Below are 144,179 nucleotides of genomic sequence, written 5' to 3' on the forward strand. Positions count from 1 at the left end.
GATGAGATCTCACTGATAGACGGGATCATGTTTAAAGGAGAGAAAATGATCATCCCAAAAAGGCTCAGAAAGGACATGATAGATCGGATTCATTCCAGCCATATGGGCATAGAAAAGAGCAAAAACAGAGCCAGAGACCTTCTGTTTTGGCCAGGCATGGGAAAGCAGATTGAGGAAGCCGTCGGAGCCTGCAGCACATGCCAGGAGAGACAAGCTGCTAACCCCAAGGAACCCCTGTTGTCACATGCAATACCAGAACGACCGTGGCAGGTCATAGCCACCGATCTGTTCACTTGGAACTCGGAAGACTACATCATCATGGTAGATTACTACAGTAGATTCTTCGAGTTGGAAAGACTGCGCAGCTGCACTGCAGAAGCAGTGATCCACAAACTAAAGTCAGCCATGGCTAGGCATGGTATTCCAGAGTCGGTGATTAGTGATAACGGTCCGTGCTATGCTTCCAGTAAGTTTCAACAGTTCGCAAAGTCATGGAGTTTCACCCACACCACTACTAGTCCCCATTACCCACAGAGCAATGGTCTAGCCGAGAAAACAGTCCAGACAGCAAAGAAACTTCTGGACAAGGCCAAAGCGGAACATAAGGATCCCTACTTGAGCCTATTAGAATACCGGAACACCCCCGTGGACAACTTAAAGTCGCCTGCACAACTACTCATGAGCCGGAGACTTCGCTCCATCCTCCCTGCAACACCAAAACAGCTGGAACCCCAAGTAGTTTGCCAGCAAACAGTGCGTGAGAGGAGAGAGGTCTGCCAGCAGCGCCAGCAGACTTATTTCAACAGAGCCGCCCGACCTCTGCCTCAACTATATCCTGGCACACCGGTCCGGTTCCGGCAAAAAGACGGTTCCTGGAAACCAGCTGTGGTCACAAGTTGTGCCGACACGTCCAGAAGCTACAACATAACCACAGATACAGGACAAGTTTATCGGCGTAACCGCCGACACCTCCGCAGAAGCAGGAACAGCGTAGGAGGTGAGGAGTTCATTCAACCAACAGGCATCAGCGATGACAGCCCTGTGGTATCTCAGCCCCCGCCTGTGGAGCCCCCTGGTGAAGACATTACAACACCTGGATACACGACTCGTTATGGGCGTGTTACCAAACCAAGACAGGTCTTGGACCTGTAATATTGTAAAGGGTGCAGGCGGATCGCTGCCCTAGGAAAAAAAAAAAGGCTGTTTATATGTTTGTTGTTCCAATGATGTCACTAAATGCATCTGTTTATTATGTTTGTGATATAGCCAGTATTGAGTCGAATGCTATGTTATCAATGGATGTGCTCAGGATGTTATTCCTGTAATTTCAGTTGCCTTAGAAATTTTACAAGCCTGAGTTGTGTTTTTTTTTTAAGAAGGGAGATGTAGCATGTTGACCTATGTTTGTATCAGCCACTAGATGGCACTGTGTCGCTGCAATGTGTGTAATTCACTGGCGAGCAAGAAGCTTCAGGGCAAGAAAAAAGAATAAGAAATAAAAGTGGAATCGGAGCAGAGATTGGTGTGTGCGTGCAGTTAGTAAGAAGCTCGGTATACAGACAAAAACAACACATGGTGTCAGAGTAGCGGATTCTACGCAATCCCTCGCCGTCGGACAGCGCAGACATGGAGGCTTACGGCGTTCCCACACCGCGTATGGATTGGGACTCCAGCAACCTGCCCGAGGCATGGCGGCGTTTCAAGCAGCACGCCGAGCTAATGTTCGCTGGTCCTCTTCGGGGGAAGGAGGAGGCAGACAAATGCAGCTACCTTCTTCTATGGGTCGGTGAGAAAGGACGGGACGTCTACAACACGTGGACGCTCACCGCAGACGACTCCCGAAAGCTTCAGACGTACTACGATAAGTACACTGATTACATCATACCGAAAGCTAACCCAATCTACGCCCGATATAAGTTCCATGAAAAGATGCAGGGTGAAAATGAGACATTTGAACAGTTTATTACAGAGCTGAAACTGCTTGCTAAAGACTGTGGGTACCCAAATACAGATGAAATGGTCAGGGATCGCATTGTATTTGCCACTAACTCGCCACACGTCCGAGAAAAGCTACTCAGCCAAGGCGCAGAGCTCACGCTAGAGAAAGCTATAGATATAGCACGATCACACGAGCTAGCAAAGCAACAGCTAAAAACTATGGGTCACTCCAGGGGCCAAGAAACTGTGCACGCCATCGGCAGGAAATCGCACAGACAAGAATATCAAACAAGAAGCGTGAGACCAAAAGAACACGCTAATGCAACACTAAAAACGTGCAGCTATTGTGCCGGACAACACAGTAATAAAGACACCTGCCCAGCAAAAGGGAAGCAATGTGCAAAATGCAAGAAAATGAACCATTTTGCGAGAGCATGCAGGTCAAGACTCCCTTCGCAGACAAAAGCCCACCTCAAATCAGTACACACTGTGAGAGAGAACATAGAAATGTCAACTATGGACACAGATGAGGACCAAGACTGTTTCTACATTGATAGCATCACCATAGAAAATGAAGGAAGAAATGATGAGCAAGCATATGCAGACATGCAGCTTGGTTCCCCCCCACAGACAGTGAGGTTTAAAGTTGACACTGGGGCGCAAGCAAACACAATTCCAGCCAACATGTTCCAGACACTCTTCCCACATGTGACACTGAAGCCTGTCACACACAAGCTCACAGATTACGGGGGACACTCACTCAGCATGGAAGGGAAATGTCAGCTAAAATGCAAACACAAAGACAAAACCTGCACGTTGGAATTCCATGTTGTTAACACAAGCGCCCCACCTGTATTAGCAATGAAAGCTTGCCGTGACCTTAACCTGGTAAGGATCGTGATGGCAGTGACGGAAGAAAGAGGCAAGACAACCAACAGTTCACAGGCAATGCTGGATGAATATGCTGACGTATTTAAAGGGATAGGAGAATTTCCTGGCGAATGCAGTTTCCATGTAAATCCAGACGTTGCACCCACAGTCAGCCCACCTCGTCGGATTCCCATCGCTCTGCGAGCCCGACTCAAAGACGAGCTCGACAACATGGAAAGGAATCAAATCATATGCAAGGTCACAGATCCTACGGACTGGGTGAATGCACTTGTTGTCGTGGAAAAACCCAAGACAGGCAGACTCAGAGTATGTCTGGACCCCAGACCCCTCAACAAGGCTATACAAAGACCCCATTACCCTCTACCCACCTTAGAGGATGTCACCACAAAACTTGCTGGGGCCAAGTATTTCAGTGTTTTGGACGCCAGATCAGGCTACTGGGCCATTAAGCTAAGCCACGAATCATCTCTGTTAACCACATTTAATACTGTGTTTGGCAGGTACCGCTTCCTCAGGTTGCCATTCGGCATAATCTCAGCTCAGGATGAGTTCCAGCGACGCGTGGACGAGACCTACGAGGGCCTGAGGGGCGTGGCAGCCATTGTGGACGACGTACTGGTCTTCGGAGAAACCAAACAGGAGCATGACGACAACCTGAGGGCCATGCTGCAGCGCAGCAGAGAGAGAGGTGTAAAACTGAACCCTGACAAGTGCACCATCTGCGTCAAAGAGGTCAGTTACTTCGGTCACACATTGTCACACGAAGGGCTGAAACCAGATCCACAAAAAGTAAAAGCAGTCCAAGACATGGCGCCCCCACAGAACAGGGCGGAATTGGAAACAGTGCTGGGGATGGTTAATTATCTAGCAAGATTTGCCCCACACCTGTCAGAGATAAATGCTCCGCTCCGCCAGCTGTTAAAGCAGGACAGTGAGTTTGTATGGGACAAGAACCATGACAGAGCCTTTCAACGAATGAAGGAGCTGATCACTAAAGAACCAGGCCCAGTTCTCTCCTTTTTCGACCCCAAGAAAGCGCTACGACTCCAGGTCGATGCATCCAAAAGTGGCCTCGGTGCTGTGATGCTGCAGGACGGCAAGCCAGTTGCCTACGCATCCAAGTCACTTAACAGCACTGAGCAGAACTATGCCCAAATAGAAAAAGAGCTGTATGCTGTTCTCTTTGGTTGCAAGCGGTTCCACGAGTACATGTACGGTCGACATGTGACCATTGAGTCGGACCACAAGCCACTCGAGTCCATACTCAAAAAAACACTAGCATCAGCACCACCACGGCTACAGAGGATGATAATACAGCTGCAAAAGTACGACATCAGCATCATCCACAAGCCAGGGAAAGACATCCCGGTAGCCGACACGCTCTCCCGGAAATCCATAGAGTTTCACGACAAATCACTATGTGACGGGATGGATGCGCAGATCCACTCAGTCCTCAGCAACATGCCTGTCAGTGATCAGAGACTCTCAGAGATAAGAAACGAAACAGCCCAAGATCCTCAGCTCAACAGCCTGAGACGGACCACATTGAGTGGATGGCCTAATAAACGGTCTCAATGTCCGCCTGACATTCAGGAGTTTTGGAACCACAGGGATGAGATCTCACTGATAGACGGGATCATGTTTAAAGGAGAGAAAATGATCATCCCAAAAAGGCTCAGAAAGGACATGATAGATCGGATTCATTCCAGCCATATGGGCATAGAAAAGAGCAAAAACAGAGCCAGAGACCTTCTGTTTTGGCCAGGCATGGGAAAGCAGATTGAGGAAGCCGTCGGAGCCTGCAGCACATTCCAGGAGAGACAAGCTGCTAACCCCAAGGAACCCCTGTTGTCACATGCAATACCAGAACGACCGTGGCAGGTCATAGCCACCGATCTGTTCACTTGGAACTCGGAAGACTACATCATCATGGTAGATTACTACAGTAGATTCTTCGAGTTGGAAAGACTGCGCAGCTGCACTGCAGAAGCAGTGATCCACAAACTAAAGTCAGCCATGGCTAGGCATGGTATTCCAGAGTCGGTGATTAGTGATAACGGTCCGTGCTATGCTTCCAGTAAGTTTCAACAGTTCGCAAAGTCATGGAGTTTCACCCACACCACTACTAGTCCCCATTACCCACAGAGCAAAGGTCTAGCCGAGAAAACAGTCCAGACAGCAAAGAAACTTCTGGACAAGGCCAAAGCGGAACATAAGGATCCCTACTTGAGCCTATTAGAATACCGGAACACCCCCGTGGACAACTTAAAGTCGCCTGCACAACTACTCATGAGCCGGAGACTTCGCTCCATCCTCCCTGCAACACCAAAACAGCTGGAACCCCAAGTAGTTTGCCAGCAAACAGTGCGTGAGAGGAGAGAGGTCTGCCAGCAGCGCCAGCAGACTTATTTCAACAGAGCCGCCCGACCTCTGCCTCAACTATATCCTGGCACACCGGTCCGGTTCCGGCAAAAAGACGGTTCCTGGAAACCAGCTGTGGTCACAAGTTGTGCCAACACGTCCAGAAGCTACAACATAACCACAGATACAGGACAAGTTTATCGGCGTAACCGCCGACACCTCCGCAGAAGCAGGAACAGCGTAGGAGGTGAGGAGTTCATTCAACCAACAGGCATCAGCGATGACAGCCCTGTGGTATCTCAGCCCCCGCCTGTGGAGCCCCCTGGTGAAGACATTACAACACCTGGATACACGACTCGTTATGGGTGTGTTACCAAACCAAGACAGGTCTTGGACCTGTAATATTGTAAAGGGTGCAGGCGGATCGCTGCCCTAGGAAAAAAAAAAAGGCTGTTTATATGTTTGTTGTTCCAATGATGTCACTAAATGCATCTGTTTATTATGTTTGTGATATAGCCAGTATTGAGTCGAATGCTATGTTATCAATGGATGTGCTCAGGATGTTATTCCTGTAATTTCAGTTGCCTTAGAAATTTTACAAGCCTGAGTTGTGTTTTTTTTTTAAGAAGGGAGATGTAGCATGTTGACCTATGTTTGTATCAGCCACTAGATGGCACTGTGTCGCTGCAATGTGTGTAATTCACTGGCGAGCAAGAAGCTTCAGGGCAAGAAAAAAGAATAAGAAATAAAAGTGGAATCGGAGCAGAGATTGGTGTGTGCGTGCAGTTAGTAAGAAGCTCGGTATACAGACAAAAACAACACAGTGAGCATTCATCTTTTTCCATTATCCAAAAAGTATTCACTCTTGTTCACTATCACTTTAGAGTGACAATGTTGCCAACTGAATTGATCTGACAAGTAAAGAAGCTTCAACTTAAGAAACAAAAAGCAGTTTTTGATAGTCAATGCATCACTTGATTCTTTTATCGAGATAAACGGTTATGATCTCTTGTAGGTACCTGCACTGTTGACTAACAGAGAAATAATCATTAGCTTTAATCACCCATGCATTTTTTGACTGCTTCTATCACCAGACATTTTCCTGTTATGTTTTTATTAATTATTATTTTTTCCTAGATCATCTGTGACATTTCACCCTATTTTACCCACATCTCTGCAAATCTCTATGGCTACGTTCACACTGCAGGCGAAAGCGCATCAAATCCGATTTTTTGACCCTATGCGACCCATATCCGATCATGGTATGACACTGTGAACGGCACAAATCCGATATTTTCAAATCCAATCTGGGTCACTTTCGTATGTGGTACTGAAACCAATACATATCCGATGTTTTAGAAAGCGACTGCTGTTTGAACGGTCATGTCGCATTAAATCCGTCTTTTACGTCACTGACACAAGACAGATGCCAATTATCAGCGCCGGAGAAGCGCCCAAGAAGACATCGCGAACACTTCCTGGCCAAAAATTGGAATTGAGCATTAACACCTGCAGTGTGAACGTAGCCTTTGTAAGGAAGGTGCAGCATTGCCTCATTTGCTGAGATGAACAGCAGACTTTCTAGGCTTGGGAGCCGACTTTGAATATTACTTGACTCTATATAACATCTTCTACAGTGTTGTAAACTGCAGGTTCTAACGTTTGGCACTTTTATTTGACCCTTAGTGGTAATACTTGCAAAATGTTTTGAGAGTGCCCTATAAAACCTGATGAACTACTGTTCTGAACCCTCTATATTTTTCTTTTATATAGCTAACAGTAGTTTTCACACAGAACAGTTGGGACTTTTTGGATATTGAAAAGTAGGAAGAAAATAGGATTTGGATAATCCTCTCTACACAGTGTCAGCAGTATCTCAGGAACATGAGCTCTAGCGGTGTAAGTCTACCAAGGATTTGATTGTTGCTTGTGGTGTTGACTGCTTCAAGCTCCAGTGCTCCACTGGATGGGAAATTATAATACAGTTCAGTAAAGTTAAAAATAAATAACGTGTAAAAACATGAGTAAACCTGAACATCTGGAAAAATCAAAAACATTTGGGGACTAATTTCTGTAGTTTTTAAAAAGAAACAAGATTTCAGGCTTCATTTTTAAAATATTTGTAAGTCTGAAAACTGTATATTTTGTTCAGATTTTATGGTGCCTTCACAGATGTGCAAATGATGCACCCTACGTGTATAAATGACTTCAGGCTGAGAGAAAATTTGGTCTTTCTGGATATTGATTTGCATAGCACGCTAACCTGGTATCATGGCAAAACATTTAATAGACACAGCGGTCCACAGTGTCCATTTCACGCTTTTCTTCTACAAAATGTTAAATGAACATGCAGAAAATGTGTTTCCAGCAGCAGGAGATATCAGGTACACAAAGCAACAATCAGTTTTTAAATTTCTGCATGACCTTTTGACCTTAACTCTAACCTTGGATTACATACATGCTGGTAACAGGAAAGTACATTTATAGGTTTGTAAAGTTTATTCAGGTGTTGTTGTTGTTGTTTTTTTAATTTGGATCATTTTTTTTAATTTTTAAATTGTTACATATTGATGAAAGGTGAAATATAGGGGCAACCTCAAACAGATGAGAGGACAGTATCTTACAATTTCTGATTAAATCTCATCTAACTATTTTACATAGTTTTAACATTTAAAAACTGAAGTATTTTGTAAATGGTAGCCAGTCAGCTATTTTGGTGAATTAATTGGATTCAGTACATCAGAATCCACCTGGTGACTTCTGAAAAATTGTTTTCTTGTGATATACGACTTAACATTGTATTATGTTTTTATTTACATATATATTTCATTTTACACAGCAACCCTACATTTTTCAAAAATGATTTATATAAATCTGCACAAATGTAAATGTTTACCCCATAGCTTCTAAGAATATACTGTGTTTAACAGCTACACGGTATCAGATGAAACACTAAAAACTCAAAAACCATTACATCCACAGCATGGCACTGACCATACAAATAAAACAAACTCAGCATAAGAAAATGCAACACCCTGATGCTGACAGCATTCTGATGACAGCCGGAGTGTAGGCCCAGAATTGGTGATGCATACAGTGTACATAGGGTCAAGTGTAATCACAGAGAGTTTTACGAGAAAATTAATCTCTCCTTGATTGCACTCTATAGGTTTTCTAAGAGAAGTTGTCAAGTGTGATTGTAACTCTCCAGTTTGCTATCTTGACCTTAAAGGTCTCCTTGAATATCAAGGACCATTCACATGAAAACTAAATTACTCTGGGTTTTGTTATTGTTTGTAGACCAGTTTTTAGGCTCTATCCTGGCGACAACTCTGCCCACAGGCTTTAAGCGGTGTGGTCTTTTTTATATGTTTATCCCATCCTCGTCAATATCATGTCTCTCTGATACCTTAAGAGAATTTCTTCACACTTAACACAAACATTTACTTGAATTCAAATGTGAACTAATATCGTGGTCAAAGGTCAAGGTCAACCGCACACAACACATTTTGGGCAATAACTTAAGAATTCATGGAGTAATTAAGACATACTTTACACAAATGTCCAGCTGGATGAATAATGCCATTCTGCAACCCTAAAAATAGAGTGACTCTGCTCACACTGAGCAAAAACATTCTCTGATTTAAATTTGGCCACCATCCCAGGCTCTTGCTTCATGTGTATGCATGCTGCGTCTCCTCCCCTGTGTCAAAACTGCATCTGCACCTTAAATTTTGTTTGGGGAAAAGGGAAAGAAGTATTCAGAAGAAAAAAATTGAAATTAAGGCATGTGGTGAGAAAAGATTGTGTTAGGTTGGCCACAAAACCCAGGAGGTTACAGTAGAACTGTGCTGGTAGTCTGGCCCTGGTGGATGAATTCATGGCTACGAATGTTGGAAAAAAAAAAAATACTACGCTCCTGGCTATTTTCCTCACTTCATGCACAACCCTTGGTCATGGACAGTGCAGACTCTTCCACTGAAAACTGTTTGGCTTTGTAGCAAGAGATTCAGCTTTCATCACAACAAGCTTGTATCAACATGCAGAATGGGACAGTTTGGCAGGGAAGCTGATCTTTGCTCTTTGTGCAAGCTTGAGATTCATGGTGAAATATATGTGTTCCCCCAAGTGGGTCAGAATCAGGCTTTGAGCAGGAGGACTGGAGGCTTTCCATAGATGCATCAATCTGACTTATGCAACCTTGAATTTATATCAGGTAATGTTTTTTTGCCCTCCCCGTGAGGAGTTGGGAAATTTCTTGTCCCATTTTGTAGATTAAAAGCGTCAATGTATGTAACTGTGCAGCAGAAAATTCTAGTCATCTTTGTAGCCACAACATTCATCATGCTTTTACTGAGCCTAAGCTTCAAATGTAGAGGTGTCAATTTAAAGGTCATGAAACTGTGGTATTTGTTTTTCTTTTTTCTTTTACACATTCATACTGCTTCACAATCGTAAGCTGGCATTCAGTATTTATTGAAGATAGATGATGGGGACAGTAAGGATGATAACACTAATAATTCAATTGATAAATCAGGTTGGTCAGGAATCTATTATTACCCTGTGCCTTTCTCATCTATAACCAGTGGCTGAACCCCGCTAGCAGTCATTTCCCATCTCACAGACTGTCTGGATGACTGATCAGGGTTGTGATTGTCTCCCTTCTCCCCAACACACCACCGCCACATACGTCAGCAGCAGCACATACGTCTTGAGCAGTCCGTAACTCGAAGCCAGAGTACTCTAAAGCTCCAGTAAATGTTGCAATCAACGCATGAATTGGGCCAATTCCTCATAACCTTGTCTTCACATGGCACCTCACCTTGAATTGTAAGAGTGTGAGACCCTAACAAGAGTTAAATCTGTCAGCAAAGCAGCTCTATTGTTCTAGTATGGTTGAACAGGGGAAACGGACTTACAGTTGTCTGTCTCCCCACAAAAGCTGCACGGGCATTGTTGACCTGATATGATGGGCTTGCCACAAACCACGGGAGCAGTATGTGCAATCAACAGTCAGTTGACATTCCACCCTATTTCATGAATCTTTTCTGAGCTCTGGTTTTCATTATTAGGTTTATTTTTTATTTATTTTAGAGTCTATGTAGACACTTCATAATACACAAATGTGAAATTGCGCTCACAGGTGTACTTTCTTCCACTTCCACTGAAAGCCCAAGTACAGAATATTCATTCCCAAACATGCTTCTGTGTCTTCAAAACCATTTTTGATTTGTCACTATCTTTTCTTCACGAGATCAATACCACTCCCTCATAGTTTGAAAAGTTGACTTTGTGGACTTTTGGTGAAACAATTATCTTTTCTTTCAACAAAGCCAAAGCTTCTCCTTCAAAAAAAGCAAATCCCATCAAAAAGACTTCAAAAGGCAGCTAATTTATAACCACATTCAACTTAGCGATGAGTTCCAATTGACCATTGCTGAGGGGAGATGTTCGATCTTCAGTATTATGTTCAGTCTGGTGGCAGAGTTCTTTATAGGGTTTTTTTTTCTAAGGAGAAAAGCAAAATCAATCATGAAAAAGCTACACATGACTCATTGTTAAGGCTCAATCAAAGCAGCCGCAATTTCTCCAAATAATTATGAACAATCTCACATCTTGGATTGCACATCTTTTCTAGCCAATAACAGAGTTGTGTAAATTGACCGTCCTTTCTTCTCTCTGAAAATCTTCACAAAAATAAACAAAATGTGTGCTGATCAATCCAGTAACATAAGTGCACCTCCTGTCAATGTCTCCAGCTTTACAATAGAGACTTGATGCTTGGAGCCATTAGTTATGACCAACTTGCCAGATGAGGAATTGATCGTTGGCAGGTTGTAAATGCAACAGCAATCATTTCTTAAAGAAAATAAAAATGACCCACTGTGTTGCCATATATGGATGTACGACTTGCTTAAAAAGCGTCAACTTAAACTACTATTAATTTACTCTGAGAGTGAAGTTATTTCAATGGTGGTTGTTACTATACATTTCACTCCTTAACAAAATGCCACTTTTTAAAAATTTCAGCATGAAGTCTGTTCAAACATACAAATGTTTCCAAGTGTGTGCAACTGCTTTTTGAACTGTATTTTGATGAATGCTCTCCTGCTGTGATGACTGACATAAAAGTTTAAAATTGCTGGACCTGTTTTTACATGTGTTTAAGTGGATTTTAAATGTAGATGAAAATATTTTGCCTTTATAAATTTAATTTCATCAAGGACATCTATGTGAGTGTGGTACTTTCACCAGTTTTACGTATCTGAGAAAAAAAGAGTTGCTAGTCCACCCGGAGGTTAAGCTTTCAACAAGTCTACAGGTTTTACATGTGATTCTGTTCTACTCTAAAACCGGATACTTGAAGTATATTTTTATTTGAATGCTTGTGTACTTTAATTTACTGATGTAGGATTTTGAATTTTTGACTTGTTATGGTGTATTTTTACATCAACACTTTTACATAAATAGCAGATTTGCCTCTTCCTCCACCCTGGATTAAAAAGTTCAACATAAAATGAAAAACGTGGCTGTGTATGACAAATTTGGAGCATTTCTGTTCACTCCCTTTGTGTTAATAAAGTGTATTCCTAGTACTTTTAATATGGGAGGAATATTGTAACCTAATGGCACTTCTTACAATGACAGGGAGACAAAACTGATGGTGGTATGAAGATTTACTGCCAGCTGCAGTAAGAAACAGACACAACTGATATCTGGTTGCCACAACTTCTGAAAGTGTGGAAAACTGACTGAAATATGCATTTTATATTTTAAATTGAGTATTTGTCAAAATGGGGATCTCCCCTGCTCTCGGGCCTGAATCAGCCGAAGTGATTGAGAGCACAGACCGCCATCTCTCTATAGAGGGCACCCACAGACCCAGAATGTCTTGTTTGCTAGAGCTGTGTACATTTTGTATTTGAAAGAGCAGCAAGTCAATGAATCTCGATAATGCGAGAGCCGGGCCACATAACTCACGTTGATAGTCCTTACATTGTGCCAAGAGGCGATAAATCTGCTCTGTGAGACATGAATATGCAGTGGCAGTCAGTTTGGCTTGTTCTTGCTTGCATGCCCCGTAATGCACAGTTTATTCCTCTCCCCCATTCCAAGCAGAAAAATAAAACCAATGAGCCACAGCACTATCTCATCAACAGCTTTCATTAAGCATAAAAGAGTAGCGGTGCATTTTTAAAAACATGCTTAATAGTTGCAAATCATTAATGTTAAAACAAAATATCAATTCATTTTTTTTCCCAGTATTGACTTGTCAGAAATCAAGCTTAAAAATATAATTTGATTCCCTTAATGTCAGATCCTAGTAAACGTTTCTAGGAAACGACACATCTATCCATGTAGCTATTCATTTTAAAGTAAAACATATATTTATATATGATTAATCAACTAAAAGCATGTTTAATTTAAACAGTTTTATTTTAATCCTGGAGAGCTTTAGCTTTAATCTTCTAAAACTTATAAGGTTAAGTTGCCTGTTTCAGTAAGGCATAACTCAACAAGTAAAATGTGTAATTTAAGCAGAAAATTCCATACATCTAGGCTGTCCAGGCTGTGGAGAATGAGACATAATAAGCACTCTGCTTATGTATATGCATGTGACCTGCAGTTTATGGTTGACGGCTCTGTTTGGGGTTTTTTTTCTTCTTCTTTTAATGGCAGGCAGGCGTCAAACAGTTGGGGGATTAATGCACTCACGGACACTGACAGAACGTCTCCAATAACAACGATAAAAAAAGAAACCTGCTTTGTGAGTGGTCCAATCCTCACTTGGCACTTATTTCTTTCATGCTAATAATTTATCCTATTCACAGTGCTCTAGGCAGCTGGATGTTTTTTCTTCTTTTTACTTGGGGCAAAGAAGTATATTGCAATTTCTATCTAATTTCTATCTAAGTGTCTGAAAAAAGACAAGAAGCTCCAACAACAACAGATCGCAATAAGACAAACCCAAAAATACTGTATAATAAAAATGAGAAGATATTAAGAATACCATAATGTACGTGTACACAGCATTTGGGACAAGCAGTGAATCAAGTGATCATTCGGATCCCTCTCACCTCCATAAAACACTTCTTGGACATAGTTGACAACTATGCGTAAGGACGCGTGCCTCTAGTGGCACCGTGGAAGGAGGCTCGTCAGACGCACGCTGATGCACAGCTTTCAGCACTACCTTTCCATCCAGCACAAACTGGAAGATTTGTAAAATCAACACTGTTTAACGGGGGTCCCTTTGAGCAGATTGGACGTTCTTCGATAACCAGCCCTGTGCAATCACCGTGCGCAACTGGAGCGGAGCGTCACGGAGCTGCTTTCCTCCACTGTGTTCTGAACTGTTAGCGTTAATGGAATGAAAGACTGGAGTGACTAAACTCCAACAAGCATTTTATTTCGTGCCACTTAAGTGTATTGAAAATCCTCTGCGCTTTTTCTCTGTTTGGCTTTCGGACGGCAGAATCGTCCGAGACGACCCAAAGTTCCGCAGGCGCAGTTCTCCTCTTCAACAGAGGTGTTGGAGTCCGGCTCGGCTGTTGCCGTGGTACTTGCCAGCAGACAGATAGCATCGTCGGTAGGAGGGGATAAAGAGACTCCTGCAAGCTAATTGTTGCAGCCTGCGTTCGCAGGTGTTTCGCTGATCTGCTTGTGAGGGACTGGCGGCTTCATCCTGATCGGGTCGCTTTTAGACTTGTGAGAAACAGAAAAAAAGAAACCCCGGGAGAATGTTGCACCAAGTACAATGAGCGCTGATTTGTCGCAGACTCCAAAATCCATATATGCTCCGTCGAATTCAGTTTTGATGAGCAATTTTGACTCGTCTTTGGAATTTTAAAAAAGTGGATCCCGCGACTTTACAACCATGCGAAATACTTGGCTGTTCCCCCGGAGTGCGATTAGGGATTACTGGACATCGCTGATTGCATGTCTCTTTTGGATTCAGTACTCTTACGGGATGCCTCATGTTATTCGAATAGGTAAGTTGTCCACGGTTACATTTGCACACACACGTTTGTACTCTAACCCTGAAAGTTGATGCCTATTCAGTGCATTTCAGCGTTCCGCTTTCTCCGCGACAGCAAATAGTTTTTGTAGTAAATAAACAGTCGCTTTCATTTACCGCTCTCCACAGCCGGGTCGGATGTAAATATTAGATTTACTTATACGACGTGCAAATGGTAAGCAACAAGAGAGAAGTGCATTAAAGCGCACGCTGCCAGTAATATCGAGAAACACTCGGAAACCATGCAATGAAATATTGTGGGTTAGTGTGACCTCTATGCACCCTGCTTTGTCTGTTACATTTGCTACAGCCAGCATGTTGAGTCACCAGCTAAATAAGGCTCATTGCCATGCCTTCTGGAAGTAAGTTTTTAAAGACAGTCTGTCAAATTAAAGAACATAGTTATAAATCAGAAAAAACAAGCTCCATCCAAAAGTTTAATATCGTCTTATATAATATATTAAGGGGACAAGGATGTTCCCACAATATCAGTCAAATCACAGAGTAACACGCTTACTATATATAAACAGTAGCATTTTCAGGTAAATCTTGGTTACTTCATTTATCTACACCGACGGACCCTAAAAAAATGAAGCCAGGTGTCTGGTGGCTTTGTCTTTTTCTCATCACTCACAGTGGAACAATGTGCGAATTGTCATCCGGAGCTGGCAATGCGCTGAAACGTTTTGCGCGGCCAAGAGACAGAAACAGAATGAAGATCAATACGTTTTTTTGTCACAAGGCAAATCGTTTTTGACATTTGGCAGAGTGCAGTGCAGGACAATTACTCAAAATGGCACTGGTCCACATTAACATACCATTACAACAGCCTGAGTACAGGGAGTGAGAGCATCTTCCAGCTGTAAATGATGGGCGAAAGTGGAATAATGTTACAAACAGGGATAGCCCATGTGTTACACAGTAACAGCGGGTGAATTGCCTTAATAAACCAGTTGTCTCTTTCTATGACATATCTACAAATCATCAACATCCCACAGTGATTTTGTAATTCATAATTCCTGGCGAGCACTGTGGGTGGTCCCTGAAAAGCTACATTTAAAATAAAGTTATCAGACTCCAACATGAAGATGTATAGCAGCAGTTTATTGCACAATAACCTTGAGTGAACGCTGTTGACCTTCTGCATATTTAATGTGCTTTTTGAATTAAAGCCAAAGAAACACGATGCATACACTCAAGATGTGTGGAATAATGTTTACTGTTGAACATAATATGAAGATATCGGGCAGGCCTGTGTACCTGTGATTGACTACAGTGTTGTGAGGAGCCATGACTCCTGACATCACACTTTATGGACTTTGGTGATGTATTAGAAACTGCATAAATCCTCAGGCTCGCTTTCTTCTGCTCTAACCTGAAATTTTTTTGGTTAAAGGGCATTTTTCCCTCTTATTTCTTTATCTATTTATTTATTTTTATCTTGACAGCAGCTCAATTGAAGACCCGAAATAGACTTGACAGCCTTTTATTTTTAAAAATGTCAAAGTGCTGACAAATTTACCCTGAAATGTGCTACAGTCCTACTATTGCTTTTTATAGAATCTATCATAGCTTCCAGTGCAGGATCAGTTTAGTTGCATGTTTTTTTTATGTTTCATAAGAGTAGAGACATACAGGAAATTGAGAATTTACCCGAATGCCAAAAATAGGGGAAGAAAAAAATCGAAAGGCTCATCTCTCTATAGGATCTTTTAAAACTGAATTTGTATGCATGATAGCTATGTGTGTATTCATGTAATTTGTTTACCTTACAGACAAATATTTGAAAGGTAAAGAAAAGAAAATATATCTCACCATATTTACATTGTGTAATTTTATTCATCATAGTAGCTGGAGTGTATGCAGCCTGCGTGTATTATTGTAAACATACCGCATTGTTCTCGGGGACAGAATGTTGGGTATTGTACAGAACAAATTATTTAGGAATGAGCGCTTTTTTAGAGCTGATGTGCAGCAGACCTGTTTTCCCTGTTTTTTCCTCTCTTTTTTTGCAATTTGATACTTGGTTTGGAAGTCTGTGCACGCACTCTGTGTCACAGCCACTCCACTAAAACCAACAGAGGGCTCTCTTATAGTCAGTGCAGGGTAGCTAATGTTGCTCCTCAACACTGGTTACCAACATAAGCGAACCAGTGAAATTCATCGAGGTGGGCGGTGGTATTTGAGCATGATACTCTCTGTCTGTGCTGTGTCTGCTCTTGGTTAGGTGGCCTGCAGTTCTCCAAGTACACCATCTGGGTAATGGTGGGCATCCAAGGTAGAGTTGTTGCCATTGATTTTAGTGCTTTTACAGTGCATTGCTCTAAGTTGAGGCCAGATGGTCGCTCCGTCTCATTCAGCAGCTTCTATTTGTTGGAGGGAATAAAAGACTACTCCTCCTGTATTTGTCCTCTTACATGCTGTGCTCCTCTTTAGTCTCCCTCTGCTTGCTTTTCATAATTCTTTTTCTCTTTCTGACGTGTTTTGCAATCTCTCATCTCATCTAGGGACCATTTCAGTTGATGATGCAATGTTTTTATAATAAAGACAAAAGTGCTCAAGGATGCGAGTGCAGTATTTTTTTCCGCCTCGCTCCAAAGATAATGTGCGTCCTTAGATAATTTGCATGTTTGCCAACATGGAAAAAGATGGTATACAAATGATTTTATTGGATATGGTAGCAGCTCTTTATGCCTTATTCTGTAGCCCGAGTGCGCGGCATTCTGTCTGCAATTTGCTAATGCTCTACACACACTGCTTTCTTCCCAAGACAGGGATTTGAAAATGTGTTCAGATGAAAATATATTCATAGCGTTCTTGAATTATAATATATCTACCAGTGAAGCATACAGTAATGACAGATTAATATACGTTGTCTCTTTCATCTGCGGATTGATGAAACTAATTTATCATTTGTTGTCTCTTTTTTTCTCTCACTGAGGTTATTCACTGCCTGACAGGGATTTATTGAATAATCAATTACTTTATCTACCTAATACTTAAAGCACTTAATCAGTGTCAGTTAATCAATCTCTTTCATGATTTCGTGTTGATTTCATTTCCTCGGCTCCACAACACCTGGTCACATGCATTTTTCACTTAGGTTTCCTAAAATGCTTTGGGCAGGCAAGACTCCAAATTTAATTATTGCCTGGGAAACAGCCCTGACATTAAAGCTCCGCAGCACTTGAAGCTGTATGCAATGTGACCACTCCGAAACTTGAGTGGGATAAATCGGGTTTGTGGTCACCACTTTTGGTTGAATTCTCCAAACACAGAGCCACTTCAATTTCTTGTCGTTATCCCTGCACCAGCAGCAGAGAGAGACTGAGAAGTTTTCATGTGATTAACTCTTCTAGCGAGCTATAGAGTGTGCAGTCTCCTCTCGCACGCTCCCTGAGATCCTTTTTCGCTTGGGGTCTGTGTAAATGTCTCATCTGAAATGACTCAGACATATTTCAAGAGAGCGCAGAAAACCGTAATGGCACTTTGCAATTCTACTTTTAACAAAGTCAAATCCAAAAGAAGGGCTTGTATCGAGAATTACCCAAAGGAGTGTTGCAGAGAATTAAAAAGTGTTTGGTAATGAAAAAGAACAATAAGGAGATATTGCATCAAAATATGTATCAAATTAAGATGGCCATCAGTTGCTGAGTGGGAATGAATATTTCATTTTCATCTAAATTTAATCCCTCCCTAGACGCAGAGAGAGGGAGGAAGCAGGGAATAAGTAGCCTGCTGGCGGAGACTTGGGGCTGGGAGTTGTTGTGGTGAATATGAACAAAGGCTTGTAGAGGTCACAGAAGAATTGGATACAGAGAGTAGCTTCTTTGATGTGTAATTCCATTATCTGTTAGTGAAAGCAGAGATTGAAATGGGAGGAATACAGCGGTTGTTTTACCTGCAGTAACACACACCCCTTCATCCGCTTGTATAAACATGGATGGATAAACGGACTGCAAAAGAAATAGCAGAGGCCTATTTTCAGTGTCTTACACTCTCGGGCATCTGTATCTTAGCTTACACACACGTGCGCGAACGCATGGACACACACCATATAAACCCATATTCTATCCACAACATTTTCTAAAACATATGTCTGGTCTCACTGGGGCTCTTGTACACAATCCAATTCCATTCTCTCTGTCAGCACACTCGTGGCTCATCATTAGCTTCAATCTCGCTGATGAGAAACGGCAGATGTTCGTTTTGTTGAGCAGAGTACCCGTTTCTGAACGTGCTGCCTTCTCTTCGCGTCTGTGATCCTGTTTCACCGCTTTAGAAGGAAACATGCTTCCACAAACAAACATGTGCTCCAAGCGTGCCGTAATCTCTCTCTTCTGACATGCAGAGCACGTTTTTAAGAGAAGTCATTGACGGCAGTAATCATGTATTAAACATACAGCACGAGTTCAAGTCAGAGAATATTTGGTAAATGGTATGTGTGTGTGATTTTATGTCAAAGACAAGGTGCAACGAATGCATAATGCTACGAAATGTGTTCACGGTGTGTATTCTGATCACATTAACAAGAGTGAACTGCAAAGGAAGTGCAGGTACTTAGCCCTATGTTCAGTCACACACAGTAATGATCATCCAATAATCCAAGCCACTAGGGGCTAATAGAGTGGATCTACCAAACAGTAAGATAATCCTGTGACACAGCAGGGCCCTATCTAGCCCCAGCTAGCTTAGCCTAGCTGCTGCTCACACACCAGATGGTGTTTTCATATCATACTACAAAGTGGGTGCTCCACAGTGAAAAGTCTGCTGCAAGCATATGCTTCTGCCTATTGAAATAAATAAGCCGGCGAGTTCCTTATGGCTATAAATTTCCTCATTTTTATTCAAAATGTGTCGCAAACACTTAAATGTTATATGTGTGTTTGATGTTAACTTGCAGTTTAATGTTAAAAATCACTGGTTGTCATTTGTAATCTTTTATGGATAAAACATAGGGGTCAGTGCACCCGAATTACCAAAAAGCTAACAAATAAAAAAAAAGATTCTTATTTATCGCTGGATTATTTCTGGATTAAAATATTAGAATGATGTACTGTAAAATGTAAATTATACTTGAAGAAAAAAAAGCAAAAGGAAGAAAAAGATGTGCCGCTCGCCTACAGTTTAAGGGTATAACAAGCAAACGGTGACCTTGTATTCTTACACTGAATTATAAAGATTATTTGACGACCATATAAATATTCCTGTTAGTGTATAATATCAGGCTACTTCCCAGAATAATTTCCCATTAGGGAATAAATGACATCTCTTATAAATTTTACACAGCTTCTCAGGTTTGTTGTAGTTCAATAGTAGCTTTTCTCGATATGTAGCACCTAAGAATAGTCGGGAACCTCTGATGTCAGTGTCTTTCTTAGCTTACTGCTAAACTCTACTATCCATACCAGCATGGCAGTTGTGTTGGCAGGTGCGTTGCGTAACTGTTACGCTGAAACTTACACCTATCTAACCACTTTATTGCTGAAAGCAGCAACTTAATTAACCCTGTCGGCATGCACTTCACATTGGCTACATGGATTTAATGGTACTTCTTACTACACACTCGAGCTGATCATTTCCCGCAATGCTGCACCTACGTAGCACAGGGGTTAGACTGAGGCGTAGTGATACAAGAGCATCATTACAAGTCAGGTTTCTGCTGCTCTCATCAGCTAATGTAGGGATCTTGAACTGGTACTTTGAAGCACTCACCTTCAGGGGCTGCCCTGCCCCCCCCTGTTAATTTGGATGATAAACCTTTTTAAAAACTCATCACTGAACTCGGTGTCGAGGTGTCAATCAAAGAGAATAACTTGACTGATTTTTTTCCTTCAATTTGCCTGATTTCGCCTGTGGGCTCCTCGGGGACTCAATGTCACTGTAGCACGATGTGTGCTTTTTGGACTTGACAGTGTTTTGAAATTCATGGCATGTCAATGTTGGCTATTTCCTTGTGAATGTTTCTGTACCAAGGCAATGAATTAAATTTCATGCTCTAGCCATTTGTCTTTATTATGTGCCCTTGTCCTTTCCATTTGACTCTTCAATCTCAGCCCTCCTCGGGGCTCTGCTGGAAAAAGTCGAATAACAACATCAAAACTGTTTGAGAAGAGAGCTTGATCACAGGGCATTTCACTTTCAGGGTCATGCTGGTAATAAAACATAGTTAATTAGAATGATCTTGTTGGAGGTAATTCGGTGATTATTTTTTTTTATATTTCAGCACGGGGAGCAATTTGTCTTCACTGTTCCAGACAGACTGTATATGTTTGCAAGCCACGCACACGCCATAGGCACACAAAATACTGCAGGAGGCGGAGGAAAGGGAAAAAGAATGAGGGTGGCTACATAGATGAAGCTAGGGGACTCTTATTTAGCTGGTTAATTAGCTTGAACCTTTTGATCCCAATTTTAAAACTCACCACATTGCAATGCTGGCTTCTTTTGTGTGCTGCCCCAAGCCAGATAAAACGCAGCTTTATTCTTGTGCCTTTTTAACACCAAGGCTTTCACCAGAGCTGTATTAGCTTTGCTTTCCCTTCCTCCAAGAGCGTCATCCTTATCTGTTCCCAGACGCTCTGTGTAAAACCTGGTCACCTCTGACACCTCAGTTACATACAGTTATGCACACGTATTGCAATAACAAGACCTTTTCTTCCCGCAGCTTTAAAGCAATCAGAATTTGACAGTGGAGGTATCAGCCACATTGCACAGGTTTAAATCCTATTTGACTTGGGCTAAGGACAATGAATGGAGGGTGACACTGTTTCATTCTGCCCTTTTAATCAAGCTCTCATTGTTATAGGTGCACTGCAAATGTCAGGTCTTGGTTGTGTGATTCCCTCAAATTGCTGTTCCATGACTGTAGGGAGACGTGAGTGCACGAGCACATGTTTAGGAGGGGGAGAGAGTGAGAGAAAAAGAGGAAGTGTGAGTGTGTGCATGACAAGGGGATGTATAAGGGGAGCTGGCATAGAGTCCCTGGAGCGTAGGGGTAGAGCAGGAGTTACTAATCAACTGTGAGAGAGCAGGCTAGAGAAGACTCACCCTCTATTTCCCCCCAGATAGAAAGTGAAGGAACAGATAAGACAAACCTCTTCAGGCCAAAAACACTACAAATGAATGGCTATCACCAAAAATATCTTCGGGGGGGGGGGCAGAAATCCTTTCCTTCACACTCTGCCTCACACATCTGTTTTCACCCCTTTCCTTTTCATCCCAGCAATAACAAATGCGAGGACTACCACTACAACTGCATAAGACTCAGGGGTTACCTCGCTAGCCCCTCTACTCATCCCTCCACTGATGGATAGCCAGGAGGTTGGAAGCCAATGTCGATTTAGTTAACACAGCCAATACCCAGAAGATTCCACACAGCACTCGCACTGTGTGCAGGCGAGACAATCTGGGATAGTCTGTCCTCCGTCTCAGCAAGTGTTTTACCGGCTGCCGATCTACTGTCCAGGTCGCCCCCGGAGAACAGTGTGGTTAACCGCAAAAATGTTCCCCTGTGACTCATCTGAAGACAGCTTGTCTGCATGTGACCAACCTCAGATATATGGAATGAGACAGAGATTATCATTGACAGGAAAGAGAATGAGAGACTGTGGGTGTTTTGAGGCTGGCAGGACGTTTTAGGAAAGCTATTAGTGATGCTTGTATGAATTGCAGCTTTTAATGTAAAGCCAAAAAAAACCCTAGCAACTATCTGTCCCTGAGGGGTTTTTTTTAATACCCTTTTAGATGAGGTTTGAGAAGTACAGATGGCTGTCATAGTAACCACTTAGTTGGCGATCTAGATTGATTAGTGTAGATTATAGCTTGTGATTAAGCAGCAGGTTTTTTGTTCAAATCAATTCTCTATCACAGAGAGTTAATGAAGAATTAGGCTTCTGATTGTTCCTAAATCATGTTTTTCAGTTTCAAGTGCTTCTGTTTTTAGCCTCAAATATTGTTTTCCTCTCTTCAGTGTTGCTGTTGCACTGTCATTGCATCCGCAGTCAGTGTTATTTATATCAGGTTAAGAAGTTTGTTGATGTTTTTTGATGTTGATGTTGCATTTCATCTGCTTTTGCCCCCCTAAACTTTCCTGCTTAGTGGTTACAGTGTTTAAGAAAATGCTGCTTAATATCCCATCCGAATCCTCAATGTCAGAGTTATGTTTTGACTCGTATAGAGAAATAAAACAGAATTAGTTCAGTGAAAGATTTCTAATTTCTGAATAAAATCAGACAAACTGCCAGCTATGTTCCTAATTGCTTTTCACCAAGACTGAATATAATACCATGGAATTTGCCTGCTCCAAAATAATCTGCAATCAGGAAGCATTATCTGGTTTGATGAAAAGGATCAATTGAAGTAATGCTGCAATAATCATATGCAAATTTAATGAGGCATCTGCAGTGTATTAGTCTGATTATTTTCACTGCTAAAGCAAACAATGCATGTCCTTCTTGCCTGCCATTTTAGTCAGAAATGGCATAAAAACATTAGCGCTGAATAAGATTAGCAGTTTTTAAAGCACAGTTACAATTTCTATTTACTATGTAAAATGTTGCATTTGCCTCTATGCGTTTGCTAAAAATGGCATCAATCCTCAATTAAATGTTGCTTGTAATTTTAGTCCATGGCATCTACATGTAAAAACTGGGACTTGGAGAAGAAAAAAAGAACAATTTACTTTAATAACATGTCTAGGGTTACAAATCTAAGCTTACAAATTTAAACTGTAACACTGTTTAGAAATGTCAATGTTACAAATGTCTTGTAAAGTCTATTCTAATATCACAAACCGTAGGGAAGTGGGAATGATGATGGCAATAAAGATATGCAACTATGATGAGGCTTTTATGTCTCTTGCCTTCCTTTTCTTTTAATTCCTGACAAATACGTATATAAATAATTTTTGTTTAAACAGCCAAACTGCGATTGCAGACATTTGCCTCTCCCATTTACACCAATATGTTTTTTCAGCTATATTGTTGCTAATAATTTTCAGAAGATTGACCACATTAAAAAAATAATTGGCTGCATGCTGGCATCAGAGATTTAATGTTCAGTTAATATCCTGCTCAGCCTCTGTCTGCACTGCTCACATATGGAGCGTATTGTCTGCCAGAGTGACAATTCTTTTAAATGTGGTCAGGTCCATTTAAATTAAATAAATCGATTTAAAATGTGCTAGTTCCTTCTTGTCAAATGTGCATATTCCGACATATATGAAAATTTGAGATTAGATGGAAAATTGTGTGTTATTTTCTATCGGGACCTGGTGCAGCACAATCCACAGGTTTATATTATCTACTAGTCTGTAACATAGCTTGAGCTCCTCATCAATATTCTAACTAAGCACAGTCAGAGGCGACAGGATGAGCGTGTGTGTGCGCCAATGATTTTTTGAGTGGTGGCTATTAGTGAAGGGAAGCCTCTCCAGCCACTGTTAATCTTGAAACAGGACAGGAGGAGCTATTACCTCCAATTATGTGGTGTGGTGAATTTTACAAGTGCGAGTCCCATCTAGCTGTACGACAGGGCTCCAGTTTTTTGTTTTAATTACACATACCATAGTTAAAGGGACCCCAGTCTTCCCCTTTTCTGGTCCTCTTTCTTGTCTTCTTCTTTCCCTCATCTTCTCGTCCTTATGAAAAGATTAAAATTACCACTTAAATCTTGTTCTTTTTAAGGTGGGTAAAATAAAGCTTATAAGTCGCATTCATCGCTTCACTTCTCTTTTTCACCAGACAAAAACTTTAACATATGCTCATTGTGGTAATTCCTTGCCAGAGTAAAATGAGAACTCCCTTCTCTCACCTTTTTGACCCGTACACCTTCTGTCTCCTTAGCACACTGTATTACAAGACTTGCATTTCAATTTGCAAGCCCAATCATCAGGATCTTATAAGCCTGCTGGTTGGAAAGCAATTGAGCCTCATTCAATCTGCTCCCTTCGTGTTTCCAATCCATTCATGATTTTTTAAAGATATTAAATGGCTTGAAAAAAATCTCTTGCAGAACCAAAAGTTTCTTGGTCTTTCGTTTCTTTTGTCTTTTTTCCTAACCGTTGATTGCACCCTCCAGCCACCTTTGCTTCCATCCAGTACTTCCCTGGTCATCTGTGCACCTTGATTTGAGAGTCGAAGGTTTGGGGTGGGGGTGGAACTAACATGGAAATAAGCTGGTGATTGCCTTCCTTCCAATGTGGTGATGGAGGGCTTGAGTGATCGTGCCCCTTGAGCCCCTCCTTGGTGGCTGATTAGCTGTGGAGCCCTGGAGATCCAGAGTGACACACTGGCTCATCAGACTCTACTCCGCTTGTCAGGGACCACCTTGATTACATGGTGCTTCATAATTGTTCCTCATTCGGCTTCAGTGTCCAGTGTGGTGCAAGCTCATCATCATATGAGAGAATGCACCATATGAAGCTTGACATTTCTTATTGCTGGTCAAAGAAGAAAAAGTTCAAAAAAATGCCATCCAGCCAGGACATATGTGTTGCTAACATACGACAATGTTCTTTAGGGCTTTGACTGCATTGTCTCAGAGTCCTGATCTCTCAGTTACAAAAGATAATCAATGGAAAATGAAAAGTCTATCCAGATGCCGGTAAAAATAAAGCATTGTTATTCTAACTGATGCAAGGTTGCACTACACTGCAATCGCAGAAGAGGTTTATGTGAAGGAGTGCTTGCTCCAGATACTGGTCCCTTTCTGCCAACACCAGCGATGGCAAATGGGCCTGGTGTAATGTCTTTTTTAGTAAGGCAATTGAAAAAGAAGAGAGTCATCATGGCATTTATAATCACTGAGTTGGTAGACATGATTGAAAGTTAAAGCAGTCAGAACTGAGAACTCGAAGGACTCTGACCCGGGTTATTGATTCATATGGCTTATGTGGGTGAACTGCCCGAGGTGTGAAACTCATCAAATCATAGACTGTATTAATTATTTTTATGTTCTGGCATTAGCCTCAGGTGACACTTGAATTCCTTAAAGTTGAGAGTTATGCCCACGCAACAGCAATCAAGCTGTAATTCCTTGGCCAAGTCTAGTATGAAGCATGTGCAGGGCATAGTTCACAATCCTGATGGCCTGAGGAAAAGAGCTTTTTCTTTGAGCGTAGAAGCAGATAGTCTGTCGCTGTGGTTTATAATCCTACTAGTTGCGGCTCTGTAGCGTCAAGAGTGTAGATGCAATGGTACACTCCACTTGGCTGAACAAACTACTTTCTCCATGATCTTAGGCAGAGCAGTTTGATTGATTTTGCTGGCATTCAGTAAGAAGTTGTTGACCTTGCATCACAGTGTTATGTCCCCCATCTCTTCCAGGCCTACCTAGAATTGTTGGTAATCCTGCCAATCAAAACTGTGTTAACTTGAGAATGGATTCTGAGCTGATCCTGCCGCAACATTTATCGGTGTACAAATATTGCAGCAAAAGAGCAAGTAGATAACTTTGGGGGCCACCTGTTTTAAGGCATTTGGAGGTGTTGTATATTTTCTGATAGTATTAGAAAAGGGTATATTTTAACCCAAACCATGATCTTCAAATACTTTCTGTACTCAACCCTAAGTACTTGTGCCTAATTGAGATAAAAAAAATTGTAAAATGTCAATTAAATGTTGAAATTGTCCCAGTTAAGGCAGGAAGTCCAGTCTACTGGTGTAAAGGGGGGTGTTTTTGTGCTACAAGTGCTGCTATCTCACCCTCCTCGTAACAGACTTTTTTATCATTTTAAAGTGGAAGTTATGTTGTTTGATTAAATAACAAGATATGGTTCAGAAAAAAATAGCATGGTAATACTCAAAAGATCATTTGTTCAGAGGACTTATGGTTAACCCCAGGCCCATTAATGGGCTGTTGCATGCTTTGGTTGCTGAACCGAAAGATTAGACTTTACATATTCGTCTTAAGCTAAACATTGCATCCCATGCATCAGACAGCTCTGTTACTCTGGTTATGCTTTCAGCTCCCTCGGACCCTTGCTCTGCCTCTGGGGACAGACACAGCAGGACTGCTGTGTTCCCACATTGCGAGTTTTGATTCAGCAGATAGCTGGCATGACCTCCAGTCACTCAGCCCACTCAACCAAGATACATGAAATGACATATCCGTTGTTTTGGCTCCTGGAAGCTATTGTCCATGTTCAAGTCACAAATGGCAAATATGGAGTATGACTTGAAATGTGATAGATGGCTTCGTGTTTTGTAGAATAACTTGCTGACTATTTTTGATGTGTGCAATGGCATTTAAGACCATGCCACTTTATATCTTATTTCTGTGACCACATGCTTGTTCATGTCGAAACTCTTCCTTTACTCCCCAGTTGGCTTTTTGCAGCTGTCAATCTTTGGAAAAATTCACTTGCTAACATTTGCCAGTGTCCTTTCCTTGGTTTATTTCCTGTCATCATTTTTCCTATAGCAAAAGTAATTGCAGAGTCGTGCCTTACCACTGCAGTTGCTTTTTCTTGATCACCTGGCTTTCTGTGAACTTTTATCTTTGATGGTACATTTGCTTCATTCATCTATTATAATTTAGGTGATTTAAGCGGCTCTACATTTACTAGATGTGGAGTATAATACATCCTTTACTTATAGTGCCGCAGCTCCGAAATATGAAAAAAGGCCTCGGTATAAGGGTGATAGACTTCACAGTGCTTGAAGAGGCTTGTATTGAAAAGTAAAACCACCATGACACTCAGTGCAACCATTTACATAAGAAGCACAGCTGCAGCAGATGACTGAGTCCTAACATGATTGATTTGTTCAGTCAAAACATAAAAACCAGTCAAGGTGTTTGCCATCCACTAAAGACAGAATATCTGCTTCATCAGGTGTCCCTGAAGAACTCTGTAACCATGGTATAAATGATATGTGGGTTTATATCACTTTTTAAATGGATGTCTGTGTTTACATATTTCTGAGTGGTCACAGGAAAGATAATAAAGATACATTAAGTGATAGCATGACGTTTTTTCCCCCCAAACCGACTATGCAATTATTTTGATCACGTCACTGATGCATAGGAATCATTTTAACTGCTTTTTTCTGCATTTTGTTGTCCTTTTCATTTGATCTCTGCTCAGTTATTTTTACATAGGAGCACTTCACAACGTAACTCTTCTCAGGGCATGGTATATTGTATGATAAAGATAGAAACCTTTTGGGAAAAAACATTACATTACTTGTCAGTGCTATTTATTTAGCAGAGCAAGTGACCAAGCTAAGTGTTTCTCACTAGTGATTTTGATGAAAATATATATATATATATTTTTTAATCTGAAACATTTTAATGCTTGCTATAGAAATGCACCATTGCTGTATATGGTCTTCATTCTAGATTGTTCTGAGGGCATATTAAGGAGAAACGTATGTCTTACGTCCTACACATTTTGCATTGTCAACAAGATGGAATAAAGAGAAACATATAGACTAACTGGTCAAGGTCAGAGGTTTATACAGCGATATCTGTCAGCCAGAGCTATAATTTTGGTAACCAGGGAAATGTCAGGAAAGCTTGTTGCGTGTCTTCTGGTTGGAGCACATGTGAAGTACTGTACCATTCGTCACCTTACTTCACTGCTAATGAAAGATATTGGAGGTTATTGTTTTTCCTGTTCAGAAAATGTAACTTAAAGGTTAAACCATTATTTGGGAACTTTAGGCTAAGAATACACTGATTGGATTAAATTGTGGCAATAAAGGATTCCTGACTACATTACCTTTATATTATAACAGGTCATTCTTACAAAGTCAGTGGCGACTGAAGCTTGGAGAGATCCTATCTACTTGCAGGTCACACATTAAATAGTATTGTTTGTGCTTGGTACTGCATGTCAAAATGAATGTGCTAAATAAAAAAAACACAACAGGATTATATCAGATGTGAAGGTGCATTATTGCTATATTAGATTCTTTGGCCAATCTCTTTCCTCTTGGAGGTCATCAATGTGGAAATGATTTACTACTGCTCAGTGGTGGAAGTCCACCAAAGCTGATCAATGCATGAAAAATGGGGCCGATTATTTCTTTGCTTAGTATCAACATTTTATGTGCACATGTGCAATTCTCAGATCTACATTGTCAAGTAAGGTAAAATTAACTTGAACATGCCATCCTACAGTTTATACCAAAGAAAAATGTGCATGGCTCTCATTTCCATGACTAATCTACAAGTGAAGTCTGTGTGATAACATAATTAATGGTTCATGGAAATGTGGACTCTACTGTTAGTCAGTGGCAGACTCTTAAGTGCACGCTGTAACATGAGCAAGAAAAACACCGAGTAAGAAAGACATACTCTCTAAAAGAAAAGCAATGGACTGGAGAGTTGAGACAGTCTATTCATCTAGTACCAGCAGTGATGGAGTCTCCTCCTAAATCTGACTCAGTTATTTTACACTCATACTCGGGGTGCAGGCCACCCGAGACCAAGAGAAATGTAACAGCTGCCTTGCTGCTCTGTCTGGCATTCTTACAACCCTTTCTGTTAGAGCCCCTATGCATCTCTAGTCTACAGCCAGAGGGATAGTGCAGGTGGGTCCATCATTTCTTTGTGCACCAGTTTTCCCACTCTCCCATTTGCACTACGCAAAATGGGTGTGACTCTGCAGCCTTCTACTTCCCTGGACAGACAGGATGTTGAAGAAAGACAGTTTTTCCAGTTTTTGCCTTCACCTCTTAATGCCACACTGCCGTTCCGTCAATATAACCAAGAGGGGCGATGGAGGAGGAAATAACCTCAGTCCTCAGGAAGGAAGCAAGGAATAATGACAGTCCTTCAGTTGATGGCACAGATGGGCTTTGTCTACAGTGTTTGCCACTGTGTAGCCAATTGCATTGCATTAAAGTTCAAATAAAAATGCTTTTTTTTAAAAGCACAGTGTACATCAGTAATAAAATAAAATTTCAACATTTAAATTTAATCTTATCTTGCAGCTCTACATGAAAGCGTTGCCATTGGGCTAATTCGTTGAGGGCTAATTGATCACTGATTGAGGCTGATATCATTTAAATTAATTGATGTTAGTGTTTTTTAATCTCATGTTGTGCTTGAATTCTGTATATCTTGGTATCATTATGGAAATATATGTTTTCTTAAATACTGAAGGTAATGCCTCTTGAATGATACTTCATAAATCAGCACAGAGTGGCTGTTACTGCTTACATCACTCATTTGATGTGTTTTATATGTACTGAAAAAGGCAGCAGGTCAATAAGGTTGCAGGAAGCTATGGAAAGAGTGATTGTTTTTCCATAACCTATATTTAAATGCATCAGACTATCTTACAGTTCTGATCAGACTAGTCGCTAAAAAAGTGAGAAATCTCTGCCATGGCGGATGCTTGATGTTTTTCAACCATTGTTGTGTAATCAGATTGCTTTATATGTATAAATACCTAGTGTTTTTAGCATCACAAAAATGATCTGAACTTCCATTGTTAAAGGGTGAAACGTTACCCCCAAGTCCACTGTCTATTCTCAGTGTATTTCTTCTGTATTGGCTTAACAATATGTAATGTCTCTCAGCGCTGCACAGTTTCCTGGTTATGCGTCACAGCTGGAGACAGAGACACTCACCTCAGTTCAAAGTACGGTATGTAATTTTGTTGACAAGCTGTAGCTGGGTGCTGGGGAGTATGCTTGGGAAGACATTTTCTGTATTCCCTCTCGGAAAAATCTGTATCCTGACAGTTTTTCAGTGTTCTGTGCGAAGATCTTTTAAGTGGAGCATCTAGATATGGTTGAAAATGTAAGCTGTGTTAACGATAGAGCCAACATAATTAACTGCTTATGTACTTATGATTACTTACCACATGACGTTAACTTGTCCGCCAGTGTGGATGTGAGACAATCATGGTGACAAAGTAGGATCTAGTGAATAAGGCCCCAGTCACCCAGGCCTTGATACTGGTCTGCAACCACTGGCAACCGCTGGTCTTGAAGTAAAAATTAATATTTCCAACTGGTGGCAAGTGGTTGCTGGAGGTTGATGCAGCTCTGAGCCACAACTTTTACTTCGGTAGTAAACCTTCTCCACTTCCAATTTCTGTTGCACTTTCTCAAGTTTTACTATAGCTATGCTAATGGTTAGCAGAGGTGTGGACTCGAGTCACATGACTTGGACTCGAGTCAGACTCGAGTCATTAATTTTATGACTTTAGACTTGACTTGAAAAAATGTTGTAAGACTTGTGACTTGACTTGGACTTTTACACCAATGACCTGGGACTTGAATTGGACTTGAACCGGTTTACTTGAAAAGACTTGATATTTCACCCCAAATATAAAATTTAACATACATATTATATAGAGATTGAAAATGTGACGTCATTCAGGGGTAAAACCGCAAAGGATTCTGGGAACTCGTGGCAAGAGGTACTAGCGCACGCAGGCTTTCAATTGAAATCACAGCGATAAAAAAGAAACACAAAAATGGCAAGAAGCTGTTGTATTATTAACTGCAATAGCCGGTCGCATGACAGCCACGGGAAGCCGACGGGTAAAGAGATCGGTTGTTATCGGATTACGTCGTTGAAGAGAAATTGTTCGAGCCATGTTTCCGAAGTAACAAAGAGGCGACGGGTGGCCTGGATTGCAGCCATTCAAAGACCAAATATAACGTCCCAGAACACTCCAGCTCACAGGTTAGTCTGCTCCAAGCATTCCCACAAAGGTCAGTCTTCTGTTGTAGTTAATGCGTCATTTTCATAACATAATTGGTGATATAGGTTACAAGCAAGTCTGGCGCTGAACAGAAATTGTCGCTCCTTTGTTTGTTGTGCATAAATAGTGAATTGTCCTGACACAATATTGCATTTCGCTTCTGTTATTATGGTACATTGACAAAAACATATACTTTTATTCACAGGATAAAACAGGTTTTTTGTATCACTAATTGCCCAGTACGATTACAGCATACAGTATTATTGTCACTGCTACATTTCTGTAACGCGTACCAGAAATTATTTCCACTGCTAATTAATTACCGTTGAGCTTAAATGTCCTATTAATAAACGGTTAACGATTGTGTATTTATGAAGACGATTTGTGAGACTGGTAAACTTATGATATGTACGATGGTCTTTCGTTCTACACGGTGCATTTCAAGGTCCTGCACCCATCCGTCGGTAAACTGTACCTGGGCTTGTTGCAGTGACCTGAAGTTACTACTTTGGCACGACACCGGTCCTACAACCGCATCCAAGAATAACATGCAGCTTATCTCAGAACTGTCGGTGAAAATTATTCTTGGAGCTAGGTTTAATTGAGCTGCATTTTAAAGAGGTGCAATTTCACAATTTGTGTATATTTTCCAAGTTCACTATTTTGTCATGTGTTGAGAAAAACACAGATTTAAAAATTACATGGTCTAATATTTACATTTAGCATAACTGCAACATTATTTTTTCTTTTTTTTCTTTTTAAAGACTCGAAAGGACTTGAAATTCAAAATTTCAGACTTGTGACTTTACTCGGACTTTTACACCAGTGACTTGAGACTCGACTCTGACTTGCCTGACATTACTTGAGACTTGACTTGAGACTTGAGGATAAAGACTTGAGACTTACTTGAGACTTGCAAAACAATGACTTGGTCCCACCTCTGATGGTTAGTGAGTATCGCCACACAAACATGAAAAACTATAGGCAACCATGGCAATCCGCTAGCAACCAAAACATTTGGTCAACTGATTTCAACCAGCAACAACCAGTAACATCCAGGAACCACTGCCAGTCAGCTTGGGAATACATATTTTTCTCTAGCAATCCATGTTTGTATCATGTCCAATATAGTGGAGAACTCTTGAAATGTGCGCAAGACATCATGTAAAAAACCTCAAGAATGACATTAAAGTTGTAGCGTTAATGGGTACCCTGTTGAAGGTATCGAGTTGATAGAACCTCAATACCTTAAAAAAGATTAGTATTTGAGATAGTTGTATTTCAGCTTCAGAGATGGCCTTTTGTCATGTAAACAATGAGGTGTACTTGTGTTGAAAATCAGAAAAAATGCTATATATATTTCTTGTTCATGTTTTTTTCTGGACGTAGTGCATTATTCATCTTCGATGCTCCTTGGTTGCTCATTAGCTTTTGTAATGGTAAAATACTAGTGATCAAAACTGGTTGTTCATACGTCTGTGAAGGTTCTCAGTCATCCAGGTCATCGTAGTCTAAGGAGCTTGGAAAGAAAAGCGTCTGGACTTCTTTAAGTTGCTTGAAGACGTTTCACCTCTCATCCGAGAAGCTTCTTCAGTTCTAGGGTCAAATAGTGGAGAGTCCCAGATTTAAACCCCGTTGGAGTTTCCCCCCCCAAAGGACCCCCTGATGATCCTCTACCTAATCACATGAGCCAAGGTGTGAAAACGGGTGTGGGTCACAATCAGCCAAGATTTCGGGTGAGCTCATTGTGAAATCTAGCCCCACCCTATCATGTGATTTCCTGAGGTCAGATGGCCCAGGGTGTGAGTGGGTGTTAAGGCGTCTGGGAAGGGATCTCAAAACTGGATTATAGATGGCAGACAGTTGGTGTCGTAAGTCACCGCCTCTGTTCAAAGATGGTCGCCATTTATGTCCACTGTGAGCGACCATCTTTGACCATCTGTGAGCGACCATCTTTGAACAGAGGCGGTGTCTTACAACACCAACTGAGAGAGGATCATCAGGGGGTCCTTTTGTCCCTCTTTGGGGGCATACTTCCACGGGGTTTAAATCTGGGACTCTCCACCATTTGACCCTAGAACTGAAGAAGCTTCTCGGATGAGAGGTGAAACGTCTTCAAGCAACTTAAAGAAGTCCAAACGCTTTTCTCTCCAAGCTCCTTAGACCGGTTGTTCATACATTCACCAGTTATTTCACAACTGCATTGTATTGATTTGCGATTCTACTACATGTACTGTAGGCAGGTTCAAACGTGCACAAGGAGAGGACCTTCACGAAAAGATCATCAAAATTAACCACCACTAACAAAATAGAAACACCATAGGACAATTCATTGTTCTAGAGATGTACTGCATTTTGTGCTTTGAAAAAATATTTGTCATACCACTGGTCCTTGCTTTTATCTGCTTGCTTTTATTTAATTCAGTTTCAGCTATAGTATGGTAGTTTTTTTTTTAGGATTTTTTGAGTGAGAGATGGATTGATGTATTGGATGGAGTGAGATACAATATTCTTCTTGCTATATCAGGGACCTTGTGATTGCTAACCTGGCTACCCTCATCTTTGGGCCTTGTGAATGCTAAACAGCAAACACTGCCTGATGGTAATGACTTGCATTATGGCCTTGGTCCGTCAAAGGCAAAAGATCGATGTTGATGCACATATTATATTGCTCTACTTAGTGTTTTGCCAAACACATTTTAATTTCACAAACTCTCTGGAGTAACAATGGAATCAATAAGGTTTCCTGCTGGCACTGTGATTAAGTTCTCCACCGGCTTGGGATACAACACTCTTTAGGTCAGGGAGCCAATTGTTTTCTACACAGAATTTGGTTCAGGTGCAAAGTCAGTGCTATGGCTACTCGTTATTAAGTTGTTGTATTTCAGCATCTTTTAAAGCAAGTCCTACTTTTTAGCCCTTCGACCTTTTCCAGATTAGACAATGTTCACTTTGTTATTCTGTTCATATCTAACAGAGTGTAAACATTATAGGTTGAGCGTATGTTTTATTAGTGTAATTACACTCACTATTTGAGACTGCATGTCTCCACCTTCAATTAAATTTCTGCCAGTGTATCTGCAAATGTAATAAGTGCAAAGTTTGCTCAAGTAAAAGTGATACTACTCCCCTCTTTGCTTTTTCGTTAATTAACAAAAGATGTGCCTTACGTTCCCTCACATTACCTCAAGGATGTCATGGTCTTTGTTGAATTGAAAAAGCGTGTCTGTAAATTTGCTACCAAGTTGGCTGTCAGCATTGAACATAATGTTAATGTGAAGGGAAACTCAGGAAATTATGCTTAATTCAGTGCTGTGTTGCTATTAACTGTCCATCTATTTGTTCCATTCATTCCTATATTGTGCAGACTACTAACCACACACACACACGCACACGCACACACACACTCTGATAAGACCTTTGTTTTCCAGGCCACATTCTATCACATCAGGCAACGATGAATATGAGACAAGTCATCCATTATAAGAATTTGATTGGTTTTGTAGTGGCAAATATCATGGCACCATTTCATCCCCACACCATGGACATTCACATCCCTACAGCAACAGACACATATCCAGACACAGCGTTGCCCAGCCCATCCTTTTTCATAATTTTCTTGTCAAGCATAGCAGCCAGTGTAACGTGAGAAGGAATGCACCAAGTAAACAGCAGACAGAGTCTAGCTGTATCTCTGCAATGGAGCAATTACCTATCAGTGAGGGAATGCACATTGCTGCATTCCAGAACTCTAGTTCAACAGAATCAAAAGGAATCTTCAAATAAGCTATTAAAATTTGATTACTAGTATTTTTGCAGTCTGGTTTAACCCAGACCATTTTTAGCCTTAATATTAATTCCCACTGTATCCTCAAAGCCTCTTTTATATACATAGATTTTAATGCATTGCCTGATGATATAGATATAATCCTCATGGTCATGACACAGTCATAAGTTTAGAAACTACAGTAGGCTAACTGATGCTGTCTTTTTGGTTGTCTGTGTTTTGTGGGTTCCAGCTGAATGTTTTGAAGCTTGTCATTTTTACTCTTGTCTTTATTAAGGTGAGTGAGAATATAGCTCAAGATGGGGATGGCTGTCATGCAGAAGACTTAAGAGCAGAGCAAGCTGTGTGGCATAGTAAGAATCTGTGGCACAGGGAATCATATGGTTAGAGCATCATTAACACAAGGAACAAAATAAGCTCAAGAATTTGTCTAGCTACGGTGGTGGGTAATGGAAAAATCTGTCAAAGACAGATAGGAAATTCAGCAGGTAGTGCAGAACCAAAAGGAAGTATGGTCAAGGACACACAAGAGACACAAACAGACAAATAACAGGACAAAAAAGGGCTCCTTTGAACTATACTCCTCCCGGTTGATCAGATATTGGAGGGCATAGCCCTGGCAGCACGTAAACAGTATGTTTCTAACTGTATATGCAGACTAAGTAATAGATAGTGGAGGGATTTCCAGCATTGCATAATGTACTGAAAGACAAATGATTTAACTGGGGGTCATGGAAAGACTCGTGAATACAGATGGTTTAGGAAGCTGACGTTTGACATTTGAAGGACTAATGATCTTATTCGTGAAGAGTAAAACTGGCAAATCTAAGGAAGTGCTGCAGCTGTTTCTAGATAGAGGGTCTTGGACACACAGCTACTGATTTCTTTCTCGGTCTGTCTTAGCCTGCCCACTTTCATTAATATAATCCAGCAATATGACAGAGCTTGCATAAGCCATGCATTTAGGTCCTCCTGCGTCTCTCCTGCAGCTGGTTGTCTAGCTTGATAGCCAGCTAAACAACAGTCCAGAGACAGCTCTTTTATCATAATGCATGTAAAATACACACCCAGCAAAGATTCACCATTGTGCTCAAACTCAGCTAGAATCCCAAGCTCTTCAGAATAGTGGGGACTATTAGATATTAAACAGTCTTTTAACAACTTCACAACTGCACATAGCATGATCAAATACTTCCTTCTTAAACTCACAATAGATACAGCATCAGCCCAATTTAAAGGGTACTGGTAAGTGGCATCTGGTCACACAGATGAAACTACTACCTCTGCATTTTCCTAAATCCCCAAAATAAGGTTTAGATGGTGTGGTAGACAATTTTCTAAAGTTGGGTTATGGAGGAGTAGGGGCCTGAATGAAAATCAGCTGTTAGCAATTGTTGCCTCTGTGCCTATAGACTGAACATGAGGCCCTGGAGAAACTGATGAATGAATGGGGAGGGTGCAATGAATGGGAATTACTTCCTGAGAGTCAGACACTGCTGGGCCACTGGGTCCTTGTGGCCAGATTGTTCTGTTAATTGGCTATAACAAGTGGACCCCAATGCAGCACAGTAATTAAAAATAGTTTAAGGAGTTTATAGTAAAACTGAACTCTTTTTGTTGTAAAAGCATGCACATGTATCGTTATAGATACTCCTATTTAAATGTGATAGGAATTGCATACTGTATAACTGATGGTATGAACCTGGGATTACTAATCTAACCATGTATTGCAGAGCAACAGCCCACAAGTCAAGAAGCAAGTATGAAACATACTGTCAGGATTTTAGTCAAAACAGATCAATATGGAAAATGACAAAATGGTGTTGAAGATGAGAAGGATGGAGTTAGAAACCATGTAGCAGTTTTTTATATTACCTTTCCAGTGTGAAACACAGACTGGGAAGCATGGAAGCTCTCTGGTGTTCAGTTTGTGGAGACCACTGTACTGGTAAGGGGAAAAAAAGAATTATTAAATGTAATAGTATGTAGGAGAGAGAAAAGCAATGAATAAACAAGAGGTTATATAGTGGTGCAATTCAAATCAGCCTTGGATTCAATTTGTCGATAGAATGGTAATAGGAAGGCCAGAAAGGAGGCAGAAAATGGCATGTGATTTCCCCTGCTCGCTTGCATCACACCATGCTAATTTGTGTTTCATGCTCTACAAATGCAAGCATGAAAAGAAAACCTTGGTGTGCAATTAGATTTTTTGTTGTTGTTTTAAATACTTTTTTATTTATTTGTTTATTAAGTTACCTTTAAAATATTCAACCAAAGGCTAGTTTTTGTAATAATCACAAGAGCTGTACAGCTGTTAGGTAGTCTTTCACAAAAACTACTTTCAGTCCAAGTGGTGGCTCACGTTTCATTTCCATGATGTCTCCGTAGCCTTGTGGCTCTCTTCAAAGACCACAAAAAGTGTATGAATAAGAAAGGCACAGTGTAAATGGTCCTCCTAATGACTCTCAGCAGGACTACTCGTTGTGTCTTTTATGAGCCAGGAAGAAAGGCGCGCATCATTATACAGTGCCCATCTGAAATCCAGCAGCATGATGCTCAACAAAAAGAATCCCCTCCTGGCAAATCGGGCGTAATGGGACACATTAGCGTATCGTTAGCCTGTTAGCATGCCTGGAGGTCAGACACTTGCTGCCAAATTCCCGCTGCTCTAGAAAAAGAAAAGCTGACTCTAGACGTCTGTTCATTCATTTGTGAACAGATAAAACACTAGCGTTCTTACGAGATACTAAAAACGTTTTCAAGATTCAGTAAGGATAGCAATTAATATGTGAATTCAAACCTAACAACAGGGATATCTTAGCTCATCAGAGAATGATATTCATAGACGGTTTAAGCGCTGATTCTATTGTAGCAGCTGTGCTCAAATGAATGCTAAGAAAATTTCCAGTATGCATTAGGAGTAAATGACCTGTATTTGCATAGCGCTTTACACATCCAGTCATCCACCCATTCACACACACATTTACACACTGGTGATGGCAAGCTACAGTGTAGCCACAGCCACCCTGGGGCGCACTGACAGAGGCGAGGCTGCCGGACACTGGCGCCACCGGGCCCTCTGACCACCACCAGTAGGAAACGGGGGAAGTGTCTTGCCCAAGGACACAATGACCGAGACTGTCCAAGCCGGGGCTCAAACCGGCAACCTTCCGATTACAAGACGAACTCCCAACTCTTGAGCCACGATCGCCCCAATATAGTAAATACAGTACCTTGTCGCTCACTTGAAATACATTCAACATCCTTTTGAGTCTTTGGCAATAATGTTAGGTCATAAAAAAAGGAGGAGAAAAATTTTAGTTTTACCAAGTAATTTGCTTTTTTTCCACTCGATCTCTTCTTAGATTTTGGAGGGCGTATAAGAATATGTGCTTATTTAAAATGGCACTGTTACAAAACACAAGAACATATTAAGATAAGATAAGATAAGATAAGATAAGATAAGATAAGATAACCTTTATTAGTCCCACACTTGGGAAATTTGTTTTGTCACAGCAGGAAGTGGACAGTGCAAAAGTTATGAGGCAAAAATTAGAATACAATAAGAATAAATACAGTACACAACTGTACAGAATAGAATAAAATAAAATACTATATACAGTAGAATAAAATAAAATAAATATACAATAAGATAAAAATAGAATACAAATACAAATACTATATACAACTGAGTAAAAATACAACGATGACAGAAAGGATTATTGCACTTAGTATTAATTAATTATTACAGCTGAATTAATGATAGGAAAATGATTTAAATTTGCAGTTGCTACCAGAGAGTTCACCTACAATACTGTTTCTCCTTGTCATGAGGAGATACATATCCTCATTCTGTTTATAATTGCATTATAAGACAGTTAATAGCCCAATGAACTTAATGTCACTGAGGTAGACTACATGACATCAAGGCAGAGATTAATAGGCAGATTAAAGGAAAGCACAGCTGATGATTAAGATGATTGGGGAGAAAGATGGATGACTATGGTCAGGAAGAGTTTAATAAAGAGAGGGGAAAACACGAGGGCTGTGACTGTGGCTATTCACGTGGTGCCATCTGTTGCCCACTTTACAGTGCCCTCTTGATGGGATTTAAAACCAAAATATATCAAAGATTTGCATCACCTTCAAAACACACCATCACAGGATCAATGTATTCTGCATCACAGGAAAATGAATCTTAGATAGTAAAAAATGACCTTCTAGATCCTGCAGCACTATCAACAGTACGCAGAGGCTTCGATTTTCTAGAAATGATAAGTGACATTTCAATGCATCACTGTGCAATCTAGTTAGGGGCAAAAGGTGGGAGATGGGGGAATTGTAAGGCTAAGAAGTGCAGGGGCTAGTCAGCAAATAATGGGAAAGTCATCTGTGAGAGATGACTATCAATTAACGGCACTTAAAGCACTAATGATCAGCAAAGGGTTCCTAATGAGAATATGTGAAGGTGGGATCACATCTCTGGAAGTCAAGTGCAGTGTTAAGATTCCAGCAGTACGCTGAAAGCCATGGCTACACACAGTCCCACTCATCACACTATCAAGGTCATTAGATGGTGTAATCAACTTAGCTAGCATTGTTTCAGGGAGAGACAAAGTTACTTTGTTTTAAAGCAGCGACAGGAAACCATGCGCCATGGTACAGCAGGTGATTACGCTAATTAGTTCCTTCTGTCAGCTAGAAGGCATGCTAATCAGTGAAATCGCCCTGTGCAGTGTTTGGGTGAAATGAAAACCTGCACACTGTGGGCTATTCCCTGTCACACGGTTGCTTATCCCTGTGTTACAATAGAGAACTAGAGACTGTGAGCTCAGCCAGACTGCTTCAAAATCTAGGCTACAGAGTTAAGAAGTTTCAAATAATTAGCTGAAACAATTACAGTTACATGAAATGTACGGGGAAGACTTTTATTAAGCAGTAATTATTTATTAAAATGCCTGTAAGACAATATGCCGTGTACCACGAAATGAAAAATAAACACCAGTTGTGATTTCTTTTAAGTAATATAACCGTTAGATATTTTCAAGGATGCATTTTCTGCTTTATGCGTATGTTTTAGGCTTTAACAAATTAACTTGCACTTGCTAATACAAAACCGCCTAACAGCAAGCAAATACAAATGCCCCTCAGCTTAGCGGCACCATCACTGCCCATACCCTAGAGTTTTGTTAGCATTGTGTCCAGTTTACATCTATCTGCAGCATCTTATGGTACTCCCCATATCACCTGCTGGGAAATGTGAGGGTAAGCAGCAGGTGTGTCTGGGCCATTTCCAGTGTTGTTGTTAATTTTAGATTTTGAAAGTCCCATTCTGTCCCCCTTCACCTGTGCCTTTGTAATGCATGATGGAGCATCACTATTGTGTCAAAATAGCAATTCTTACCTTTATTTATTTGTTGATTAAATTCTTTTGGGAAGTTAAAGATGCAGGGATGCAAATTAGATGAGTGGGGCGGGCTGGGAATGAAGATTGTGTTGATTTTTTTTTTTTTTTTGGGGGGGGGGGGGGGGTAGTTTTTTTATTTACTAATTTTTATCCTATTCCCATTTTTTCCCATGTGAACATGTGTGCATTGTCCTCACCAAAACCCCACGTCTACAAGACCACTTACCTTCAAAGAGGGCAAAACACACCACAATGAATCCAGAATCTGATTGTTTCTCAAGCAAGAACAGAGAAACAACATGCAGTGAGGACACCCCCACTCCTATCAGGGCCACTAGGGCCTGAACATCAACACACCGAGTGGACTGTAACTTACAGCGAAGACCAAGCTGAAAGTGAACACGTGTGTTGAGCCAGTAACAGGCAAGAGAGGCCAGTGCCCAAGGCCCCAGCAAGACCCAACAAAGGCCAGACAACACATTCTGGTCCCACCCAGGCAGCTCAGACAGCCAGACAAAGGAGCCTACTGCACTCCAGGAGCTGAGGGACAGTGAACCGATCCAAAGCCCCCAGTGGCACAGGCTGACCCAGCTCCACTGGGCGGCCACCCGATCCCCCAAACCCCCCTCTCTATCCCGCAACAGAGCAAAAGGCGCCCATGCTGCCTTGGATGGCTGGACACACAAGCCAGGCACACCTCCCTCTGGGGGCACTGCACAGTTAGCACAGTGCAGGGGGTAAAAACAAAAGAAAGAGAAGGGTAAAGGGTAAACGAGAGATTGTTCAGTGTAACCAGAAATATTTTAATGCACCATGACTGAATGAATGACACTGAGGGAGTTGTACCTTCATGATGCCACAAGTCAATTCACAAATTCAACATTGTTTTCTGTGAAACACACGGCAAGGCTTAGTTTCTAAGTTTGAGGTCCATAGTGGAATAATAGAGCTCACCGTTGTTGCAGACATGAACAAATAGTATTTCAAATGACACATCTGTGAAGTCTGCCTGAAAGGCACATGTGTAGTTGTGGAAGAGTCATTTAAAACTGAAACCTAGCATACTCATGGCTGCAGAAACTATAATTCACATGCAAGTGGTCAGAATGGGAGTTCCAGGGAGTGATTTGAAAATAATGGAAACTGTCTGGACATGTCCAGGAAGGTGGCCTTGAATGGGAGGTTGGCCAAATCTTTTCATTTTTTACGTACCTGTTCTTGTTAATTTTTTAGCTACCACAGACAGCCATTTTGCCATCACCAGGTATGAATGGAGCAGAATACAAATCCAGTATTAATCAGAATACAAAACAGGGTTTTGTTTTGTTTTTTAGTTAAAGAGGAAGAGAAAAGTCAAGCAGCTGCTGTTTGTCTGAATACAGAGACTGCCACTGAGAGAGCACAGATTGGAAAGCAGTAGCAAATACCGATTAAACTGTAGCACACTGCTCTACAATTATTTATTTAATTATTTATTTTACCTTAACTGTTTTTTCAAAGATATTTTTTTTATTATGTCTGTTGTTTTCTGGAAATATTTTAAGTAGACTTTGTTGCATCAGGAACAGGAGACCTACATTAGCTCTAGCTACTAGCTCCTTCACCAACACACTTTGCAAGCCTGTTGCCGATATCATACTGAATGTTAGTTTCTCAGTAATGATTGTGATTATATTTGGGTTTAGGAAACCCATAAATCAAAATTGCATTCAGATATTTACATTATAATAGCTCATTGATGAACATTTGGATTTGTGTTTAATCTTTTAAAACTGAAAATGTATATTTATATATATTTTTTGCGTCAGTGTCCAATGTTACAAACAGTGGGATCACTGCATATCCCTAATAAGACGATTTTTTTAACAGTACTATAGTATGTTAATTATTTATATGACCACATGTATCATTTAAAACTTCATCTTGCAGCTCATAAAGTGAGCAGGTCTAATGCACATAAAAAAACAACAACTCAAGCAAAGGAAAAGCGTGAACTGAGCTCAGCTTCAGAAAGAAAATATTGTTTGGGGTGGAAAGACCATGATACTGCTGACATTGCACACTCTCAAGCACCTCCAGGTATTTTATTATCTCCGTGGCAACCGGTTCACTGATGACCCCCATTACATACCCGGCACAGAGGTCAGGCACACACTGTGTCAAATAAAATGTATTTCCTGACAATCTCAAGAAGCCACATAGAAAGAAAATGGAGATGCAGGTGCAGTTTTACATAGTGTTATTTATAAAGCCTGTCTTTAAATATTATGCACAGTTGTAAAATAGCATGCAGATTTTCTTTTTTTTTAAATCTATTTCTCATTGTTTACCTGAGCAAATAAATAAATGTATATGTAATCAGACAACAAAGGGTATGGTAGTACTGGTTTTGTTAAATTAATTAAAAAAATGACAAAAGCAATGTGGGGTGTATAGTTATATTTTAGAAACCAACCCAATTTATGTGTAGTTGAGGTGAAAAATATTTAGTTTTATGTTTATAACCAATATACCAATATATCACTGTATTTATATTAATGGCAAGACTGTAGTACAGAGAACTGTATATTTGTTCTTGTAAGTCTAGCAGGCCAAACACTGCAACACATTCTGTCATCTCTCAGAGTTGATAGAACATGCTTTGTTTGCAACAGTCAACATGAACAACCTCTACAGAGTGTAGGGTTGGCACACAACCATAAGGAATGCACATGGAGTCAAGTTTGATAGGTGGACATTTGGTTCACCTCACATAGTGACATTAAAAGTATGTTTCATGGATGGAACTATGGTAGAGTACATGCTTTATACACACAGTTGCTCTGAAGCACACAGTTCACAAAACCTGAAGTTATGACCTATGATGCACAGTCATAACTCAATTACTTTGCAGTTAATGGAGTATTGAAAGAAGCAATATACATATATATACGTAATAAACCTGTACAATGAGCCATCTTGACAGGTTACATAAAAATTTAAAGGGTAAACAACACAACAGGAACAAACCACAACCTAAATGTAACCAACTAACTGCAGAATATGAGCCTTGTGATCATGTGATATTTTTGTTTTCTGTTTTATTTATTTAACAGGGACAGTGCAGTTTAACATAGTCCAAGTACAAAACATGAAACTGATGTAATGCACAGAAGTTTATAGCTATTGCTAATTTTCAACCACTGTCCCTTGTTGGGCTTAGAATCACAATACATACATACATACTTACAATAAAACACACATTTTCATAAAACCAAAATACATCATAAATACAACTACAATTAATAGACAATAAATTTAAAACAACAACAACACCAAAAAATCTGTAATTAATACATATTAGTGGGTGCAAATGTTCTTCAGTGTGGAACAACTTTTTACTTGTGGTGGTACAAACACCATTGGTGACACACAATGTGACACTCCTGAGTCCTAAGTACTTTGTAGTGTTGTGTCAGAAGCTTTCTAATAGTCAACTTTTCTAGGCTGCTGTTTTTTTTCCTGAATTTAGAGATAAAGTGTTTTTCCAGATTCTCCAACTGCAGCCTTTGTCAAGTTCATGATTGACTTTATTGTTGTTATATCCAAAACTGTCTTCTTCTGTGGATCGGACACCTTAAGTGCAGTGGCCAGCTCGGTTTCGCAGTCATTAAAGTGCAATATCTTCTATCCAAGTACACGATTCAAGGCACTGAAATGCACTCTCTGTAGCTCAGTTTTGTCACTTCCCCTTGATCTGATTGTTTCTTCAGCTATATACGTGGTGTGTTTTGCTTTGGTTTTATAGGAACAGTGGTTTATGTGCCAGTGGTACTTTCTGTGTCCCAGAGTGTCAGTCCATTTAAAAGATCCATTGCTTCTTCTTGTTCTAGCTGCATAGTCAAATAGCAGGAGAAGCACCAGTGACAAGGTTGGTGTGACAAAAAAATAGAGTCATGAGGGAAATAAAAATGAAAAGACTATTTCACTGTAATACATACCTTGTGAAGCAACTTTGCTCTGATATCTCTCCTAAATTTGCTCTGATCTCTGATTTGCATCTTGAGGCTTGTGTAAGTTGTGTTTTGACAGATCAGCTTGACAGTTTGACACAGCTGGAGGACACGGGATAAGAAAAGCCCACCGCTTCCTCCAATCAAAAAATACTTCTAATATAGGCATCTGGTTGGGAACTAGTGACTCTATGACAAAAATATAATTAGAAGTGCTGTTTTTTTTCTTTACTGTGATAGGGTGAAAACATGAATAACCTCTTTTTGTTCCAAAGAGACATGAGGGGATGCTTCTCAAGGTTGATTTGCATAAGCCCATCCACTCCCAAATCATCGGGGCAAGTGTCAGACTCCACTAGCTGCTTAAACCTGAGAGCATCCGTGTCCTGAGTGCTATCATTACGTTCATCACCGCAGCCAGTCAGGATCAGGTGCAGTGGTAACTAGACTTATATTTGCCAAATCATTAGCTTGAGTTCCTACTATGACTGATTGCACATATTGCTGCTGTTCCAAACCATATTCTGATGGCTACTATTGGCCAACTTGCACTTCAGTAGCAAGTTAGCATCGATTCATTTGAAAACCAGTCCCATTCACCTAACAACCTCTGTTACCCATCATGTAACAGAGGCTAACTGGCTTGCCATTAAGTGACGATTGTTGTTTTTTTCAATTCGCTAGGCTATACAGGGTTTGTGATCATAGACTGTACATGGTTGTCAGAAAAGAACTGCTAAATTGAAGTTGTTTATCTTTTATTTTGCATTCCCCTGTTAGCCCCTTTATTAACAATTTGTATGATTTCAGTTCAATTTAATAATAACATTTCTCAATGTTATTTTCCAAGAGTGGCGATCGTGGCTCAGGAGTTGGGAATTCGCCTTGTAATCGGAAGGTTGCCGGTTTGAGCCCCGGCTTAGACAGTCTCTGTCGTTGTGTCCTTGGGCAAGACACTTCACCCGTTGCCTACTGGTGGGCCCGGTGGCGCCAGTGTCCGGCAGCCTCGCCTCTGTCAGTGCGCCCCAGGGTGGCTGTAGCTACAATTTAGCTTGCCATCACCAGTGTGTGAATGGGTGGATGACTGGTTGTGTAAAGCGCTTTGGGGTCCTTAGGGACTAGAAAAGCGCTATACAAATACAGGCCATTTACCATTTACCAAAGTAATTGGAGTATGTCTGTGAAGGTTTTCAGTCAATAATCTAGTAATTGGAGATTTTATCATCTACAGCACATAATATTAAATTCAATTTATTATTAAGTTGCTATATCCACAAATGCATATTAGAGAAAAAGGAGTGTATGTGAAAATATCGATGAAATGTTGCAAGATTCCATTTTTTAAAATGTATTAATTGTTTTGTAAAGGTCTTACTTATTCCAGCAAAACAATGCCAAAGTACATTTTGCACATAAGTATAACTAAACAGACACGTCTGCCTTTTAGGCCTTTCAGCCACTGGAAAGATTTTAAACATTATGAAAACAAAAAAATATATGACAGACGAGTCACCAAAATGCAGCCGAAAATCCAGAAACAAACAAACAGAAACATTTTTAATTTCTTCCTCAAGGAAGAATTTAAAAATGTTTAAAACTGCAGCATATGGGTTCCACAGTTTCTACACCCTTAAAAAGTGCATAAATGAAGAGGTGATGCAATGTCTTGGTAAACTTTCCCACGTTCCAGCTTTTTGGAAAAAAAAGCTTGCATCAAATCAACATGACCATATTTGTGTACTTCTCAAAAACAACGCAGAAAGCTGTATAACCCTAGCCATTCCTCAGTACAGGGGTAAATTAAATAATTTACACGGCATCCTCTATTTCTCTTTTCTTTTCTTTTTTTTTTGAAAACATGAAGTAGAAAGGCTTATCTAAGTACTGGCATCACTTAAAGGAGTTTGTTAACAAGACCACTACTGTTAACAAGTGTAACCACCTCTGACAAAAATAGAAAGTGAGATTTTTGTGCATGGCAGAAACTGTAATTTTTCAACTGTGAATATCATTTTAATGGAGGTATTATTCACCCCATTTCCCTTGGCAGAGTAAAAGTGTGACTGAGTATGTCTGTGTCATTTGGCCATGTGGGTGTTTTGGAATAGAGTGTGAGCTTTCACATATCTTGCAGGTTATTTTTTCCAATCACTCAACTGTGTTAAGGAAATGGGGAAAACATATGCTGTACATCAGCTATTATAGATTTTTTTCACATTAAATTATTTTAAAAATGCCCTCTATAGTTGACAATGGATGGCGTCTCTCTTGAACTGCAAAATAAAGTCATGCCTGCCTGTGTACTTAATACTAAAAAAACAAACAAACCCCAAAACAAAACAGTTTTCTGTGGAGTTCATTTAATATATTTTTTTCCACTACTGTTAGTTTCCTACCTGTGACTATTTTAACAAAAGACAAAGCATATCAAATTCTTCTATGCTTTTGGATTAAAGTCACACTGCATTGAACTGAGGTAAATGATTGATAATTCAACAAACAGTATACTGGCAGAAAGGAAAAAAGACTCTGGCTCTTGCACTATAAAAACTAACACTTTATCTCCCCAGAAGCACTACGCATATTAGCCCTCAGTTAAAATAACCACTGTATATGGAGCGGCTAACCTATAGCGTCACAAATTATCACTGGTGTGCTCAAATGTTTGTCTCTTAGCTAATCAATTGCCCGTCTGCTAAACCTTTAGTGCTCATGAGAGCAGTTTATATTCTATGAAGTACACTTGAGGATAAGTACTGACAGTGTAAACTTAACTTTTTCAATTTTTAACTGACTAATGTTTTTTAGAGCAAAGATATAGCAACTTTAAATCCAACTGTTGTTTTTCATTGTTGTTCATTAGTGAAGTCAACATTTAGTTGCTTTACAGAAGCTTTAAATGACTAACAGGGCTCCAGAGGTACCATACATGTACAGCAAACTGAGTCCTGGCGCCTACTTGATGATCTCAGGAGAAGTCTCTAGCACCTTCCCACACCTGCCAGGGAGAGGCCTTCCTGTGGTTGCCTCTCCTCTTCCTCCTCCCACTAGCAGCAGGGCAGGCGGTAATTAATTTCCACATTTTAACTGGGAGGCAAAACGCTAGCATCCTGGGACTGAGGCGCACGCCACCAGCCTACATTCAGGATTCATGGGATTAGGATAATTAGCCCCCGGAAGAGTGGGCAGACAGATGGAGAGAGAAGATGGTGGCACCTCGTGGCCGGGGAGGCTGATCCCCCCCAGTTTTTTCTTCTGTCTTATGGAAGCAAAGAAGCTGTAAACAATAGTTTTTGAACTTAGTAAAATCTAAACACAAACAGATTGCTAAATACTTTTGCCACAAAGCATTTTTTTTTCTCCCCGAGAACATATGGTTTCAGAAAGATTTCAATCTAAATTCCTCTGCTGTGGGAAACTGCTGACTAGTTGCAAACATGCAAAGGAGGCAGTGAATCTGTGCATGTCTGTATGTGGGAACAAATGTAAGGAATCCCTGTTATCTTTCAAAATGGTGCCTGCTAATGTGCGTGATGGTTGGGCAGGGTGTTTTGACAGCATCTCTGCTCTCTGCTCTGCTGGTCTCCAGGATCTCTCTGTCTCTTAATGAAAAAAGAGAGTGGACTTGTTGCAAGTCACTGGTGCAGAAAACAGATTAACTCAGCTGGGTTGTATAACAAAAGCATCACCTCAAGTGGTGGACATGAGCAGACACAGTATAAGAAGGGTGGATAACAGGAGTGAAGTTGATGCAATGTACAGCATTGTAGTATATGACCCTAATAGACATAGACATAAACTGTGTTTGGAAAATGTGGAGGCTGTGCTATATTTGAACTCTTAATATTGGGTATTGTTTTCAAATGACGAGACTACCTGCATAATGCTGCATAATGGCTTATTTTTCTTGGTCACACTCCTCTTTTAGTCAATCCAGATGTCTTTAGGCAGCATAACAGGTTATGTCATGGTCACGGTTTATATACGCATAGGTAAATATTGCTGGGTTTAGCCCATTTATCAGAGTTAGTCAGCACTAAAAGTGTTTGGATTTTTTGGGATCAGTTCAACCTACAGGCGATTCTGACGGTTCATGTAACATGGCTTAATGTCACAGAGGAAATAAATGTGTGACAACTGAAAAGGAGTTAATAGCACCTCTCGACATTACGGCAGAAATGAAGCAGGAAGAAAATCTGTCAAACAACCTAGAGTTATGGCTGTCACAGACGATGAGCTCAACAGCACAGTCTGAAAAATACATTGGGCACTAGAGCTTTATATGGAGGATAGGACTGATAAAATGTACTGTAGATAAGTGATAAGTTTGAATATTTTTGATATAAATATCTTTTTTCCATTCATTACATGTACTGGGCCAACCCCCTTCTGAAATGAGGCGTTTTTAGTCCCATTGCCACAGGTGTAAAAAAATCAAGCACCGAGCCATGTAGTCTGTCTTTACAAATGTTGGTGAAAGAACGAGTCAAAGTTGTCAGTTGACTCACTAACTGCAGACTTCCAAACCTTATCTGGCATTAACATCAGCACAAAAACTGTGCTCCAGGAGCTTCATTACATAGGTTTCTGAGCAGGTCCTGTAGGTTTGAGGTATAAGATATAGAATAGCATACAAGGGATAACATTATACACATACAGTACAGCATACACAGGCTTTGTCTTTGCCTCCACATTCTCCCCTAGTGTACTGTAGCAGCATCACTGGCAATACTAATGTTACATGGCTCCCAATATGTGTATGTCCTAATGAGTTCTACCACTGGCTGACAGCTTTGGTCATATCTTTTCTTTCTGACTGTGTTTCTGTGCTTTGCGCTCCCCCTCCCTATTAAAAGCACTGGGAAAAAAATAAGTGACAGTTAGCTCCAGAGACTCCAGCGCAGTGGTGCAGCATGTCTGTAGCTGGCATCTGACAGACCACAATAGGGGGCCTGCGGTTGTGAATAGGCTGGAGTAGCAGGGGGTGTGGTGGGCTGGCAGTGAAGGAGGGGAGCCAGCAGTACAGTGAAGCCTTTTGACAGGTAGACAGCAGGTGTGAGTAAAAAAGATATACTTGTACCTGTGCAGAATGGGCTGTATCACTCCAAGTGTTTCTGCCATCACTTTTTTTTTTCCTTTTCGGTTGGCTGTTTTTAAAACTGTGGCATTCAGTTGGCAGCTGCTACTCTCTTTGTTCGTTTCATGTAAAGCAATAAATCTCTCCTTTCTTCCTATTTTAGTTATGTGCTTTGTAGATTTCAAGTTGCACTTTTAAAATGTCAGAGAAAGGGTTTGTTTTTTAACAGTAATTACAGTGACCTGGTGCAATAACTCCTCAGTCTTTCAACTTTCAACAACTTTTTTTTGTGTGTGTGTGGAAAAAGCAGTGAATAAAAAAGCTGCCTTTGAGGTCACTTCATTGAAGTGTTACTCTTTCCACTCTGTAGACTGTTATAATTAGAGAGCACTCTATAGTTAACAGCATCACATGAATTAGTTCCTGCCACATCTGAATCCCAATCAAACTGACCTTCACTTTTACATGAACTCATACGTAAAAGCAGCCACCTCTGTGTACGGTCACAATAGTGTTTGTAAGTTGATCTTAAACTGATATTATTTATTTTATAAACAGTAGCTCAATGGTTTAGGTCTTTAGTCATATATTTAATTTTGACAGACAATAAATATATTATCCTTTCATTTGTTGAATTTGTTGATTTGTTGAATTCTTTTGTTGCGGAGGAATGTTTATAAAAGCAAATCAATTCTGTTGTGTGTATCAAATGTCATACTGTAATTCACAAGAGACAACAAAGCTAGATGTGGGTCACCTGGAGTAGAGACAGGTGGCTAGTGAGCAAGCTAAACGTCTTTGTATCTCTGTAGGTTCAGAGGAAACAAAAGTAGAATGGTCCTCCATGTGTGCAATAGATTAAAGCCAAATAAAGTTACAGAACAACATGCTCACAGCTAAATTTTATCAGTACATATTGCAAAAACATGATCATTTAATATCCTGTGTATCATACCAATCATAAATCTCTTCCAGGGAGACGAGCAACATCTAGAGCACATGCATCATTTTATATGCTCCAGTCTAAACTTAGCTTTTTTCATCTTTTGGGAAATGAATACAGACTGGCTCTTTGTCTTAACAACAGCACCTGGCAGAGAGAACAACTCTGTAGATTTTGCACGGTAGACCAATACTTGAAAGAAGAATAATTATGTCCAAATTACCTGGTAAGCAATCATTTAATTCTCCTTGTCACATTGAATAAGGATTAATTTGCAGGCAAATATTACACAATGAATTATTGAATAACTCATCTCCCAAGCCAAATTAATCTTGAGGACTGATGGTGTGGATATAACCTGTGATCGGAGTAACATTTCATGAGTCATTGCTGGTGTGCTACGCGATCACGAGGGCATTACCAAGTGATGACTTGATTTCGACTGACTGTCCCCGTTTGGATCTAGGTTATATAAACAAACGGGGGACATGAGATCGGGAGTAGACGGAATTACAATCGCACTGAGCTCTTTAATTAAGTATGTTAACGGATTATGACAGTGCCTGAAACATTACGCATCACATGTAATGACTCATGAACCATTCCTTTCTGATTCCTCCAGACACCCAAAATGATTTAGCACGGTGTCCTCTAAAAGTTGAGTGAGGCTCCCTTGATGTCTGGGATTGGGACTCGGTGATGCACAAACAGCTACGCCACTGTAAAACGTGATTTTCTGCAGTCTGTCATCCCCCCTCAGAAAACTGTAATATGGACAAGGTAGAGTAGGTCATAAGTTTCTTCAAACACCATAGTGCTTCAGGCTGACTCTGCTTTGAATGACAAAATAGGTCCTTGACTTCATCCGCTCACTGGCTTTACAGCATCTCTTTTTTCACGTTTGAAGCACTGGTGTTGAAGTGACTGTTACTAAACTAGTGCTGTGTGAAAGTCCTTAAGGAAGCAAGTGTATTACAGTTGTTTCTCTGTGTGATAGTCACTTGCCTCGCCATGCTCTTGGCTCTCTTTAGGTCAGGCATTATGTTTGCTTTCGGCTCTTGATCCCATAAGCACCCTTGAGATTGGCCAGGCGGGTGCAGTAGTTGCCTCCTGGCATATGGCCTTTATTATACTCTGTTAGATTGGCAAAAGAAAACAACTGCACTTTTTGCTTTATGTGTAAGAGGCTATAGGGCTATAGGGAGGGGTCTCAGCAGTTGTTCAAGGGTGTCAGCAATATACCCAGCAGCATTGTTCAGGCTCAAACTGCACAAACTCTCCCTAAGAAATTACATATACTCTTTGCTACTAATATTTTCTGCCAAATATGTTTTCAGGGGTCTTTGTTTTGCTTGTATGGTGCATCCACACAGGGAACCAAATGCACAAATGTCAGCATGCCTGCAGTGCAATTCGCATGCTGCTTGTGGTTTAGTTGCACAATTTAAAAAGAGCTTTTTTTTGAAGAAAGGAATTCATCTGACATGATTTGCTTTACTTCTAACAGAAGCGCTATAGGCCTCATTCACTTATCGCTGCAAAAACTGCACACAAAAACTTACCATTGGATTCATCAAATGTGCGCACTACCCAGTTACGTTGATGTGCTCATCAGAATCACCGTAAAATTAGTTTGTACTCCCCACCTGCAGTCTGCGTACTGCCCTACCCCCTTTTTTCCTTATAAGAAAAAGCAGCCTGTAAAAAATAAAAGCAATGTCCGACTGCACTGATGAATCCAGATGTCACAGAAATATAAAAATAAAAAATTAACCGCTGTGCTGAATATTGTTTCCACTGAGACACTCACTGTCTCAATAATTGCCATCATATCAGCTTTGACATCAAACCTGATATGATGAAAAACATCTATATCATCCAGGATCCAGGAGCAAATCTTTATTTTTTTAAAGAATAATAAGATAAAAAAAAAAAAAGATGCCTATTAGAAAATATATACAAAATTAAAGCCTTTACCATTTCAGTTAGATGTAAAAAATATATATATATGTATATTATTGTTAAACTTAATTTTAACTATGAGAGTTTGTGGCTTGTAGTGCTTTGAAAAACTGTTAATAATATAAAAAATATTATTATTGTGTTATTATTATTAATATTATGATAATATTATCATATTAAAGTGACTGAAAAAATTACTTGGATGAGTGATGAAATGTTTCACCCACTGAAAACGTAACATCCAGAACAGAATCAGCTTCATAGCAATTATGATACTACTACTTGTATTAATAAAAAAGGTAATTATTATGTTTAAAGCTTAATGTGTATTTAAATTTAATAAGACAGACAGACATGACTTCATTATTTATTTGTATGCATGTCTGAGGCACTTCTAAATTAGCTGGTAGACTACAAACTAATTCAAGTTAGAAAATATTGATGAATCCCACATTTGTGAGTAACACTGCATTGTTTTTAAATGAGACACAATGCTTTTTGACTGCAAATTTACCTACAACAGATTTGTTTGAGTATTTAAATGTTTTCACATTTCTTCACATATATGTAGATTCTTGGTCAGGGTCACTCATGTCCTGATATTTGAATGAACTGTGCAACATAAACGTCATTTTTTTTACTTGCAGCAAATACATTTGAATAAATGACTCGTTTCCTAAACCTAACCATATATCTGTGGTAGCTAAACCTAAAAGTAAACAGCAGGCTAAGTTCAGTTAAACACTGAGTGAAATTTGAGTTAAATTAAGGGAAAATTAACCGTGGAGTCCATGGCAGTTTTTTTTTTCTTCTGCTAAACAGTGTATTTTGCAAAGTATATTTTTATAGTGTTTCTAAATGTGGGAAACAGGTTTGAGAATTGCCATTCATTTGGGGGGAGCACTGTGGAGTTTCCCATGGCAACTGTTTTTCGTTAGGTTGTTTATTTAACTTCTTTGTGTCGCTCTGGAGTGTGTGTATTTTCATGTCAAATCTGCCTGATTATTTATAAAAACCTTAATTTAGATTTCAGTAATATTCACCGATAGACATTTTGTATTTCACTGGAGAAGCTGCAGCCTCCTAAGTTAAATAATGAAAGAAAAAACGTTCTTTTCAAGATGTAATAGGAGCTACAAAAAAGCTTGAATATGTGAAAGGAATGTATGGGATTAAAAACATGACCTTGACTTGACACCAACCCACCTGTGTTGTTGTGGTCAGAGAGAAATTGCAGCATGTGCAGTTATTTTTGAAACCTTTTATTAGTAAAAGCCCCACAAGAAAAGCTGTTAGCTCGGTGGTTTCAGTGGGTAATGAACTTGTCAGCTCTGAGGTTTTAGAGTTTGTTGGCTTTGTCGTTTTCTGTTATTATTCAATTCAGCACCTTGGTCACACTTCTCCCCCTTCTGATTTCTCAAGTCTCCACTTGGCCGCTTGTTTTGCACAAGGAACACATTTTAGCTTCTCTCTGTGGACCCAAGGTATCGAATTGCCTCTCTTTCAAAATAAATAATCTGCCCCATAATGCCCCTACTGTGTATTCCAACAAATGCTAAACAGCCGAAATGCTGTTCTAGCAAAGGGATTTTCTGTTCTTTTTCAACAGCCCAACAGTAGTATTAGACCTGCCAGATAAAAGCACTGAGACCTGACTGCACAAGATGGTGAGGTGAGTATGAGGTATGGATTTGCCTAAGTCCTTTCTCACTCTATCTGAGATTTCTTGCCTTTTTCATTTGGCAGAGGAAAATGCCATCGGCTCAGGTAGCACACATTTCTCTGTAGTGGGTGGGAAGAAGTTTTTCTGATAGCCCATATGGCCTTGTAATATTTTGCAGCAGTTTCTGGGACAAAAGGAGTATAGCATCCAATTATATAATGCCCGATGTAATAACTTCTTAATCAGGTAGTAACATTGGGCTTGAACAACACAATGTCTCACAATTTCAGAATAAAATGAGCTAGGCTGAAATAACCTCAACAAGCTGTAGATATTTCCTCAGGTTTGAAATCAAGAAATTCAATGTTGACAATATTTTCAAAGCTGGTAAATAGGCTTTAAACTCTACAGTAATATTACAGCTCCTTTATCATTATAAATAAAAAGTGGCAACATGACAACCTCCCTTAGTGTGGTCAGTTGGCAAGCGTGCCAGTCCCGAGTCGCTTAGAGTAATGTGCACTGATTTGACTGTCTGAGCATAAGAGGCGGTGCAAATTTAAACAAGAGAACCAATTAAAGACCATGCTTCCAATCTGAAACCATACTGCCAAATGAAAGTAGCCCGTGATGACAAAGAAACAGCTTCTTGGACGCCGTCCTATCCTGGTGTCGCATTCAACTTCCTGTTCCAGCAGCTTCGCTGACCTGCACTGTCTCTCTCTCTAACACACACACACAGATATAGTAACCAGCATTTTGATTAGTAACTGTAATTTAATTCCATAATATAATCGTGAATACAGACTTGTGATCTAATAATTTCGCTCTCTAACTCTTCCAGTACATTTGGCCTCATTTTAAGTAACATCTTTAAATTTAAAAGGAATTCATTTTTATTAAAATTTGTAACATTTGGTGTGCTAGAATGTAAGACATGTAATTGTTAATGTCAATGTTTAACATTTTACAAACCAAACCAATAATCAGACAATCAGGAAAGGAACACCACGGCTTCTTTTTTATTTCAAAACATAATTTATAGTTGGTGAAATAAGGACGTAAGAAGCTGTCACTCACATAAGAAACATTGTTTGCACTGATGATAGACAGCCCTGTTGCAGGGTTCGCTGCATGATGAAAATAACAGTGTGGTGGCAGTTTTAGTAAGAGCTATAGGATTAATATTTGAAATATTACAAACTTAAAGAGCTTAAATGCTCTCTACAAAGTGTTTCCCATAATCTTGATCTTGTTTAATTATGATTCCATTAGTTTAACAGAAACTGTACTGTAAACGATCATATCAACCACTCTTGTACCAGTAAATACAGACTAAATCAGGATTCCACTGCTGCCAGGTCAGTATTTCCACTGTATTTTTGGGTCAGTGATCAGACATGATGCACAGCCTGTTGTATAGGCAATTCACATCGTGCACATGTTATGTGTTCTTTTAACAACAAAGTGTCGGATGATTGTCAGTACTCCACATGGAGCTGCTCTAGCAGGGTGCCTTGTGCATGTCAGGGATCAAAGCAAATAGTGAAGACAATTTATGCTGTGCAGCCTGTGTGACCATTGCTCAGTGGGCGAGTAGGGAGGAAGTGATGTGAGAAAGGAAGTTGTGGTACTGTGAAGATGTTGGCAGAAAGACAGTGGTGTTGTTAGGCTGCCCGTTACCTTTTAACTCTGCTGATGTCACTGCAAAGCTCTCCCACCTTGAAGCATTGATCAAATATTGCCTGTGTATTGTGTGAAAAATATGAGGGCACCACACTGTTCTTAGTTTAAAAATGTAAACATTTAATGGAAAGCTTGAGCTTTGGTCATCTGGGAATTGTTTGGATGTATCACACAATGTTATGTGAGAGCTGTAATAGCAAGGCTTTTCAAATATTGCTGTGGCATGATGAACTGTCCTCAATTTTAGATAACTTGAGTGACCTTCAGGTTAAAATGTGATAGAGACTTAAAGTGAAGCTGCATTAAAATATCTGATTTACGTCCTTTGAAGTTAGTATGCTAGAGGACTCCAAAATAAATACACCATGCCCATATAGCTGACAATCTGATATTTCTGATTAACTTAATGGAGAAAAACAAAAAACAAAAAAATCATACATTTTCCAGAGGATTGCCCGTGGTCTTTATCAGTGCCTGTATAATGAAACACGTAGTTAATGGGTTTGTTTAAAATGGTCTAATGGTGTTCTTGGTCTGTGTCCAAAGATACTCAGAAAAGCAATACAGGAATAATTTTAGACATTTAACTTTAGGCCGTATATTTTTGTCAAGGGCACTGATCTCATTAGAATTATTCCCATATGCCACAGACTGACGTTTCTTTTGTGCTTTGGCTTTTTGACTCACAAGTGTTTGCTTTGATTTCGATTTCACTGCAATCGGTGGTGCGAGGGAACTTGGCACTATGAACAAAGATCAGTGATGAGACTCGTTGCACCTGTCAGAGCTGACCAGATCAGGTAATGAGGAAAGTCCCTCAGGATGTTAACGAAGCCATTAAGCACTCATGTGTGAAACTGCGAGGAAACCGGTGTGTTAAATCGTAGCAACCAAATTAAAATTCACTGCACATGGCACTGAAATGTAAATATCCTGCCTTTGCAAGGATGAGCTGGCCTCTTTCTTCGTGCTCTAATCGGCTTTGAAAAGACGGTGCAAAGTGCTTAGGAATAATGCTTGTGCTCTGTGATAAAAAAGGCAGCTTTTATTATAAACCTACAATAGTCGAGCCATGTTTGAAAAAGAACTAAAATAAAAGCTTTGTGCATTTTGCATTTAGAATAAATGCCTGTCATTCTGGATTTAACATGTATGCAACGGTTTGCTCGCACGGTATCTCTTAGTTATCGGTGTTTCATTGCAGAGGATGATAAAAAAAAATCAATGGCTGAAACTGCACATCGATACTTTTTCACCAAACAGAAGCAGAGATTATAAAAATAAAATTAATAAACCTCACTAGCATTATTTGTTTCATGAAACTGCACAACTTGCCACTGAGAATGTGTTTACAAGAGAAACTTCATGTAGGCTGTCAATCACATCGCGCACTCAAACAAGTTGATTTACATACAGTCATGAGGGAAATGTGCTTTGAAGCGCATAATTAAGGCGATATTTTTAGAGGGTTTTTTTACAGTTATGAAATTTTAATATGATGAGAGTTATATTTGACCTGTAATACTCTAAATTTAGATTCTATAAATGCTGAAAATGCCACTCAGAATGTATAAGTTAATATCCCTCGGTTCACTGGTCCTTCGCATCTGTTGCTCCTTGCTCTCTGCTAATCCCCATGAGTACATATCCCACTGTACACGCCCTGAGGGGAATAATCTCAAACCTCATACCACCAGAAGATTTGGAGAACGTGGATAAATCATGTGCCTAGGGCTTCAATTCAGATGTGTTAAGATTGGTCTTGTTCCACAGGATGCATACACTCTAACAGACACAGTGAACTTGAATTTCGATTTGAGTGCCTCCTGTCCCAGAAACTAGCCAGAGGTGTCCCATATGATCTGACCCGCACCTCCTACTCATTTGTCTGCATTAACTTTGCATGTGTGGTCCGTCCAATCTAAAGTGGGGCAGATTTATATTTAGACGCACCTGCAGCCTGACTTTGAAAAGCAGGGTGACTCTTGTCTTCAGACCCTAGTCGAAATCACAGCTCTAGACCAATATGGGTTTATTGCAAATATTGGCTTTGACTGCTACTTTTGCATAAGTTGCGCTGCAATCAAATTCCTTTTTTTTTTCTTTATTGAATAAAAATGCAATAAAGTATGTCATAGATGTTTATTGCATTTTGGAGAAGTAAAGCAAGAGATTATAAAAAGATACTTACATCCTGCTTTCATTATGCCACTGGTAAAAGACACTAATTTCTGTGGGTGGATGGGTGGGTGAATGACGATAATAGCACTGTCAAAGAGTTTTATATGAAGCTGAACTCAAACTCGTGTTCTCATTATGTTAAGCATTAAAGCAACTAAGTGGTTGTCAAAGCTTCATGGTAATAAGGTGGCCTAAATTAAACAATTCCTTTTCATTTTACTATGGACTTTGAAGCAGCTTGCAGGGATAAACACAGGCCTTGATATTAATTGCGCCGTCAGTTGCAAAATCAATGTCAATTACAAAGCGCAATTTTTGTTACCCAGAGTAGTTCTCTAACCTTCCACTGTGGAAAACTATACATCTAACCCCGTGGTGTTTTTAACCCTAAGGATAAGTCAACTGGTCTGCAACAGGTTTGTGACAGTAACAGTAAAATGTACCTTCAAAGTGCCGCTAATGAAAATGAAGCCCCGGAGCCCCAAAGTGACCAGACATAAAGAATATGAACATAAAACACCACAGTGGAACACCTTGAGGTGGAAAGTTATCACGTTCAGCCTTCCCTGCTGCTCTTTTGCTGACGCTCATCACTTTATATTGATTTTAACATGAAATATAGATGGAAGCTGTGTGAGAATAAAAAGTGATTGTGTTTGTGCGGTGGAGAGCATGGCATGCATATATAAAGAATGCAAGAGGCTACATTTGTGATGGAATACGATCAATAGAAAGGGAGGTGGTGGGGGGTAGATGAGTAATAGAGGCTAAGAAGGTTTCAGCTGTTCATATTATATCAGAAATGCTTTTACAACTCTGGAAAGGTAACAGGCTAGACTGATTTAAGGTAATGCTCTGTCCTTAGGAGTCCCAGGCAACAAATGTAAAATACCATCATCACATTTTAAGGTATCTTCTGTACCAGGAATTGGTTCCTGTAGGTTTTTGATTGGTACATTGTTGCAACATGCCAACCCCAAACACACACACACACCTTGCTTAGAAAGTGATTACGTTGAAATGAATTTCAAGACTGTGTTTTTGTCACACACTGCTGTCGTCTGCCTGAACACTGTCTCACTCTGCTGCAGCGGTTGTTGAAATACTGTTGAAATCACTCTATTTTGCTTGCCTGGCAGGTAGAGCCCCCTTACTTCCACACTTACTGAGATTCTTTTTTAAAGCAATCAAACTGAGAAAGGAAATTTAGCTATGTGGTTATGGGTACACAGCCTGTATTTCCAGATCTAATTCTAAACAAGTGGCACTCCACTGACCTGCAAAGGCAAATCCTTATACATGTATAATACCTGCTTGTTTGCATTGCGTAGCAATATTCACAACTCCATGAATGCTACTGATGACATACAGCTATTGGAAAAAAAACAACAGAAAAAGCTGGAGAGGGCAAAGACAGGCAGTGGAATAAGTATGGGGTTTGTGTATAAGCTGGTGTATGTGAAGCAGCATTCCCTAGGCTCAGCATCATATTGCAGTCAGGATAAACAGATTAGTGTAGGTAAAGAAAAGGCTCAAACACAATAATATAGCTAAAGTGCAGCTATTATTTTTGTATTACACAGGTCTATCAGCATTTTCATCTGTGACCAGTTGAACAGACACAGCAGTGTTTGTACTGTATTTTGCACTCAGAAAAGAGGAGGCGGCCAAAGCTTCCTGGTGAGTAAGCTTGTTTAGGGTCACGATCAAATTGCTTATTGACAAATTTAGCAAAGGATATAAAAGTAGCCACATTCTGTATTTATCTTTACGTAAGTCAACTTTAAAAACACACACACAAAAACACACTTTCAAAAACTGCATTCACAGTGTGGCGCTTTTTGTGCTGTTGGCCACCTTAGCATCCCACTGTGACAAAATGCCAAGGCTGCAGGTCTGCGTAGTTTCTGCCACCATATGTGGACAAAGAGTGGCTGTGGGTGAGGAGATGGATGGGGTAGGGAAGGTGATGGACACAGGTAGCTTGGCACAGCTCAAAGCCTACATCCACCTGGCATTAGTTACCATTGTCTCAGTCCCTGTTTTTCTGGCATAGCCTTTGATTGAACTGGCTGTGAGGTGAGGATTTGGCATGGGGAAGGTTTTACCTCCATGATAACAATAGACCACAGACAGGGGAGGTGGCTGTTTGTATCGTGCATTGTGGAACAGCATTGTCTAATGGAGGTTCACTGTGCATTGTGCAGCGTTTCTGGAAAAGGATTTGCAGTTTGTAAAAGGGCATCTGAGCCCCGCTGCTCGGTTTGGCTAATCAATTCAGTGTCCTCGCTGGGTTGTCCCACAATTGTCCTCATGCAGTATGAGGCAGTTTCTCTTTGCTAAAGAACCTAATTGACACAGCCAAGATTTTATAGCACACAGGGAGAACCATATATCCATTACTTTTAGTTTGGTTTAAAGGGAGGGGAAAAAAATGGTATTTTCATTGCAAGCACGCCCCAGCACCCCTAATCATGACCAGGGTGCCCTGTACGGTGCAGAGCACAGGCTCCCGCCCTGACAGATTATCCGGTGTGAATGTTTGGGAATGATAATGAGATCAAAACACCTCACTAAGCTGGAAAGAGAGGGTGGAGACTGGAGAGGGAGAAAGCTAGCAGGAGCAAGCAGGGAAGAAGGTGAGCGATAGCTGCGATAAATTGCAGATGCAGAACCACTTGAGCATAAAATTAGATTTTACAAATGTGTTGTTACCTGACAGTTCTCTGACAGAGGAGATATCACAACATTATAGGGCTGCATGAGTACTACTAATCGTATCAAATAAATAAGAATGCCTCTCAGCTGTGATAGAGCTGGAAGGGGATTCAATGTGGACAGTGATTTACAGGGAGAAATAACATAATTAAAGCAGCCTTTCTCATTATGGACTCAAACATTAGAAGCCCAAATTCAATTTATATGGTAATATACAGTATTGTGCTGTTTGAGAGCTGTACATGTTATTGCATATTTGTCCAAATGTTTTGACACTTAAAACATGAATCTTTTTAAATCTTTTCTAAATTCAAAGATTCAAGATTTCTCGTCTTGATTTAAAAAAAAAAATGAATGAAAAATGTTTCTATATGATACAGCTTCAAAACATCATGGGCAATATATATATATGAGGATACTAGAAACTGCATCCTTTACCTGCCATCACTGCCAGATATGTAAACATCATAAGAACTTTTCATGTAGTCATTTGGTGAAACGTATGGAGGACGCTATTGCCTTTTAATAGTTAAATCGATTCAATTTCACAAATCATACTATGTGCAAAGAAATATAAACACGCATTCTACATAATGCCATTTGACAAAATAATTGTTTATAAGTGGTGGTTACATCATTAAGGCAACAATGGAGTCTGAATGACTCAGTTTGAATGACAAATAGAAGCTCTAATTCAAGTCGGCTTCACAGAGACACAACGTGTGTGTGAGAGACGAATCACAGAAACAAGCTTTATTTACAGTATGCTTCAAGGAGAAAGAGTCTATGAGTGTCAACCCATTGCAATATAAATAAATATAATGAGAGTTTTCTATCCCCGAGGTGATAAATCTGTGGGGAAATATTTTACCGCATGTTTATTGCATGACATTACAAACAGATAAAGATTATCTTAGCCATTACAATCCAAAGGTCTTCACAGTCGCTGAATAATAATGAATAATAATCCATCAGACATTAAAGTCTACAATTTAGTTTCAGTTTTTATTCGTTTTAGGTTAGCTGCTATTTTCAAAGAGAGTTAAAGCCCTGCTGTCAGATTTACATATATTTTTAAAATCTTTTAAACAATGTCAGATATTAATCCAAATTTTGATTTCATCTTAAAATATCTGTTTTTAAACACCAGGAATTTTATACATCTTGCTGTGTCGTTGTTATAGTACCTGCTACTTTCACTAGTATCTCAAATACTGTGGCAAGTAAAACAAACGTACTGTTGTGGTTTTAAAAAAAAAAGCAAAAATATTACCAGCTCAGTGGCAGAGTTGCTAATTTTTTCAAGGTTAACAGGTTGATAGGCTAATATTACTATTGTTCTTTGATGTCAAGTTTTATTTACTTACATTTTATCCCGTCTTTCTTTTGCAGAAGCTTTTTATTTTAATGATTTTAGCACACAGACAAAAAATGACAAACTTTTATTTTATTTTCTACATTATGACTTACAGTTCTCTGTGTATTAGTATTATTTTTATTAACGGTAACCAGTGTTGGTCAAGTTACTTGAAAAAAGTAATCAGTAACTAATTACTGATTACTTCCCCAAAAAAGTAATCCCGTTACTTTACTGATTACTTATTTTCAAAAGTAATTAATTACTTAGTTACTTAGTTACTTTTTAAAAACACGATTTACAACCTGAATAGGTGATAAAGCGATAGATCTTTCAGCCCAATTCTACTTTTTCTGCATAATCCATCATACAAAATGTAATCAAATGGAAAAGTCTCTTTTTTTTAAACTTGTTTTTATTAGTTTTAATCTTTTAACTTTATGCATCAAGCAAAAATTAAATTATATGCAACATTCTCTGACTGGAAGAAATTAGTTTAACATTTAAACCTATTTTCTGCACATTCCAGCACATAAAATAAAATATTTTTTGTATTTACACTCAGTCTTTCAAATAGATGCAAGTAAAACACAGCAGAAAATAAATAAAGTCAAAGACTAGCGGTCCTTTTGCTCTATTTTCACCTGTAAAGCAGGAGTGGGTTAGGCGGAGGTTTACCCTGGTGCAGGTGTGCCGCAGCGGTCAGTGGAAGAATCCGCGAGTTTCTCTCTGAGTTTTCCATTACATCGTTGCCCACGAGCTTATTTAGGGTGTTTTTCGGTGTAAAAAGAAGTTTTCTTCCCACGCACAATGCTAATGGATGCTAATGTTTTTGTCACTTTTTATGGAATCAAACTCAAAGTAAGGTCAGTACTTCCACGCTTTAAACGCTGCACGCTCATACTCTCTCCAGCACTCAATATATTATCCATTGTTGATCTGCGCACAGCTGTTGTCACGAACGTCGCACTCTCTTACGTCACTGTCATGAGACATTCTCGCAAAAAGAATCACGGTTTTAGTAACGCAGTAACGCAGCGTTCCTACGGAAAAGTAACGGTAATCTAATTACCGTTTTTGCAATAGTAATCCCTTACTTTACTCGTTACTTGAAAAAAGTAATCAGATTACGTAACAGACATGAATAAATAAGAGTATAAAGCCACTGATAACTAGAAGTGTTGTGATCCATATCATCTTCCTTTAAACCTAACTCCATAACTGTTGCTGTTGCTGGAGATAAATAATTAGTGGCCAAGTTTAACAGATGTTTCAGATAACATTTTAATAGCTAATTTGTCTTTTGCAGTGTTACACTGTGTCACTTGTGGCATTTTGCACTTAATGTGCGTGCCACTCACATGCACATCACTATCAATTACGCTCATCAGTTTTAATTCAACACTATCAACAGTAATTACTTTTAAAATTGAACTGTCGACATGTTGTTTAGCACAATAAAGAGCCTCAATAGTCGATATTCTTCCGTTTCTCTGCTGCAAACATTTAAACCTTTTGTTAATTTGGTGAGTTTGTTAATAATTACTTTATCGACAGTTCTGTAAAATAACTTACACCACTTATTTCTGATAAAGATTAGAGAGGGACTAGCGCATTAGTGGAAAAAGTAGGGAAACAGATTGAGAGGGTTGCTGATGAACTGCTGCACTGACACACATGCTCACACTAACACCTACAGGTGATCTAAAGTCTGATTCACTTGAAAGCCATTTGTTTGGACTGCGAGAGGAACCCTGAGCAGTGAGGTTAAACCCAAGTGAGCATGCAGAGGAGAACCATAGCTAAGATCAAACCCAAAACTGTCTTGCTGTGAGGTGACTTTGCTAACTAATGAGCCAACATGCTGCCAGACATCATTAATTAACAAGCGCCCTTAATTTCCTCTCGTGATACTCATCATTGATTAAATGTAACAGATTCCTGGCCTGATTTATTTATTTATTTTCTGAATTGTGTGTTATAAAATGGAGCTTTGGCTAAGTTAACAACTGGTCTTGGTATTGTGTAACAGTTGGCCTCTAGTGTTTTTTGTTTCTCATAATTATGAACGAACATGTTCTTCCTCAAATTGGCTGCATTTCTGAATGTTCATGATGAATTGTGTGTGTTTTCTTTATGCTGGTCATTGTTTGCTGCCACCATTGTGAAAATGAGTGTTGCGGCACATCCAGGGAGACAGGAAGCTATTCACAGGGAGATTGGGAATCCCACCAGTGAAGAGAAAGTACAAAAGAGCAACTCTCAGAAATCCAGTGGGCGAGCGCACATGTATCCAAGAGCATAATGAACTAGTCTCATTGTTTGGGTTTCTGCATTGGTTTGTATGTAAGCAAGGGATTTTATTTTAACAAGCACAACATATCCTGCAATATGGTCTTCATCGTACAATCATATCTATGTTCTACTATTTCTACAATGGTATAACATCGAGAGTGAATACACAGTAGACTAACCTTCTTTACTTATTCATTTTAAGATTAGTTTGATTTGGGATCAGGGAAATTAATTTAAATAATATCAACTTAATATGATTATAGATAAGGTTAGTAGGTGCCTGCCTAGACCTGTTCAGTGTTTTTTTTTTTTTTTCGTTTATTTTTTTCATTCTAAACAATAATAAATAGCAACCAGGATTATTTAAAAATCCTCCCGCAGTGCATGTGAATACATTCCTGGAGTCAAAACCCCATGAACCTTGAAAATTGAGCTCTCTAACATGTCTTTAACCTTCTAGTTTGTCATCTATTCCTAAGTTTAACTGGGTACCGGTTACTTACTGTAACTGCTAAGGTTTTACCTCTGTAGTTAAAAGATTCTGTACACACACATCTGAAAGGGAAAAATGTGTGTTGTTTAAAGAAAAAAAAATATCCTAGTGACATTTCAGTTAAAGTTAAACTTTGTGATAACTGGAGAAAAATGCATCTAAGCCTTTGGTTGTTTTCTGCAAAAAGACATGAACACTGATGTTAATTTTGCACTGCAAACAAATCTGACCCCAGTCACTAAAAGAATGAAATTACATTAACACACAACAACACAAAAGTGTGTCCAAGTAGTCCAGCTTTATCAGATGTGGGGAAATTGGTGCAGTCGGTAGAAACACGTTACACTCAAAACGATTTTACTGCCAAACTGGACAATGTGAAACTTCCACTTAAAAAATTGGCAAAATGCATCAAACCAAAACGAAAAATAGAAAGCAGACCTCTTTTAATGTATTTGTTTTGGCAGACTGTTATTCTTCCACTTATATCACATTATTAAAGTCAATAAATGCAGTAGATGATGAAAATATGTCTTTTCAGTGGAACCCAGATGACAACTAAGCTGGTTTGCAGGCAGTCTGCCACAACACAACAGCAGAGGGTGGGTTTATGCTTGTGCATTTGCCCACATTGTTTGTGGGCACATAACATGTGTGGCTTTCATGCTACAACATTGATTTTTGCAAGGGCATGTACAGCTAAAATGTGAAACCTCTGATTCTGACACTGCACAGCATGTCTCTGTCAGATCCTTTAGGCCCTGCAGAAGCCGCTGTACCCATAGCTTCTGTTTATGATTAATTCCTGAGCTGTTTTTGCATAAAGGCCAAACGATTAAACGCTTACGTTTATTTTTTTAGTCATCAAGCCCACAACAACCACCAGTCACTAGGGAAAAAAATGTGCATTCCCTGACTGGCTGCCGAGTGGTTTCTGGAGGTTACTGGAAGTTGCTAGTGCTGCACTGAAAACCTGTTTGCTCAATAGCAGATTGCTGCAGACACACCAGAAATGGAGAGCCTCCACCTTCAAAGTAAGAGATGGACCTTTTGAAACATGTTGGTGGCAACGGTAACGCACAACTTTTACTTTGATGGCAAACATTTTCTGTTCAGCTGAACTGAATTTTCCTTCAGTGGTCTTTAAAAGGATTTGGACCTATTATAACATAATCTCTTTTAATAAGATAAAAATGTTGCTTGTTGCAATAGAAGCTAATAAGAATCTGTAACTTAAGGAAGCTATTAGAAAATAACTTTCACACAGTGCCACTAATCGATGGGAATTAATAAGAATATAAGTGATTCAGATTCCATTATCGATATCACTTATTGATTTGATTCCTTTATTGATTCTCATTGGCTCCGTTTTGAGAGTCACCACCATTGCTAAGCAGCAGTAAAGAAATTACATTCGTCTAAATTAACTGCATGCTGCGGATCAAACGTTTGTGCGTTTTTGTTGAGGTATTTCCCCTCTTCGCTGTGATTACTGTTACTCAAAAAATTCATTTGATACACATAACACACAGAACACTTTTCTTAAAAGTAATGCAGTACGTTACTCCCGGGAAAAAGTAATTTGTTATACTACTTGTTACATAACTTTCATGTTGCCCTGTTAAATAGCTGAAACACATTATCTCATAATGACCATTTCCTAACATAAACCCGAGGCTACAACCCCACACATCAACACAAATCCCTAATGAGGACACGCATCTCCAAGATCTTGCTCTTGGTAGAATACAAAGCTGACCGCACAAAGCAAAGATGAAAACCAGACAGATGAAAACTGACTGCTCATCTGCTTGTTACCTGTTGAAGTTCAGGGTCTGGCTGCTGGGGTAGGCATTCACTTAGCTTTCACTCTGGGTTCTTGGCTAGCTTAGCATTAGCATGCTGTCTTGGCAGGTAGTAGCAAAGAACCGAAGTTGTGTTACCAGTTTGGTGCGGTTGTTTATGTCCTGGATGCAGTTTACCACTTTACTATTTAGCTGGTCCTTTTGTGCAATAAAAATAAATGTCTATATCCACGCTCTAGACTGCGTAACTATTTATGCCCTGACATGCAAAATGAAATCAGCTTATTGTAGCGCAAGTACAAGAACCGATAAGTGGGATCAATAGGCAGGCAAGAAATTGGACTACCAGACAAGTACAAGAACCGGTTCTCAGTTCCCATCTCTAGCGCCACAGATGAAACACTGTCAATCCCTAAACTTGCTTTATTTTTACTTTTTCAGCACCACTGCTAGTTATGCTTGTTTTTGCTTTCAATACACCACTAAGTTTGGGTGATCTAGTGCCATGTGCATTTTGCAATTTAAGTTTGAATCACTAGCTACAAATACATAATCTTGTGGCTTTTCAGTGCAGCTGATCCACAAAGTCCTCAAAGGACAAATTATGGAAACAGCTGCAATTAGTAGCTGATTTATATATTGTGATAGGACCTTAGAGACTAATTAAAGGCTTTTGTGTTCTTGTCTATTGGAGACATGCTAATTTGAAGCCTTTTGACTGAGAATCACAAGAACAAGTCTGAAATTCATGCATCTCAATTTGCACACGCCCACTGCAATAACGAACATTCAGTGTAGTTGTTAAAATGGGAACTTGCAAACATGTCCCTAATATTCGGATGCCTGCATCATTAGAGTAAATTCTGTATGATGCTAAAAAGAACTGCTTGTCCCTTATCTGATGGAGTTGTGGGAGGTCTTGTGCATTAAACCTTGTTATTGTGGTTATGGTAGATTTCTGAAAACGGGCAAAACAAATTATCTTCTGGATTTTCCTTCCAAGGAGCAGGTTTTCCCCTGTTTATTAAATTTGTTAGAGTGCTTCTGAGCAATGCACATTTTATCTTCTTAACAGTCAAATTACTATATACTCCAGCAATTGCTTAATGTACTCTAATGAGATTTCCCCATGAAATGGAAGGATTCATTTATTTTAATGTGACGCATTCTACCGGGTAGGTTTATGCATCACATCCCCTTGCAACTCACTGAAACTTTGTCTCATAACTAGTAAGATGAGCTTGGCTTTCAGAACTGCCACTCTGGCCACAGTAACAGAACTATATAATTGTGTGATCCAGGCACTGGGGATCTTTTCAGGGGCATCAGTGGGTCACAGGTACCATTTCTAAGCTAAGCTCTCTGCAGCCAGGTATTCTCTAGGATTAGTAAAATACCTTGTAAAAACAAGCTGGCAGGCAGCATTTGTGTGATAGACGAAGGGAATCCAAAATCTCAAACACATGCTGCAGAAAAAAATATGAGGTAAAATGAAATGTATCGCTTTGTATTCTTGGCCCACTGGCTGAAATCAGCGATGTTGCAATATACCGGTATGGGCGACAACTGGAAAATACAAAATGAAAAATTGCTATGAATAATTGATTTTCAAAGAAATAATTGGTACTGGGAAAAAAGCATATGATAACATCGTAAATCATTCAGTGTCATTATGGTTATGGTTGCAGACTCAGTTTGCAGTTTATCACAGCTCTTTTTTCAGTAACTACTCTTCTGCACCATCAGCCTGTCTATGCAAGTTATTAACAACATTCATTTTTCTCCTACACATTGGAACAAAATTAGTTCCAGTAACAAAGCCAGTACGCTAAACTGGACCACTTACACTACATTTGCTCTGCTGCAGTCAGGCTGTTGTTACATTGCTGCGTGAAGCACCCGAGATGGGCAACTGTTAACGACTTAATTCTTAATTTGATTACTGATTTTCTTTTTATTTGCTCTTGCTACGTCTCCCGCTCTCTCCATTCCAAGTGTTCTGAGCATATGCTAGCTGCTTCATTAATCTGTGCTACTGTGTCTACATTTTATGGATGGACTGAGTCCCTGCAGTCTGATATATATTTACACTACCATTCAAAATCTTCTTCTTATTTAATGATTTTTCTCTATTTTTACTACTTTCTATATTGTAGATACGCACTGAAGAAATCAAATATATGATGCAAGATATATGAAATTATGTAGCAAAGAAAAAATTGATAAATAACTCTAAATGTATCTTTTATTTTATATTTTAAATAAAAAACATTAAATAAGAAGGTGTTTCCAGACTTTTGACTGGTAGCATGGGGGACTCAGTCAGTAAGAATTTGAAAAAAATAAAATAAAATGTAAAAATTTTAAAAAAGCTATAATTATGATATGAATTTTAAGTGCAAATCAGAGATCATGACAGCCCTAGGTGGCCAATTTTAAACTTTGTTGTATTTATTTGTTCAGTGCACTGTAAATAAATATTAATATTAATGTCATGTTGTGAATGTTGTAATGTATGTGAATTGAATAACGTATTTATTGGTAAAAGTATTTCACTGTTCAGCCCTCGTACTGAATGCTAATCATTGTGTTTTTGAATCTGTAAACTGGAATTTAACTATTCACAAAATCTGTTTACTATTGTCAGACTTCGTATCTTCAACACTGGTTAATAGTCCCTTATTAACTGGATATCTTAAGGGGTTTGACATTAGCACGGACAAATCCAGCAGCTTAAAGAAATCCACTAAGGTATATTATTTTAATACAAGCATGAAATAGAGATGTATAAAAGTACAATAAAAGAATAGGAGGAAAATAATTAGGCACTTTCAAATGCTCTGCGGCATCACACTAACACAAAGCAATTTGTTGTTCCTCCTATCATTTCCTGATTGAATTGGAGCGTTAACATAGACTGGGAGTGATTATTAACTGATATCAATATGAGCCTGAGCCTTGACTCATACACCCTATTAATATGCAGCAGAAAATACTTTAAAGGCATCCTCTATTGGTGTTTAGACGTGTGTGATCCCGGTGTTTAAAAAAAGCAAAAAAAGACCTGGTTTTGAAAGGTTGTCTGTATATCTGAAATAATGGGCATAAAGTTAAACTTAAGCACTGACATTTGTAACTTTTGATGGTGGTGAGCATTTTTTTTGTTCCAGAATTGACAGAAGATGGCAGAGACTTTTCGCTTTGTTACTGAAATGGATAATATGATGAGAGTGGAGGTGGAGGAGCCATTGTCTCCATAAGCTGATGTTCCTGCAGGCATCTTTGAAGAAGCTGTCTAAACTGTCTTCTTTAAGGCTGTAGCCGAGACACGAAGGGACTTTGCTGTCTTACATTTGACAGTTCATGTTTGTTACTGTACCAATTACATATAAATTGAAACGCTTAAACTATTTAACATTAGATACGGCATGCGTCAGCTTGGAGGGGTGTTGAAATAATGTTTTAATGAATCCCAGTTAATGGAACGCAAAACACAAATATTAACTTAATAAAATGAGTTTACAACAGAAAGACTCCAGCACCAGCTTTTTTGTTATTTCTAATTGTGTATTATACAAGGAGTAGTGAAAAGGTGGATGAAAGAGGGATTTCAGCTTCAGTCTATCATGTACATCTAGGCTGCCATAGCCTGCTCTCCTTCAAAGCTAGGATATCGTTCCCCCTCTGCCAGCATCAAAGATCTTAGAATACCTTAATTGCCCATATCTCCAGATCCACTTTTTTGCTGGGAAAAACATTGCACAGTTTACAGTGCATGAGAGTAAATTTACATTGGGTGTATAATTTTACGTAGCAAACTGTGATTTGTGCAGGTGATGAATGCAAAACATAATTAAGTTCTGAACAACTCCCACTTTTCTACTCCTTTAATTTCAAAGGTGAACATTAAAGAAACATTTATCTTTACTTCTGCCACTTAACAGAATACAAAATAAAACCCATTGGTTGATAATGCATGTTACTAAAGGCAGGAGCTCTTTCTACATTTACAACCAGTTTTCAGGGGACTGGTATTAATTTTTAATTGAATGATTACATTTTTTTTTCTTTTTTAACATGTTTTGACACCAAAAATCCATCCTGATTCTATCAATCATATCAAGAAAAAAGGTATTCCAAAATAAACAAAAAATACATAATATACAGTAGTGGATGTAGTACAGGATTACCTGTCTGATACACCACCGTCTAAAGCAATACTGGACTTTGATGTTCATACAGACATGTTTGCAACTTTAGAGCAGTGGTCCTGGCCATCTGAAAATGGGAAAAATGCTTTCCTTTGAATTGTATGTAAAAGAAGAGTGCCCAAGTCCAGTTATCTGCACCAACAATGTGGTATTCGGGCGAAATAAAAGGATATCTTAATGGAGAGACAAGAGCCTGAGATATTCTGCTGCCCTGATGAAACAGCCAAACACACACACACACCTTAAATCCATTATGGCTTTGGACTTCAAACAGATATTGGGTTTTTTGCCCATTTCCTAAAAATGGAGAGAGTTGCTCCATGTTTGCTGAACAAAATTTTATATCTCACATAATGTGCACTTCTCCCATCAGTATGCGTCCTAATATTTTCTCCATTTAGTCCTACCTTAATTTGTGTCTGTCTTCCTGCTGTTGTTTTTTGATTAGATTTCAGACCAGTTGTTGTGGTGCTTACCCGTCTCTCCTTTTTTGTTTTTCAGGTGGAATTTTCGAACAAACAGACGGACCTGTTTCGCTCGTCAGTGCGGAGGAACTTGCCTTTAAATTTGCAGTCAATAACATAAACAGAAACAGGACTTTGTTACCAAACACAACATTAACTTATGACATACAGAGGATTAATATCTATGACAGCTTTGAGGCATCAAGAAAAGGTGAGTAACTTGTCTCACATTTATTCAAGGATTGTGACCACAGTGTGGATGAAGGCAGGAATCTGGTTTGTCACACTGTCATTAACTTCATATTAATCTGTGTTTTTGATTTGAGAATTCCCAAATTCTGCTGTGACAGGACATAAGTGAGGTTCTTCTCAAGCTCTTGTCCCTTTCTCCTCTTCAGCTTGTGACCAGCTGTCTTTAGGCGTAGTTGCAATATTTGGGCCCTCACATAGTTCATCATCGAATGCCGTGCAGTCCATCTGCAATGCACTGGAAGTGCCGCATATCCAAGTGCGGTGGAAACATCACCCTATGGACAACAGAGACACCTTTTATGCCAATTTATACCCAGATTACTCATCTTTAAGCTATGCTATCCTGGACCTGGTGCAGTTTCTCAAATGGAAAACAGCTACAGTTGTATATGATGATAGCACAGGTAAACAGACTGGTATATTATAACATGTTACTTCAGTTACTTGGGGTATATGTTATATGATCATTTTTGTACTGTTTCTTGTCTGATAAGGTCTTATAAGACTACAGGAGCTGATAATGGCCCCGTCTAGGTATAACATCCGACTAAAGATCCGCCAGCTTCCTCTCGACACGCAGGATACAAGGCCTCTTCTCAAAGAAATGAAGAGAAGTCGGGAGTTCCGGATCATCTTTGACTGCAGCCACCACATGGCAGCACAGATTCTCAAACAGGTTAGTGTATTTATAAATGGTCCTACTGTCAGATCTCGGAATGGGTAGAGAAATGAAAGGATGTGGTCCTGTTCAATATATTAATTCCCATCAGATTGGTTTTGATTTAAGTTACAGAGGATTACACATGGGACCGGGATTGAAGAACAGTAACAGAAAATGCACCACTAAAAATAAGACAGCAGCAAGCTGCTAGGGAGTATGGGGATTTCCGCAATTACATTATTTCTTTTTTACATCAGTGTGATTCTTGTGCCCAGATCGCTGGTGCTGGTTCCAAAAGGGAAGCACAAAATGGACACAGCACTGCTAAAGTGCTCGTCCAAAATTTGGAACCGCTGATATGAGAGAGACTACAGGAATTTCATCAGCGAATGAAGCCCACAAATTCTGTCTGCAATAATTTCCTTCCTACAAAAATTACCCCAACTTCAGATATATGAAGGTACATAATGTTCACTTCTGAAATCTGTTGAAGGTGAGCTGGTTCTCAATAGGCACCAAGGCAGAACTGACTCGGCCTGCACCAGCGTAAAATTGGTAGAAAATAGGTGAAATTGAGAAAACTTGGATATTCGTTTCATTTGGAGGACATTTGGAATGATTTTCTTGTAATCATGAGCGGAGACTGTCAGTGTCTCCGAATTTTGGTTTTGCCCATTAAATATTTGCAAACTAATACGACACTGTGAATTCCACAAGGAAAAAAGAACAAAATCCACATCCACATTCTTATTCTGTTTGCTAAACTTTTAACTACTCAGACAAAAAAAATGCGATCTGAGAAGTTTTATTATCAAAACTGTATATAGTGTGTTTTGATTCTAATGATTGTCAGTCAACAAAGAGCTGTCACTATGATGCATGGAGCAGAGAATATGTAGGTGGTCTGATGCTCTTTGGATGTCAGGAACAGGCTGGTGGATCCCTCCACCCCCACCCCTCATTCAGTTTGCTGTCAGCTTCTGTTAACATTTTGCCAAATGCATCATCTCCTCAAAAGTTATTTGAATAACTCAGTCCACCCCAGTTATTGAGATCTAAGGTGACATATATTCGCTCTTGGCCAGTCTGCACATCTCGCGCTAAGAAACCAGTGTCCTCTTGAGAGAAGTGGTGAGAATGCTATAAGGCAAAAAAGCTCCAGACAGTTGTCTTCCATGACTGAGCCGGCCGGCCAAAGCTTTTACATAGAAATAAGGGCAAACTACATTCATTGCTGACTGCCTTTTATGTGCCATGGATCAATTAAAAAAGCTCCTTAAACGTGCATCTGTCAAAGTGTGTGCTGTACTGTATAGTACTGTGACCTTACATATAAAACGTTATTGTACTTTGCTGTGATACATTCTACAATAAATTTTTTGTGAGAATTTACTTTACGAAAAGTGCATTAGACACAAGTGCATCATATTAACTGTCAATCCCAGGTATTCATCCAAGCATTATGTTCAGTATCAATTACATGTCTGATATTTTTTCTTTAATTAATAGTTGGGCCTTTAAAATATCAGAAAATAGCAAATAATTGCTCATCGTAAGTGTCTCGAGACATTAGTGATATATTCAAATTGCTTGTCACATCAAAGAGAACAAAGAAAACACTGATGAGATATAATTTAAGACATTTTTACTTGAGAAATTACTAAAATGATCAGCTGATCTTTTTTTTCCCTCTTTCATATGTTGACTGACTGGCTAACCATTTTACCTTCGATAAAGTCAGCTGTGCATACTGTCAGTTTGGTAAATCTTCTTTATTTGTAATGCATGGAACAATTTTTAAATAGAATGCGGTGTGATTGTCACTTAAGACTTGAAATGCAAAATTTTGAATGGATACCATCTGTGCTTTGATTAGCTGGCAGCATTCACTGTATTTATCAGCTACTATTAAGGCAGACTGGTCCATTTATACATTTACAAAAAGGTTGCTCCAGACTAAGATAATGAGTAAAAATGAAAAGCATTGAATTCATTTGTAATGAGACTTGCATCAGGCTATTCATCACTGCAATCTGGATGATGCGACTGAATTTTACTAAGCTTTACACTCTGACATGCTTTATTGGAATCATTTCTTTTGTCATAACAAAACACTCAGTCCTGTCTTTCTTGCAGCATTCTCAGATTTACAGGTTGTCCTGTCGTCACACTCGTCAGACTGGGCAGGCATATATAATAGAAGATTACCAAAATAAAGAGTAAAATAGAAGGCTGACAGGGTTACGCAGCATCGGGAAAATTACAGTTATTAATGAAAACTCCTTCTTATGCTATAAAAAATAAAATAAAATTTCAATGTCATGTGTTTAGCTGTCTATAGATGCAGAAATAAATTTGCTACCACATGAGCATAACGTCTTATTTACATAACCTTGGCTGTTTTTTTTTTTTTTTAAACAACAGATGGTACAATTAAATGGAAAACACAGCCACCATGGGAATGTAGTGCCTTTGAATGTAGATGGAGTGAAACAAGTGGCAATGATGGAGTGTTCAGATATGAGGCAAAGATTACCGAGCTCTTTTGATTGAAAGCTCTCTTGTCTGCTGGGATAACGTCACATGCCTCGAGGCATTCCAAACCATTTAAATGCATAGAAAAGCATCAAGCCATTCTGTAATTCTGTGGACCACATATGGTGCAGAAATCCCAGCAAACGGCAGCAGAATCTCACCCGCAAAATTAACAGCATGTTGGTCAACATGCTCGTTAAAACCTCTGTCTTTTCCTGCATTCCTTTAGCATTGTTTACTCTGACAATGCCGTTGATTCTAAAATGCCCTGACACGACACAATTACAGTCTTCTCTGTCCCGTCTCTACTCATTCACACCTTTCTTTCCCATCTTCTGTCTTCATATCCTTTCAGGCCCAGACCATGGGGATGATGACAGAGTATTACCACTATATCTTCACCACTCTGGTAATGTACCATGCTTGTTAATGCAAATAGAGTCTCGTTTGTTCTCATCTTCCCACCACTTGAGTTTTTGATGAATAGTGGCTAATTGCCAATGGAGTTTGGATCCAGTCCATAACATCAATTTTGTTTGACAAGCCGAAGGCATAATGGAGTCTTCTGTTTGCTGTAGTAAACACTTCGCTTTATAGTAAAGTCAACAGAAGTCTTTGAGGTAGCAGCATGGGGAGGAAAAAAAGGAAAACAAAAAAAGACAAACAAACAAAAAAAAAACCAAACCCAGCAGATTGAGATTTAAAGCTGAATGTGACTTTCAAGTTGGTACAATCATTGTATATATTAAACACACACACATATATATCCTCTTATGTACTTGCAGTTTATGCAGTCAAGCAGCCAGGTGATAGTCTATATCATTTATATTCAGGCACTCAAGAAACAAAAGAAATCGCTGCACGAAGAAACAATGAATGACTGACTGAAAGAATTTAGGTTGATCATTTAGATATGTTTAACAGCTTTTGAGTATGTAACCGTTTCCCTCCCATCATGAGTATTTTTAGCTCCCGCTCTGATGAAATGATCTCATCTGACTAATACTAGCAGACCCAGCAGGGTACCATTGCTGCTCCCTACTGCAACCCTGACTATCTGGTGACTGAATGAGAATGAATACCAGCGTGTTCGGTGTTGTTCCTTTCATTCCCTGTTATTGTCTTTGTTTCTGCCTCCCTTGTGCACTCCGTCTCTCCGGACTTGACCAGTCTGTTGTGATAATGCAATATGACATAGCGGTCCAGGCGTGATGTGTGTCATCTTTCATGCTCAATAGCGTGTCAATGACATTGTTCTGTGCCATGTTTGTATAGCAAACTGGTTGGTTTAATAGGGAATGCAAAATGTCTTTTCATCGCCGGTGCACTAGTCTGTGTGTGTAAGTGCAGCAGTTTCCTGGCTTGTTCTCTAGCAAGATATTTACTTGAGGATTAACTGAAAAACTTTTATTTGATATGATTTTTTGCATCAACAATATTTTTCACATAAAGGCACTATATCTTTATAGAATCAGAGTGCGATATCTATCTAAAGCTGCAATATACTGTCATATTGACAGACACCCCATTAAGAAGATTATACCTCGCGGCTTGATTTGATCCAAAATGATGAATACTTGCATGGTGTACATGGCAATACAATTTCCTCTCGATGGAATTCACTGATGTCTGTGTTTTATCTTCTGAGGTGAGGGAAATGCCGACTTATTAGAGCATGAAAAGGTAACAGCAGAGTGGTATCGGGTAATAACTTCCTTGTCCTTTGAAATGAGTCTGTCATAGCTCCCGCATTGCCATAGCTATCTCTGAGAACCTAAAGACAAGAACTTTGTTATGTTTGGTACCTGTACAACACTTCTGTGTGTATATAGATATACATTGGGGTTTTCTGGTAAAGAGATAATTGTACGGTTACACAAAGTTTGCATAGCATATGTGTGCGTGGAAGGCAGCAGTGCAAAATTCAGACTTGTAACAGATTGCTTTTCTGGCATTGCAAAGGGGCTAAAGCAACCCCTTTTCCAAAAATGCAGTGATGTGTAAATCATTGCATTGTGTGCTTGTAGCAAAATCAAAATGAGGGCAACAATAAAATCTCAGCGTTTGTTGTCATTGTTAAAAATAAAGACGTATTATACTAAATTTTCTATCCCAGTATTTTTGGATACATAGATTCAAAGCTAAAAAACCTTAAACCTGATCTGCTGTACTTTATTGCTGTACTGCTTTCTAGTGGGAAGGGGGGAAAAAGATGAGAAATATTTCAGTGATTCAGAGCAACGACCGTTTTTTAGTAAGTGTCTTACACGCTCTTGTTCTCCCAGCACTAACCCCACAGGGTGCTAATGAAATATCTATGTTCATCCAAATGTCTTTTCCAAGCCCCCTGGCCCATTCTGACACGACATGTGTCAACATGTGACTTCACACTTCAGCTACAATGGCTTCCCCAGAAATTGCAGTGGCTCAAATTGAATTGCTTTTTGCTTATAAGGTACCAAGGGAATGCAAGTGTTGAATTATTAATATTCATTTTTTTTCCTTTCCTTGTTCTTTAATTCTTTCTGAGCCACAAGCAATAATTAGAGTCTTGCCAAATTACAAAAGTACCTATAGAGATCTATTCACATAAAAAAGCAAAATACATCCTGAGCTTTTAGCTTGTGCACTTGGTTCATCATTTTGTAGGAACTAAAGCAACAAAACAAACAAACAAAAACAGTTAACAGGCTGGCTTTAAAAGGATTATCCAGCAACAAAAGCTATTTAGGTCTTTTGAGGTTTGCCTTATGATACAAATACCACTTTCCATGCCATACTTAAATCCTACTTTATTTCACCTTAATAAAGTTATCGCTTTAATCAGCTGCTGTGACATTATCTTTATGTGTGGGATTGAATAAATACTTAAAGACGCTCAGTGGTACTAATTAAGAATCCACTCTTCATTACTTCTGTCCCTCAAAAGGACCTGATGGCCATCGACCTTGAGCCCTATCGCTTCTGTGGCGTCAACATGACTGGTTTCCGCATCCTCAATGTGGAAAACCCTCAAGTTGCTTCCATTGCAGAGAAATGGTCAATGGAAAAGCAGATACCACCTAAACCCGATTCAGGCCTGCTGGAGGGCATCATGACGGTATGTGGTATATACTTTTGAAGTCAGTCTTAAAAATCTTTAATCTTGTGTGGTTTGGTACGAAATTACTCTTTACCTCAGGAATTATCTCTGCAGTAAGCTCTTTATTTTGGTCTTGTGCTTTACTGCTAGGCTTCAGCAATGACTGAAAAAAAGACAAAGAAGTTCATCTTACACATGGCTATCCAAAATTATGTGTATATAATAAGAACCAATTATCCTTTGAGATGTATTCATCACTCTTGTTCAGTTTAGTTATTGGGACATTGTACCTTGATACATAGTATATTTTTAGGAAAACAATAGAGATGTAATCTTAATAAAGCTCTTTTGGGGTAGAGTGGAGCAGGATGCTTACAGCGTGAGTGCACCAGCCACACACACACATAAAGGAAACGGAGACCATGTTTATTTTTTACTGTTCTCATCAGTAGTATAAATAAGGCAAGCAAATCAAGGTTGAAGGTTGAATTATTAGTTAGTGTATAATTGATGTGAAAATAATAATAATTAGTAGTAAGACTAACGGTGACTCAACTGTTTATGTCTTTGTAGAGTCTTTAGCTGAAACAATGTTCACCCCTTATTCCAGACAGATGCAGCTCTGACCTATGATGCAGTCCACATTGTTTCCGTCTCATACCAGCACGCTCCTCAGATGACCGTAAACTCACTGCAGTGCCACCGCCACAAACCCTGGAGATTTGGAGGCCGCTTCATGAGTTTCATCAAAGAGGTGATGGGGCATTGGCCTGTTGATATTTGATATAAGTGTTTATATAGAAACATAGTGACTGAGTGGTGAAAAGGACTACGGTGAGCAGAGTGAGAGCCATGTAGTCGTGTGGGACTTGGATATTTACCCAGCAAAATCAATCTTATCCACATACAAAGTGAACCAAGACTTGATAGACACATCAAAGCAGCATTGTTGTCAGCTTTATAAATTCCCTGTATTCATAACCTATTTTCCAGAAAGCATGTACTGTAACCTTTTGAAAACACAACTTGTGTAATCGTCTCTTATTTCATCTAACATGAGGCCCTGACAGTGCCTCAGAATTCAAAGACGAGTCTGTGCAAAGTGAGAGATTAAGGGTGTGCAGAGATGCTACTATTTGTATCTTCATTTGTACAAACAACAGAATCATTTGTATCTGTGTTTTTCACGGGTGTGGTCGTGTGTGGTGGGGAAGAGTTGAAAATGTCAAGTTACATTTTTCTCACTTAAGAAAATAACTCCAGTTAAAGCAAATTTGAATGACTGTACACAGGCTTTACTTTCTAAAGAAGATTCTACAACTGTGGGAAGCCTTTTTTGGTTATTTGGCAAAATGGATATGTTGGTGGTGTTTGATATATGGTCAATATTTGTGACCAGTTTGTGACTAGTCCTGTGGTCAGCTTTGGTCACTTTTCTTGTAGGAATCTCAAACACCACTATGATAACGGAGAGGAAATTTTCTATGTACATTATAATAACTGACCTGATACCCATTCACTCTTTTATACAAGAAAAGTATTCTGTTACGTAGGGCTGTTCGATATAACGATATATATCAGATGACGATATAAAAACGTCTATCGTTTCATTTTACGCTATCGTTTGTTTCGTGGTGTTGCAAAATAAACTGTTTACGACAATATTTTTTCATCGTTTTGATGGTCACTGTAGTGGCTATATTAATTTCTTAAAGTTCTCTCTTTCTCTTATATTTAATATAACCACACTACGGACGGAAAAGCGCCTGTTTTATGCATTGTGGTTAGCAACAACGATGGTAACAGCACCGCGTGTCCGCTTGTTTATGTTCCACATAAACCTTTCACAATAAAGCTCAAGATCCTGTTGAGACTTTTCAAAATAAACTGAATCACGTGAAAGAGCAGATTATTTACGGATGAGAATAAAAAGAGCCACCAGGTGCTAAAAAATAAACTTTAGACTCAAACGTTAGAACAGGCTTTTCCCCGCAGCACGCCGTGTAATGAATACTCACAAAGAAAACGGCGGCCGTTACAACTTATGTCTAAAAATGTATAGTTTCATGCATCTGTTAAAACACTGGACTCCAGCTACATGACGCGCAGCTGGAAACACTTCACGCAAGACGAGCTGCCCGAGATTCGCAGAATTTACAGAAAATGTTACATCTGTGTGATTTATAACGTTATGGGACAATAGAATTCTTATATCGGGATATGAGATTTTGGTCATATCGCACAGCCCTACTGTTACGTAATTACTTTTCCTAAAAAAAATGCAGTATGCTACTTAATTACTCCTCAGAGAAAGTAATTCAATACACTACTCGTTATATTACAGTCATATTACTCTGTATACTGACTTGAAATGAACATAACTGCCAGTTAATGATATAATCCTCAAGTTACAGTCCTACACAGCGACATAAAATGAGGACGTACATTATGTTTCTTTGAAATTTGTTAAACCCAACGCTGAAAATAGGTAGGACAAAATCACAATAGAGCTGTCATTGTGGATGGTCACCTTCACGTGTTCCCCCCCAAAAAACAAAAAAAAACATGTTCCCTGTGTCATGCTGTTTCACTTACTCCACTTTGCCTTTAATAAAAGCAGCAAGGGAGCAACGAGTAAACAGTCTCTCTCATTAATGTATGTCCACTGATCTGTATCTGCAACCAAGCTGCAAAGAGAGGGAAGAGTAGACGTGTCTATAGATCCTTGTGTGGTCCATTTGTTGGGCAGGACAACCCCAAATACAGAGTATCAGTTGCCACTCCCTTTCTAGTCTAGATTACCAGGAAAATTAAGTGCAGAGAAAACATCATCTGGCTTGCAGCCTTGTTCAGTGATAAGCACAAGTGGAATTGGGGCTCCAAAGGAAAATAAGTATAACCTTTCTTTGCCCTAATGCATTGCTTTCAGAAAGAAAGTGGGGGTGTGTGGGAGGTTTTAAATGGCCACGACTTGTAGCTCCTCCAAGACTTTGCTTCACCAACAGATGGCATACTTGAAAGAACAAATTCTGGTCTGGTCTTTCTATAAATGGTAGTAGACTCCCAGTAAGCATTCAAATACAGTGTTATAGCCAAATCATCATCTGACTTTGCTGAACAGGAAACACTTTTTTTTGTTTCAAGTGAAAATATAAGGTGGTATGATTTTTGAGTTGCCTGGAGATGCCTTTTTCTTAGTGGCAGGGATAGCAGTGCATGTGCTTATGTGTCTTGGACTTCCCAGCAGTACACTTGAAGAGACCTGAAATTATAAAGCACACTAAGACTGTATTTGCAGTATTTTATTTTCACAGATATCTGAGTTCAGTTCATTTCATTTTAGACGACTCTGTAATTAGAAATTGGATCATTTGATTCATAGAACAAAGGAAGACGGGTGAAGATGGGTAAACTGATGAGTGAAACATACATAAAACGGTGTAACTGTATATTAAGCAGTTTTAATTAAAGCTAATTAGTTTTAATTAAAGTTTTTAATTAATTAATTAAAAGTTTTCTATTGATTAACAGTACTGTATTATTACCTTTTACTCACAATGTTGCTGTTTTTAATCATTTAACAACACTAGGAATTTACTACATATACTATGCACTGAAATGTGATATATATTCTGTTAGTTTTTGGCTACACGTTGCCAACTGGAACAGGAGCTATAAAATCCCGCTGCTGTTTGAGATGCAGTAATAGACACAATTCTCTTTGCCTGCAAAGTCTGCACACCCTATATCTTACAAACGTCTGGTGTCTGTGTGTGTCTGCAGTATTTAGTTTAAAAAAATGCCAGTGTTAGCCATCTTGAAAGGATTAAAGTAAATTCAATATTATTACATGATTGTTCTTATGCAAACATCGTAAGTCTTAGGTTATGAAAGCTTAAACTCAGGCCTAATTTACGCTTACTTCAAGACAGGAGTGTGACATATTCTGAAGGTCGACTTCGCCCTTTCGATGTGATATGGCTGACGCATTTATGTCACTCTCTGAATTAGAGCTGCTTGAACATACCACCCACCTATATGGCAATAGGCCAGTGGGAATGAGGTATGACAGTGTTTGGAAAAGCAGAGTGCCACAAATTTTTCCTTGAAGCCTCAATATTCTCATGTTCTGGCAAGCTACATGGTGGTTGGACAGCTATAGCCTGTAGTGTTGTCACAGTTTAGATTTTAAACATCAGAAAAGTGTTTATGATATGTAAAGATTCATTACCATGTACAAAGACCCTTTAAAAAAAACCTTACAATGCTGTGGTGTACACACTGGGGTGCAATCGCAACCATAAAACTAAAAGAGACAAAAATAAAATGAGTAGAGTTACTTCCTGAGTTTTTTATGATTGCTGCAATGGTCTGAGGTATGTTCGTGTATTTAGTACGGGCCTGCATGTATTTGCCTGTGCACACGTCTGTGGAGGTGGCAGGTATCAGGGAATCATAATAGGGGGCAGTTGTATGTTTTTCCCCTCATGGGGAATCAAGCAAAGGGAGACGGTTGTTAATTAACTCCATAGTCTGAAGGGAAAATGCGTTGGAGGCAGTGAAATGTAAAATGTAATTAAAAAAGAAAATGCAGCCTGTGTGATTTGTGTTTGTACTTTTGGTTCATGTCTGCGTGGGTGTGAATTTGCTTTCCGTGAACGTCAAAGTATGTTGTAGTGTGTTCTGTTGATAGGACTTAAACATCTTTCTCCGGTTTGTTGTTTCTTACTGTTGTTGACGTACCTTGCACCTTCTAGTTTTTGAAACATGTAGGAGCGGTACAATCAAAATATTATATACAGGTATATGGGTAGATGTGTACTGTATATAGGTGTCAGAAAGTAGGTATGCAGTAGCACTAAATTCTGGAAACATGGGTAGTTTGAGCTCATGCTGGGTAAAATATGTAGATATTTTGTCTTTCAGTCCCACTGGGATGGTTTGACGGGTCGACTGTCCTTCAACAAAACAACTGGTCTACGTACAGACTTTGACCTGGACATCATCAGTCTAAAGGAGGATGGACTTGAAAAGGTAACTATTGTTTAATGTAAATCCTTGTTAGATGAGGTGAAACATACAGCAATGTTTCACGGCAAGGAGTATATAAAATGTAGAATTTTCATCAAAAGAATATATAAAATTGCTCATTAAAAAATATATATATATATATGCATATTTCTGATTTTTTTAATGTTGAATACACGCACACTTGGCAATATCATTTACCTCCTAACAAGGAAGCAAATTGGCTGTTTCAACATAAGCATAAGTTAGTGGATCATAAAGCAAATTGGATTAGGGTACACATTAGGGTGTTAATTGCTGCCTCTCTTAATGATAATTTGAGGTGATGCCCAAAATGCTGTTTGGTGTTAATGAGCTGAAACATGTTTCACACAAAAAGGGGATGTGGGGGACTAAAAGGTTCCTACTGTAGAACTTATTTTATTATACTGGAAGGCCTCTGGATTACAACAGCTATTCTCTACTAAAAGGCTTTCATACATTATGAATACATCAAATAGGGATAAGTCCCATTATGACTTCTTCAAGTACTCCCTAAAGGCTCAAGAATATATAATAGCAGGGGCTTTTCAGCTTGTAACTCTTCTGTTCCAGAATGAAGCTTGTAATACTGCAGCTTTGAAATGATTCTTCTTCCCTCTTTTATTGGCATCTTGTCCTGCATGTGGTCAATTAAGTTGAAGCGCAGTCATCTCCTAAAAGTATTTGATGCCATATTAGTGCATTCTCATTGTGCATCTGACAAATCCCACTCTAATGCATGCTAGGGTTGATCCGGCAGCATGCTGCAGATTGCTGGAATTTTTTTTTTCCCCTTGTATATCCGTGGAATCGGCTTTGACTGTTTGAGCCTATTAAGATGTGGACTTTTTTCTCAACTAATCCATTGTAATTGAATATTAGCCTAAGTTTGAGCTCACGCTGGAATTATGAACAGGTTCTCAGACTGCCACTTTCACTCAACACTGGCATGCTCAGGAGGGTGAAATAAATGTAATGCTCTCCGTGTGGATGCATGAGTAAATAACTTTTGAATCCAGTCTTTTGCTAATCATGTTTAATGAATTGAGCTAATTGTAATTGGGTACAATTAGAAAGAATTTTGCAAAGCGGAAAGCATTCAGATATTTTTAAATCTCTCTCCTGGAGTCCTGTTTGGTTGTGTGACAAGCTGTAACTAATGTGCTTTTCAAATTAGAGCATATGCCTTTATCTGGATTAGGCAGGGAGGACATTAACAAACATTTTTCATGCTTTTTTTCTGGGGTGGGGGTGGGGAGCAAGTTTTTAAATGGATCCACCTCAAGCACAAATCCCAGTGAATATTAAAAGCGCTGTCTCTAGTAATAGAGAAAGAGGGAAGAATGGGAGGAGGGTTTGGTGGAGAGCTCGATTTGCAAACAGAGATTGTTACCGACAGCCACAGGACTATTTGTGCTAATGATATGTTCCAGAGAGTGTCTCTACAATATGCAGAGTTTTTTTGCTTCAGGGCTTCATGCATGTATAACTCCTTTTATTTGTTCAAATCTCTTGGCTTATATGAGGCTGTACAGCAAAATTACTTTCACAATGCAGTCCTAATGGCATCCCCATTCTCCAACTTCATTTAAATTTACTGTGAGCTTGTTGTAATATTTGAAATATTCAATATTTCTATTGGTTTAATACACAGTCGTTTCTGTACACATGTTCATATTACATAGATTCTACATTTATATAAAAATGTTTTGATGTGATTTCATTTATCTGACTTATCGCATTGCAGTTCATTGTTCCAGTTTCTTTGATTTACCCATAATGCTTAATGCTTAACTAACCCCCTACTCCCCAAAATATACTGGCCTGCTGATAAAAGGTGACTCAGCCAATCATCTAATGCTGCCAGAGATGTGTTCAGCCTGGCACTAATGTGGGAGATGGTTGCCGGCAGAGTCTGCTAAGGTCATTGCTGATCAACAGAAAAAGAACACTTAGCTACACACTTTTCCTTTTGCACAGGTGGGGAAGTGGAGTGCGTCTGGAGGTCTTAACATCACAGAAGTGCCGAAGCGAAAAGGGATGAACATCACGGATTCTCTGGCTAACCGCTCCCTTGTCATCACCACCATCCTGGTAGGTCACCTGTGTTAGCCTGGCGTAAAATATGCCATACCCTTCATACCTTCCCAGTTGTCCGTCTTATAGATAACACATTGCAATCCAAGCCTTGCCATATATTTACTTCTTTTCATTCTGTTTGGTTCACTGCAGACTAGAATTCTTCAGGCGTGCTTTATACTGAATATACTGCACTATAAGGAAGAGAAGTGGCTGCTAGATACAGTAATATGTTGTACTGACAATTCTAAAAATAACACAAATACTGACACAAATCATAGATATGATAGTAGATATTTTTTTTTATAGCAAAAGCAACTACACAACACAGACCTGTCAGTTTTGAGAAGCCCTGGGGCAAAGAAAAAAAAAGGAAACAAAAGAGTCAGTGCTACAATAAACTATTCCTGAGAATGCATTAATTACATGTTCAGATAGAAAGAACTTGGCAAGCCCTCCGCCAGATCCACATTACCTTCATTTGTACAGTATTGTAGATTCCCAGTGGTATGTACTTAACACTGTCACTGGCTGTTGGGGTCTTTGTATAGCTATCAGGAAGGTGCTTGCCCAGATGTTCGCCTGTACACCCCTTTGGGACAGCTACACAAGCTACAATGATAAACAAGCCTATATTGGACTACAAAGCTATAATTATGAGAAGTGAGGTCAAGGTGGGATATAATTAATGCCTATCAGGTGGCATCTATGTTAATACTGTCTTATACAGGAGACATGAAACAAGGATTTTAGTGCTATACTAAAATATACTAGCACTAGTAGTTACAGACTCATTTCTGTGAGAGTGGTGTAGATTTTGGATTTTTTATCTGCACTTCATTTTCTTCTTAAAGAGTATTTCTAACATTTTCCAACATTTTCCTTAATTTGCTTTTTCTTTGGATATCATTTGTTTAAGATCATAAAACTGACTATTTTCAAATTGCCGAAGAGAGCTCCAGCTTTAATATCAATCTCACGTCTTAGTGTAATGGCATTGCATCAAACTGATTCCAGTGAAGCATGGAGAAGACGTCTGACAGCTTTATAGTGATAACTTCGTAGAAGAGATTAAGGCACTTAATGTGTTTTTCCCCTTACATTAATTGTTTGCACTCCATTGCCTGTAATGTCTCTGCGCAGGCCCACCTTCCTTCCCTTTCTGTTATGCACGCCCATGCTGCGATTGTGAGCATAGAACTGGTATAAACACTTTGCTTTGAGTTAAAACCTTGGGGAATAGCAAGAATTGGAAGGCTAGAAACAGATGGTAATGACTTTCTCCCTTAACATGCAAACTTTTTGATCAAGTTAATTGGACAACTTGAGCAAAGTTTGCTGCTAAGCACTTGCTCTCGGAATGCATTGTCATCAAGTATTCATAACTTATTATTTATTTAAAAGGTCATCCCGATTGTAATGTCCAAGTAGCTTCATATTTTGTAGACAAACAAAGATCTTGAGCATTTACTGAACACTTTTATGGGCATGTAAGTTTAACTAGGATGCGTAAAATAAATTATTGCCTGCTGTGTAAGTGTAAATTTTTATTTTTTATTTTTCCCACCCCTCATTTTCTCCTAAAATAACTTTCTGGGGGACTAAAAGAGTACTGTGACTTTTTTTTCCCTCCCCCTTCTTGACTACATCATTTTCTTTAGTGCTCTACCAGCTACAGCTGAGGGAAAAAATATAAAGAAAGGGGTCACCTTCGATAGAGAATCAATTACCCTACGTCTGAGCTCAGTTTGTAAATTATACATCTTGCTATTGGAGGCAGTAAATTGTATTACAGCTTTTGCATAAACACACCAACATGTTTTGAAATGCACAGTGAGATATGCTCGTCTATCTGGCAGAGAAATGGTAACAGGCACTAAATAAAGGAAATCATTTATGAGCGGTTCTGCGTTAGTCATTGTCACTGCAGGCATCAGCTCAGTTGCTCTCCCTTGGAGGTTGGTGACAACTGATGAAGGCAACACAGTGGCTATGTTCCATTACACTGCTGCATTCTGTTCCTAATCAAGCTTTTATACAGCTTAAATTATGAGCATCCGGGCAGGATATTACAGGCCAGTAAAGAGTGTCAGCTACCTGACCATAAAATAAACGGTGCACCAGCTATATAGGTCAGTGAGTGGGAGACAGTAGGTTTAGCTATTTGAACACTAACTAAGCTCATTGGTAATATAAATATTCCTTCTGTGTGCATTGCCATCACTATAAGAATCACTAGATGCTGATATAAATACCTGCAATATAAATTTTTTACTTTACATTACCATCTTGTTTTAGCTCGGGTCCCATTTCTTTAATACTTCAATGTAGGAACAACCTCAGCCTTCTTTCATATTTTACCACTGCCTATATCCACACTGTGTACTTGAATCTGCTGTCACTGCCTGTTAAATGCAACAGCGACTCGTCAGCTCAGATCACTTTGCTTCAATTAGGTTCATGTGCTGAAACAAATTGAAAAAGCTGACCTCACCATTGCTTTTCATTTGATCTTTTTGGTCTGAGCAGGAGGAGCCATATGTCATGCTTAAGAAATCTGACAAGGCGCTGGTTGGGAACGACCGTTTCGAAGGATTCTGCATCGACTTGCTAAAAGAGCTGGCCAACATCCTGGGCTTCACGTATGAGATCCGTCTGGTGCCTGATGGGAAATATGGCTCCCAGGATGACAAGGGCCTGTGGAACGGCATGATTAGGGAACTTATAGAACATGTAAGTTTTACTCCTTGTTGACGTCTTTTTTTGACCAGAAGCATTATATGCTCATATGTGCATAATAGATATATAGCTGTAATCTTTAAAAGACAAAACAAAGCAATAAAAAAAAAGATACGCCTACCAGAACCTCCAAAGCTTAAGACAAAATGAGGTATGTGTTTAATAGAAGCAAAAACAATCAAATTTGTAATTTTATAGTGGTTATGAACCAGACTATTTTTTATTTGTAGGGAGTTTTTAACAAGAAATCATTTTATTATCAAAGTGTAATGATTTAAACTTTGATTTATATGCTCCAAACAGTCTTTCGCATCATCATGCGCACTTACAAAAGCATGCCATTGAGCTGAATTACAGGTTATGTCCTCCATGTGGACAGTGATATAGTTATGATTGAGTACAAGTCACAAGGAGCCTACAAAGCTGTCAGTTACATTTATGGCACAATTATGTCAAGGTTGCCTAAAAGTTACAAGTGTGTTGATGTCATTTAGTAAGACAGGCCATTTTGTTCAGCTGGATAAACCACAGATCTAGGATGAGCACGTAACGCTGCATAGATTCAGGGAAACACAATGGCAATCATCTTTCTGAGGGATAGCGACCAATCGTAGCTGTCTATGTCAAACTCAAAGCCTCAGTGGCCATGAAACTGCTTCGCATCGAAGCGATGGTGGCAATTCTCTGCTGGCATTTCATAAGTGTCCCTGTCAGTGCTCTCTCTTTGTCCTCAGCCCCATCGGGTCAGCGCTGTACTCAGCTGAAAACTTGTAATAGCTTAAGTGGCATTTAGTGCAGGGAATCGTATGGCAGGAGTCAATGGCTTGGTGCTGAAAGGGTTGGAAAAGGTGGGCTCCCACTGCAGCACTTTATTTCTCCGTCCAAGCTTTTTGCTAGATCCGTGTTGATAACAATAACCTTTAGAGGAACAAATAGATTACCAAAGGGAGAGACAGCTGGCACGAAAAGGAGATGAATGACTCCATCATTAAACAACACATGCGTTATTGGTGCATTCTTTGGTTTCAAAGAGAGGACTCACAGGTGGCCACAGAGTCTGTTCATCTGCTTCCAGCCAAATAAAAAAAAAATAATAATAAAAAAAAAACAGTGCAAAACTGTGGCATCTGGTGATTACGACCTTTGCACTCAGCTTAAATATGAACATAAGCTGTTGAACACACATAAACAGCAATGTAACACCATTTAGTCTATAGCTACAGAAAGTGAGAAATTCTTAAGTAACAGAGATTGGAAAAAGGAATAGATTTAAATGCTTTTATGATGCACACATATGGTCTATTTTAACCTTTTTATACCTATTGCTTTTGTAAATAGCAGCAGAAGAGGAGATTGGAATCTATACTGCTGGTTATTGCTTTTACTGCTTCTTATCACATGGCCAAGGATGCAAGACGATTTTTTTGTGGATTTTTAGTCAGTTCTATTTTGTGGTCTAGTGCTTTCCTTACTCCACTGGTATGGATAAGCTGATCGTAATTCAGCAGACCTGAAACGTAAACGTTAAGGCAAGCTCAAGAGGTCTGACCCTGAGATGATATGGGAGAACTGTAAGGATACAGATTTCTTCAAACTATACTGCAGCTGTATTTTTTCTTTGCTTTGGGTCAAACTGAGACATGCTGTGCAGAAAGTTTCTGTTTTTCTATACATGCATTGGAAGGAGGATATTTCTATAAAACAGATAACAACAAAGAATGTTTTCACCTCTTCTGTTTCTCTCTTAACAATGAGATACAGAAGGTAGCTGACATTTTTTATCTTTTCTCTGTGTATTTATAATTACTTTATGTTAGCCCCCCATTGCTTCCCCTCTTGTGATACAGATAGATAAGCTGTATAACAGTTTATTGCGGCTTAGCGAGATAGGGTCTTAGGTAGAAAGCAGGGAAAATAGTTGGTTTTGAGTGATAAAAATAGTCCTGAAGCACGAGACTTGTACTTTTATTGCTATCAGCTTGCCCACTGTACCCTCAAATCATCACTGCATTGCATAATTGCACAATTGTCTGTTTAAGTGAACAAAATGCAAGTTTTAGTGTTAAATTCATTCATCCCTGTAGCTTACAGAGATTTTCACACTGATAGCTACATGTGGCAGAAATAGAATAAAACCCGTATATATTTTTTAGTATGAAAATGAAAGTCAGTTATGATTTACTCGCCACAGAATTGGAGACTTGAATGAGAAACTGCAGTGTTGCCAAGTGCAACGATTTAGCATTGTGTAACATGTAGCGCTTTATTTTGTGCAGTCACAAAGCTCACTGCAGTGCCAAAGGGCATTGTTTAGAAGGTGCTAAATGATGCAACAGGCCTTGTTAAACTTGATTTAGTCACAATAGATGATCACTTTAATCATGCTGTGATGCAAATGTTTAAAGGCGTCCTTAACACATCATTTGTTTCTGTCATGGCAATTAATCTTTGCTTCGACAGATACACTGGAAGATTATAGTCAGCCCACTTCCTCTTTGTCTACATTGCTACACAGTTGATTAGATTTATTGCACAAGAAGTAGTTACCCTATTTTCAGTTAAATAGCACATTTTCCAAGGCCTCAAAAATCTTATGATCAGCATATGCTAGATGGACAGGTGTCATTTTGATTGCTAGTTATTTTTATCTTTAGTTTTGTATTTATTTATTTATTTTTTATGTGAGACAGCAGCGTGATATGGTGGTGACAGTGACAGACCCATAGCTGCAAGGACAAAAGTTCAGCTGCCACAACAGCAAAAACATGTCCCGCCTGCCAAGGCACCCTTGAGTAAATCACAGTTACACGCCACGACACTCTGAACCTTCAGCTGATGCAAAGTGACAGTTTCTTGATTACACCATCCCTGCCTCATAATTAACCCTTTGTATATTTCGAGACTACATTGTATAGTATAAGAGGTACATCTATGCTCATGTGCTTTGTATGTATTTCACTGTGCATTTATTTTCCACTAGCGGTTTTTTAAATGCATGTAAAAGTGGCTAGGCATACCGTATGTGTTATCTTCCCTCAGCATTCCTATATCAGAAATTGCCGCCTGTTATCTTCAGTAACCATTGCATAGTTCAGAGGAGGGGGTTTCTGCAATTAGAACCCACTCTACTGAAGCAACACACAGTATGCACTTCTATCAGCTCTAAATATTTCATAAAAGGCAGAGATGCACCAGCTGTGAAATTCAGAGCCCATATTGATAGTCACGTTTGAAAAAAAACCAAACAAACAGTTTGACCAGAAGCAGACATGGATCTATTTATTTTTCTCACTTTTTCCATGCACTGGAAACAAAGAAAACTTCCTGATGAACATAAATCAACTTTTTTTAAAACCCATTCAGCTTTACGCACTATCTTTGAAAATACAGTGAGCGTGAAATTGATGTGACACAAGAGATAAACATCAGCCACTGCCATCAGAAAACATCATTTTGTTTGCAGATAGGCTGGTGGCAGCTAACAAGGACGTTTGCTGCAACCAATTATCAGTGCATCCGTAATTAAGAAAAAAAAAAAAAAGGTCAACATGGCAGCAACATATGTCCATCCTATGCAATCCTTATAACCCACTATAAAATGCAGATATTTTGGTACTAAAAACTACATCCAAGTGTTTCATCAAGAAATAAAATGTTGGTTGTTCAGTTATTACTAGTTAATGACCTTTTAGTGTGCTATATTTATTCATTTGCAAAATACCGGTAATAAATAGCTACAGACTAAGACTGTTATGCACTCTGCGTTCTGTGTACATTCAGTGGGCTGTAAACATGTAGATCATGATGGTTGTAACTTTATGAATCCTCGAGGCTGTTAGGTACAGAACACCACGACGCCCACCACCTGCAAACCAAGATAACACCAAGCCATGTGGCACATAGCAGGGCACTATCAGGTTATCTTGCTTGTGCCCAGTTTGTGTTGGTAAGCACAAAGCAGAACAAGGACAGGCGGCATGTATATTAGCCCTCCATAGGGATCTGTGGAATCGCATGCTGGCTGACTTTACGGTTGAGTGGCAGGTTGGTTCAAGGCAGTAGAGAAGAGAGGGAGCAGTGTGTGATCTACAAATTTGAATAGTTTAAGAGAAACAGCCGATACACAGCATGATGCGCTGGTTTTCCCATTTTTCTGTCTCTTCAGAAAACGCCACTGTGCATTTAACTACCATGGCGTGGACTGCAGGAGTATGTAATCCGCAGTGCCACATGCAAAGGGAAAATGTTGTCATTCGAACCTTTATTTACTGCGATGTGGTAGTTATCATACGAATCTGATAGAAGAGCTGCCTAGGACACAGAGAAAATGTAATTCATGTTGAGAACAGCCCCAAGATCCTTAGAGGACAACTTGGAATAAAAGTTGTTTTATGGTATCAACTATCAGCAAACATACCACAGAGTATGCTATATAATAGATGAGTTCCAAGAACAGAGAAGTCGAATGGGTGAATCATTTGGGTAATTTTCATTTCATTAGGTTTGCGTAGGTTTAGCAGGTTTAATTCACATAGGACTAGGTCTTGAAGTTTTGCATAAAGTTCCAAAGCAAACACGAGACCTAATTTTATTTTTAAAAAGCTGTACGGTGAACTGATGTATGAGCAAACTCTGGTTCTCTCCCACTGCTCACTATGTAGAAAGTAAAGAAAGCCTCCCCTTGTGAGCTGTGTCGTTTCTTGGAGGAAAGAGGTATTCGAGCGTGAACTAAGCAGCTGGTTTCATTAACCTCCTGTCCAGCCATGGTGCAGGGGAGCAGTCAATACAAATGGTAACATCCAGAATATGTAGTCATACACATATAATAGGTGAATGCACCTCATCCCGACATGTTCAGCCTTGTTCACTGCATGACGCTGTATGGTGTCATATGTCATTCTTGTGACACTATATAAAGCCTCATAAATGGGACCCCATTTCATCTATTGGGAAAATGTGTCTACTTTGATATAACTTGATAACTTGATATAGTCAATAAATATCTATATAAATGTTGTGTTTTTTTCCCCTAATACAGAGAGCAGACTTGGCAGTCGCTCCTCTCACCATCACTTATGTACGTGAAAAATTCATCGACTTCTCCAAGCCTTTCATGAGCATGGGCATCAGCATTTTGTATCGCAAACCCAATACTACCAACAATGGCTTCTTCTCCTTCCTGAACCCCATGACTCCCGACATATGGGTCTACATCCTCCTGGCCTACCTGGGTGTTAGCTGTGTCCTTTTTGTCATTGCCAGGTAAGTGCAAAAGTTACATGCTATTTCTCTGTGAGGTCTTCCAGTAGACATAGTAATTTACTCTATCATCACAGACTGGGGTTCGAGTACCCAAGCCAGTTCATCATACTGCGTTAGTTGCTGGGTAGTGATCAAGGCAGTTTTGTCTGCATGGGCTCTCTTCAGCGCAGCAGTTGGGGAGGAATACAAAAACCTCCAGTTGAGTTGCAAAGTCCTATTCAGAGGGCAATTTCTTGTTTCCTGTGTGCTGTCTTTGGAATTGGCAAAGCATCTTGAACTAACCCTTCAAAAAGTACTCATTTCGCCTCGAGCTAAAATAAGAAAAAATATATATAATTGTCATATTCAGCCATGCAAAAAGAAAAGAATATATACACCTGATGTAAAATTGCATCAGAGTAGGCTATTTATAGTTGATCACCAGCATTCACATATATTATAAATAATGAACTTCCAGGCTGGTACAAGTCAGTCACAGTTTTAATGGAGGGAGATTATCTGTTTGATTGGGTGAGAAGTATCTCACTTGTAAATTTTTTTTTTTGGTCATGAATATGATGAATATCTTTTTAGTGTCATTGTCTGTATTTCCTGCTGCTTCTCATGCAAAGTGGTGCTTGAGGAAGTTATAGAAAAGCGAGCACTGAAAGGAGTTCAGGGGCTTGAGAGCAAACAGCTGCACTCTATCCTCATTTGCTGTTGTGAGACCAAACAAATTCTGGAGTGGCTTCACATAAGTGCAAAATCATCTTAAATTGTTGCATCAAGTTTTTGAAGGCTGGCCTAGATAGCTGAGTCGCATCCCTAAAAGTGCGTCATAATTGAGCATAAAGCAGATGACAGAAAACAGAGAGGGGGCTACTCCAAGCACAAATAGGCCATTTCAAATGCTGGACATTTGCGTCAGTGTATTGTCATCGATATTAGGCAAATAAATATAACAAACATATTAGAAATATATGAAATACAATATTTATGATTTGAAGGATCACTTATTTATCCACAGATAAATAGCATATAAACTATGCTGTAACACTGTGCTGGAAAAATCGCCTATATATTAAAATTAGAGATGATTTCTGAATATTTTTGCCTCACACATTTAAAACCTGAAGATAATACATCCGAAGAAAAAACATTGCCTCACCAATAAATCTGAAAATCTCTGTAACTTGTTGATGTGGATGAGCATTTATACTCTCACTGTCTGTTTAACACGCTTAACACACACAACTAAGCAAGTGTGTGGTTTTACACAACATATTCAATATGTAAAGATATCGTGGCTTCTTGATCCGTTTACATTTATTATACAGAGATATCCAAAGGATCTGAATAGTGATATCCATTCAAAGATCCACTAAGACCATTACCTGACAAAACACAGATCCTACTAAGAATGATTACCTGTGTTTCCAAAGCCTTTTATAGTTTATTCCTCTGTGCTGAGGAGCTCTGTTGTTTTTAAAGAAAACACATTTTTGCACTGGGTGACCTGTTCCTTCATTTCCATGAGCCAGTCTCACTTTCAAAAAGAAATATCCCCCCCAAATATACAATTTACTTCTGTTGCCTAAAAACAAATCTCTTAACCACAAAATCCAGCGTTTGCAGGCAAAGATTGGAATCAACACTATATATGTGTTGATTTTAAAACCGTTAGATTTTCACTAAGAACTTGGTCCTTTTGTGGGAATTAAATAAAAAATATAGACTGTTGTTAAAAAAAAAATGTTACAATCCTTAGAACCACAAAGGTGTATTTAGATTAAATGTGCTACATTAAATCAGTTTGCAATATCAGCGCATTTTGCCTTTTTTTTTTTCTTGTCTAGTTAGTCTTGGTATTTGTGTGCTTCCTATGAGATCAACTTTATTTAGAGCTAATTGCAAGACATGTCTTTGGGTAAGCTTTGCTCGCCACATCGAATAAATCACAGATGCTGATTTGGTCCTCCAATGATCCAGACTGAAATCATTCACCGACAACAGGGAGTGCTGTTATTATAGTCTGAAAATAGATGTAATTTAATAACTGGCAGCACTAACATTTCAACAGAAAAAAATTGACAAAAAAGTTAAAAACTGTGCCGAAGTAGTATATATTTAGCAAGCTAATGTTTGTGAATGCAAAAATGAGGCTTTTGCTTTGTTACGTTTAATTACCAAGCTGTCTCCAGGTCATTATTTCTATGGGCATGCAGTTGGTCTAACTATATTCTTGGTCGTGTAGAAATGAAGTTTATTTTCCCTCATAGCCACATTATCAAACACTGTGGAAAGCAGAACCTATAGTCGCTTTCTGCATTTGTAATGGTGGAAAATTAATGGTTATTTGGGACATGTGCATTTAGCTAAAGAAGGTACACGTATAACAAAGTGAGACCAAAATCTCTAATACTTCAGCCACTGTGTCATCCGTACACTTTTGCTTGGCTACCTACCAACTACAGCGAGAAAATATGATCAAAAAGTCCACATCAAGTGGAAGTATGGCCACAGGAGAATTTACAAAAAAAAATGTTGTATTAGAGTTTCCCTTTTTACTAAAATCACAACTAGTAAATCTAATAACATATATCAGCAACACATGATGTATTGAATGAATCCAAAAAACTGTCGTTTGCAGTCCCTACCCGGGAGAGTACCTTGTTCCGCAGCATCACTCTACTGCATGTAGGCTGCTGCATGAAGTCTGAAACATGCTTATGGCCCTGGTTGACAGCACAACCTTTTTAGACATTAGCAGAGAAATCAGGAGGATTGAATCAGTACTCTCACATTGCCTATGTAGGAGATGCTCTGAAATAATGAAAAAAGGCATTCTGGTTTTCCTCATTTGTGTCCTGTTTAAGTCCTGTTCGTGTATATTTTGGCTGCAAAAATCTCTCCTATTTTCCAAGCCTCTATCACATATTACATGGCCAAGGCTTTCAATTTAAGATTAAAGTAAAACAAAATGAGACTGAAGGAATTCATTAAAATGTTAGAGAGCACCACATTTGTACAACAGCTGCCCAAGGCCTCTTTGATGTCTGCACATGTTATTAAGGGCAGATGAGTCGCGAATGCTAATGGAAACACTTAAAGATAGTAACACTGGTGAGTATATGTGGCTGTTGTCATTTTAGTCTATGGGAAACAACACTTAGGCAAGATCACAGTGGGCAAATACAGTCTTTTAATGTTCATCAGTTCATATATCTGGATGCCTAAATAAGACTAGAATTAATGAATGACGCCTGGAAAAGCCTCTGTCTATTTCATGATTACCCATCGGTTCAGTTCGCCCTCAGATTAAAATAGATTGCTGACATATTAGAAAATATTTCTGCGCTGTGTAATTAGATTGAAGTCTATTAGTCTTTTCATAATATACATTCTAGTTAATTCAATCTTTCTAGATTATTCCTGCCATATCCCTTCAGAACAGAAATATGCAACCAAAGATTCAGTATAGGAGAGTCAGTGGACTGTTTTAGTTACTCATTATGTCTAATGCCATATTCTGCCACATTAGCAAATAAGACACGTCGGGGTAATGATGACACAATTCTTGCCACGAGGACGTCAGAATAAAATATAGTTAATATTAATACTTTTTCCCAGCCTCTGTCCTCCTGTGCAGTAAAGTTGCATGGGGTGGAGGGTGGGTGTCACAGATATGGAAAGTTGCACAGGGGTCCTTATTCCTCACATTCTCAAACATGACATTTTACACCCTCTGAAAAATTGTATTTTAATGCTTCAATCGTCACCTTTAACTACAAAGCATGTTGGAATAAGTCAAGGGGGTTTCCAGAGGTAAGGCTTAAAAAACTAGGACCAGTGTATTTAAATTTTTGATGTGACATTTGATAATAGTTTGAAAATTTTTTTGCACCTATATAACCATTCCAGCTACTGCATATAAACTATATAATACATATTTCACCCAGACGTTATGGCCATGTTCGTGGCCAAAATAACCGACCGACTCCGGAGTCCCCCATAGTGACTCCCCTTTGTTTTTGTAACTCATTGTTTTTGTGTTAAAGCCCACAAATCTATTGCTTGCATTATTCCTTTGTATTATTAAAAGACTATCAGAGAGCTACTCTTAGTGAAAAAAGGCCTAAAACTAGCTGTACAGTTACTACCCAGAATTAAGGCAGATGATGGAGACAAAATTCTAGATTAATTACTTAATTGATTATTGGTGTTGATCCTTAGCTTGACAGATGTTTGCTTATATGTTCACCAGATCAACTGTAGAGGCTAATAATCAGTCCAAGGTCGTATTTACAGCTTAATTTGCTGCTAATAATCAATTAATCGTGCTTTAAGTAGTGCTTGTAGAGTTGCTGTCTAATGCATCATTATCTCTTTTACTCTAAACCAAAGATGAAACTCTGAAATAGCAGTGCTATTCAACATTGTTCAAGAATGATGTAAAAGATATAATACTATTGTTCTTTGATCTTGTGACTGGTAGAGGTTTTTGACTCCTTTCCAACTTCTCTTAATCCCAGATTCAGTCCATATGAATGGTATGACGCCCATCCTTGCAATCCTGGATCAGATGTGGTGGAGAACAACTTTACCCTGCTCAACAGCTTCTGGTTTGGAGTTGGTTCCTTAATGCAACAAGGTAAGGCGGCGCACACATCCTCTTTCCTGTCAGAAACAATCCTGTCACCCCCACCCTCCTTTTCTCTTCACCACCACCTCCCACTTTCTGCCTCCTTAACTGACAAGCTCCATGATTTCCATTCCGTGACTGTTTCATAAGACATTTACCTGTCAAGAACAACTGCCGAGCTCAGTCTTACATGACAAAGGGAAGCTGTTGTCACCTACCTGCTGTTTAAAAAGGGAAGAGTATGTGCCAGACACTTGTCAGAGATTGGCGGGTAAGGGTGGAACACATCGTTGCATTTATTTCCATGTTACACAGTCACTGGCCCTGCTCAAGAGCTTTCTGAATGTTGAGGACGCAAAGGGTAAGTTGAGGAACATGTTTGACAAATGCCAGCTGTCAGCTATGCTCGAACTGGCTGCTGTGACGTGTTCAGCACTGCTTGGCTTGCGCTAAGAGTGGCCGGGTGTAGAGAATCCATATGCTTCAATTATAACTGTCCAACAAGTAGCCCACCAACTTATGTCACTGTTGATGCCTTATAATTTTGAACTCAGTCATCATATATTTTAGTGTCAGATCAAAAAGCGTATTGTCGATGTAATATTATTAAGTAAAAGCAGAGGGATATAAATAAGTGTTTGCTGTTAGGCCATTGCTAGGTGTCCCTGAAAGGGATAGGTAGGCAAATAAAGGCCCAGAAATAACATAATGAAGTCAACTGTGGAGAAAAAGACCAACGTAACAAAAATGTTTAACCTCAGTGTAACAAGACAAATCAAGGAGGCTTAGTGAGACTCGGCAGTGGATCTTTGCCCGTAAGGATAGCAAACACATTCAGCAATTCATTAAGCACAGAAATTCGGCGGCACTCTTGTGAAACTGCATAGCAGCACTGCCAATTTGCTGGTGCAGTCAGAGGGTTATGAGTATAGCACCAGTGGGCTGGAAGGGAGAGGAGAAAGAAAATCAAAACAAAATGAGCTAGTTAGTAGCCTATATTATTAAACTAAACTGGGGAGAATTTTTCATTATAATTCATAGAGTGTTGTCTGTAAATGCCTCAGCTCCAGTTCTTCTTATTTAGCCTGCTGGAGCTGACTAGAGCTGCGTCTGCTGCTAATCAGCTCTTCATAGTTCATTGAATAAATTTCTTCACACCAGGATATCAAGTTAATATAAGGTTAGTGTTCCAATAACTGTTTCTCCGTGAATTTTTAAAGAGGTACAGTCAAACGTATATTTCAACATTTAATGCATCGACGTGAAAAAAAGCGACGACGCAGACTGATTCTGGGATTCGGTGACACACATTTGTGCTATGGTACCTTGCACACATGCTGCACGGTGGGATCTGCAGCGAGTTATATTTTGTCTGTGTCACATAAACAGACTTCCCTTGCTTGTCTGCCAAACACAGTGACAGCAGCTGAGACGGAAGCCATTTCCTTGACATGTTTAAAATGCAAATGGACGTGTTTGAGAAAATCCAAAAAAAATCTACCAGCTTGTCTGTGGGAGGGAGGTGTCCTAGACAACACAAAGAACATAAAATATGAGGAGGTGCAAAAGCAAACACTTTGTGTGCTTCAGATGTGTTCCTGGGGTCTCGGTAGGTTTTTGCTCACATCATGTCTGAACGTTTCTTGCAAAGTGGCTTCTGCAAAATAAGCACTGCAATGCAGTTTCTGATATTTGTGATGACATCGTTTCTTTATTAATTAAAGCACATCTCCCTGCATAATATAAATAGGATTGTGAATGTATGTTTACCATGATTTTTTTGTTTTGAAATTTTAAATATAGCATTCTTTATTTTGTTATTTACACATTATTACATTGAGGTGGGTTTCTCTCACTCTGGTTGAGAAACTGGAGCAGTGTCCTTGCTTTTTTTTGTATCTTGTTTTTTTAGAATGGCATCAAAATTAACTTAGCCTACTTTGCGTGCAATGGGACAAACATTTCCATTCACAAGTGTCCTTATTTTAAACCAATTAAGTAAAAGTAAAAGCCTCAAGCTTGGAAAAGGAGTTTTTGTCTGACTCCGTAGAAGAGAATGCTAAGTGCAGGTAGCTATTCTCATGGGAAAGCCGAGTGCTAGTGTTGAGGTGAGACATTGCTTGCGGGAAGAAACACTCCAAAAAACCAGGTGCATCATACTTAGCACGATGCATTTCTAAATTCAAAGAGAAACTCTTACTCTCCCCCCCAAAGGATGACAACTCAAAAGGCATTATTAGATGCAAAGCAATATGTTCGTTTATTGAGAAGAAAATAACATCATACTGTCAAAGAGACTTCTTAATTATTGTGTTTTGATGAATGTATGTTGAGATGTTAGTAGCAGCTATAGAGATGGTATATTTATCATGCATTAGCTTACAAAACAAAGGAAAAATCCTTTTACAACTCAAACAACTATTTCAAAATAGATTCATTCAACATGATATAGAACTCGTAACATTATAATATTAATATAGAATCAAAATGCCTCTATAATGCAGACCTTCAATAACAAGTGAAAGATTTCTAGTTCCATTCCGGCAGGAGATGCAAATCCCTGTAGGGTTGCATCAGGAAACAAAATAAATCAAAAATCCGGAGCCACCTGCTGTGGCGACCTCTTGTGAACAAGAGAGCAACCGAAACTAGTACTGCATAATGCATAATCTTACGACTTAAAAATGCAACACTACAATTTTTACATAATTCAGTTCAAATTAACTTTCAAAAATCAGCCGGGCTATTTTTTTTTTCAATATTAAGCGATGACCATAGTTTTTGAAGCATTGTTATTGCTCACATTTAAGTGGAATTAGCAAAGTATAGCAAATCAAATGCTGTAGTGAGAAAGGATTTGCTTTGCTGTATCGGCGATAAGAACTTTATAATGTGCAATAGGAGAGATCTGATGCAATGGTAAGAAGACACAACTGTGACATGTTTTAACATTTACAATTGTAGGCATCATGCTTGTTTGTGATGATGACATACCTTACCATGAGAAAATGAAAATATTTTGATAATATACATTTAAATTTAATTTTTTTTTATTTTATAATAACAAAAATATATCAATATAAATGCTATATAATGCATTACACAAATAAATACATCCAAATGATTGGATGCTGTATTGTCAGTTTATTTTAATTACCAGATTAAACATCTGTAATGTCACAGTCATCAGTGTATTTCAGTAATACATTTTTACCTTGAAGTTATAGCTTGCAGTACTCAAAATCTATATTAAATTGAAAGTATATAGGCTAAACATTTTTTTAAAGATAAATTATTATAGTACTACAGCAATGTAATTATTTTGCTGACTACTCCTGTTTGAGACAAAGCCTAATGTGTTAGTTTGATGTATTTTTTTCAGTGGCCTATAGAATTAAAATATTATAGTCATGTCTTTATTAGTGAAAAGATATCAACTTCACCTTTAGTTAGTGCACATGTATGTTAATTTTATCAAAACATTGCTAGTGTTTTGGAAGCAGTCTGTGAGTTATTAAGGAAAATCTTAAACATTTTTAGTCTCTATCGCCTAAAAAGCCCTTATGAGTTAATTTTTAACTCGTAAAATATGATATTTTCTTTTGAGAGTATGCAATATAATACGAGAAGTTTCACCGCTTTTTACTGGAAAATGTATACATCAAGGGACAGTGAATTTTTATTTCAGCTAAAGATTAATAGGCTATTGATATTGCTTTAGCTAGGTTAGCTAACTAGTTTAAAACCATTTTTTTTGCTTGTTAAACATAATATATACACTGTTTGTAATATATATTGTATATATTTTTAGAAATACTTTAATTGGTTATGGAAATAACCATATCGACATTTCTTCTGAGAAAGTTTAGAAAAAAAAATGCCATAATGCTAATTAGCTTAGCATTAGATATATACTGGATGCAAGAGAAAGCTAACCAGAAGTAAAATGTTTTGTTGCAAAATAGTAAAATATTAATCAATACACACATTGTTTCATCTGTTACTTTGTTAATTGATCACTAAAAAAGGAAACATTTCTGAAATGTCAAAAAAGGCAGTGTAGCTCCTGGACACCAAGATATGAACCGCTGGCTACTCATAGGATCTGTATTGTTCTCCCAGAAAGTACTTTGTTATTTCCTCGGTTTACAAGAGACCTTCAAAGAACTGTATGGTATATTGACACCATTTTATTTCCTTGGCACTACATGACTGATCTGCTTTTTGTATTTATTAGAGTTTTCTGATACAGCACCATATACTGCTCCCTGCTGACAGCAGCGCTTTATAGTGTGGAATTCAATTGAGTTACACGTTGCTTCACTTCATTTTTAGTGCAACAAGAGAATGCATCTGGATCTTCCATCTCTGAAGTCATAGTGAATTAAAGGATGCTACTGGCTTCCCTTGTTTGTAACCAGGCAGAGTCTTTGTCAGACCACAAAGGACAAATCCAATCAAATTTGGTAGAAGAGGTTAAAGAGCTGACCACTCTGCCCCTCTTCTGTAGGCTTGTTACTCTTCAGAATTGCCCTCGTAAATCTTCTCAGTAAAGTAACAGAGTGCACAAAGCACAAGGGTATTTTAAAGGTTGTCAGAGATGAGATATAAAGTAACTTTAACACCAGTCAGTGAGCCATTGTAAACATAGTATTACTCAGCAGAGGACCACTCAAAGTCGAGGTTGATGCAGAGGTGCACTGTCAGTCCGGCTAGGTATTATAGCTTACCTTTATTTTCTTCTCATTTTTATACTGGTGTTGATGATTTGACACAATACCTCAATGTAAAGAAATGATAAGTTATGAAATGCCATGAGGGTATAAATAAATAAGCTTTTCATCAGATTTCACATCCTATTTTTTCACAGATTAAGTTCTTTTGCAGTTGCTTTACCAAAGCTGACTTTAAGAAAATATTGATGACTGAATACAATCAAACACATCAATTATTTCATTTTCATCTTGCTTGAAAAAATAAATAAATAAAAATAATGTAAAACTCTATGCACCATACAGTTTTACTGATCTGATCTGCCATTTTTGAATTCTAAGCTTAGAGTGTGGCTAACCTGGCAAGCTCGCATCAGTTTCCATTTCCTCATTGACAGTACCTTGATCAACACTAGTGGCACTGCCAAAAATATTTGCAGACCAATTAACAAAAATGCATGGTCATGTCACTGCATTTGTTTTATTCAGTTACACCAGGGCTGCCCAATCCCAGTCCTCGAGAGCTACTATCCTGCAGCTTTTAGATGCATCCCTACTCCAACACAGCTGAATCAAATGGTTTGATTACCTCTTCAGCATGCCATCATGTTTGGCAAAGGCCTGATAACAAGCCATTCATTTGATTCGGGTGTGTGGGAACAAGGATGCATCTAAAAGCTGCAGGACGGTAGCTCTCGAGGACTGGGATTGGGCACCCCTGAGTTACACTGTTGGCATGTACAGTTTTATATAGCTAATTGTTTAATAGTCTCTCACTCTACGTTGCCTACAGGCTCAGAATTGATGCCCAAAGCCCTGTCGACCAGGATAATTGGTGGGATCTGGTGGTTCTTCACGCTCATCATCATATCATCCTATACAGCTAATTTAGCAGCTTTCCTCACTGTGGAAAGAATGGATTCACCTGTGGACTCAGCTGACGACATTGCCAAGCAGACCAAAATCGAGTACGGCGTGGTCAAAGATGGTGCAACGATGTCTTTCTTCAAGGTACAAATGGTAGTATTATTATCAGAATTATATTACACATATAAATTCAGTTACATTTTAATTCCCACAGCAAAGGCTTTTTTTCTTTTTAGTTTCTCCACTTCTCTACACCGTTTGATGTGTTCCAGATGATGTTTTTTTATTCCGAAGTTTCAGCGATTGCCTGAAGGGTCTTGACTTTATTTCATTATTTTGAGCGTTGCTTCAGATGCTTCTGCTGCTGTGGTGCTGAATAACACATGTAACAGAGTTACAGTTTCTCAGAGTAAGAAAATGAAAACACTGCACATTTCTATTGAAGACACATAAGATTATGATATTCAATTGGAATAAAGAAAAAAAAAACGAATACTTTTTCAGGGCCTGCCCTAGTTTTTTTTGTTGCCCTGCAAATCCTGTATTTTAGTTCATGAATACTTTAGTCTTCACTGTCGAGTTTGATTTATGCATATTTTCTGTTGATAATGTTTACATTGAAAACAATATTGATGTGCTGATGATTAATCGAATTGCATTTTGCTTATGTAAAGGAGTATCACCATAATCGCAGTTTACCATGTATGCAGAAGTAATCTGTATTTATGTTACTTTTTCCAATGTAAAACTGTTATTTTTGATCAGTTTCAATACTTTGATAATCACGGTTGTGATTATTGCATCATAAATAGGTGACACAGGTGTATAATTATCCAAGACTCACGTGCCCTCTGCTCCTACTTGCTCTTACAGAACGGCTTAATGATGTTAACTCAATGAGGCAGAGAAGCATGATAAATACTGATGAGACCAGGGAGCAGATAAAGCCTCTGCAAATGGATGCATTTGGTCTTAAACTTATTTAGAAAAATATATTCAACTGTTCGTAGCTTTGCTCTGGATGGAGTCACACGTGCTGTGTGCTGCACATACAGAGGACTGAGGTCAAAAAAGCTACCAAAAGATTGTGATACCAGATGATTTCTGTTACTACCATTTGGGGATTAAGATTGTATTGAGATTGTGTATAATTTAAGCCACGGTGGTACGGTGGTTAGCACTGTTGCCGCACAGCAAGAAGTTCCTGAGTTCAATTCCACCATCAGGCCGGGGTCTTTCTGTGTGGAGTTTGCATGTTCTCCCCGTGTTTGCGTGGGTTCCCTCCGGGTACTCCGGCTTCCTCCCACCATCCAAAGACATGCAGCTTGTGGGGATAGGTTAATTGGATAATCCAAATTGCCACTAGGTGTGAATGTGCGAGTGAATGTGAGTGTGAATGGTTGTCTGTCCCTGTGTGTTAGCCCTGCGACAGACTGGCGACCTGTCCAGGGTGTACCCCGCCTTTCGCCCTATGGTAAATGGCCTGTATTTATATAGCGCTTTACTAGTCCCTAAGGACCCCAAAGCGCTTTACATATCCAGTCATCCACCCATTCACGCACACATTCACACACTGGTGATGGCAAGCTACATTGTAGCCACAGAGGCGAGGCTGCCGGACACTGGCGCCACCGGGCCCTCTGACCACCACCAATAGGCAACGGGTGAAGTGTCTTGCCCAAGGACACAACGACCGAGACTGTCCGAGCCGGGGCTCGAACCGGCAACCTTCCGATTACAAGGCGAACTCCCAACTCTTGAGCCACGATCGCCCATCGCCCTATGACAGCTGGGATAGGCTCCAGCGCCCCCCGCGACCCTGAAAAGGATAAGCGGAAGCGAATGGATGGATGGATGGATGATTATTTCAACACATTTATAACACAATCTAAGTCTAGTTTTACATTTATCCAGAATAAGACAGCTTTCAAATCATGATCGTGAAATTATAATAGTGTTGTAGCAAATGTTTCGTTTCTCTAGAAAAAGAGTCAACCACTATAGGCCAGAACTTATCTTATGAGCTGCCCATTGGATTAAAACAAGTGCACTAAGGAGCCTGTCTATGACTATTACCACCTACTAATGATAGGCTGAAAAAATGCCTGATGTAGCTCCCATTGTTCACTGGGGAAAGATGGGGAGACGTTCTTTATTATGAGTCATTCGTAATTTACACACTGCTGTAACACAAATAAGCCGTACTAAGCTACCATATGGTAAGATGCCAACTTGGCAGCATTTGCCATACATCTTAATTGGTACTTTAAAGCTTTAATATCAGACTATCATATCTCAGTTTTAAGCAGCCAAGATTGTGCTTATACTGCAGTTAACAATAATAGAGGGCTTCTTATAGTGGCATCTTTCACAATTTGAAATGGCTTATACTCTTTAAATAGTAATTATCTAGGATTAGACATGGCATAAATGTGACCTCCTAGAAAATTGCATGAAATACCACATAGCCCGATGTAACACTAATGGCAAGGCTGTCTATTATTGCTGCTTCAGTAGCACTTATGAGGACAGATATGTACAGAGCTTTAATTTACTGTCCTTTAATCTTGTGACAAAGAAGATATGGGTAATCATTTAAATCTATTTGATCACAAGCTAAGAAACTGTATTGTTAAGTGCTGTAAATGAACAAGTGTCATCTCTGACATTTTCTATTCAATTTTTTTTAAAAGAAGGAGAAAAAATCCCCCTAAGTTTTTCTTCCAGAGGGACTAGAGAGATTTTATGGTTAGCAGTATTTTCAGATTTAACACCTTGGGGCATCTAACATCTGAAATTTATTTATTTAAAATTGATTTTTTTTTTTTAGTGGCAGAAGCATTGTACTTTTTTTAGCTACTTTCTCTCGCCTGCAGCTAGGGAACTGTTAAAATGAGTCACTTTTTAAAAACTGCATCTTTTCATCCTTTACAGAAATCTAGAGTTTCTACTTTTGAGAAGATGTGGGCCTTTATGAGCAGCCGGCCAAGAACTTCACTGGTGAAGTCTATTGAAGATGGTATTCAGAGGGTGTTGAAGTCAGACTATGCCCTCATTACGGAGTCCACCACTATTGATTACATCACTAGAAGGAACTGTAACCTGACACAGGTGGGAGGACTTATCGACAGCAAAGGCTACGGCATCGGCACTCCCCTCGGTAGGACTTTTAAATGGCTAACGAGTATATTTGAGACTAGAAGTTATAAAAATTGAAAAGTTTTCAAAAGTTATGTGTTACTTTTTGAAGAAGGAGGTTGAGGTATTACTATTCAGATGTGGCAGCAACATAAAACTTTTTTTTAAGCTACTAGTGAGAGTGTGTCACAGCATGTTTATGAACCTTATTATCACAGAGTCCAGCTGGTGTTTCTTCCAAAGTAAAATAGGCCTTATGTTGCTTCCAGGCTCTCCGTACAGAGACAAAATCTCCATAGCAATCCTAAGCATCTTGGAGGATGGGCGCCTACACATGCTAAAGGAGAAGTGGTGGAGTGGGAGCAGCTGCCTGGATGAACGGCATCGCGAAACAGGCCCCATGGGTATCCAGAACCTGGGTGGTATATTCATTGTGCTGGCATCTGGCCTAGTGCTATCTGTTTTTGTGGCAATTGCTGAATTCATCTACAAACTACGGAAGACTGCGGAACGTGAGCAGGTATATGTCCTCATAAATTAACAGAAGAATATATTTTTTTAAGTATGCATGGAAAATTACTTAGAAATTAATTTAATTACACTGTACTAGCATTTGATTCACCTTTTTGCTAAGAAGTTGGTGCATGTGCCATTTTGTTATTTTGCTGCGTTCCATATAGCCGCTAAACCAAAGCTGTGCTCTATTCATGGCTTTTTCGTTCAAACATGTTATAAAAGGATTTGCATGCCTTTGGCTAATCCCCAGGAGGACTTGGCCATAACACCACAACATTTACTTATTTTAACAAGCATAATTGCAAATTGGAGCATAGAGACGTAATCCATTATTAGTCACTGGCGATGTCAGAATATCATGAGCGCCTTTGCTGTTGTAAATCATTAATTTGAGTCATGTTAAGAAAATAGTTGCATGTTCTCACACCAAACTTTTTTGACACAGAAACAATGAATTGTGTGAACGCGGGGTGGTGTTGCAGTTTGATATTGATGACAGCCATGCACATGCACACAATGCAAACATACCAGAATTAACCCAACATAAATGTTTTTATCCATTTTGTGCTCCTTAGACTGCCGACACTCTCTGCTGTCAGAACAATTTAAAGCTAAGGCATTTACCCCCCGTCCCTTTCCCCTCTTCTCCTTCTCGCTGCCCTCTCCGCATCCTCCCTTTTTGCCCAGAGGTCTTTGTGCAGTGCCATGGTGGACGAGATCAGACTGTCGTTCACCTGCGAGAGACGGGTGAAACACAAACCTCAGCCTCCAGTCATGGTGAAGACGGATGCAGTGATCAACATGCACGCCTACAACGACCGACGACTCCCAGGAAAGGACAACATGAGCTGCAGCACTGGGATGACTCCTGTGTTCCCGTGACAATGTGTTCCCCACAGGGCAAGAGCCTGCTGAGCAATGTTTCAGGGGCACTGCCAGTGACTAGAGACAATGGTATAGATGGGATCACCAGATACAGCATTAACCACAGTGACATGGGAACACTAACAAAACATGGGCAACTGAAAATGGCAGCATCAGCCACACAGGTATGACAACATTCACCATTGTAATCCAAACTGAAAGAGGTAAAAGCAGGATTCAGTGAGGTTCTAAGAAAAGAAAAAAAGCCTATTCCTGAGAAAGGAAACAGTATATACACTCAATCAGTTTCAAGTCTGATGTTTACGTGCGCAACATAGAAACACAAGGAAAAAAAAACACAATGTTCAAGGAATCCTGAATCAGGCTGAAAAAACTTAGCAGAACACAGCGAGAAGAATGGCTCTATGGACAATGGCAATAAATGAAAGATATACAATACAAGAATGGAAGGAGATCTGATTGAAGTTCAGTTTTGCCACATGCAAAAATTGAGTTTCTACCTTTACCCAATTGATTGATTTACACACTCCTAAATGGCCTCAGACAGCAAAAAATAATGTTACCTCAAACTTGTTGTCTGGGCTTTAATGGTTGTCATTGAGTCAAAAGGTATAGGAAAACTAATTTAGTATGTGCAGTATTGTTATTGGTGGACGGCTAGTTAAAAGTTGAGCAATTAAGTTAGTTGTAATTTGTAATTAATTATATTGATAGACACAAGCAATCATAGTCACTGATGCAAAGTGGATTGTTGAGATGTATTAAAAAACGAGAGATACAACCTTGCTATAATGGTCCTAGTAATACCTTTTGTGTCTAATAATTTTGTACATGACTAAATTTTATTAACTTAAAATGATGATTGCCAAAGATATGATGATTCAGTAGAAGCATTTACATTAGCATATGGGGCAGAACGGTTCACTTAGGAGCACAAATCTTGCATCCAATGAAAAGTCCAATGAAAAGCAAATTGGAGCGTTTTAAATTTTGTTGTAATAATCTTGTTGTAATATTTGTTCAAACCATGCAGGGTAATAGGTATCCTAAATACATTATATTTTATGGTTAAGCAAACCAACTTAGATTAAAAAAAAATGTTTATCAAAATGTAATGTAAAACAATTATTGCACAAACAACACAGGAAAACTTATTGATCAATTTCCTGTTCAAAAGTCAAAAATGTCAAACAGTTTTAATAATAATACTGAAAATATTGAAGCAGTTTTGACTAGTTGTGGCAGCCTGCAGTTTTTCTAAAATCTCTAACTCTTGATTGGGCTGAAGGGCATTAGTTCAGGCATTTCTGTTTATATTACAACTGAGAGACAGAGTTTGTTTTGTTTGGGTTTTTTGTTGTTGTTTTTTTTTTTTCAAGCATTTAAGCATGACATATTCACTAAAATATGTGTTTGGTCTGTGTCTGAATGTGCCACAGGACCACTGAATGTCCCAACTGCTTCTGACATTTTAAACACTCCATTCATCTGTGTGATCTGCAGGCTTTTTGGACAAATGATTGGTTTGCGTTATATATACTGGGCATAAGTTTGGGTTTAAATGAGCAAAGCAAGATTCTGAAGGTCATCTGCGACCAGAACGTCCGTATTCTTCTTTTCAATTACCTGATGTGGACTGAATTCATACGTGTCGTGTGTGAACATACTGAAAGACAATGTGGTGACAGATCACAGTTTTGTGTGCTCATATACTGTATGCTATACTGTATCTAAAGCGAGTGTCGTGCCCAAGAAAGATTCGAGGAGTCTGTGAGCTGCTGTCGCCTGAAAGCTGAATGAACAGCAAACCTCTGTGAGGTTTAAATTGTTGATACGCAGAAACAACATCAACAACAACAACAACAAAATAGTAATTTGTAACTATCTATGATTCAAGGAAACTCCAGTCTGTAATACTAAGCATTGATTTGGTAGAGATTGACTGTATTATTGTTTTATCAATTCCCTCCTGCAAAGTAGAATATGTAGATAAAATCAGCAGGAGAAAATGTATTTTGCTAAATTTATACTGTTATAAATGAATTCTGTTAACAGGTAAATATGTTCTAGATGCTATTTATTTCATTAGAGAGGTCAATTTTAACTACTTCCTCACTTTACCCCAAATCCATAGCCCCACACCTTTTTTAAATTTATTTAAAAGAAATGCATTATATGATATGGTATATTGGATTAATATCATCCGGATGGAAAAAATATACAGTATGTAAATCTTCTTATATGATGGCGAGAATATTTCTATGAAGTGAAAATGAAATGGAAATGCTGAGCTTTCCTAAGAATTTGGGGGACATTGTTTTAGAGTAGGATTATATTACGTAACCCTAACCCGGACCTTCACTCTTCATGAAATCCTGATGACAACCTGGTCTAAGGTACGGCTGTGGTTGATACATGGTTCTGCTACGTTACTGTTACCCTCATGTGAACTGTAGCTTTTCATGCAGGTTATTGAAAGACAAGATTGCTTTTCACGTCTGTAATATGTGAAAGTAAATCAAAATGTCATCCGATTAGTTGGAATTACAACAGGGTTTCGGATTTGGCTGATCCAGTCAGTTTGATTACTGAATATATATGTTTTTTAAGAAATAAATTAATGTGAATAATGTCATTTTACACAAACTTGTAAGAAATGTGGGAGAAAAGTGTGTTCCATTAGCAGTGTGTGATATGAATTTTGATTTTCTAGCAGTCATGATGGTATGCCTTCTTATGTATACCTTTCTTTTCAGTTGCAAAGCTTCTATCATTTGGCAGAAAACCTCTCAAACAATATGATAAATATGTTGGTGCCAACCAGGGTTTTCTTTGTGGACATGCAGAATTTCTATGAATATAGTTTTTGTAAGGTTTTGTAAAAAAAAAAAGGAAAAAAAGATTTTGTTTTCCTAGTAACTGTATGTGTTAAAAGAACATTAGAATAACCCACAGCCGAGTAAAACATGGGGAAAATCGACAAAATACTATATAAAAGCTACTGAATTATTTTCTTTTTAACACACTGTGAATAATTCAATTGTACAGTTTGCTGTATGGGTTATATGAGGTTTTAAATAAAAATACAAACTATTTATATCTGTTGATCTACTGACTGATTAGTGATGTTCCATCGTGCTAAAGATGTGGCTTTAGCATGTTATCACTGAATATCTTTGAGCTTTCAGTATCAACACATTCAGAGTTGCAGTTAAACGTTTTGCAGTGAGTCTCACATTCAAGGTACTATTTGCATTTCTGTGATTTTGGTTGCTTCGTGTTAGAAAGCTTGCAGATGTGCCCAAAATTACTGGATTAGATTCAATTTCCTCGAATCAGATTTTGATTATCATTATGAAGAACCTGTTAGTGACTATGCATTATGCCATTATGCAGAATGCATAAGGAAACATCAAAGACATAACAAAAATGTATAACAGCAAGCGATGATGATGAAAATATATTGTCTAATTGCAAATACAAACAACCATGTGTGGAAAGAGAAGTCAGTGCCCACTGTTTAAGGACTTTGACTCAACATCTGATGCTTTCAGGCAACATTCGAGGATTTGAAATCAAACTGAAAGGCTGCATAATAGGATGGCATAAAGCAAGTTATCTTAGCCAAATGCCTTCTATAGAAAATAAGATTAATATTCAAAAATATATTCACTGGTATATTCATTAGTAGGTAACCTTCTTACTAACAGGTTGGTCCCCTTTTGCCAACAAGATGCTGGAAACATGCTTTATGGATTTTGGTCCATGCTGACATGATAGCATCACATGCTTACTTGATAAATAGTATCTTAAAAGCATGTCCCTAAGAAATATGAAAAAAATCCATCAAAGACCAAACTCTTTGGCACTCCCTTTGAGAACTCTTCCTGAAGACTAAAAGAAATTGCAGAAAAGCTTGCCTAGAAGAGTTCAGGCTTTGTTGAAGAATAAAAGTGATCATTATCTTTCAAGCTCATTAAAATTGTACACACTCTGCCTTATATACTATATTTTATAACATTACCAATTTTCTTAGCTGAAATATTTCCAATTTTCTTAGCAAAGCATAATGAGGGGTGGCTCAGTAGGCTGTGGCATTTAAAGAATATTCAACCCTAACACTAAAACTTGGTTGTAACAAGCGGTTATTTGAGTTACTGTTGGCTTCCTATTTGCTCAAACCCTCTAGCCATTCTCCACTGACCTCAATGAAGGATTTCACCCAGAGAAATGCCTCTCTCTATTTTTTTTCTTTTCCAGATTCTCTGTAAATTCTACATATGGTTATGCGGGGAAATCCCAGTAGATCAGCTGTGTCTAAAATAGTGAGAGCAAATGGCCTAGCACTAACAACCGCGGCACTCTAAAAGAAAAAATAACCTAGTAAAGTGGCCAAAAAGTGTATAATTTGCAACAGTAAAACAAAACTGATCATATCATAACAGAACATAGAAAAATGACAACATAGATTATACATTCTTAACAAAACAGGTCTATGTGCTGAAACTGAGACATTTTGAAACACCTGAAGACTTGACATATTCTATAAGTATCCATATTCTAGATTGTTATATTTCCTATTTAGTTGAAGATCTTGTATGCTGGTCTTTTTTCAAATTCTCTAGATTGTTGCATTTGCATACAACAGCGTGCACATATCCAAGCTTCTCAACTCTGAGAAAAAAAACAAGAAGAGAAAGAATAAATAGACATGTGTGCTTTAAATGGCTTTCATGCATGAACAAGTATGTGTCTTGAGAGAGAGCCAATCTGCTACGATAGAGAGAAAGAGATTAACCTTGCTGGCGTTGGGATGGCAGATGTGTGTGTTAAAAAAGCCGGGGAAACCCCAGGCCATGCCGTTGAGGAGCAGCAGGTGCATAATGAGCGATGGGCTGGGGCCTTGCGCCTAATGGGAAGATTTATTATCTCTCACTATCAATTAATCCCTTTGGACAGACTAGGGCCAGCAGGAATGCATCAAGGGTATGTAAAAGAGAGAGGGAAACTTAGAGAGAAAGGGAGCTAGACTGATGAAGAGAGATGTGAAAGGGCATCAGAAGTGAGGAGAAAAAAAAGATTACGAGACTATGAAAAAATTAAATAAAGAAAATGATTCTAAAACAGTTGGGTAGCCTCAAAGATTTGAGAAACAGAAGTGAAGAAAGAGCAAATAATGAGTAAAACTCCACTAGATAAAAGAACCCAAGTCATATATGAGAAACTTAGAGAGCATAAAACAGAATTTGGGAGACTGATAAATACTTTTTGAGATCATCTTGGAATCTGGACTGGTAGTGCAGCACTCTGGATTATCTCTGGAAGTAGTTCAACAGATGTTAAGAAATTACACTTTCTGAATAAACTACACAATCACTAAATGGATTTAATAAAAAAACAAATCAATTAAAAAGCTGTTACATGCAGTGTTGTTTAATTATGTTGGAGAGGCTTTTAGGAAAAATTACATTTTTTTTCTATTTTTTCATTCTGATGGATATTCTGTGTTCAAATTAATGTTAATGGCCTGCAGCCCAATGTTGAGCCATAAATTATTTATCTAGAGGAGGGTTTGTCGAACTCGTTTTAGTTCATGAGTCATATTCATACAGTCCAATTTGATCTCAAGTGGGCCTTGCTGATAAAACCATTGCAACACTCTATTAAACAAACCTTCAAAAATATTATTTCCCTTTAGTGTTTCAAAAGTAGAAAGGTATTCTTTATTGAAATTATCATGTATAAGTCAAATGTGCTTTAACCTGAGATAGCTTATGTAAATATGTGTTTAGGTTTTTTTTTAATTCGGTAATGTGTTTGTTGTTGGACCTGCAGGGAGAAAATGACATCCTGGACAACTACTCTTGTGTCATTTATATACAGTATAATGATTTAAGAGACAGTGGTTCCTGGTGCACAATGCAGCGAAACTGATATCATCCTCATTAACAGTTTTTCACTCTACAAAACAGTCCATTCTGTTGTGTGTCAGTGCTGACATCTCCGATCTAATTTTTCATACTGGTGTCCATGTTGTGACTAGCTAAGCTAATAAATGACATTAGTACTTTGCAGCACCTTTTCAATACCATGTACTGTACAGAGATCATTCTCAAATGTCTGCCACAACAGTAAAACCAAAGACAGGCAATGCGAATGTCTTTATGCAATGATACCTGCCAAGGGACGTGATATATTAGGCAGTTGGAGAACGGTTCTTAAAGTCAGTGTATTGGAAGCAGGGAAAACTGCAAGTGTAAGGATCTGAGCAACTTTTAAAAGCGCCAAATTGTAATGACAAAATGACTGGGTCCAAGCACCTCAAAAACAGCAGGTCTTTTGGAGTGTTCTCGGTATGGAGTGGTTAGAAGCCAACATACTAAAAATGGTCCAAGGAAAGACAACTGGTGAATCTGTGCCATATTCATGTGCAGCCAAGGCTCATTGATGTTCATGAGGACTGAGGGCTGGCCAATATTCTGAGTCCACTCTTAGGAAAAATGTGGAAAACCTCAATACTACAAATGTTTCAGTTCACACACTGCATATGAGCTTGCTCCAAAGTGGAGTGGAGCTACAGACCAGTAGGGCAGCAATGACCTTGAAAGGGCCGTCACTGGATGACGTTATGCTTGACACTCCAGGGCAATGTGCAGTCATTCAACCCATTTCGGCACCGACCCGTGCCATGCCCATCTCTGTGGACCCATGGGTGAGAGACCCATCTCAGCTGAAGCTGAACCAGCACCAGAGGATTGGCTTGATAGGAAGGCCAATGTGCGCTGAACCTTATTATAGGCAATGTGAAAACTGAATTCCCTCCAGGGAATAAAGGTTATATAGCTGTAAAGAATGAGGCTGAATAAAAACTGTTCTAAAAAAAAAATATTACTTTTTAACACAAGACAAAAAACAGGGCATGAAAAGTAAAACTGAATCTATGTTCCCTAAGATTTTTATGAAAGCACGCTCCATATTTGATGCTATATATGGTCAGCATTTTCCCATTAGTATCTGTTCAGTGCATTTACATTCTGTAATTACTTTAATAACTTACTTCTTCAAATACATTCTGTTATTCTTGTCAGTTGTACAGTCTGCTTTTCCTGTCTTGAATTCAAATTGTCTTCACATAAAACGCACACACACATGACTCATACGAACAAAAGTGGCACAAAATCCACATAGACTATATAACAGAGCTGTGCATCGCCACCCTGTGGTTTGTGGATTACTTTTTGGAAAGCTCAAGTCTGACATCATGTCCACTGCCACCTTGATGTGACCATATTTGGGTGAGTAACACCTGAAACCACATAAGGGAAACATAGCTCCAAGTCCTAATATCTACCTAATGAGTGGTACATTTAAAAGGCAGTTTTGCATTAACGGGACCTTTCTGATCTGTTGGCTACACCCATCCATTATATAAATCTATTAGTGCTGTCAGCGTTAATCTCATTAACATGACGCTGGACGGGGTCAACGCGCCACGCACGGAGCGATCCCCGGTAACTCATTAATGGAGATTTGTTGTGTTAATGCAGTTTTGGCGTTAACGTCAGTTTAACGAGATTAATGCAGACAGCACTGAATTCTATAGCAATCAACTATTAAGTCAACTTTAGTTCAATGGACTAAGCTTCACTGTTCACTGGCTACTCAAATGACTACTAAATCCTAATCCCACTAAAACCAGTTAGCAAAACATGGAGCAGCTATTATTACAATGTTGCTGTGTGTTTGTTATAGTCATTATTCATTTAATCAGCATCTTTCAGCAGATCATTTAGTTCTCATTGTGTCACTACTGCAACCAGAAAGGAAAGCCACAATAAGGTATCATCCAGCTCCTAATGAAGGTGAAGTGTATCTAGATATCACCACTACCAGGAGCAAAACAAATTTGCTGTCACGTCACATGATAAAATCTGAATCCTTACAATCACACGAACACGTGAATGTTACAAGTCACACGTTGAAACTGTACTGACATTGATACATTTCCACGTTTAGTTTTGGACAGTGCGCCAGAGCAGAATTACGAGACTAATAGGTCGATAGCCGTGACCGTCCCTATAGCATTAAAAATGATGAACAATTGATGAGAGTGTAATTACAGAACATCGTAATGCTCTAATGAAGTGATTCCACAGTGGGAATACTCATGCATATTCTGCATTCCATAACGATCTCTGCATTGCATTTGTTGTATGTGGACTCGGAGACGTCATATGGCAGAGTGTCACAATGAGACAAGGCCGTTGTCTATTCCAGACCTAAATCACTGCCACCGTCACTACGAGAGCTTTATCTTGACACCATCGTGCTGAATTATCCATTTGAGTTTAGGTGAAATAGCATGATGGAGACGTTGCCCGTGAAATGCCTTAGCGAATTGCTCTCTCTATTCTCGATCTTTGACCCTGATAATGACTGGAATAGAGGCTTTTCATGAATATAAATATACATGTGCATGAAAGGCAATTTTCTCCAGTGTATAACACTCTTGAACATTTCATTTAGAGCAGTGTTTGTCAAGAAGGTGCTGTGTTGTGCACATAGTGGCCACTCCACCATTTCATTTTACATGAATCCGTCACGTCCCTTGAGAAGTCATTTAAGCCTAAACATTTTGTGATGCTTATTTACACAAAGTTGATGCTATAATGAAATGCTATTGTTTCTGAATAAGGGATAACTGACTGTACCACCATCTTAGACCAACAATTATAGTGGGTAGCTGATGTAACACACACAGCCGGCAGTGCCAAGAAAAAACAAATTTGTTCATGAGAGGTGTCAGAAACGAGTGTGCTGACAGATGGGCCACGAAAGAATAGACAAAAATGTTGTGCAAAGGGAATTTCATTAAAACACAGTTCACTGAACCTTAACCTTGACAGGTTATGGTAAAAAAGTAACTATAGGGGTAGACTATGATTGAGCAGTGGAGCTCTACCAAAAATAATCGACGTTTCTGGTTTGACATGCTGATGGGCGGTTGTGTGTGTTGTGAACAATATGGAAGGAAGAACAGCGATGGACGTGCATTTTATGCCAATAAAACATCATCTGTATGAAAAGAATGGTGGTTTAGAGTGCAAATAATACGCAGCATAAAATATCCACGTACCAAATAAGTGTCGCAGGGTAACAAGAAATTAATTCAATTACAAAAATATAAATCTGTATTATGATTAACAAATTAATTGCACTATTCTGTCACATAAAAACATTTCACAAATTAGCAGAAGGTATACACTTTCAAAATAATTGCACTAAAAGTTATATAGCAAAAATATTGATATTACTTTAAGAAAAAAAGAAATTGTAGTGGGTTTTTTCTACCCTAGGATGGTGCCAGGAACATAAGACTCCACCAGCCTTCATAACACTTTCAGTTTTTGAAACACCTGAAAACTTGAGTTTTCAGTTTTGCTCACCTGTCAACAAAAGCAACCAGGTCCTGCTAAGGAGAATATATCTGGGGTGACTAAAAACCAAAATTGTGTGTCCGGAAAATGTTGTTTTTCAGCTACACACTACTACTACCTATTAGCTCGTACAATAAATCCCCAAACAGAAAAGGACTTTGAGATGAAACGTTAGCTGCATGAATGTTTCACTAATGTCACTTTAGAAAATCCTGGATGTTTTCCAGTCATCAAAGACTGGACTCCTTTGAAAGCGTCTTCTCCACACACAGAAGAATTCTGTTTGTTCTTGATGAAACAGAGACAGCTTTGCATCACTGTAAATGATGAAAACCTCCTAAAGGCAAACCTCATCCCTGTGCAGAACTGTAAAGTGCACTGCCTGCAGAGCTACATTTACAGAAGCTATTGCTTTTCTTGCCTGCAGGTGGCACATATAAAAGGGTTTTAGCAATGACTGATTACTTCCTCTTTTGGTTAATACATAGTCTGCTAAAGGAAAGTCAATCTGTGATCATGACTGAATTGCAAGTCACTATACTTTGAGTCGCTTTGTTTTCTACACAGAGTCCCATTGAGCTCATCTACAGTCAGTACAGTTAATTCAACACTATGAGACTTAAATTCAACTTGTACCTACTTTTGACAAATATAGGATTCTCTTTAAACTGTTTTTAAGTCTTAAAAATTACTTAATCTATCACAGAATTGCACACAACAGAATAAAGTGCACAAAATAAGCACTTTTGCTTAAGTACCAAAACTGTATTACTTTGAATAAACCTTGAAGCTGTTGAAACAGATCTTTCCCCAGAGACTCCACGATTTGTGAGTATAAAATTTTTTTTTCAATAACTTGCCTGTTATGCAAAAACAGTCTGTTTTTATTAGACAAAGTTATTATCCTAATTAATATCAAACTAAATTAAGGACATTGTTAAATAGTGCTAGTGCTAGTCTGCTCTCTTGTCCAAATATGGCCACTCCGGGCTTCAAATTATACAATATTGTCACACTTGATGTTTTAAAATGGTCCCCGTGGCTATTTCCATGTGTTGCATGATTGTACCATTAACTCATTAGTGATGTCCTTGAATGCAAAGAGAAAAACAAACACACAATGTTGTGCCTACAAGTGAAATTGCTGGTCATACTGCAACATGTCTTCCTCCACAACATTAAATGTGAGCTAAGAACATTTTACAATTATATTGTGGCTCACAAATAACACAAATAACAGTAGTGATTTACTTAAATTTATGTCCAGCGAAACATTGTTTTAGAAAACTCACGTTTGACAGAGAAACTCAGAGAAATTATGTTTTTGTGACCAACTCTAATACTGAAAACGTAACACTTTTAGACATGTGTAATATAACCTAGCTTGGTTTACTTAATAAAAAGTTAATACTGTTTGTTTTTTCCATCATTAGCCAGTAACTTCAAACCGTTTTGCTCCATCCTGAAGAGATACTGTCAGTGTTTCATTCCTGAGTTGCCTGAAGCCTATAGCAAAACAGTTTGAAGCTGGATCTAGACCAGACCCCATCGGTTCCAAACGGAGGTATAGTTCACCAGCAGACGATTTGCTATTCTCTAACAAACTCAATCCCTGCATCCCCATTGAGAAACCAGCAATATATATATTTTATATAAGCTGCCACAAAATTTCTTACAGTATACCAGTCGAGACTGTACAAACTCAATATCAAAATCAATATAACGGTTTGACATGGACATGAGTGACAGTCAGTGCCTGACATATTCTTGTCAGTTGAGTGTTCAAATAACTTTTTATTTTTAATAAGTTTAGAGTTTGCTAGTAGCATATTCACTATGACTAGCACGTCAATAATTTCATTTTCTTTTAGTATGAAATCATTTGCTGCACAATTGCTAAGATAAAGTAATTATTATTAAGCTAAATTCTAGTGTGTATTTTTGCAAAAGCTCTATTTGCCTATTTATTAAAAAAATCTTACTGGTGAAAGTCAGTCAGTCTCTATTCTCTCACTTTTTCTCTTCCATAAAATACATTATATGACCAGTCCATTGGGAAAGTGCTAGAAGGTGTCTGACTAGCTGGGGGGACATTTATGGTCTGTGAAGGTCAATTTAATCAAAGTGCAGACTAAGAGCTGCTATGGCACCTCCACACTTTACTGTTTTCCAGTAGAACATTATAGAAAAAAAGAAAATAACTTACTTTAGGTAATAAGACTGTTGTCGAATAGTTCTACATTACTTGATATTCAGTCAGTGGCATAGATATCAGTTTGTAAACAGCTCATTAATATTAAACAGGAAAGTGACAGTTGGGGGGACTTGGCACACATTCTTGGCAACTTTAGCCAAACTGCTAGTGCAGTGAAGGCTGGGTGCTTTGTTTAACCCAGTGGTTCTCAAACTGTGAAATTAAGCTAAATGAATATTATTATTATTGTTGCTGATATGTTTTAGGAAAAAATAAGTAGGCAGGATTTTGCCTGTGGACAGTTCTGAGGTTCTGAAGTGGGACATGCTAGAAAAAGTCTGCGAACCACTGATTTAATTCAACATGTTGAAGTTGCTTCTCGGACAAGTTCCTGCATGCCTAGTCGAGATATGTTTTCAGACTACAAATCCTAATATTCGATGATAATTTTACAGAAGGTCACATCTGCATTGTAATAAAGTCCTTTCTGCACTGGTTTACAGTATAGTGGTCTATCAAATGCAACGTGTTTTCTTGAATAACAGAGTGGGCATTTAAATCAGAAGCAAAGTAATTTTTTCACTGTTATTAATTCATTCTTATTAGTATTTAAAATTCTGTTCTGATGCATGGCTATTCAAGGTCTTGTGGATCTATTTTCTATAACAGACTCAGGCAGTGTTAGGCAGTTAACTAACACCACCTTATGTCACACACTAAATATGCAGTTGTAAACAAAGCTACACGCTGCTGCCACAAAGTGAATGAACAACACGTATGTCAAGCTTTCAGTTTTTATGAGAGATGACTTTCATTTTGCAAGACCGACTAATATCAACACAAAGCTACAAAAATGTTAATACGTAGCCACTGAAAATAACAATTTATGCCCTCTATTGCACTTTATTTGTGTGGCTCATCGTTGCTTGTGTTTACGAGTAAGGCCAAATGTAAAGTCATATTTAATTACAGACAATTATTGCTCAATGAGGCTTTTTTAATGCAAACTTGTGTCTCAAAAATAAAAGATAACGAGTCAGCACCTGTAGCCAAACATAAATGGGGTAGTACACTACCTCTTTCATGACACTATGTTAACTAAGCATTTGTTTTACGACTGCATTTTGGAGATATGTGCAACATATAATTCTAAATTATATATTAATTTGATGAAAAGTATGAATAAGTATTGTTGGTTTCTTAAATGAAGGAGATTTGGATTAATATGTCTTAAGAAAGGGACCTTGAAAGCAGCTTAGAGGTATTCCTCCTAAAAGTCAAGTGGCATTTCAGCAATAAAAAGCCTCCAGATCTGAAAGAAGATTCGGGACCCCCACACCACATTCCAATTCCATACCGTTGACTTCTGCAAGCAAAAGACCGTTAGGAAACGCTATTTGGCATGAAGCGAGTGGCACAGACTTCGTTGGCGGTTTGTGCCATTGCATATGGGAAGTCTTTCAAAGTCAGCCGTCATGCCGCAGGCAGCATTCTAATGAGGTCATCAATAACCCGCAACAGCTGCTCGGAAAGAGAGACCTCATCTGTTGCGCTCACGCCACCAGTGACTCTGCTGTAACTGAACAAACAGCTCCAAAAATAATGAGAGGTATTCTATGGAACATACAGCAGTACTTTACTATGAATCATTAATTGGTGCAACTGCAGTGAATTTTATAAAGTGACAACAATGAAAGTGAATGAGCAAATGGAAGCAAATCCCTCAGGGGCTGTCACCTGCTCCGTGGTTATACTGGAAAAATGAGCCTTTAAAAACAAGTCACATGTTTGGGCCAATTACAATTTTGTCCTCATAGTTTTCAGCTACAGATCTGAATGGAAAACTGCCAAGGGAACACTTCTTTAAATGATATTATGTTAAATTTAAAGATTTATCACTATCAAAAAGCTGGGACATTTATTACACGCTGATGTTTAAAACAAGGATTAGCAGTGCCAGATATAAAGGATCATTACTGAGGGATAGGCGCAGACCTACATGTAGCCTACCCTATCGTTTGCTATTATTCACCAAGGGAAGCACTTGTTGGTTTCTTGTTCATTTTTTCTAGGTTGACAAGACCATAGTGGCATCCACGTTTTGATATTGGAGGTAACATTTGGGTGAATGACAGATTTTCAGTTTCCCACCTTTTTCTCTTTTTAATTTTTAAAGTAATTAACTAAAAATGTACCCATTTTTTCCACACACAGTTTTTAGTTTTAGTTAACTATCATAATTTTGGTGATGAAAAATCATGGCTCAAACTACAGTTCAAGTCCTTTTTCATTGATTGTTCTGTCTCAGAGACCTTAGTATGTTACAGTAGAACTTTGTGTTAACAGTCATTGAAAAGAATAAAAGTGAGGCGTGCTTCTGGCCTCACTCTTCACCAGACACATTGCTTCGGGCTTAAAAACTGTGAACTTTTCAGCTGAAAACTGCTGAGGATAATGGTGAAATCATACAGCGTACAGTGGACTTGCAGAGAGCAGATTCCTAGTAATTGATCTAAAAATTATGCTGGAAGTTCACTGGAAGACATGCCTGAGAAGACGACCTTGAATGGGAGATAGACCTCATCTACAAAATCATCATTTTTACCGGCCCATTCCTGGACCTTTTTGTTGACACCTCATGTTTGATGAAACTTTATAGTTTGGTCAGTCATTCAAACATTACTATTCTGCTAAATATAGCATCTTATTCATTTTCCTTCAATCATTTGCTGATACATGTGGGTAACAAATAACAGTACAAATCTGCAACCTTGCACTGTAAAAATATTTACAACTGTATTCACTTGGATTACCTGTATGTGTGGATTTCAAGGTCAAATATGCACAACTTTGCAGTTCCTGTTATACTGTTTCCTGAAGCTTTCACAAAAACAACCTAATACGATTCTACACTTTGGTACCTTTGCCGAGAGAGTTGTTAAAGAAAGATGTGTTGTAGCAATCATGTAAGTAGCACTTATTAAATAAATTCTATGGATTTAATTAACCATAGAGCTAGTATAAAGATGCTCTAGTTTGCAGGACTTGAAAATGCAAAACACTGCCGTTAAACTTCTGTTTTATGTGCAAATTTTACTCATGATACTTATAACATGAGCGTGAGCAAGGCTTGGTGAGTAGGTTTCTGTGTGACATTGAGTAACATGAGTAAAATTTCTGATAAGCCTGCTTTTCTCTGTAGTTCTGCCAAGATGGCTTGCATGCAGGAAGAAGTAGGGAGGTGGTGAATGGATTAGGGACAGGTTATATGTGAGGCTCAGCTGCAGTAGGGCACACTAAGGGGTGAGGATAGAAGTTCAGCAGATGCTGCTGGAGCCTGGCCACGCAGTCACAGATATACAGGCTCAAACTAAAAACACACTAACTCACTGGAGCTTCTTTACAACAGTTATATAAATTTAAAAAGCTGCTATTGAAAAAAACATTGTAAAATACATATTTGTGCTGTTCTTGTTAATTTACCACTTGAAAATAAAATAACAAGATGCTACCTATGCTTATATGTGGACTTAGGGCTCTTCAAAATTACACATTTTGGCTTATACACATTTACGTTAGCTTGTCTGTAAAGCAAGTTGGGGCATTGGAGATTGAGCTATCATTTGTTACAAAGTTACATTTGGCAAAACAGGAATTAGCAGTGACTGCCAAATTATGCACATCACATAAGAGGTAAGTCAGGTGGGAAAGGATACCTTAAAGGCCCCACATAAGAGACACTGGATGTATTTAAGGAGGCAAAAAGTGAGAGTAACATGGAGTCTGACCTCTCCTTGTCCTCTCTGTAACTTCAGCAATAGTTAACATCATAATGCTGCTATTTATGGCACCTGTTAAATAAGGCAATATCTCAGGATCGATTTTGCTGCAGCTTGCTCTCCCCTTTGGCACTCTCTTCTAACACACGTTGGATTTGATAACTCAAGCTCTATTGATTTTTATATAAGTAAAAATAGCCTGTATAGAGGCATAAACAAAAAATATCGGTTGTGTCCACATGATTTTTTTAAGACAAATATTTGCATGTTTTGTATTGTTTGTGTGGGATACTGTAACTTTGTATCTAAATGAGAAATGCACTGGCAAATAATGAAAAAGATGTACCAAATGAGATGTGATGAGATAATTCTTTAGTATTCCCACAGTAGGGACATTTAAGATGTTATAGAAGCAAAGATATAGCAGCATAGCAGCATAAACAGTCCCATCTAAAGGGAGAATGATAATAAGTAAAAGTAATAAGTATAAAGAAAGCAATACTGAGATGATAATAAAAATAAATCATGTTGAAGGTAGGCACTGCAATGGCTTATATTATTTACATAAGGCACACTGTTTTTTCAATACTGCAGGAGTGATTATGCATATGTTAGCGTTTAATCTAAAAAGCACTGTTGGTCGTACAGTCTAACTGCAACAGGGACAAAGGGCCTATGTTATCTCTTCTTCAGTCATATTGGGTGAAGCAGCTCATCACTGAAGGAACCATCTATTGATTAGACTTGTCTGACCTGTCCAGTTCATCGTTCGCGTGGACACCCGAATATTTATAAGCGTTCACAATCTCAATGTGTTTTTGAAAGAGAGCAACTGATAGAATGGTACAGATAAATTGCTTCCGTTGCGTAAACAGAAATGCAGTCTATGCAGCAAATGTAGAAAAGGGTAAAGGCGAGGCAGTGTCTGAAAGATCTTACAGGCTGGGGTGAAAAAAAAAAATCTAGCGGAAAAATAGAAAGAGATGCACCATAACATTCAAATACACGATTGCGATCATGCTTCCTGAGTCGGGGAGAAAATGACAGAGACTAATGGACTTTTGTACTTGTTGTGATTAAGAGGCTGTACTAAACCTTAGATAATGTGCTGATATCTGCTGGGAGCTGCTTGACGCTGGCCGATCATAATCAGTGGACCCAAGACAGTCTGCGTTGTTCACCCCTCTGCAGTATTGGGCTGGCCCTGCATGTCTGGTCTGGTTCTGTCTGATCCATCGCCTCTACAATCAGTCTCTTTTCAAATAATACAGGGCTGATTTGTTTCAAAGTTTTAACACTTGCAGGTCATGGCTTACTTGATTCACAGAACAAAACGGATGCATAAGAATGTAGGTCTAAAAAAATGCTAGTGAGTAGAGAGCTAAACCTCTTGTAAATATTACTTGTTGAGAATTCACAAACCAAAACCTCAAGTTTTGTGGAGTAATTGCTTGCATTAAGCATTGCTGACATTCTTACACATGCTGCTTGGGCCTCACTGTGCTGTTGTGCATTTTAATTGTAATCTTAATCAATGTTCCGTGCTCTAACGAGAGCACTGGTTTTTACACGCCTGTTGACCTGACAGATGAGGATGTACTAAATGTGATCAGAGTCTTATTAGCCTTGGTAAGGTAAGCGATCTTCTTACAACCTTACAGCACCATAACAACTACGCCAACCAATGCTTCATTGCTGGAATTACCTTGCTTTTTTCAAAGGAATAACATTCTTTGATAGGAGAGGGTATCATAAACCAGCGGTCCCCAACCTTTTTGTGCCACGGACCGGTTTATGCCCGACATTATTTTCACGGACCGGCCTTTAAGGTGTCACGGATAAATACAACAAAATAAAACTAGTACCGGTACCGAAAAAAAGAAGATTTATTCATAACACACGTGAAAAGACCCAGGAAAACCGAGTTAACGATAAAAACGATAACGAAATAACGCTGAAAACCGATAAAAACCCTGAAAACCATACATTTCACACCTGAGCCTCAACTCTCGCAGCCCGGTACCGGTCCGAGGCCCGGGGGTTGGGGACCGCTGTCATAAACCATGAGTGAGTCTGTTATGTAACATGTAGAACTATGACTCATGTCCATCCATTCCTTACTGTCATTACTACTTAACTGGTCCAGTGGGAGCCCTTTATTGCAGAATAACAAGTTTCTGCATTGCAACAACCATATGTCCAGGGATTCCCTGGGGAAGATGCCTCTGGCTACTCAGATCCTGTTCCCTTGCTGTCAGCTGCAGACAGGAGAAGCCTGACAGGTATATATGTTGTCCAGCCAAGATGGATTAGGATGTGTTACTGTGCTTTCAAGTGTTAACAGACATCTTTTACAATATAAAGTCCATGTTGATTAATCTTGTGTGTGTTCTGCCCAACTGTAATATTTTTGATTGTGTCTAAACCAACATCACAGGCCTACAGATAAGAACCTTTATTTTTTGATACAGGTGCTGTGCACCACATAACTAACTAAAGAAATATCACGCTTAAGGTCCAGACCCTTTGAGACAGTTTCTGGTTGATCATCTTATCTCCCCAAGAGTGAAAATTGATAAATCCACATTGAGATTAAATTATCACTCTGGCTTGTTCTAGATAAAGGTGAATGAGAATAATGATAAGATGAATATAGCTTAAAGATAGATGTAGGAAAAACCTGGAACAACTGTACTACCTCTGAATATATTTAAACAGAATTCTTTTTAATGCTTATTAATGCTGCTCTGTGTACTTACTGGCATTTTAAGAGTGAGCTTTTAAGATTACTAACTCTCCATGCACTGACAGTTAACAATATGATTCGAATTAATTGCATAAAAACGTAGAATATCTCATTTGTTTATTTTTTTCTCTCCCTTTGTTCATTATTGAATTAAATGACACAATCCAATTAGTGGTGTGCATTACCCTTTCTTGCAGTTCGATTAAGCAAGTAAAATATTAAGCCTGATGCTCAGCCAAATTATGTTGCATTACAAATCCTCAAAACCACAGCGCTTTCATTCATGTGCAAAGATGTAATTCTACAGAAAGTCTCTGAGCTGCAGGATTAGAACAAGAACGCCTGCATCTGTTAGCGGTTTTGGGTTTATGCTTTTAGGAGTGACCAGTCCAAAGACATCGAGTATAATGTGGATTCCATCAATGTTAAGAGATGGATGTTAATGGATTTTCTTACATAGAAAATCATTTTCTTCTCACTCAAACCCCAGTGCTACACACACATATATATATATATATATATATATATATATATATATATATATTTTTTTTTTTTTTTTCCACAGTCATCACAGTGTATGTGTAATATCTCTCCTCCCCTCTTGGATTGTCAGGACAACAAATATCTGAAAAGAAATGACCTCAATTTCGAAGGAACATTTCATTTGGCTGGAGTGCACGTTATACATCTTGAGGAATGGCAACATGTCAGGGCTGCCAAGCTGATTCCTCGAGTAGCTAAACATGACACCGCTTACAGCCAGCTGTCTTCACCACACACGTGTGCTGAGTATTTTGGATGTCACTACAATTATTTTACAAATCAGGTGCAGAGGACGTTTTGTTTTGTCTTGCTCTTATTCACCCACTTCCTTCCCTTCCAGGGAGTGCTGTGACACACACAGGCCATGTTTTCATTGTCAATCAAAGGATCACCTGACAAGGTTTCGAGAAAACACCTTTCCACTGTGCCCGAACACATTACTTTGACGGTATGTCTGCTGGAGAACAACAGCTGTTGGGATAGTTGAAGGTTATCACTTTTTATTTTCAAGAAAACATGGCAGGTGTCATACATAATCCACTGACACACTGCAGCTGGCTCTGTGGAGGAATCGCTTCAGCATAGGGAGAATTAAACACTTTATTCAGCCAGTTACTAGACTGAGTAAGCCACCAGAAAATATAATGTATGACCCCAGTTTACCAATGGTTATGACAGATGTATTTTCTTGGGTCTGTTAAGAGATTTATTTTCTCTTTAAACCAATTTCAAGGGTTAGAACAATAACTGACAAAGCATGTGATATCTGTGTCTCATATTAAAGCTCTTAGCAACAGTCTATGTCAAAACTATGTGATAAAAATAATAGACAAAAGATAAGATAGCAGTTTAATGATTATACAACTCTTGGAAAAAAAGGATGAATGCCTCCCCCATACTTGCTTTTAGTTATAGTTGTATGCTACATATTGAACGACCAATTTCAGGGCTTATGATTACCAATATTAGCAAAACATCTGTATTTGCTTTGCATAGTCTTAAATCGAAGCCAGCATGACCAAACTAAGAAACCTCGATTGACAGATGTGCAGGCTTGCAGCTCAAAAAAGGAAGCAAATATAATGACAAATCAAAATTGCAGTGCCATAACAATGCTTTGTCAAAGGGACATCAACAAGGAAATTGAGTACTCATGAAACAATGGAATAGAAAGGGAGAGCATCTATTTGGAATAATAAAGTGCAAATACAAGCAACCAGTCCTTAATGGAGCTCCTCGCTGTATTGCTCATTGCCAGGGCCCCCCAAGGCTTCGCAAGATTGAATACACCATATGTTTATCTGGAGCTTCTCCCCTCGTAAGTGGCACTGACGGCACGGTTTTGGCAGTACCCTTGTCCTTCCCATAATACATCAATCCAAAAGCTCATTTAGCCAGTCACTTCCCAGACACCACACACAGAAAGGGAGTGGAGCATATATTTGGTTTTTAGATCACAGCTATCCATCCACTAGGATAATTTGTCTGTTGAGAATATTTCCTTTGCCTGACCACTAGAAGTTTGGCATATAAGTAACTTCTATTCCTTGTCAAATTATGTTTATTATTAGGTTTTGATTTCAAAATGATACACTATAGCATATTTTTTCTCAGCGTAACAAGACTAATATTTATATAACCTGGTAAGTTTTCACTTGTCAGGCCTTTTCTGGTCTGATGACACAAAACTCAGTGTTTGTTTATTGTTTTATTAAAATTTCAGCCACCAAGGCAATGGTAATGTTAATTATGAGTAAGAAACAAGTTGTAACCTTGTTGTAAAGCTGTCTCTGGGATGAGATCTGAATGAATGGATGGATGATTAGTCAATAACCAAGGTCATTTGAACATGTAACACATTTCTCTTAAAACACATTTGCTGTTGTTTATTAGTAAGATAGAAATATAATTTCTGGTAGAAACAAGCTTATTATGCCATTGTAGTTTTTTCAGTAACCCTCCAATTCAGTGTGCTAATCCAGGTAGTCTACCTGCTCTTTCTGTGTGAACTGCGCTCTGATTATTATTTTGTGATATCCATATCTCACATAACCTTGTAATGATATTCTCTTGTCCTGCCTGAGCGGCACTCCCCCTCTCCCCAGTTACCCTGCTGCTGCCGTACGGCCATTTTTAGCCCCATAATTTCCTTGGCAGTAAGCTCCTGATGAGGTTGGTCAGGGATGAAGACTTCTATTAACTCAAATGTTGTACATGAAGGGAATTGCAGACCCATAAAGCAAGGTCTTGTCAGTCTCCCAGGTGAGCTAAAGCATGAAGAGCATAGTCTCCCTCTCCTCCCACTGGCAAATTTGCCTTAAAAGTTTTAGCGCCTGAGGGGGAAGGTGAAAACTTTGGGAAAGCTGTTTGATTTCACTCTTCGCTTTTCGAGCATGCATGTTTATTGCATGAAAAAAAAAGAAGTACAGTACATTTAGAGTATATAATTTAACAATATGGGGAAATTTTATGCTGAGGCCCCAGCCATTATGGAGACGTAGCATAGTTAGAAGCTGATTAGTTTTGGCTTAAAATGTGTACAGACAGACAATGCTGATGTTTGAGCTTAAGACTTTAAAAAGTCTTTCGAAAGTATTTTGAACTGAAATCAGTTGAAACTGAGGAAACATTTCTAAAAAGCTAAAATATCCTGTGTGATGTAAGCACATGATACAGCTATTTTTAAAAGCTTCAATGAAGCTCATTTTGGATGCAACTGATAATTTAGGAACTCAAGATCCATAATGAAAACTGTACGCCAGACCACAAGGTCATATTTTCCTTTATAAATGGACAAAAAATAACTCCACTGAACTTCAATTGTCTTAAATCTAGATCATAGGACAGACGGTACTTAAAGTCATATTTTATGAAGTTAAATTGCTGAAAACTGTAACAGCGATTCAGCTATGTTTTATTCACGGCCAGCCTGATTAACACTATTGTGTCAAATCAACCCAAATGAAAATGAAAAAGTCAAACTACATTAGATAAAAATGCTGTGAACATTTTTTTTTATCTATTTTTTTTTAATTCAAATTTCCTTTAATAGAACTTCTTAGAAAGCTGCACATTACGGAATATGGATGTATTATCCTGAACACTGTAAGGTAGGATATTGTGCAGACAGCATAAATATTAATGTTGTTAGACAGTGTGTAAAGTAAAACAGTCATGTTAACTCAAATAGCTACACATTGTTTCAAAATGATATTTTAAGAGAAATGCCAAATCATGTGGGCAAGCATTATTTTATCAATGCCTTAATGGGGAAACATTTTCTACTATAGCTATTGTTTACTATATGTAAACTCCCACCATTTCTTTTCTCGAGCTCATGTATCAGTGTTGTAACAACCTTGTACAACTTGAAAATGTGCAGCCTGGTTATCCATAGGCATTCTGCCCACGTAAAGTACTGAATGAACTCCTATAATTTGGTTGATAACCCTCTGTGTTATGTCAGCAGTATAACATTCCCGGCGAGGTGCAATGCAGTGTAAACAATAGTGATTAAAGTGTGTTATCTATACTGGCATTTGACACTAGTATATCTGTAGCTAGGTTATGAAGACGCATGCTGTCAGGTAATAAATCTCAGTTATTTCCCCAGGTTTAACCATGTTTACATTTAAAGTGTTGCCTTCAGTCTTGTGAAGCATAATATCTCAGCTAGTCACATCGGTGTTTTGTAAAGTTTTCATTTAAATGTGTCTTTTAAATATAAAACAAACAAACAAAATACTGGAAATACACAGCTATTGACTCATAACTACTAAATCAAATAATAAGATTAATAACAATAATAATGATCAGGGGCAACTTTTCTGACACGCCAGCTTAAAATTCCACCGTGAAAATCAAGGTCAAGCAAGCTATTGTTTTTCTGCTCCACGATACATTTTTCTCATTCCTGAGTTTGCCTTAAGACACTTGTGTATTGCCCATATTTCCCACTAGCACTGACCCCAGTGGGTACCAACCAGCAGCTTCACACCAAAAGCGAGAGCCCACATAGAGCTTGTTTCCTCAACTAATCGATAGGTGAAATTCCTCTCGTTTCTCTTCACAGTGCCTGCGGTCACCCAGAAGACCCAGGTGAGTGTCAAGCTCACCAAAGTCTTCTTTTCCCGCTGATTTTGTCAAGCCTTTTCCCTCGGCTGTGATTTTTTCATTTAAAGGATGCTTAGCTGGTACTAAGGGACCCAAAGTGTCCCAAGAAAAGTTCGCTCACACCATTACACCAACACCAACCGCATGAACTGCTGATACAAAGCATTGGATTGGATTGAATATTTTTTGCCCCAAATTTGATCCTACCATCTAAATTTCACAGAAATTAGAAATCAATACTCATCAGATCAGGTATTGTTTTTCCAATCTTCTTTGTCCGATTTTGGTGCGTCTGTGTGAATTGTAGGACAAAGTTTCCTGTTCTTACCTGACAGGAGCAGCACCCAGAGTGACCTTCTGCTGTTGTGCACCATCTTCTACAAGCTTTGACATGTGCATTCAGAGAGGTGATCTTCTGCATACCAAGGTTGTAACAAGTGGTTAATTGAGTTATAGCCTGAAGCAGTGTGGCCATTCTTCTTTGATCTCTGACATCAACAAGTCTCTGTTCATTCTCCTCAGTTGAACTTCAGCTGGTTGTCTTGACCATTTCTGCACGCCCAATTGCACTAAATCGCTGCCATGTGATTGTCTGATATTTGCAAAAGCAGTTAAACATGTGACCCTTAATAGGTCGGGGGGTGACTATGTATATAAATGTGTGTTGTATCCTGCTGAATTGTCCCACCCAATGTTTGTGAACTACCTTATTTTACTTGTCCATTTCAGTCAGGTCTATAGTACAGCCTAGACAGCTGGTTTTCAAAATAACAACAACAATATGTCAAATATATTACATTTAATATAACATATAGAGAGATTTTGTAGGTAAAAATGCACACAATACACAACTTTGTTTGCTGGTTAAAAGAGAAGAAAAGAAAACCCAAGTGCAGTGAAAGTGGAAAGGTATTACACATTCAGAGCAATGCAAGAATCTTACGTCACTGCAAAATATGTTCAGCCTACCAAGGTGTCTGCCTGCACTTTAATGAGAATCAGGGTAATGGGCTGTTTAATCTGGCCTCAGAGCATGGATGGATATTATGATTAAGAATACGACAGCGCCACTTCCACACCTTGAGAAAGTGATGATTGTACACGTGTTGGTTGTCGCCTTGCGTTAAATGGTTGTTTCATCACTGTCAGTGACAGATGCCGCGATCCCTTTGCTGCCATCCTGAGCTTCTGTGCAAAAGCTTTGTTACAACACCCTAACGTGACAGGTGAAGAAATCATTCACTGGTGTGTATTATTCTGTAAAGAATATCAATCCTGTTATATGTGTTTATAGAGAAGATATTGTATCAAACTCGAAAACAAGTGCCCTCCTGATACTTGCCTCAATTTGGTGTCATGAAAATGCCTCAGACAAGAAAAGGGCTCATTTACTACCAGATCCCCAGATGGAAAAGTAACATTTGCTGCAATACATCACCTGTTTCAAGGGAGGTGCACTGCTGCAGGCCATTAAGACCACTCAGGGTTTAACCACACCAGCAATGAGTTGTAGTCATAAACTACTAAAGTGTAATTGTGTGGCTCTCTGTGAGCAGGTTGTACATAGTGATGGAGTGCCCAGACTTCAATGAACCTATGAGTTGGCCAGTGTTGGATCATTTGAACGTCATGCTGTTGTAGTGCAATATAAATATAGATTGTTCTGCTCTCACTGGGGTAAAATCCATAACCATGACCTGGGAAGCTTTGATCTCGGGTTAACATATGACCAAGGCCAGTTTTGTTTGCTGAAGGTAAACAAGGCAATCTATAAAGAAACATAACCTCTATGGATTACTGCAGCATGCTCATGCTTTTGAGAAGATTCAGTAGGGAGAATGATTGCTATCCTTCTGTCTTTTTGGGTTCAAGTGAATATCAAACTGAAGTATTATTTACAATAAAGACAAATAAACTATTTGTTAACTGTTAGTCATTTAAAATAGAAGCTTACTACTTAAAGTCATCAATTCCTTACAGTACATACATTTTTTTTTCATTTAACTATAAAGATTAAAGAATCTAGCGAGGGTATAATAATAGGTAAAAAGTATGTGATTTTGTAGCATTTTACTACTTTTCAATTGTTTGACCAATCTTTGTTGTATTTGTTAGATCATCAAAATATGTATCCACACACTATGGACTAGTAGAATAAAAAGAAAGTTTCCTCACAATGTGATCACCAAAGTTATCCCTAAATTAGGGGTTTGTTTTGTTATTATTCAAATTATTTTCTACTAAGTTTTGCTTTTCATTGAAGCATGAATAAGCTTGTTTGGGTATCCACATTCAATGAAGGGATCGTAAACACCAGAGCCAGGGAGGTTAGCCGAGTTGTAGGTTTAAACAAGACCCTCTTGTTCTACAGACTGAACTCCCTGTGAACGTTGACATGATGATGGAGGGAGTCCGGATGGGACCTTGTCAGTTTGCCATCCTGCAGTGCAACACTACAATGGATAAGGGTGCCACGGCTCTGTCGGTTAGCATAGAAAAATGAGAGAAGGGTAAGCCGAGGACTGTAAAACAGGGTCATTGGGGACTCCCTTCATCTAGTCCCACATCAAGGAATGAGAGAAGACACACAAGCCCTGCTTTTAGAGAGAACACATTCACAGAGTAAGCAGTGAATGGAGCTCTGTCAATTTGCCAAACTAGCTTGGGTGATTAACATTTGAACTGTGGCACATCAAGAGCCCCCTGTGGATGAATGGTCATTCTATCAGCCTCATTAGGGGAAACCTATTCAAGGATGCCAAGCACAAATTGCCCAGGCCCAACTGTCAAGCATGGATAGGGAATGACAATGGCCACCCAAAGTAAACAGTCATGTCTCGCAGATCGTTCAAATCCTCCAGTAAACAACATTCAGAGCCAGGATTAGCAATGAGCTTCTTAAACTGACGGAGTGTGTCATAATCATAACCTGTGTAGCGCCATAGTAAATCGCTTCAGTGTGGTCGTCTGCTCAGAGTAAATAACATGGACAGGCAGCTTGGTGGGCAATCAGCCATTTACTGTCACATAAACACACACACACACACACACACACACACACACACACACACACACACACACACACACACACACACACTTTTTAAATTTATATTCCTGTGTTGTCAACTATCCTTTAACATTAGCAAACAAACTTCTGCTGCTTTTGTTTTCACTTAGACGTGCAGATATCAGTAGATGTCAGTAATTATCACCATACAACTCCATGGAACAACTGTGTCAACATGCACGCCTTCCACTAATGACACAAAAATCAGCAAGTAGCTCCGATTTGTTAACTGCCAGATTTTTTTGAGACGCAGCATGGTCATGCCAGTATTTTAACCCATTGTTTGGTTTTCCTGACTTTTGCAGATGCATAATTAACAATTGCTGAAATTTACAGGGAAGCATACACACAGAGGCCAAGAAGAAGAAAAAAAAGGTCAGTGAAAGCAGCTGCACAACAGTTACAATTACCATACCTAAAAAATACTTTCAAATCAGCAAATGCAAACGCTTTGTCAAGAAAGCAATGTGTGAAATTCCAATCTCCCTAAGGCATGCTGGATCATCTGCCTTGCACCGAAAGTGGATTGTCTAGTTACACAGCTACACAAAGCACATCTGTACTCACTGTTTCACCACAGTCCCCACTGAAACCACTTCACCAAACCACTCATCAGAATTTTCACCACCTCTGTATCAACTTGGTATTTTTTGCCTCCATTCAACGCCACCACTCACACGGCTCAGTCCTGAGCTCAAAATCCCTCTGATTGCGATTTGTAAACTCTCAGTCAAAGGGACTCACTCCAGCCCTGACTCTTCCTTTCTCTGTTGCCCTCTCCTGTCAAATCAGTGGCTTTCGAACTCTGCTTATCAGCCCCGCTGCCCCGAAGTCAGGGCAGTTGTGTGTTTTTTTTTTCTTTTAGAAAAATAAACAAGAATTTGCTGATACTGCTGTGATGACCTTTAGCTAAAGTTCTACTTGGATCCTTCTTCATCATTAATGACTACTGAGGACTGTGGGATGTAGAGTATGAACTTTTCTTGCCTAGTAAAATGGAATCAATGCCTTAGACTAAGAAATCACACCTCTGCCCTCTACTTCTCAATCAACCTCTGCCATTTAACCAAGAAAGGTGCCCCCGGAGCGTCTGTATTTCTCCCTCTCTCGCTGGTCAGACTTTCCCTTATACAAGAAAATGAGCTTTTTTTTCTTTTTTTTTGGTTTTGTTTTTTCAAACAAACCTAAAACTTTATCCCTGGTCTTCTGTGTTCTGCACCTGGGTTATGGTTCAGGCCTTATACTCTCATGAACATAACAAGATAGGGGGAATAGGTCTTAGGGGTTGGGCTACCTTCGTGTTACCTGAACAGCTTTAATATGTCTTGACACTGATTCTACAACTCTCCTAAACTCTCCTGGTGAAAAAAAAAATCATGTTATGTTTATACTCAAATACATCAGAGTCCATTTGTGCCTGTGGGATAGGTGTCCTGATATCCCGGAAGAAACCGGTTCCATCACAATAATGCCTCATGATAGGATAAATGCAATAAATCTTCATTCATTAGTAGTAAATCATCCCTTTAACGGGAAAACTGGACCCAGATCATGCAAAATGCCTATGGCACAGCATAACAGAGCCACTAGACCCCTCACTGAAGGAATCAAGCTTTCAGCTGTTTCATTTATTTTATCAGCCCTCTTTACATCTAAATTTCACTGGGACTTTAGAGAGAGAGAAAGAATAGAGGGGACATTTGTACAAGCAAAATGAGATCCAAAGCTTTCTATTCATGTCTGTGTTTAAAGGTTTTAGGAAATGAATCAATGAACTGTCTCCTGACCAAGCTGCCCAATTTCCCTACTTACCAAGGCAAGTTAAATGCACCCAAATCCATAGTGGAGCTACCAGATCCCTTAAGTATTCATGTTTGTTTTCTTTTTATTTTGATTTGTCCTTTGAGTGTACGTCTGGGGATTAAACATTAAATTCGCTTTGCCATGTAATAGCCATGAGAGGATGCAACTGGTATCAGCTTCTGATGCAAAGGATGGAAAAAATGTGGGTAAAATAGAATTCTTTTTCTGGAAATGGTAATATTCTAAAGTAAATTAATTCATACGAGTATTTAGTTTTTCAAAATAACAGTGCACTATTACACCAAAATTTGTCTCTCTCCTTTTAGCAGCAAATTGCTGCTATTACAGATATAGAACCGTCCCTCTTCCAAATCCTAAGTGGGAACTGCAGCCATTTTGGCACAAAAAATGTTCACGGTTAATGATTGCTCTCCCATATTTGTTTTTTCCCCCCTTCTCTTCTCTCTTTAGTTAAAAATCAGCATGATCTTGTTTGATAGACATGTTTACCCAAGCTCTGGATGGAATTCATTAGCCATAATTAAGCGTTTACTTGATCAGGAGGGTAAAAAAAAGGATTATGTGAAGTCAGATTAAAGGGAGCTGAGTGAAACCAACGAAGAGATTATCAAGCACTGCCAGGCAAGCAGCCTGCCTTTGGAGATGGGCCCTCTCTGATCGCTATCTCGTTAGTGCTTTATTCATCAAGCGTAAGCTAATGCCTAAAACAAGCTTGGCTTTATCCAGACTCTTCTGCAGGAGCCCAGCTCTAAAGATGTGTTATTGACCGATGGTGGAGTGTGTACGCTAAGACAGACACGAGTTTAAAATGCCTATAGAAGAGAACAACCAGCCACCTCAAACTTGTCTATGATTTAGAAAGAAGGGCGCAGTGGCTGGGTCATCTTTGCGGTCCTTGCTGGAAATTGTAAATGCTACATGCATTGTCTTTCTTTTCCTCTCTTCTTTTCCGTCTTTGTGTTGGTCACTGAGTATCATTAAATCACACAACCTATGTGTTATACATTGTGATGGACCGTGCAGCGAAGGAAACTCGGGCACAGGTTAAAGTCTAAAAAAAGGGTTTTTATTTAACCCCAAAACAATTGATTCAATTGTACAGAAACATCTAAATCTAGGGCCCATAAAAGAGGTCAAAATAACAGAATTCTACTCAAAAGTTAAAACCAATACTCAGACAAACTGACCTACCTAAAAAAGACAAAGGGGAAACATAAATAGTGGCTGATCAGCCCACAAAAACACAAAAAAGGGGTAGAACACAAAAAAACTAACTGAAACTAACATTACAAATTCCAAACCCCCCCATCATGATCCAGAGTTATGGTATGAGCCAATTTACAGTTCTCCATCTAGGCTTGCTCCGCCCCTTTTCCACTTAAGGGACTGGAGCAGCTGCAACTGAGGTAACTCAGACAACAAAGAGATTAAATCATACATAACAGTTTAAACTAAAATGTGCACACTTATTTTAGAATACTGTGTTATGTGAGTATGTAAATTAATTTTAAACCAAAACTAGTTAGTTATTATCCTGTATTTAGATCCTATATTTTAAGAAAGAAAAATGTGAGTGTAGCGTTATGTGTAAGCCTTTACACTGATATTTAGTGGATATTACCACTGTTGATATTTTTATTATTTTTACACTTCTATTCATTGCACGTCATGAGACATGACTATGGTCTTCATTTAGTTATTTGTAAAACTGTGAGGTATTTGATCCAAAGACAAATACAACTGATGCACGCACATATACTGTCTGCTTACAGATCAAGTTACACGTGTAAAAATACTCTTTTAAATGCCAACTACAGCTATTCGGGTTTGAAATTGTAATTGTCAAACTGAGAACTCAGTGAAACGTGTCCATTGCTGTGTGATGGACTACACCTGATGTTACTCTGCGAGAGGTTCTTGAGTTCAGTAAATTTCAAGGTAATCAACATTTTACATTGACTATAAATTACCTTGCAAGTGTTTCCCACTAAAATTGTGCAAACACACAGCTAAAAGTCTGTATAAGTGACAGGAAGAGCTGCCAGCTCCTGCAAATACATCACTGGGTTTAGATCCTTTCTGATTAGCAATGCTGATAGTTACAGAGTTACTTTACACGCACACTCAGTTTTCAAACAACAAAGACCTGAAAAATCTTGTGAACCGCAATACTACCACAGGTAGCTGGGAAAACAGGTTTTGCTGTTGTGATGTTAAAGAATTGACCTTTTGGAAGTAAATTAAGTTATTTCACATCAACTTTTCTGCATCCCATCTTTCCATTTATTTTCTTGCACGTGATCTTTGTCAACAGAATTCCGTATCAGAACAGAAATAGTAAAAGACACCATCTCATTCTCTTCACACAACTCCTTGTAATAACAGGTCAGGAATGTTAAAACACTCCTGACCTGTTGATTTAAGGACTGCAAAATATACCCTGTCTGATTTTTCCTGGAATGCTGAAAGAAAACAGTAATGAGACCTGTGAGAGATGCCAACTGGTTGGAAACCAAAGAATACCTGCTGCTGGCTGAGATACAAGGCAGCCTAGTAAGCCAGACGTAAGGATTACTGGCTTTTCAAAGAGAAAGCAAAACTATGGATTTAAAGTTTACTGCATGAAAAATGTTTAATTTAGCTTTTTTTTTAATGTTTTCATTTGATAAAAAAGGTTGCCAAATTATTTGAATTATCTAATCACGGCATGGTGCATCTCAAAAAAGTAAACATTCATATATTATATTGTATGTGTGTGTATATATATATATATGGATGGATGGATGGATATATATATATATATATATATATATATATATATATATATTATATGTTATATAAAGTGAAACACTGGAATTTTTTTCTTTTATTTTGATGGTTATTGCATGCAGATCATGATCAGACATCCAGTATAGCAAATTATTACAATCATAATACATGTCAAAATATTTGAATATTTGATTTCAATAGTAAATTGACACTGAAACAATTTGTATCATATATATTGAAAAGGTTGCTGACTTAACTGGTATCTAGATCACGATCCAGATCATCATAACCTAAGCCAAAGATGTCCATTGCTGGTTGTTCGCAGCATATTAAGTTCAGTGGAAGTGAAAAGTGTGGCAGGAAAAGGTGCACAACCCACAGGAATGATCACAGCTTTGACAGGATTGTCAAGAAAAATTGAAGAACTTGGAAGAGCTTCTTAAGGAGTGTACTGAGACTCGGGTCAATAGCCTCCACACACACATCTAATATAAAGGCACTCCAGAACCAATGTCAGGAGCATCTTACCTGGGCCAAGAAAAAGAACTGGACTGTTGCTCAGTGGCCCAAAATCCAAAGTTAATAATGCATTTCAATTGGAAATAAAGGTCCAAGAGTCTGGGAGAAAAGTGAAAAGGTACGAAGTGTTTGAATTCTGGTCTGTGATGATTAGGGGTGACATGTCATCTGCTGGTGTTTGTTGGCCCACTGTCTTTTATCAAGTCCAGAGTCAATGCGGCCGTCTGCCAGCAGATGTTAAAGTATTTTATGCTCCTATCCCCTGACAAGCTTTATGGAGTTGCTGATTTCCTTTTGCTTCCCCAGCAGCAGATCGTATGCAAAACTGAAGTGCAGTATACAAGTACACTGAACACATTTTAACTGAGTCATTAAGATTGTGGAAGAATACTGGTACATGGATTTGTAAATGTGCAGTTCACATTCCCTGGGCTCTTTAAATCCAAGAGTGCAATTAATACCACTTATTGCACTGACACATAAATGCCAATTGAAGTTAAAACTTATGTATAGAAAACGGAGAAAAAAGAAGACCTTTCTTTTAGCACGATCATAGTAAGAACTAATCAACTTCTGAAACATTTGCTCTGCGTGTTCAACTCTGCTTTTTTTACCTGTAGAAAATTCAAGCTTTGGCTCCTCAGTCTGGGTTTTCGTGTAACAGAATCCACAGTCTCAGCTTGAACTTCACTCAGGGTCAGGAGCTCTTCTGCCATTGCTTTATGTTAGCATGTTTTATTCCAGGTACTTGGAGAGATTTCATGTTTGTAGAAATATGCAGTTGTTTCTGGATTGGAACAGTTGATACTATACTGCGATACTCTTTGTCTTAAGAGCACAGAATTCAAAAGGTGCATATCACCTTTCCACAAAAGATGAACACTGCTCTACACATGGATTGGAATCAGGTGAAGGCAGGGAATTTGATGAATGGTGGTACAAAATTGACAGCTGACGGTTCCAAATTACATTTTTGCATATGCCGCTTCCCTCCATGCAGCAGGCTAGCATTTTACAGCAGGTATGAATGCCGAATACCAAAAAAATACAATCTAAAAAAGTTTTCCATACCAAAAATGTATTTTTTGGCTACTGACTGTTTAGTAACAGATATGAACATCCTGTTAAATAAATAAAGTTTGTTGTGTTCCTGCTGGACCTATACTGTATGTGAAGCAGAGTTTGCTTTGACCTGGAGTAGCACATTAGTCTACAGTGGCTTGCAAAAGTATTCGGCCCCCTTGAACTTTCCCACATTTTGTCACAAACATGAATCAATTTTATTGGAATTCCACGTGAAAGAACAATACAAAGTGGTGTACACATGAGAAGTGGAAAGAAAATCATACATGATTCCAAACATTTTTTACAAATAAATAACTGAAAAGTGGCGTGCGCGTAATTATTCAGCCCCGTGAGTCAATACTTTGTAGAACAACCTTTTGCTGCAATTACAGCTGCCAGTCATTTAGGGTATGTCTCTACCAGCTTTGCACATCTAGAGACTGAAATCCTTGCCCATTCTTCTTTGCATATCTTGTCAGGATGCATCATAAAAAATGTGGTTAAATATTTAAAATCAGTCACAGTCACTGATATACAGCTTAGAGGAAACATTCATTCTTCGAGTGGCAGAAGCGGCTAGGCATATTGCTTAAATTCAGTGTGATATGCTTTGAAGAATGTGGCAGAGTTGTCTGATGAAATCAAATAGAAACAGGAACTGATGCTCTATTTACTCTGCAAAGTATAGCTCCAGACTTTAAATACTCTGGTCATTCAGCCAATATAAATCCATTGTTTCTTTGTAGATGTTGAGTAAAACTCATAAAATAATTTGTTATTTGTTGGTAACTCTTGGTCAAGGATAATTGGGTTTGATTATTTCCCTATATAGTATTAATAAGGTTATGTTACATTTATTTTGTTAATTTGTTGTAGTAGAATGCATTCACTTAATTAACAGTCTGTGTAAACCCTGCACAGCAAATCCAGCATGTCCAAATTAACACTGTCGGATTTGATTTCAACACTATTAAAGTGTCTATATGGGTCCACACCAGAGAGTGTTAATTTAACTCTTTTTGGAGAGTTGGTACGTTAACTCTGATTTAGTGTTAAACACCAAATCTGTCTGGAGTTGATCATTTAACACTTGGTGTTAAGAGTTTATATATTAACTCTCAAAGAGTATTTTAGTTTAACTACGTAAGAGTTATCTTCTAATTCATTCTAAAAAGTGGGAATTTTACTGTTCTGATCTTCTAGAAATTTCTTTTGGAAATAAACATTTACTAAAAAGATGCAATGGTTGTTGAAAAACATTTATTCTGAACTGTGCACCACAATTTCAAAACATTTTCTGAAAGATGTAACAGTATACATGTTCTCACTTTCATTAGAATTTTGTTTATCAAAAGGTCTGACATGGTAAATGCAAATAACAGCATTCTCATCACTTATTTCTTCAATACAATATGCATGTCCTTCATTCATCACTTTGTGGAACTTCAACGCACTTCTGCTCTCCCCCATATTCCATCTTCACAAGCATATCCTGTGCGGAGATCGAATAAAAATTAGTTGACATTAATTAATGGCACAAATAATCCAGTAAACAATTGCAGCACAGTAAAAAAAAAAAGGAATCCTCTTTGAGCCATTACTTGTGTAAAGTATTTTCCCAAAAGACAAGGACACAGGCAAAACCTCAACCTTTTTCATTTTTACCTAAACCGTGTGCACAAAACTCTGGAGGGATCTATGCTAACGTAGAATCCAGTCAGGACATCTGCTACTGCTGTTTGCTCGTTTGTTTGTTTTTTATGGGGCGATCGTTTTCAGGCTTCAAGTAGCACCATTATACCAACATTTCACATTCTAGACGTTGTTTTAGGTGTATTTGACCAAAGATTTGACTGAAAATTCACATGCAAGCTTTTTTTCAAGGCTGTGGTATTTGCCTGCAAACAATACCTTTCTACGGTGGCCCCTAGAGACAAAGCATGTATAAACTCCAAAACACTTACAAATTCCAAATAGCACGCACAAACTCCTCAACACATACAAAATCCAAAACACATGCAAACTCCAAAACACATGCAAAATCCAAAACACGTACAAAATCCAAGACACGTACAAGCTCCAAAACACATACAAAATCCAAAACACGTACAAAATACAAAACACGTGCAAAATCCAAAACACGTGCAAAATCCAAAACACGTGCAAACTCCAAAACACGTGCAAACTCCAAAACACGTACAAAATTCAAAACACGTACAAAATTCAAAACACGTGCAAAATCCAAAACACATGCAAAATCCAAAACACGTGCAAAATCCAAAACACGTGCAAAATCCAAAACACGTACAAAATTCAAAACACGTGCAAACTCCAAAACACATGCAAAATCCAAAACACGTACAAAATTCAAAACACATGCAAACTCCAAAACACATACAAAATCCAAAACACGTGCAAAATCCAAAACACGTACAAAATTCAAAACACGTGCAAACTCCAAAACACATACAAAATCCAAAACACATGCAAAATCCAAAACGTGTACAAAATTCAAAACACATGCAAAATCCAAAACGTGTACAAAATTCAAAACACATGCAAACTCCAAAACACATACAAAATCCAAAACACATGCAAAATCCAAAACACGTGCAAAATCCAAAACACGTACAAAATTCAAAACACGTGCAAACTCCAAAACACGTGCAAAATCCAAAACACGTACAAAATTCAAAACACATGCAAAATACAAAACACGTACAAAATCCAAAACACATGCAAAATACAAAACACGTACAAAATCCAAAACACGTGCAAAATCCAAAACACGTACAAAATTCAAAACACATGCAAACTCCAAATCACAACGGAAGTGCTCCAGGACGCTAGGGGCAGTGTTGAGCTCGATTTGTAAAATAAACGGCAAGTTTGTTGCAAACACATGGGCGCTAGTCTCCGTTGCCTAGCAACTATGATACTAACAGCTGGAAACGTGTCATACAACTTTTTTTGACAGAAATGAAGGAGAACATATTTTTTTTCATTTGTTTGTTTGTTTCTACAAGAGCTTTGTGTGATTTGATAAGTATCTGAGGCTGAGACCACAGGACAGTAAAACATGATTTTTGGGCTTCATTTCTGTACTGAACAGTCATTTAAGATTAGCTAGTAAATAACAATTAGCTAATGTTGTTCATGAGACTAAAGTCATATCACTTTGGTAATGTAAATATAATATGGCCAATATTATGGTTATTATATTAGTCATTATTAGGTATTACAGCAGTGAACATGAACTCTTTGTCAAATACTGAGCTTCAGTACAGATTCAAGTTGCAGTTATTTACATGTCTTACCACCTTAAATCTTCACTCAAAGACAAGTATATAGGAATGACTGCCAAATTTATTTGCCACTGAAGCCGAAGGATGGCATCTGAATAAAACCTCTCTTGACATGCCTAGATGACATTAAAGCTTGGTTGGCTCTAAACTTTTTAAATTTGAATGAAAAGAAAACAGATTTGTTGGTGTTTGGACCCAGTGGCCCCTGTGAGTCCTCTTCTTTTCATTTGGAACCCCTGGAGGTTTATTTTAAACCTGTTGTTACTGCCCTTGGTTTTAAGTTGGACCAGTCCATTTTTATCATTTAAGGCGACTGGCAAGAGTGAAATCGTTTCTTTCTAGGCAGCACTTTGAAACCGTGATCCATGCTTTTATTTCTTCCCCTGTGGACTACTGTAACGCACTTTATGTGGGGGTCAGTCAGTTGTTACTCTGACATCTGCAGCTGGTTCAAAATGTATATTGACAGTGCATATATAGGTGTATCATATATAAGAGACAAATGTTGTTCCTTCAGTATGTTGGCATTACTAAATTTGGCTCAAATGCTTACATACATGTGTAAAAAGAAAATGTACAAGCTGTGAGCTGTTTCAAATCAAATCACTTTTATTGTCACATCACATGTGCAGGTACATTGGTACAGCACATGTGAGTGAAATTCTTGTGTGCGAGCTTCACAAGCAACAGAGTTGTGCAAAATACAATAATGTAAACAAGCAAAATACAAGAATGGCTACATCTGAAACTAATAAATATATGTACAATATATAATAGTATATATATGTTTCTGATAAAATGAAGAGTAGACTGATGTATTAAATATTCCTTTATTGGGTGAGAAAATCAGACCATGTCATAACTGCTTTAAGTCATACAGAATAGATATCAGAGCTTTAAACAGGCTGGCGTCTGCTAAATGGGTCAAACTGGGCAGAAAGTATACAAACACATAACATCCTTATAGAATATGATGTAACACTATAGATCAACTTACCTCAGAATATATAAAGCATATAAACAATTACAGCAATATGATGCAACAAACACAGCAGTGCTACTGATCCAAAATACTCAAAGCTTCATAGAACTGAAACAAACATTTATTTTTAGTTCCATTCTGCTGCTGATACAGACTTTAGGTTTCTGAACATCAAACTTGTTGCTGCCTTTCATAGTGTGTAACTTGAAGGCCCTGAGTACTTTCTCCCACACTGGAAACACTGGAATGATAAAATTATTTGAACATTACCTAATAAGACTGATTCAGGACAGACAATTAGTTATTTTAAACTTTTCTAGCAGTCCTTCACAAACAGGGAACAGTCTGTCTATTCTCTCCATCTGTCAGCTGCTGCTGGCTCTTCCTCCTCCTCTTCCTCACATACTGCTGAGATTGTCCTGGTGGATCATCAGGGGTGCAAAGCCTCACAGATGATGTAATGCAGTGGGTCCCTCAGTCTGTCCTCACTCTGGACACTTGCAGGTGTCACACATAGAAATC

At 38.7% G+C, this 144,179-nt stretch overlaps 1 protein-coding gene across 2 annotated transcripts; it reads left to right on the top strand.

Moving 5' to 3' along the window:
• The first annotated feature begins 13,458 nt into the window (after positions 1-13,458).
• grik3 (glutamate ionotropic receptor kainate type subunit 3) lies at positions 13,459-110,339 on the top strand. 2 transcript variants are annotated; one of them, XM_080896113.1, is made up of 16 exons: positions 13,459-14,183; positions 70,954-71,127; positions 71,315-71,572; positions 71,663-71,844; positions 74,720-74,773; positions 77,294-77,464; positions 78,057-78,200; positions 82,373-82,480; positions 84,476-84,589; positions 87,104-87,307; positions 92,352-92,575; positions 97,087-97,205; positions 102,702-102,919; positions 105,710-105,935; positions 106,183-106,433; positions 107,005-110,339. In XM_080896113.1, exons 1-16 carry the CDS (start codon positions 14,069-14,071, stop codon positions 107,482-107,484), a joined length of 3,042 nt encoding a protein of 1,013 aa, XP_080752239.1. In that variant the 5' UTR covers positions 13,459-14,068; the 3' UTR covers positions 107,485-110,339. The 2 variants fall into 2 exon arrangements, with proteins under 2 accessions (XP_080752239.1, XP_080752240.1); XM_080896114.1 differs by having other exon boundaries at positions 107,117-107,456.
• The last annotated feature ends 33,840 nt before the right edge of the window (positions 110,340-144,179 follow it).

The sequence above is a fragment of the Rhamphochromis sp. 'chilingali' genome (assembly GCF_963969265.1).
Source record: "Rhamphochromis sp. 'chilingali' genome assembly, chromosome: 11".
NCBI classification, from domain to species: Eukaryota; Metazoa; Chordata; class Actinopteri; order Cichliformes; family Cichlidae; genus Rhamphochromis; species Rhamphochromis sp. 'chilingali'.

Coding starts and splice junctions, on each gene's coding strand:
- grik3 (XM_080896113.1), top strand. CDS start 14,069: ATGCGAAATACTTGGCTGTTCCCCCGGAGTGCGATTAGGGATTACTGG. Junction 92,576..97,086: donor GTCCTTTTTGTCATTGCCAG/GTAAGTGCAAAA, acceptor TCTTAATCCCAG/ATTCAGTCCATATGAATGGT. Junction 97,206..102,701: donor TGGTTCCTTAATGCAACAAG/GTAAGGCGGCGC, acceptor CGTTGCCTACAG/GCTCAGAATTGATGCCCAAA.